The sequence below is a fragment of the Heterocephalus glaber genome, unplaced genomic scaffold (genome assembly GCF_053883595.1).
Source record: "Heterocephalus glaber isolate CG9 unplaced genomic scaffold, H.glaber_assembly_v1.0 deba00001442, whole genome shotgun sequence".
NCBI classification, from domain to species: domain Eukaryota; kingdom Metazoa; phylum Chordata; class Mammalia; order Rodentia; family Bathyergidae; genus Heterocephalus; species Heterocephalus glaber.
This window is the reverse complement of record NW_028258296.1, coordinates 19,772,385-19,915,797: the sequence shown is the minus strand read 5'-3', so window position 1 is coordinate 19,915,797 and position 143,413 is coordinate 19,772,385. Positions and strand designations below refer to the sequence as shown.

General features: G+C 37.4%; 4 protein-coding genes and 1 pseudogene across 16 annotated transcripts; 3 read left to right on the top strand and 2 right to left on the bottom strand.

Annotated features, from left to right (window-relative positions):
* Positions 1 to 10,601: 10,601 nt before the first annotated feature.
* Positions 10,602 to 36,502, bottom strand: Rpf1 (ribosome production factor 1 homolog). Of its 2 annotated transcripts, XR_002393635.2 has the most exons (10): positions 36,234 to 36,502; positions 34,517 to 34,573; positions 33,956 to 34,036; positions 25,481 to 25,576; positions 24,807 to 24,960; positions 21,800 to 21,882; positions 21,263 to 21,444; positions 20,971 to 21,097; positions 20,000 to 20,094; positions 10,602 to 15,202 (listed from the first exon to the last, which is right to left on the bottom strand). XR_002393635.2 is itself a non-coding variant. In XM_004841369.3 (9 exons), exons 1-9 carry the CDS (start codon positions 36,459 to 36,461, stop codon positions 20,053 to 20,055), a joined length of 1,050 nt encoding a protein of 349 aa, XP_004841426.1. In that variant the 5' UTR covers positions 36,462 to 36,502; the 3' UTR covers positions 19,852 to 20,052. The 2 variants fall into 2 exon arrangements, 1 of the variants encoding a protein (XP_004841426.1); XM_004841369.3 differs by lacking the exon at positions 10,602 to 15,202 and having other exon boundaries at positions 19,852 to 20,094.
* Gng5 (G protein subunit gamma 5) lies at positions 11,225 to 19,306 on the top strand. Its single transcript, XM_004841368.4, has 3 exons — positions 11,225 to 11,443; positions 14,958 to 15,102; positions 19,048 to 19,306. Exons 1-2 carry the CDS (start codon positions 11,225 to 11,227, stop codon positions 15,081 to 15,083), a joined length of 345 nt encoding a protein of 114 aa, XP_004841425.1. The 3' UTR covers positions 15,084 to 15,102; positions 19,048 to 19,306.
* A 17,124-nt stretch (positions 36,503 to 53,626) lies between the features above and the next one.
* Positions 53,627 to 141,023, top strand: LOC101719675 (uricase). Of its 11 annotated transcripts, none has more exons than XM_021255460.2 (12): positions 54,582 to 57,629; positions 57,949 to 58,079; positions 58,681 to 58,888; positions 60,011 to 60,198; positions 60,743 to 60,840; positions 121,253 to 121,471; positions 123,515 to 123,631; positions 123,725 to 123,803; positions 134,559 to 134,745; positions 136,208 to 136,331; positions 138,322 to 138,405; positions 140,479 to 141,023. In XM_021255460.2, the coding sequence occupies exons 6-12, from the start codon at positions 121,295 to 121,297 to the stop codon at positions 140,551 to 140,553; spliced, it is 843 nt and encodes a 280-aa protein (XP_021111119.1). In that variant the 5' UTR covers positions 54,582 to 57,629; positions 57,949 to 58,079; positions 58,681 to 58,888; positions 60,011 to 60,198; positions 60,743 to 60,840; positions 121,253 to 121,294; the 3' UTR covers positions 140,554 to 141,023. The 11 variants fall into 11 exon arrangements, with proteins under 11 accessions (XP_087069125.1, XP_087069123.1, XP_087069126.1 ...); XM_021255455.2 differs by lacking the exon at positions 60,011 to 60,198 and adding an exon at positions 59,825 to 59,937; XM_021255456.2 differs by lacking the exon at positions 60,011 to 60,198.
* LOC101709800 (DDB1- and CUL4-associated factor 17 pseudogene) lies at positions 61,550 to 95,959 on the top strand (annotated as a pseudogene). Its single transcript, XR_015451864.1, has 3 exons — positions 61,550 to 61,558; positions 62,159 to 64,154; positions 92,226 to 95,959. The product of XR_015451864.1 is annotated as a DDB1- and CUL4-associated factor 17 pseudogene (transcript).
* On the bottom strand, positions 96,094 to 108,054 carry Dnase2b (deoxyribonuclease 2 beta). Its single transcript, XM_004841370.3, has 6 exons — positions 107,925 to 108,054; positions 104,927 to 105,104; positions 101,535 to 101,616; positions 99,180 to 99,341; positions 97,658 to 97,855; positions 96,094 to 96,630 (listed from the first exon to the last, which is right to left on the bottom strand). The coding sequence occupies exons 1-6, from the start codon at positions 108,035 to 108,037 to the stop codon at positions 96,290 to 96,292; spliced, it is 1,074 nt and encodes a 357-aa protein (XP_004841427.1). The 5' UTR covers positions 108,038 to 108,054; the 3' UTR covers positions 96,094 to 96,289.
* Positions 141,024 to 143,413: the final 2,390 nt, after the last annotated feature.

The following is a 143,413-nucleotide window of genomic DNA, read 5'->3' as shown; positions in this document are numbered from 1 at the left end:
GAAGGAGAAAGGAAAGAAGGGAAAGGAAAAGCTATGAGAAAAGAAAAATAATGGAAATGATGTCTATGTAAATAGAGAAGGGTGGAGGGGGTGAAGGGTGCAGAGGTAATGGGGAAAAAATAAGAACCAAGATACATCATGTACAGATACAAACACCCAATGATAAATGTAAATGAATTGTATACCTAAAATGTACCAATAAAAGAACTTAAGAAAAAAAATTAATTTTATTGGTACATATTTGATATACATAATGATCACTTTCATCATACGGAGTTTGTACCTGTACATAATATATCTTGATTTTCCCCCATTCCTTTCCCCTCCCTTCAACCCTTCTTTCCCTTACTTACAAAAGCTTTGTTTCCATTTTTTTAAATTCTTTTTTTCCTGTTCCCTTCATTCCGTTCTCCACCCCCTGCCCCTTGTTCCCCTTTCCATTTGAACATTTTCTTCCTGCTTATAAGTAGCTATCATCCATTTTGGTACTTATTTACACTTTCGGTTTTGCCAGAATTTGTTATTGATTTCTTGACGATACCCATTCTTTCTGAAGTGAGATTTCGAATCTCAGTGCTGTTTTAATTTGTATTTCCCAAATGACCAGTGATGTTCAGTATTTTTTCATATATTCATTTGCTATTTCTACTTCTTCATCTGAGAAGTGTCTATTCATTTCATTCTTTTTTTGGGGGGGGCGGGGGTACCAGGGATAGAACTTGGGTCCTTGCACTCACGCAGCAGGCGGCAAAACCACTGAGCTAAATCCCCAGCCCTATCTATTCATTTCAGATGACCAGTTTTGGACTGGGTTTTTAAATTTGGGGGTCTGATTTCTTGAGTTCTTTATATATTCTAAATATTAGTCCTTTGTCTGAGGAATAGCTAGTAAAATTTGTTTCCCATTCTGTGGGTTGTCTTTGCTCTGTTGGCAGTTTCTTTTGCTGTGCAAAAGTTTTTTGATATGATGTGATCCCAGTTGTTGAGTCTTTGTAATATTTCCTGTGTGATTGGGGTTTTGTTCATAGTCTTTTGCCTATAACTATGTCTTCAAGAGTTTTACCGATTCTATCTTCCAGCAGATTGTTTTAATATTTAGATCTTTGATCCATTTCAATTTTAGTTTAGTGCGTGATGAGAGATATGGTACAGGTTTAGTCTTTGGCATGTGGAAAATCAATTTTCCCAGCACCGTTTATTAAAGAAGCTACCTTTCTTCCAGTTATGGTGTTTGGCCCCTTTGTCAAAGATACCTGAGTGTGTCTGAAACTGTTTCATCTTCTATTCTGTTCCATTGATCCTCAGGTCTCTCTTTTTTTTTTTTTGTCAGTACCATACTGTTTTGATCACAGTAGCTTTGTAGTATACAAAGTCTGGGATTGTGATGCTCCCTGCTTTGCCTTTCCATGTTCAAATGGATAGGGGAAGGGGGAGTGAGGGATGGGGAATGGAGAAGGGAATTGCTTTTGCTATTCTTGGTCTCTTCTGTTTCCAAATGAATTTTAGGATTATATTCCCTAGTTCTGTGAGGTATGCTATTGATATTTTTATCAGGATTGCATTGTATCTGTATAAGTTTTGGAATTATGTTCATTTTCACTATATTGGTTCTGTCTATCCAAAAACAAGGGATATATTTTTATTTTCTTATATTCTCTTCTGTCTCCTTTTTCAGAGTACTGTACTTTTCAATTTAAAGGTCTTTTACTTCCTATGTTAGACTGATTCCTAAATATTTCATTTTTCTTGATGCTATTGTGAAAGGTGTTATTTCCCTAATTTCTCTCTCAATAAGTTCGTTATTGGTGTACAGGAAGGCTATTGATTTTTGAATGCTGACTTTGTATCCAGCTATGCAACTGAATTTGGTTATTAAATCTAGAAGTCTTTTGGTGGAGCTTTTTGGGTCTTCTATGTAGAATATCATGTCATCTGCAAATAATGATAATTTAACTTCTTCCTTTCCTATCCTTATTCCTTTTCTCTTTTCTAATTGCTCTGGCTAATGTTTCCAGAACTATATTGGACAGAATGCCGATAGTGGGCATCCTTGCCTTGTCCCTGATTTAGAGTGAAAGCTTTCAGTTTTTGACCATTTAGTATAATGTTGGCTATTGGTTTGTCATAGATTGCTTTTATCAGATTGAGATAAAGAGCATCTACTACAATTTTCTGTAGGGTTTTTTTTAAAAAAATCATGAATGGGTGTTGGACTTTGTGAAATGTTTTTTCTGTGTCTATTGAGATGTTTTTGTTCTTGGATCTGCTAATGTGGTATATTATACTTAGTCTATGTTGAACTATCCTTACATCCCTGGGATGAATGCTACTTGGTTATATGTATAATCTTCTTGATGATTTGGTGGCTTCTATTTGCCAGTATCTTATTGAGGATTTTTGCAACTATATTCATTAAGGAGATTGGGATGTAGTTTGTAGGGGACAGGGGAAGGGGACGTTACCAGAACCTCTGCAGTTAGTCCTGGTCTCCTGCGAGCCACGGCAGCACACGGCGAATTACAGGAAAGGTAGAAAAATGAGACTGAGAAGAAGCTGAGCTTTGGGTCTGATCAGTGCTGCTCTGGGCGGCAAAGACAAAGCCCCCAGCTTACCACACCTTTTATTCAGTACATCGGGAGAAACAAATGTAACAAATGACTTGCAGAGAGTTCAATAGTTCACATTGGGATAAACAAGGTTTAACAGAAGGCTTGCAGAGAGTTCAGTACATCTCCGGCAAACAAGATGTTAATCAGTCCAAGAACAATGAGGAACTGAGCAGATGTTTGTTCTCCCAGGATGTTTCTTGTCCTGGAGAATCACAGCATCACTGGATCACTGAAGTCTCAGTTGTGACCGGAGGCCAAACTGGAGTTATTCTGTAGCTGGGCTGTAGGCAAGAGAACTAGGCTAACCAAATGATTTATCCCTAGAATTATGTAGTATTGCTCCCAACAGTAGTTCCCTTTTTTGGTTGGATCCTTGTCTGGTTTTGGTATCAGGGTAACACTTGCTTCCAAGGATGAGTCGGGAATATTGCTTCCCCTTCAATTTCATTAAAGATTTTAAGAAGTAGTGGCATTAAATCTTCTCTAAAAGTCTTATAGAATTCAGCAGTGAATTCATCAGGACCTGGACTTTTCTTCGTTGGTAGTTTTTAAATTACTTTTTCAATTTTATTGACTTGATACTGGGTCATTTAGAATTTTTTATCTTGATTCAGTTTTGGTAATTCATATGTATCTAGGAATCTGTGCACTTCTTCTGAGTTTTCTATCTCATTAGAGTACAAGTTCTCAAAGTAGGTATTGATGATCTTCTGGATTTGTGTGATCTGTTGTGATTTTGCCATTTTCATTCCTAATTGCATGAATTTGAGTCTTTCCTTTTTTGTTGGTTGGCTAAGGTTGTCTATTTTATTAAATCTTTGAAAGAACCAACTCTTTGATCACTGATTCTCTGTATTGTTTTCTAAGTCTCAATTGTATTAATTTCTGCTCTGATTTTTATAATTTCCTACCTCATACATGCTTTGGGTTTAACTTGCTCTTCTTTTACTAGGAGCTTGAGGTTCAACATTAGGTTATTTGAGCTTACTCTGTTTTTCTGATATGGGAATTCACTGCCATAAATTTCCCTCATAGGACTGCTTTCATTGCATCCCATTAGTTCCATTATGCCATACTGGCATTATCATTTAATTGTAGAAACTGTCTAATTTCTTCTTTAATTTCCTCTGTGACCCATTGGTTGTTCAGGAGGCTGTTAATTTCCTTATGTTTATGTAGTTTTTGTAGGTTTTTTGCCATTTTCAATTTTATTGTACTATGATCTGATAATATGTATGGGATAATTTCATTTCCTTTGGATTTACTTAAGCATGTTCTATGAGCTAGTGTGTGGTCTATTTTTGAGAAAGTCTCATGTGCAGCTGAGAAGAATGTGTATTCTCTTTTGTGGGTGGAACACTGTAGTAGATATCTACTAAGACCATTTGTTCAAAGATGTGGTTCAGTTCTGATATTTGTTGATGTTTTTGCCTAGTTGATCTATTTGTGACAATGGAATACTAAGGTCCCCCATTACAATTGTATTAGTGCTTATCTGATTTTTCATATGCATTGTTTTTTATAGCAGGGCATACTGGTATTTAGTGCATATACATGAGATTGTTATCTCTTTCTCTTAGATTGTTCCTTTAACAAGTATGTAGTGACTTTGTTACTTTTGTTACTTTGTCTGCAAATAAAATAGCTACCCTTGCTTTTTTCTAGGTTTCTGTTGCATGGAACATTGTTTTCCATCCTTTGAATTTTAGACTATAAATTTACTTTTAAGTGTTTTCTGTATGGAGCATGTGGTTGGATCTTGTTTCTTGATCCATTTTGCCAATCAGTTTTTGATTGGTGAATTGAGATCATTTACATTGGCAATTTTAATGGATATGTATTGATTTATCCTTGTCATATTATTTTCCTCTTGTTGGTTCCCTTTCTTTCCCCTGTTTAATTGCTTGCCTTGCCTGGTAGATTTATTCTATTGGGATTTATGAAATCGTTGTCTTGTCTTTTTTTAGAATGTCCTTCAGGACTTTTTGGAGTGGTCCTGTGGTCATGAATTTCCTCAGGTGTTCTTTATCACGAAAGCATCTTATGTCTATCAATTTTGAAAGATAGTTTTGTGGGGTATATCAATCTAGATTGGAGGTTGTTTTCTTTGAGGGCTTGAGATACTTCACTCCAAGCTCTCCTTAAGGGTTTGTGTTGAGAAGTCTGCTGTAATTCTGATGGGCATCCCTTTATAGGTGATTTCTTTTGTTTAACAGCTTTTAATATTCTTAAATTTGTGAAATCTTGCATATTACATGCTTTGGTGTAGGTTTTTTTCTGATCATGACTAATTGGTGTTCTATATGCTTCACTCTTTGTATGCTAAATTCTTTTCCCATGCTTGGGAAGTTTTCTGCTATTACTTCTGTGAACATGTTTTTATGTACTTTGTGCTATTTTCTGATTTTTTTCATTCATTCTAATGCTTATTCTTCTTTGCATCATCTAGTAGTTATTGGATTTTTTGTGGTCCCCTGCTATTTTCAAGAAGTCTTTCCTTTGATGATTGCTAACTGCAAACCTGTCTTGTAGATCTGACATTCTATCTTCACATTGGTTGATTCTGCTATGTATACTTTCAATAGAATTTTTAATCTCCTGGATATGTTTGAATGTTTTATGGAATCCAGCTCTTTCCTATGTTGGGCATTCATGGTTTCCATCACTTTCCTAAGCTCCTCTATTTAAAAAAAAAATCTGCATCTACTCTAGATTCACTAACCATGTCCCTTCACTATGATCATCTCTTTAGTTATCTGTGTAATTATTCCTGATTTTTCTCTAGAGATCTATTCATCTGCTTTGTTGCTTCTGCTGTTACTTTAGAAAGTTCACTTGGGCAGTTTTTGATTTCTTCCACCTCAATGCCACCTGGATTTGTCCTGGGCAAGCTGGAGGTCTGGGGTTGCATCTTGCTTGAATGTCTTCTCATTTGCTATCTTTAAATTTTTTTTTTTTTTCTGTGCTGATTCTTGTAAATTGCTTCTGGTAGGTAGCTTTAGTTTCAAGACCTCTTTAGGAAATGACCACTTTTCAGAAACATCTTGTAGGCATAGTTGGCTTTTGAATCTGTCCCAATATCCTGTCTCTTCAATTTATTAGGGAAGAGAAGTTGCTCTGTTTTGGCCTTGCACCCAGTTGACTGGTACTGGACTGTGAATTGTTTGTGACTCCAGACAATCTTGGTACTGACATACAGGAAGAACAACTGATTATTACAACTATGTTACCTTGGCTAAAGTAGTACAATCAGTAATAAAAATAGCATCAAGAGCAGTGTAGAGAATGACAACTGCAGTAACTATTAATTTGCCACCTTCAACCATAGGCTCAAGACTTATAGTTTTATAACAAAATCTAAAACAAATCAGAAAATTATATACAGCAAATGTCCACTCAGTAGAGTGATTTTTACCCTCCAGGGAGAAAATTTAAAACCGCTAAGAGGAAAAAGAAATAAAAGATTAGAAGCAAGGCTGTAGGACAAAAGAAGATCATTCAAACTTTGAGAAGCTAGTGAAGAAGACGAGAGTGAAAGAAAGGAGGTAAAAACCAAAACAAGAACAAAAAAGTTAAAAACAATGTTCACTCATGAAAAAACAGCAACAATCAACCAAGAGTAAAAAAAAAAAAGAAAAAGAAAACCAAATCAAAGGAAAAAAAGATTTCTCAGTGATTTCAAGATTGTGGTTATCTTCTGGGGTCTACAGTTTTGTGGTACTGTCTAATTTAGGGCATGTATCTGTTGTCACTGGTAGACAAAGGAGGCAGAGCCCAGGTCCATTCTGGATGATTCCAGCAAGCCTGCAGTAAGATTAGGGTGGGGTGCCGATTCTGGTGCTTTTAACTCCATAGTTCAGGCTGATCCTGGCCTCTTATTATGGGGTTCGGGCCCGAGTTGTTCAGCCTACAACACTCTAGGTGTCACTTGCTGGCCTGACCTTAGCTCCCTGACCCTGAATGTCATCCCTCAGTCACTGTGGGATTTTAACACTGGGAACCCAGAGACAAAACCAACCTGTGGTTGCTCTGAGTCTTGGGTTCAGTTAGCTCCTCCTTTAAATGGCATCTGGCCAAGAACCTTCTCCAGGGAACATGACAGTCCCTTGTACTGGAGTTACTCATCAGTTGTTGTAGTACAGAGCATCCAGTGTTCCATTACACTGGTTCATTTCTACTGGCAGGCCTCTGGAGTCACTCACCCTCACTGTGTCCCTATAGATTTGATCGTCATCTCTTAGGCCTCGAGCCTGGGAGTCAGAGAGAAAGCAGCTTGCCCCCTCCTTTTTCTGTTTTGTAGTCTGTCTTTTCACTTTCTCTATGAGCTTCAATTTTCCCTTCAGATTCTTCTTGCATCCCATGTATACACCTCTTTTCTTCCCCAAGTTATTATTTTCCAATATCTTGAGTCCAAATCTTGGAGAGGTTTTGTTGCTGTTTATCGCTCTACCATCTTCCCAGAAGTACTCAATGAATTTTAGAAATCCCAAATTTAGAAATTACAAATAGAAACCTCTACTATAAACATATCAATATAGCAGAATCTTACACAAAATAATTAAATGAATTGAGAGCCAGAAATGTAGATAATTTTATGCAACCTATAGGACCATTTATAGGTATGTGTTAAGAAATGTCAAGAAAGTGACTTGGATTTATTAAGATTCTCTGCATCTATAAAATTCTTTGATTACTTGAGTCCTTAAAGAATGCAAAAAGTGATAGGGATAGTTTTATGCTGGAGAAAGAGAAATCACAATACCACCAACCTCATGCCAGATGATGGGAATACTTCTTGACATAATTTGACTTTTATTATTTTTCTATTAGTACATTTTTGCAGGACATAATAGTTACAATTTATCTTGAGGAGTTGGTACATGTACATAATACATCTTAATTTGAGATAATTTCTGATTCTTATATCATCAAGGGATGAGATGTACTTCATGAGGATAAACTCAGGTTACATCTATATTCTAAGTGTTTACTCTATTTAATGGTTAACCTATAAATAAAGTTCTAATCCATTTTAAAGGGTTACATGTTTAGGTAAATAAATCAAATGCCTGAGGGTAGTCCTTTTACTTAAAGGACTGAAATCTATTTCCCATATACGTCCTAGTATAAGTAAAACAGTTAACTTACCTTGTTCTAAGATTTTCTCAAGATATGTAAGGGCATTTTAGATTAAGTGGGGTCTCACAGAGAGTAACAGAATGACACACAATTAGAATCTACGTTAGAAAAGGAATTATAGACTCCTTTTCATATATTCATTCAAGGCCTTTACAGAAAGTATAGTTTTCATAATCATAAAATAGTAACAGGACATTTTTAGCAAACTTCACCCAACTATAAAAATTTAAGCCTTTAAAGTAATAGAGGTATACACTTACACAGCCTAAAACATGAGTTAAGATGCACATTTCAATGATGCTTCTCTTCCTAAACAGTATTTGAATTTCTAGTTACAGAGCATCTAGCTGGTATTTCAAGTTTATATGCCAAAACCAGATATTAAGACTGAAAATAACTCTGCTTCAAATACATCTAAAGTTGAATACAGAAAAGAAAACATTGTTTCATTCTTTCTGACTGTATTAGCCAACACAGAGTTAATACACAATGAACACATAAGCATGGATTCAGAAGCGGAAGTAGAACAAACCATTTTTTTTGGTCTTTCTCACTTCTCCATACCTTTTGGGAAGCCTTTCAAAAGCAACAAGAGAATATAGTTTGTATAATTTTGGAACCAAATTATAACTACTGAACTGTTAGCTTTCTGTAACCATTAACAAAATACCTGAAAAAAATCACCTTATAAGGAGGAAAGATTCATTCTAGCTGTTTCAGAAGTTTCAGTCCTTGGCCCTGTCACTTTGGGCCTGTGGTGGCACAGTATAGCAGAGCACATGGCACAGGAGACGCTCACCTCATGTTGGGTGGGAAGCGAAAAAGTAAAAGGGGCTGGGGTTCCAATATCCCCCTCAAGGATATGCTCCTGATAACTTAATTTCCATGAGGTCTTATGCCCTAAATGTTTCATCTCCTCAAAACATCACAGGCTGGCAACCAAGTGTTTGTCACATGGTCTTTCAGGAGACATTTAAGATCCAAACTATAACAGGATAATAAAAGAAAAAAATGTAAATTTAAAAAATAACAGATATTTAATGATACCTGATTCACTGGAAACAGGTCATAATATCCATAGACATTAAGCCCAAAACTAAATGAAGTCTTATGACCCACCTTATTACTAGGTATCTTAAATGCTTTTGCTTTTTTTTTGAGACACAGTCACTATGTATCCAAAACCAAGCTTGAACTCCCAGTGATCCACCTCAGTCTCCTAAGTGCTGGGATTATAGGCGTGTACCACCATGCCTGGCTTTTTTAAAAAAATAACTGGATTTCCTTATAGTTCCATATTCAATTACTCCAGCATTTGTACTGTCCAATGTAAAGGAACACATTACTATGTTTAAGAGGATAATCGGGAGTTCTAAGTTCTCTAGTCTTTTCTGTGCCACAAACTAACTATACAGCTAGCTACAAGCAAGTCACTCATTATCTCCAAACCTCAATTTTCTTAAGCTTCTATAAAAACCAAATATAAGTTCATTCTTTGAGAAAGGAGTCACGATTGTGCAGTGTCCCCTTAAAGAGATCTGGCTCTTATAATACAAAGTAAGGCATGTGAATCTTAAGAAGTATTGCACTTACTCAAACACTGGATTTAGACCTAATGAACTAAACTTAGGGTACTAAAAAGGTGGAGGTAAAGTTAAATCGACAATGCTCTGGTGAAAAAACAAAATGAAATTTCTTGGTTATGTTGTCATTCGTTGCTATAAGGATTCTCTTGCTGACAAACTGTTTTTACAATAGGGTCTGTCTTTAATCATGTAAAATGTGAATTTCTATGTTTGCATAGTCGGTAAGACCTTTGAAATATTTTAGATCATTGTGGAAGGTTGTTTAGTAGATAGCAATAGGTCATGAGAAATATTTAATTACTTCAGATACAACTGAACTTAAAAGTGAAGTCAGTGTATTTTTTTCTTTCCCAACCCAAATAAAATCCTTTATTAAATACATATTACAAAAACTAATATCTGCTGTTTACAGCAATCCACTTGGTGATTTCCTAATACAGTAGTTTAAAAACTTACAATGAAACTTTTTCAGATTCAAAAATAATAAAACAATATTAGGCTTTGCTTATTCCTCAACATTCTTCCTCATAAGAGGCATGTTACTATACTTGAAATACCGTCCAGAACTAATATTGCAGTTTAGTTTCAAGGTACAGTCCATACTATTGAAAAATGGAACATTGTTTGAGTAAAGGTAAATGTGTTTAAACTTGCAAATCTTTAAAGTATGAATAAGATTTTAGCTAATAGAAAACCAAAGAAGAAATAATTCCAAATACTGGGGAAAAAACCCTATTTATGGACATACCTTTCATATTCTTTAAACATGTAATTTCATTTCATTCTCAGTACCAACTACACAAAATAAGCTTTATTATTTCATTTTGAAATGAACAAACAGGATCAGCAAAGTTTAAATGGTCTGCCCAAGGATATCAGGTTAGGCAGTAAAATCAGAATTCAAACCTACTTTCTAACCTGTCATTACATCCACTATATGAGTTAACTAAAATGGTAAATTTACACTGTGTATTTATGTGAAGTTATACAAACTGTTTAAAAGTTTTTGTTGACTCAGAGAAAATTATATATGATTTTTCAGCAACTGAGAAAAATAGTAAATGCATTCGTCATGAAAATTACTCCTGCTTACAGAAAACATCAGTGTATTTGAGGATGGGTTGCCCTAAACACAAACAGAAGAGATTCGGAGCCTGTGACTTAATACAATCACTTCTATTTTGGTTGGATCGCACTCTCCTACAGACTCTTTTGAGGTTAAATTTCAAGCAGGAGACAATTATAATTGAAATGAAAAACAGCAAACTTCCCCGAACACAAAAAGTTTTATTTTTAAAAATACAAAAACAATACCTCGAATGAAATGGGTAAGAGGCAGGTGCAAACTTCCGCAAGCACCCAGACTTCCGCAGTCTCTTCCCGGAAACCGACTGAGGGCGTGAAGTCTTCTTTCGGACGCTCTTCCCCGGCGCCCTTACCGGGGCCGGACGGCAAAGCGGCTGAGGACGCCCGCCGGACACAGGGCCCGAGGGAGCAGACGGAGGCGGGGGCAGCGGACGATCGAGCCGGGTACCCCTGCTCCTACGCCTCCGCGGGGCTCTTCTTCTTGCCCTCAAACCCTGCCGCAAACTCTGAGGAAAACCGGGACCTCCGCCTCCGTCCGCCACCACGGCTTTTGGGAACTCGTCAAACGTCTGCGCTTCCTCCCCGGTCCTCTTCAAAACCCTCTCGGGTCTCGGCGGTTAACCACAAGCTCTTTCCTTACCTCTTCCCAGACCAGTCTCTCCCGAGAGGGAAGAAGGGAGCCCAGACTTCCATTCGCTTCCGCCCGCCGCCGCGCCCACCGACCGCGGCTCCCGGCTCCTCCCCTCCCCAGGCTCGCGCTCCAGCGGGCGAGGACCGAACCGTGGGCTGAAAGCGGCGGTGCGCATGCGCGCCGAGGGCGTTGTCGCCGAGGCTAGAACCGGAAACTTGGAGACAAAGTTCAGAGTCCCACCCCCGCCGCGCGCCGCCTGCCCTCCGGCCCAGTCGACCCTCGACCCGCCGTCCCTGGCCCACGAGTGGACTATGTCTGGCTCTTCCAGCGTCGCCGCTATGAAGAAGGTGGTTCAGCAGCTCCGGCTGGAGGCTGGGCTCAACCGCGTGAAGGTGAGCGGGGGTGGCGGGCGGGGGCCGAGGCCGGCTGGCGGAACTCGCGGCGGCTCGGGCTCCACGGTGGCGATCCGGGAGCGGCCAGCTTTAGAGAGGTGGCCGAGCCGGACGGCCGGCGTTGGGGTGGGTGGCCGGCGCGCCCTTCGGCCCGGAACTCTCCGCGGCGGCCGGCGCCCCTCCCCGCGTCCCTCGGGGCGCCACTCCTCCGGCGTCGCCCGCAGCAGCTGCTCCCGCCTCTCCTTTCCCTCCCTCATCTGCAGGCCGCGCCTTGGCTCGGCCCTGGACTCGGTGTTTTCTCACTTTTGATTCGGAACAGACTGATTTCTTCTTTTCAAATCTCGCCCAAACTAACTCCCATTAGTAGTACATGGCCTCCAAATCCTTTCCTTCACGAAACATATGCTTGGAAATGAGTGGGGTTTTTTTCAGTTTTTTAAAATTAGTAGATGCTTGCAGTACATAGTGATGACACTCCTTGTGGGGAGTTGGTACTTGTACATGACACATTTCATTCTATTTTCTTGCCCTGTCTCTCCTCTCTCCATGTCTTGACCCCCTTCCCATTTGAAAAAGATCTCCCTATTTCCTATTATCTTCTAGTTTGCTCTTTATATAATTTTGGGTTTCTCACATAAGAGAAACCACGCGATATTTAAATTTGTCTGTCACTTAACATTGCGGTCTCAAGGTGAATCCATTTTCTACAAATGATTCATTTATCATTCTTTTTGCCAGAATAGTACGCCGTTGTGTAGAAACACATACTTTTTCTTTATCCATTCATCTGTTGATGGACATATAGGCAGCTTCCAAGACTTAGCTATTAAGAATTGTATTGCAATAATGGCCATTAGAGAAATGCAAATTAAATCAACACAGATTACATTTTACTCTAGAAAGAATGGCTGTTATCAAGTCAAATAATAACAAAAGAATAACAAGTGCTGTTTTGAAGGGGGGGGTTGAGCTTCTATGCTGTTGGTAGAAATGTAAACTAGTACAACCACTATGGAAATCAGTATGGAGATTGCTCAAAAAACTAAAAGTAGAAATTCCATCTGGCCCAGCCATTCCCCTTTCTAGGAATCTTCCCAAACGAATTAAAGACATTAACAGTGAAAAGGAATATTTGCATAACTTAAATTATGAGTTAAAGAAGCAAGTTTGTTTTCTGAAACGTTCCAGGAGTGTCAGGTTACCACCCTTGCCTCATACAACCCTGAACAAAGCATTCATTACATCCCTGTTGGACAGTATTTGCTTGCTCCGATCTGACCTTGAGGATGGCTGCTGGTTCACATGCCTAACAGTGATTAGAGTCAGCCAGTATTGACCCTTCTTTTTTTTGGTACCGGGGATCGAACTCGGGATTTTGCGCTTGCGAGGCAGGCGTCGGAACCACTGAGCTAAACCCCTGGCCCAGTTGGCCCTTCTTACTTTGGCTTTTGGTTATTAGCATCGGCCTTGTCTTGGGATATTACTTTTGAGGAAAAAAGCCTTTCGTCCTTATTGTCTGACAGCTTGACATTCAAATGCTATTCCAAACATTTAAAAAAATCTTGATAAAGTTGAAATCATTAATTCTTTTTTTTTGCGGTACCGGGGATCGAACTTGGGCTTGAGAGGCAGGCGGTGGAACCACTGAGTTAAATCCCTGGCCGGAAATCATTAATTCTTAACTCTTAAATTTTCACTCATGTGCCTCTATAATAGATCGAAGTGAGTCAGGAAAGGAAAGGAGTGGGCTAGACAGACAAGAAAAGGCTGGTGAAAGCAGTAGTTAAAAGTATAGCTCTTGGCCCTAGTTGCCAAAGGAACTGAGATGTCATCCTCAAACTAAAGTTTGTCCTCAAGCTTCGCCTTGAAAATCCCAGTTGCTGTGTTCCCAGCTGCCCAGCTTTAGCCTGCTGTTTGTGCTTAATTCCCTGTAGGCTTCTACTTAGGACTATTAAAACCACCACCAATGATTTGATTTGGACTTCTTGTTTTCTGTCTGATGTTAGGGCTGTGGCAAGGAGGGAAGGGGATTTGGGATTTGAGATGAGTTTTCTGTAGACATATCACTATGTAGTTAGGTTCCATTTCACAGTGTGTATTATATCTGTGCTTCTGTGCTAGGTGCTTTTTGGTGATATTGTAAAACTTAGCACAAACTTACTATGTTTAAACCTTTATATTTGAGTGCACTCCACAGAAATTATCATAAGTGCTTAACAAACTCTCCTGTAGGTAGGTCAGGATACTTTTGAGAGTGAAAGGGGATCTATCATGCCAGAATTAGTTTCAGTTTCCTGGTTAGTGATTATTATCTTGTCTTGGGGGCTAGTAGCTTTGTCCAGTTTGAATCTGTCTCAAGTTTCCTCAACTGCTTGGAATACTGTTTTTCACTAATGGTGATTTGGCTAGATCAGTTATTGAGATCTCAGCTTAAATGTCATTGCAGACATCTTCAGATAGCCATCCAGTCACCATTTAACAAATCACTCTTTTTACTGCAGAGCATCTTCTTTTCTCTTCACCTGTCAGGTCCATAGCCTGTTGTCTTAGTGACTGGAAGTAGACCTGACACATAATGGCACTCGAAAGTTTGAATAGGAGTCATGGTAGACATAACTACATTTTAAACCAAAAATTACCAGGTACTTTTCTGTATGCTTACTTCTGGTTAATGTAAATGAAACCAAATACAGTACCGTACTACACATTGTGATAACTAACACTACACATCCCCTACTTCAGTTACATTTCTTTTTTAGGGAGAAGGAAGGTGAGGCAGGAGTGAAGCCATTTGTAAAAGTACTCTGTACAAGGACTTAAAAATGCAGGTACCCACAGGAGCTAATAAAGCCATGGAACTCATTACTCTGGACTATTGTTTAAGCCAAACAGACTCCAGAAGAATTGAGATTCATTTTAGGACGATGAAGTCTTACATAAATCTGGGATGTAGCTATAATCTGCAGGTTTTTCCTTATAGAGCAATTTGTGAAGCTATTAACTCCTTCAAAGTTTAGAGCCAGGTGATTGTACATTTGCTGTCACCCTCCTTAAGGATATCTAATACTGAGAATAAAATATTTTTGTTTTCCTAAACCTCCATTTCCCACACAGTAGCGTTTTCGAGTAATAGTGCTTTAAAGATAAAGTAGTAGTTTGCTAGAATGTTAATGTTCCTTTAATACCATGTACTGCTTTTTAACAAAAAACAAGATGTTAAGTACCTGTGAGTTTGCAGTTGAACAGCCTATTAAACAAGATGTGCTGTTTTGTAAATAAATGTAATTGTAGTTTGTACTGAGTCATTTGATGCTTCTAATAAACAAAACACTATAAATGAGTCTTACTTGCAAGCAGTGTTTTAAGAGCCAGTATATGATTGCTAGTCTTTAATTAGTATACAATATACTCTTGAGGCAAGAGAAGTCCTGTTTATTTCAAGTATTTACAGAGATTTGAGAAAACGATTACAAACCTTTACCAACTGGTATTTCCCCCTTTTCCTTATGTGTAGGTTTCCCAAGCAGCTGCAGACTTGAAACAGTTCTGCCTGCAGAATGCTCAGCATGATCCTCTGCTGACTGGAGTATCCTCAAGTACAAATCCCTTCAGACCGCAGAAAGTCTGTTCCTTTTTGTAGTCAAATGAATTTTTCAGAGGTAAGTTTCCATAAGTAAAACAATTCACATAGTAGGAATAGTGTTTGCAGCACTTGCAAGTTCATCCCATGCATTTGTTTGGCACTCCCAAGTTTTCAGTCTTAAGGAAAGTAAGGATCGATGAAAATGATTAATTTAGTAGTCATGAACTAATTGTTTGTCATCACAAAGAGGGTTAAATAGAAGACAACCATAAAGGGAATAGGGGATCTACTATAAAACAGTGCTGCTGGGATAAGCCATGTGTTGCACTTTATAGCACTGGCCTAATAGCATGGTATACCTAATGGTGTATTTTGGGGTCCTCAAGTACTATTTTTTCTTAACGTACCTAGCAAATATTTAGACAGTCCTTTTTGGGATGACTTTTAAGGCACTACCAATTGATTTGGGTTAATTTTGATGTTACTGCCATAATAGAACCCAACTATGGGACAGTATAGCAAAAAATTGAGAATTAAAGAGAAAGTCAGGGGATACCTGAATAAGCTGATGTGCAGCAGGCATTTGGAGTGAGGAAAAACAAGTTTTACTTTTTATTCCAATTTTTTGGGCAACGTAAAACATGAGAAACATGAAGTTTTTGGTGGCAGAGTGGACTGCACTTCCGAGGATTAAAAAACTTAATGACTCATTAGAGCATGCTTCTGTGTATTAATTGGTATTTTTTAGATCATTTATCAGGTGTGCAAAATTTTGTTTGTCCAAAAGAGATGTGACCAAAAAATGTGCTTTGGATGATTTAAAATGTAATTCAAAGATGCTGTCCTTTTAAATCCTTTGTATCCAGGGCATGATTCACTAGTATTCACATATGAGAAGCTAATAGTGCTTTAAAAAGAGATTTTGCATATGACACATACCCTTTACTAACATTATGACTTGAAAAATCCAGGGAACTGGTTCCTAAAATACCTTGTTACATAGATGTACTCTCCTAATTAAGCTTTATAGACATGAGTGTCTGGGAAGTCTGTATAAGTACAGCATGGTTCCAGTAAACGCAAAATTGATTAAGATGGCAAAATTTTTTGAAACACCTAAAGAAGTAAGGTTTTTTTTTTCTTTCTTTGTACAGGGTCTTGCTATAGTTGGCTTGCCCTGCAATCCCTATATAGCCCAGACTGAGCTTCAATTCTTTTGTCATCCTGCCTCAGTCTCCTGAGTGCTGAGGCTGTAGATGGGCTTCGTATTTCATGGTCTATTATTTCCTTGATTCTGGCAATATACATTTAATTTTTCATGGGTATATTTAGAAGTTTCATATTGTTATAGTTTATTAAAAATTCTTTTAAAATCTCAGTTCCTGTTGTATTCACTTTACAAAATCATATATTTTCATTTGGCTAAAAGTATTGTTAAGAAACCTGAGCTACCTATTTTACTTCACAGGAGCCTACAAATAAATGTTCAAATGATTTGCTCAAGTTCATAACTGGGATAAGCGCTCAGATTTCAAAGTAGAATATGGGTAGTAATCCCAGCAGTATAAGAATCTTTTGTGGATATTATGACTCAAAACAATTTGGTTTAAGGAAACAATACTTGGGTATAAAAATGTTGCTTCTCAAAAACCTGAGTGTACCTACTACAAGCGTTCATTTTATATTAATGCTCATGGTCCCAGGCCTATACTGATTGACATGAATGTAAAAGTCTACATTGGTGTCTTTATATTCATAATAGCTTTTAAAAATTATATGGTATCTTTAAAATAAAAAAAATTTAGCAACAAGCAGTACAAGGAAGAAATCACCATGATCAGCACACCTTACAGTAACCACTATTAACGTGTATTTCCTTTTAAGAGGAAATTTTTTAAAAATAAGGATCATAGTTTTAGCAGTTAGTTCTTCATTCTGGCTTAAAAAAAAAACTTAATGGATATCGTATTTCATTTATCTCCCCCTCCCCCCATACTGGGGATTGAACCTAGGGCCTTTTCACTGAGCTATAGCCCTAGTTCTTTTACAAATTTTTTTTTTTTTTGAGAGAAGGTCAGAGTTGCTCAGACTGGTCTCCAAGTCATGATCCTCCTGCCTGAGCCTCTGAGTTCATATTACAGGCACCACCATACCTAGCTACTAAATATTCTTTATAAACAAGATCTTCACAGCTGTACTGTAACTGTACTTCACTTAATACTGAAATTTCCAAATTTGAGGCTACAGTGAAGCATACATCTTGGTGTCTATATTTATGCTTCACTTGTCATTAAGATAAATTTCTAGAAGTAAAATTAGTCAACATGAAATGAACATTTAAGATTTTAATAAAACTTGGTAACCACTTTCAATATAATACTTTGGTCTTCCACTAGGGAGTATGAGTGGTTTTTTGCTGAATGCTTGCCAAACCTTGGTCTGCCTGCTGTTATTTTAAGTGAAGTTAAAGCATTTTCATGGTTTTTGTTACCCTATAGCAGTAATTTTGTTTATACCTCTTAAATATTTGTTGTGAACTACCTCAAATTTTCAATTTAGTACAAAGATCTGGATTAAATGATTTATATTTTGTTAATTTTTAAAATAAAACAGACCATACTTTTTCTGCTTTTCTATTCAGATAATTTATTCTGAAGTTGTTATGCCAATGTTTTTACTTTTTACTAAATATACCTATTGTATTTTATAGTTTTAACTGTAATGTTTTTGATGGCATAAGACTATTGCATTATTTTTGAGTTTTGTTTATCCGTAGATCATTCACTCATGTTTTTCTTCTTTTGTTTTTAAGACATGATTTCTGTGTAGTCCAGCAGGCTTGAACTTGCAGTTTTCCTACCTCAGCTTTCCAAATGGTGGGATTACATGTGTACATGGCATGCTCAGCTACTTTTTCAGTCATTTTAACTGCTATATAGTTTGTATTCTGTCATATACACAGGCTTCAGTTTATTCATTTCTCTACTGAGTTACATTAAGGCTGTTTCCACTTCCTGCTGTTAAAACAACTATGGTCATTATTTGTGTATATGTTTTCTATATAATAAGTTTATGTAGGTACATACAAGGGCGATTGTATCTGCTACTTCATGAGCTACTGTTGGCTAACTGTTCTTAATGCTGTTATTTATTTTAAAAGGGATATTCATGTTGATACTTTTTTATGTTAACCTTTTTATTATGATAGAGTGTATTTGGGACTAATCTTAACAAGTTAATATAAGTATTTGTAAAACGGTGATATTTCAGAGTGGCTATGATAATTAAGAGAAAGTTTAATTTTTTTTTTTATGGTACTTTCTGTTGAGCTCAGGTCTGCACATGGAGCTGTACTTGCTACCTGTTTTAATTTTGAGGCAGGGTCTTCCTGAATTGCCCACTCTGGCTTTGAATGAGATCCTCTTGCCTTAGCTTCCTTAGTAGGTTGATTATAGGTGTGTGCCCCCACACCCAGTGGGAATGTTGGATTTTACTGGTTCCTACACCAAAGGCTTTTCCATCCTATTTTGTAGGCTTTCTTAAAAATTCTGCTATATATCTGCTGTAGATAAAGAGGCCTAATTTAATTGAAATCTTTTATAAATTGACATTCAAATAAAACCTGTAAAAATTAATTTAGATGTATCTCTGGCATCTCAAAAAGGCCATAAGTTGAAAATACATTTAATAAACCTAACTTAACAAATGTAATAGCTTAGCAACAGTACACAGTGGGGTGCTGGTTGCTAACTGAATATCCCTAGCCCAATTTGAAATAGTTTCTCCTGAATGCATACAGCTTTTATACCATCATAAAGTTGAAAAATCTTATGTTCCGCCATTAATGGGTCAAGGAATATCTGTATAAACTGTTACTTATAAAAATAAGTAAAGGACATAAGCAATTTGTAAAAAAACTGAGAAATACAAAAATGAGGGCAATTGAATATTCTTAAGAAAAATGTAAAGAAAACTAGTATTCTTTGACACTTCACCCTAATTTACTTTTTTCTCTTTTCAGTTTTGCAGACCACTTTTAACCAACTATTCAGAAAAAAGAAAACTGAAGCCTGTACAAGCTTCCCCTTTCTTAACATGTGCCATAACACACAAACTTCTACTTTTGTCAGTCCTTAACATCTACCTCTCTGAATTTTCATGAATTTCTATTTCACGAGGGTATTTTATATACACTGGTGGCAGCATACAATAAAATACTTAGTATAAAAATGTTTTACTTTCTTATTGGTTTGAAATAAACTGTTAATCTGTTGAAGGTGTTTTTAGTGTTTAAGTTTTATGTTTCTTTCACCAATTCTCATATGACTTTATGCCTTTCATTTATAAGATTGTCAGAAAATTAAAGGTAAGTGCTGGGCATGGTGGCTCATGCCTGTAATCCCAGCACTGGGAAGGCTGAGGCAAAAGGATTGCTGTCAATTCGGCCAGCCTGGGCTACATAGTGAGTTCAAGGCCAGCCTGAATGGCATGTATTACAGTACCATGTAATGAAGTAAATAGGAGTAAGAAAAGAAGAACTTTAGCTTCAGGAATCTGGATCTCTGCTTCAAGTCCTGGTAAATCATTTTGCTTTAAACTTTTACCCTTCTGAAAAGCTTAAGGAAATCTGGCCTCAATTTTAGTTAAAATTATGCGTGCCAGACACTAAGGATGTAACATTAATCTATTAAATCAGAGGTTACATGGTATCTGTCATCCCTTCTGTATCTTTCAGCCTATTATACTCTGAAAATGCAAATGGGAAAATTAATCTGAGTCTTGATTCCAAAATTACCCTCAAATAAGACAAATTAAGAAACCTAACTTAAAACTTCTAAGCTTTCACCACTTTTATTTGTATTTAATACATACAAAGTAGCAATTCAGGGCACTTGGGACATTTGTTCAGCTCTGAAAGAAAATTTATGTCAGTAAATGCCATTTTGAAAAGAGTTCTCTCACAGAGAATTTACCAAGTCCAAGACAGCCTGTTCAACAAAATCCAATACTGTTGATTCCCAGTACTTTATAAATGGAATTTTCTTCGACTCGTATCCATTTCCCGGGGCTGAAAATTAGAAGGGAGGAAAAAAATACCGTGAACAATTAAGGTAAGATAGTAAAAGTTAACTTTTTTAGGTCTTTGTGCTGAAAAGCTCTGTCTCTGAGACCCAAAATAAACAGGGCTAATATAGACGCATTGGGTATTATAATTTTAAGTAAAGATGTTTAAAAAGTATATAATACTGCTTAGTAGACTTTTTATAAAAATACTGATGTTTTCACTTATGATTTAAGATGATCTCCAAACTTGTATAAAAACTTGTAGCAGAACTCAAGAAACACACAGTGTAATAACAGTGTAATTCAGCAGTAAAAGCAGCATTTATGTAGCTGATCTAGTAGGTCTGGGGCTCAAGAATTTCCATTCCTAGGGGTCCAGGGATTTAGCTCAGTGGTGCCACCGCCTGCGCAAGGTTCTGAGTCCCCCTGGCCCCAAGAATTTCCATTCCTATCAAGGTTTTAGGTGATGTTATTTCTACTTTGAGAACGCTGATCGTTATGCTACTTCACATATAAGACAGGCTTAATCATCAGTCCCAGACAGCCTGTCGTGGTGGTGGTGAACCAATGGCACACGTGTTGTTTTTTTTTAAGATAAAAGATGTTAATGTATGGGTTTTTTCTAAACGAAAACCTTAGTATTCAGGTTTAATTGCAGTATTGGCGCTGTGTGATAAATGAGTTTGGGGTTGCAGCTTGGGCACTCGTCTCTAAAAGGTTCACCATCACTGCACTATTATTGGTTTTTTCTCACTCATGGGGGAAGAAATTCACAAGCATAACTTAAGGTATAAATAGCCAAGGTTTAAAGCACATGGTTTACTTTTCATTACATGCTTCAAAAATTACTTAAATGGGTTTTGAAACGGTAAGTACACACCTTATGGACCCATTCATACTCGCCATATTTAGAATCAAACGTTCCTTTCTGAAGAGATCTTAATTTTAAGGTAAAACGTGGTCCAAGTTCCTGAATTCCTACTTTCTTTTCACTCCTGAATATGTATCTTCAAAGACAAAAGAGTTATTAATGTTAAATAACAGTTGGGATCATTCAGACCAATTTCTTTATGACAAAGCTTGTCATACATAATATAGTAGAAAATAAGTTCACGTTGAAAACATATTTCATGATTGACACCAAAGTCCAAGGAGTTAAATATGTTCCTCACCTATGAAATCTGAAGAAAATATAATCCCGCTGATTGTGGAATGTAGCAACCTGTCTTCCAATAAATTGAGGATTATGGGGAAAGAGAGAAGCAAACATACGTCCAATTGAATGACCCAGCCTTGTTGTAAAATTATTCAGGATTATTTCAGGTACATGTTCTGTGGGGTCCTTGCCCCTTCTCTAGAAAAAGAATAAAAAAACAGACCACATTAAGCTAGTTGGTAATGCATCTCTGCAATTTCGTAATTTACATGACAAATTAGAAAAATTTAATATTTTTTAAATAACAGACTACCACATGGCTTATTAAACAAAGATGTACATTTTAATATGCACTTTCTGCACCAAAAAGTCCTAGAAAGTATGATTTGTAGTATTGAGGACTGCTGCCTATCTGCCATAAATCAATCACAATCTCACAAGAATATTCAGTAGGTAAAACTTTAATCATAGGAATAATTAAAATTGGTTAGATCTATAAGATAAGGAATCTGTCAAATAATCAGATCAGTACTAATCCAGTATTAAAACTTACCTTAATTTCTTTTCGAAGACGAACACTGCTCATTTTAAAATGAGCAGTTGGGCCATCTGGCAAGTGACTCAAAATAAGTCCATCTGTTCATTAAAGTTAAGACACAGCAAACTCTACATCTTTTCAGACTACAAACTTGTAAATGCACTTGTTGAAATCAAGGTTATTAATATTTCTTAAGCTCTTAGTTAACTATACACTACAAGATATAACCAACAAATTAGCAGCTATTGTCTACCATGAAGTCACCTTTATGTTTAAAGCCTCTTAAAATCTGCAGTTAGCAGGTGCATGAATGTATTAATCTAGGTTAACTAAAGTTTTTCTAGTATACCAAAAATTTACTCAAAATAGATTAACCTAGAGTAAGAGTAGCCTTACCTTCTCTTTTTTCAATATGATAAATAGCTAGTCATCATCCTCAGCAAGGTATCTTAGGCTTTCAACTGAAGTAGGTAAACAAAAGCTACTTAATGAACACTACCTAAGCAGGAATAAGATGACAGTATTCTAGAATCTAGCAACACAATATAAATTCACTTCCAGCTTCAGAAGATCATAACCCTAAAAATGCTACTTTTAAAAATGTTTATATGGTTAGAATATGCAATGAGCTTTGAATACCATCTCAGACCAGAAACTTGTAAATGCACTTGTTGAAATCAAGGTTATTAATATTTCTTAAGCTTTTAGTCTTAGATTTACTATACAAGTTATACAACCAACCAATTAGTAGCTACTGTCTACCATGAACAGAACTATGCTAGACACTCTAAACTACAAATGAATAAAAAGACACCTACCTACATTTGGCAGTATTAGTAGCCCAATGTCTCTAAAAGTCCCAGCTGTAGCAAACTAGGATTACCACCTATACAATATTCCTCAAATACTTGACTTTAACCACTTAACTCACAAGTTGACTTTAACCTCTCCTTTATTTTTCAGTGAATGAATTCTGAGTATTGTCCAGTTGCACAGACAGGAAGAACTGAGGGTAATGGACAGGAATTTCAATTTACAGCATGCTTTTTCAAACACCTGATTCTTTAGCCACTTACCAGTCCAATTATTTAAATATAGGATGACCAAAATTGTGTATTTTTGGGGTTAATTTTTATAATATAACAAAATATAAGAATGATAATTTTATCAAATTTATTCATCAGAAGAATCGACTGGTTGAAATGATACCTGCCTGAGTGGTGCTTGGGACAGTACGTAAACAAACATGGCTCAGGGTAAACTGCTAAGTGGTTAAAAACTGAACCTTAAATGTAGGTCAAAATCAAGACTGTTTCAAGCCTATTTACACACAATATGAAATTTACAAAACAGATGTGGCCATCTTTGGTTATCTTCAACTTTTTCTCCTACCAAATCTTACAGTTTTTACCTTCTTAAGTTCTTTCTCCTACAGCAGCCTTTTTACCCTCTTAACTATCTTAGTTGAGATCCTTGAGGTTTTCCACCTAGACTGACAGTATCATGCTGGGTCTTACCTTCTCTATTTCAAGTACATCTAGACTAAATTAATTCTGTTTGAATAATGAGGAAAAGAGACTGACAGCTTAGTCTACAAGGTGTCTAATTAATACATTGCAGATAAAAAAGACAATTTTATATTAAAGACAACATACGCCTTCTCGAGACTACAGATTATATAAGTAAAATGTGTGTGCCTGTGTAAAATATCTCAGTAAAACAGGATGAGAATGTTTATTGAAATGATGAATGCCTGCTTCTTAGCAAAGAGTTAATATCAATCCTTAAATGGTATTTTTTTAACTGTCAAAAATAAAAAGGTAGGCCGGGGATTTAGCTCAGTAGTTCCACTGCCTGCCTTGCAAGCGCAAGGTCCTGAGTTTGATCTCCGGTACCAAAAAAAAAAAGACCACGCCACTTTATCTTTTGGGGCAATTAAAAAAAAGGCAGCAAGTACTTTAAAAGTAGACCTTTTCTGGAATAGTTAAGTATTCAAAAGATTTTAGTTTGGTATATTAATCTGGGTAAGCCAAATCATAGCCAACAAGATACCACAGTAAAAGCTAGTTTTTGTCTATTTTTGTTTCTAGAAAATACTACAAGTGAATAAATATATTTAAGTTATATTGAAAATTAACAAAAGCCACAGAAATTAGGTATTTAAAATACAGCCTTTTAAAACAATTTAAAATAATTAGTGTTCACTGATACAACATGTCTTGGTGACAAAACAGTCTTGCTGCTATTCTTTTGTAAATCTTTGATTTAATCAGTTGGTCATCTCTAAGGTTACTGTAGTCACAGGTGTTAGTTAATAAAACAACAGCAACAGTAAAAATAAATCTACATTTCCTTTATCTCAAAACAGAAACACCTTGGGTTCAGGTGACACATTTACCTCAGATTGGTACTGGCATCTAAAACACCATCAGTCACATAGTGTGGGCTCAGATTTCCACTTCAGACCCATAATTCTGTGACATCAGCTCCACATCTGATCTAGCCAGACCAAAGTACATGCAGATCCAACTGGGTCAGCCCTCTCATGCCACCCCTTCTTCAAATGACTGTCCTCTGCACTCAACACTCCCTTCTTGTCTTATTCACCTCATTCACCCCTTGGATCCACCTTAAGCATCTCTTTCTATGTGAAGTCCTTCCTGATATCCCCAGAACAGGGTAGACTAGCACAAGGTTTATATTTTGTATTTCTTTAATTGTTCCATCCACACTATATTTTGTTAGTTTATATGTCTGTTTACTCTGAATTCCCTAAAGGCTCTCTTTCATTCTGCATCCTTTGAAAGGATTAAAACAATATCTTAGCTGTAACATGTGCCTCCTAAAAATGTATGGTGAATAAAAAGGAAAAAAATCAGTTTATAGAATCTTGCATAGAAACAGTTACTTTTTGAGGAAAATTATGTTCTGGGAGTTAGAGGGAACAGCTCCTTATTCTTTCAAATATATTTTAAAAGGGATAACGGAAGGGATAGCAAAACTTCCTTTAAAATAAGGATACTTGGTATTTTACGATCTTCATTAATCACGATTAGATCTGTGAAATCTCTTGAGATGCACTGTGGAATAATTTTTTTCAGAGCAAGTCCTCTTCTATAATAAACATGTGAGTTGGGTATAACCGTTGAGAGCTGCTGACAGAGTCTTACTGTTCTCTGTAAAACAAAGTAACAAAAATTCTCAAAAGTGAAAAAGAATAAAGTATTACATGGCTTATAATCATAAGGAAATGAATGATTATAAGACTGTTGTTAATAGAAAGAGCAAAGGAAAATAATGAAAATTATGTGTCTCATCTTTTATCAAAGGCTGGTCATCCTAAAGCAACAAAGGGTACTTTTGCTCCACCAAGAGACATTTGGCAACATATAGGGACATTTCTGCGGTTACTAATGGAAAGAAGCTGGGGACAATGCTGAACATCCTAAAATGAACAGGATAGCTCACCATAACAATGAACTACCCAGCCCAAAATGTCAATAGTGCTGAGCCCGAGAAATTCTTATCTTGTAGAATTATGCTTAGTGAACCTCTACCATATCAACAGTTAATTTTTATTTTAGCTTATTCAAGGCATTATTTAAAGCAATAACTATTTAACTGTTCTGAAAAGAGTACCTTAAACAGAATATAAGGTAATTAAAAATTCAAGAACTATACTGTAAATGTGTTTACCCCATGAGGTCTATCTGATGTTGTGATGAGAATCTTGGGAGAAGTTTGTCTGTTGAAGTAAGGAGCAAATTCATCTGTAGCTTCATCATAAGCAACCTGAAAACAGAGAAGATATAATTTTATATCAAACAAATACTCTACTGAGTCTGACTGTTGACACTAACTACCTAGCTGAAAGGATCTGAAGATCTGGGAGGGACTAATGTTAGTGGCTACCTGAAGAGATTGGATGACTTCTCCCCTAGAATACAAGTATAAAGCTAGATAAAACTACCAGTAATTATTTTAATACATAAACTGAGACATATTTATTCTTAGAAAATGGCTATAAAAGGGGTAAAAACATCAGGAATTAGCTTGGCTGGTGAAAACATAACTCTATCAACTTCAAGAGTGATAGTAGGTAAGAAGTAGCAGTCTTGGATTTGGAGGTGGTGGACTGGACCAGGAAGGGGAGGTAAAAACCCACAGCTTTGCCAATGCAGGGTTGCAAATGCAGTTCAGGGTAAGTGTGGACCGGCCAAAAATTTAAAGCAGTGCTCTGGAAGCGAAAGATCCATAATCTCCCCACAAATCTGTGGCTGACAGCTAACCTTACACATGTGTTGGAGAAGACCCGAGAATCCACAAAATGTGAAAGACAAGGGAGACTTGAGAATTGGCTGTAACTATAAAGGCACTCCTAAATTCACACACAGCTCAGATGGCATGGATGTCTGAGGGGCCTGAGGTAGCTCAACAATCTGCCTAATCAGTGGGTGACCACTAATCCACACAAACATGGGAGGCAATCGCTAGGGAATTTAGTTAAAAGTAATTTAAAAACTGAGTAGAGACTCAGTGCTATTATCAGGGAGACAGGCTACGTAGTTTAACTCCACACAAACTACTAAAAAAGCACAAACCCTTACAAAATAAAGTAGAATTTAAAATGTCTAATTTTCAACCAATTAGTAGATTTATTAGAAACAAAAAAGCATGGTACATTATCAGAGAAAAAGCAGTCAATAGTTGCCGAATGGTTTCAGATGTTGAATTTAGCAAAATTCAAACAGCACTAATTAAAATATACAAGGATTTAAAGGAAATATGGACTAAATAGCCAATCTGACAAGGCATAAAAATCAGTGCAAACTGACTAATATATATGACTATATATACTGACTAATATATATGGACTGAACAAAGAAAATAATCATAGAAAGTACAGCAAACTGGAGAAACCTGTAGGATAATATCAAACATTTCAATAGCACATGTAAAGGGAGTCCCCAAAGAGAAGAGAAAGGGGCAGAAAAACTATTTGAAGAAATAATGGCTGAAAACATCATATATAAGAAAAACACTAACAGATCTACAAAGCTTAGCAAATCCCAAGCAGGATTTTAAAAAAAAAGAACAATACTTAAGCATGTTAGTGCCAAACTGCTAAAAGCCAAAACCAAGAAAATTTGAAAGAAGTAAAAGGAAATACTGATGACAAGTGGGAATAATTAAAAGTTAGATTACAGTGGAATGGTATATTCAAAGCGTTAAAAAAACCTCAGCCAAATATTTTATATTCTACAAAGTTTTAAAAAATGAAGGGAAGTAGGCATATTTCCAGATAAGCAAGTCTGAGATAATAGCAGCTACTGAACCTAATGTAAAAAAACCCAAGAGACTAAAGGAAGTCCTACAAATGGAAAGAAAATGACACTAGATGGTAACAGACCAGGAAAGAGTGCTGTAAATGGTAAATACAAAGGTACATAAAAGACTCTGTGTATTCACTCTCAATTTCCTTGAAAAACTTCAGGTTGTTTAAAGCAGTAATTACAACACTAGGTTTATAATGCAGTACATAACAACAATGATAGCATGAAGAGGGTGGAAACAACAAAACTACTAGCACAAGCCTGTTACACTGTACCAGAATTATGTCAGTGTTTGTTTGAAATAGACCATAATAAAGACGAATGTTGTAATTTATTTTTGTCAGTGCAGGGGACTGAACACAGGACATTGTGTATGCTAGACAAGCAGCCCTGTATTATACTAATTCTAAGAGCAACCACGAAAAAATAAAATTAGTTTAAAAATGGCATATTAAAAATGTTTAATACAAAAGAAAGTCAAAGAGGAAGGAAAAATTAAAATGTTTTCTGAGAAAAAAGCAAAATGGCAGATATAAATCTAACTACATCAGTAACATTAAATATGTCAGACCGAATATGAAAACAAGATTCAGCTATATGATCTCCATAGGTGATATATTTAAAATTCAGAGTCATAAACACACTGAAAGTAAAAGCTTTAAAAAAATGCACCATGCAAACAGTACCTATGAAGAGAGTTTTAAGTGGCTGTACATACAACATCAGACAAAATACATACTAAGAAAAACTGCTAGAACAGCAGGGGTGAACCTAGGTCCATGTGTTATTGTGTTTTTCTTTTAAGACAAAAGATGTTAATATATGAGTTGTTTTTTCTAAATGAAAACCTCAGTATTCAGGTTTAATTGCAGCACTGGCATTTTGCGATAAATAGGTGGGTTTTGGATTGCAGTTTGGTACTCCATCTCTAAAAGGTTTGCCATCACTGTGCTAGTAGAGACAATGAGGGATATTTTGTATTGGATTAAGGGTGAGTATATCAGAGAGATATAATTATATAGTTACATAATTTACATAAGAACATAATTACAAATATAATATTATGTACCTATTAAAAGTACTCCCAAAAGACAAAAGCAAAAACTGCAAGTATGGAAGAAACAAGACAATTCAGCAAGTATAGGTAGAAACTTCAGTGCTCCACTCTCAGTAACTAATACAACTAGATGTGAACCATACTATCAACCAAGCTGAACCAACTATATAATAATCCAACTCAAGCCAATAAAATACATATTTTTCAAGGGCTATGTAGAATAGTCTCTAAGTCAGACTGTATACAAAGACACAAAATAGTCTTCTTTAATTGAAAAAGACAGACACCAAAGTATGTTCCACAACTACAATATTAAATTACAAATTAGCCAGAAAGCAATTTGGAAAATCCTTGAAAATCTAGAAATCGAGCAACACACTTAATAACTGATAACCCAAGAAGTCACAAGAGAAAGTACAAAATATCTTGAACAGAATGAAAATAAAAATACAATAAACATACCAAAATTTATAGGCTACAATTAAAGCAGTGATAAGAGTAAAAATCAGAGCTTTAAACTGTTATATTAAGAAGAGAAGTCTAAAAGTAATAATCCAAGCATCTATCTTAAAAAGTTGGGGGAACATGAATAAAACTTAAGGTAAGCAGAAGAAATAATGAAGACTGGGGGAAAAGCAATGATCTAAAATATACTGGTGGGGTTGGGGAACCACCTGCCTCGCAAGCAGAAGGTCCTGAGTTTGATCCCTGGTACAAAAAAAAAAAAAAAAATATATATATATATATATATATTGGTGTGACACGGAGGTTGGTTAATGAGTACCAACATATAATTACATAGGAGAAATTAGTTCTAATGTGCTATGGCAGAGTAGGGTAAATATTGCATTTATTATATATTTCAAAATTTATTATACATTTCAAAATAACTAGACAAGAGTTTGAAAGTTCCCATTCCATAGAAATAATAATATTTGAGGAGATGGAAATGCTAATTACCTAATTTAATCATTACATATTATATATGTATCAAATTATCATACTATACCCCATAAGTAAATGTGAATTAAAAATGTTTAATCAAGCAAAAAAAACCTAATGAAATTATAAGAAATCAACTCTACCATTAGAAGAGATATTCAAATTTAAACAACAATAAAAGAAGCACATTTTAAACCTTATGTGATATACCAAAACTGGTACTTAAGAGTTTTGTGGTCTTGTTTGCTCATAATAGAAAAGATGAAAAAATGAGCAAGTCAATAAAGTAAATGAAAGCAGAAGGGAATAAAATAGAAGGATAAATAAATTAGAAAATAAAGATTTAATAAAGCAGATTAAAGAAAAAAATAATACAGTGCATGTATCTCTGGTGAAAGTGATTAAGAAAAAATATCCAAACAAATATTAGAAATGGAAAGGAGACATTCTTACAGTCTCACTCATGAACATAGATATACATTAATTCTAACCAAAGTATTAAAAACCAAACACCATAACCAAAATGGGCATATGTCAACAATGAAAGATATTTAACATTAGAAAATCCATATATGTCATTTAGTATAGTAATGCAATACAGGAGAAAAACCACATGCCATCTCAATATGTGCAGAACAAGAACCTAAACATTCTACATTCATTGATGATAAAACAAAATGTAAGAATAAGTGGAATTTCTTTAACCCAATATATACCTAATGATAAAAACATTAATGATGATGGATCAAAAGTATGCTTTTTAAAATCAGAAGCATGGCAAAGATACCATTATTGATTTTTCTATTTATTTCACATTATGTTAAATATTTTATTCAGCACAGAAGCAAGAAAAAATAAAGCATCCAAGGACTGAAATAAAACTGTCATTTATTAAAATTATTATCTAACATAAAAATTGAAAATAATATTCAGACATATTATTAAGAATTAGTTTAGATCGGCTATGGATAGAAGCCCAGAAAATTGCAGTTTTATAAATTAGCAAACAGACCCATTTACACAGAGATGCAATACACTAAGAGAAAGCCTAAAATACTTGGGAATAGCTCTAACAAGATTTATTTGTAAAACTACATGTCTGAAGAAAATTATAAAATTCATTGAAGATATTTTCAGTATTCAGAAAAAGGTAAAGCAATAAATAAGAGATCCCCCAAATTGACCTGATTTAGTGCCATTTACAATTTTCATGGAAAATTAAAGGCCCAGAAAGACCTAGACCAATTCTGAAGAAAAGGGATTTGGGGTGGGGGGATGAGAGACACCTCATCCTTACAGATATCGAGACTTAAGAAGTCAAATAATTAAGAAAGGAAATGATGCAATGAAAAACTGATTAATCAAGTAGCCCCCCAAACCCACACATATATGGATACTTGATATATGACAGTATTATAAGGTACTGTGGGGGAAGGTTTCACTACTCTAAAACTGGTGCTGGGGAAAGTGATTATATATGTGCATTCAAGAGGTTAGAGGTGGGAGAGAGGACAGTAACTAGGTTTTCCTTCTCACACCAAACAGAAAATTCCTAACAAGTACATGAATGTGAAAGGCAACTCTTTTTTTGGAGGTGGGAGAACCTATGGTCACAGCATAAAGGCTTCTTGAATAAGACATAAATTGCATTAAATATTAAAACATTTTAAAATCTCAACTGTATTAATGTATTACATTTCCTGTCACTGAGACACAAGCAGAAGAGGTTTAATTAGCCTTAGCGTTTCATGGGTTCAGTCCATGGTCAGTTGGCCTGCTTAGTTCATGGTGCCCAGGAGGCAGGACAGGCCAAAAAGGGGCAAGGGACTAAATAAAGGCTTAAAGCTCATGCCTCTCTGACTGACTCAGGCATACCCAGAAGTGTGCGTTATTAATTCCCTGGATGGCTCTCAAGCCAATCAAGTCAATAATCTAACTTACTGGTCACAACTAAGAACTCTATTCTTCCAAAGATACCAAAGAAAGCAAGAGAATCTATAAATTGAAAATTTCCCTAACATATAAAAATAGTATCCAAATTATATAGAAAATGTATACAAATCAGTAAAATACACTGCATGATAGATAATTGGACCAAAGACATGAACTAGTTTATCTCTGAAAGAAAGCAGTTCATATATGAAAAGATGCTCAACCATATTAGCAAATAGGGAAATACAAATTAAAATCACAATAAGACAATATATCACGAATGTGAATACAACAACATTTAGTTAGAAGGTAGATGAATAGAAACATTGCTCTTGTACTATAGCAGTATAAAATGATCCAACCACTTTGGAAAAGATTTTGGTACTAACCTGTTAAGTTGAATATTTGCTCATCCCCAACAAATTCTCTCATAGGTAAATACTCTGGGAAAACTTTTACATATATGTACACTCTGTATGTCTAAATCTCCAAATTCATCTCCTGCTAAGATTTTGCTTGAATTCCAAACTCATTGCTCGGCTGCCAGATTGTTTTTTCTAAAAATTCTTGGGAGTCACCTCAAACAACATATCTAAAGCTGAACTCTTGATTTCCTCCTTAAATTGGCTTCACCCACTACTCTACACCTAGGCAGCTGACAATTTCATTCTTCTAACTGCTTAGACTTAACCCTGATACATTTTTGAATCCTCTTTTTCACACCCCACAACCAATGTATCAGGAAACCCTGGTGCCTTGAATTTCAAATACCCAAGAATAAAAATAAAATCCAATCAAACCAGTTCTTACCACTTTCATTTTAACTACTCTAATCCAAGTCCTCATTATAATCTCTGTCCTGCAAATAATAGCTTCCTAACTAGTCTATTTACCACTCTAATTATATTCTCAGTGCAGCATGTACTCACATTTAAAAATTAAGTCTGATCACATCAAGTGTAAAACCAAAATCTTCACAATGGCCAATAAGATCATACTTTCTTGGCAGCTCTTCTATACTCCCCCCACTCATTTAATTTCAGTCATTCTGGCCTCATTATTCTTCAAAAGCATATTAGGCACAATCCTGCCTTGGAGCTTTTGCAGTAGGCATTTTCTCATCTACAGATGGCTCACTTCCTTATATTCTTCAAATCTTTGCCAAAAGGTCATCTTTCGAATGACACCTATCCTGATCATCCTATATAAAACTGTAACCCTACCCAACAGAAAAATAATGAAAAGAGATGCTGAACTCATATATAACAAGGAAACTGCTGATTAAAGTGTACACTAATATACATTTTCTCTACTATCAAACTGGAAAAGAATTCTTGTAATTGTAAAATCCTGAGTTTAAGTTTGAGGAATAAACTTATATAATCTCAAAGTATCTGCCTCCAAAATACCTATTAATTACGTAAATAAAAAACTGTAACTTCATAGTGGAGAAACCTGGCAAACACTACCTTAATCAAGTAATCCAGAAATGGGAACATCAACATCATATGGCTCCGACGAGAAGTACTGAAAAGTACATATAACATCACATCTGTGTTATTCCTCCCAAGGCTACCTAAATTGAATATAATCAGAGAAACCCACCCTAAGGGACTTCTACAGAATATGTGGTCTATACTCTCAAAAAATATTGTCAATGTCATGAAAAGCGAATAGACTGAGGCATTCAAATTAAAGGAGGCTGGAGTCTTTAGGATGGAATGAAATGCATGACCTAGAACTTTCCTTTTGCTAAAAAGAAACATTACTGGGATAACTGATGACATATGAATAAGATCCACTATAGCTCAGGTATTATTGTATATCAATGTTGTCTGATTTTAAATTGTACTGTACTTACTTAAAAAAAAGCTGTTTATAGGTAAAACACACTGAAACACATAGAAATAGAGGAAATGATGTCAGCACTTTCAAGCAATCTGGAGAGAACATAAAGGAAAACTAAGTGTGGTACAATATAATATTTTGGAAAATTATGTCAAGAGTGTATATGAATTCCTTTTTTATTAAATCTGAAAATGTCAAAACAAAATCAAAATGTACACACATAGAGATACACATACTTCTACATGCATAAAATTGCAAATCTTCTCTACTCCAAGTAAATCTAAATTTTCTCTACTCCTTTAACCTATCCACCTGCTAGTATGTCTAATTTATTTTACTGTTTATTCTCTCCCTCCCCTTCTCGTTCCCTCCTGTGTGTGTGTACATTTATAAGATAAAGAGTGTGTGTGTGTTTGGTTCACTGATGAATTCCAAGTCTTTAAACAAGCACCAATACATAGCACGCAATCAATACAATCAATAAACATTTGTTGGAATACTGACTGAATGAACAGCTAGAATGGAAGATATGTGAAAGAATGTTGATAGCAGTTATTGTTTGAAAGTAAACAAACATTACAAAACCAAGTTTCCATTACGAAAAAATTTTAAATATTGAAATTATAAAGCCTTGATTTATTGCAGTGTTGCAAACTATTTAAAGAGAAAACATTCAGAGTAGATTATCTTGAAAACAAGAGTTTTATGTGGATAGAAAAAATACATAAAGCTTATCAACAGGCATCAAAATACCTAATAAATACTATAAAAATTTATAGTACAAGGGATTCTTTCTAAAATATTAAACATAGTATTCAGAGCTTAAATGACAAACATTAAGTTTATCTTAGTCATAGAATTCAATGCATTTGTAGAAAGTGCTTACTGTATTTTACAGTATTGTTGGGAAAATCAATTATGAAGTAATGTGGCAAATATGATATGCTAGCCGGATCTACAATACATCACACAATTTTGCTAGTCAGCACAGTGTTAACATATCAGCATGTAATTTATCAAGGATAGTCATTCAAATTCATTTAAGACTCCTAACATTACCTCTTCATCATTAGGGTCTACTGTGGTTTCATCATAGACTCGTTGGTTGTCAATGGTCTTGGGTACAGGTTTTGGTGGAGCCTAAATAAAAGTAAAAGTAAATTTTATAAGTATTTTACATTAGTTATTTTACATTATAGTTGGGGAAAAAAGAAATCTACAATTAACCCCAAAACACAATCTGTTCCTTATTGCAACCCACTTCTGTTACAGCTCCAACAATCCTGATTGAAAAAAACCTGAATAATACTATTTTTAACCATCTGAGCAGAAATATACATATTGAAAGAATGGCTAACTGTAATTTAAAACAGCTTAAAACTAGCCAGAAGTAGCAAGGAGAAGTAGGCATCAAAACAATTATCTATCATTGAGGAAAAAAAAAAGTAAGAAAGCAAACAACTGAATGGAGAGAAAAAAAAAAAAAATCACAAAAGTCCAAATGTATTGGACTTTATTTCTATACTATCAGAAAGTTATTTAGAAATACATAACAAAAGTGTATTCATTGATCTGAAGTAGTAATTCTACTGTGTTTTGGTGGATAAAATTTTTATTTACCTTATCTCCAAGAGCTTCTCTCTCTTTTTTAAGTTTTTTCTTAGCAGCCAACTTCTCCTAAAGGGTTAAAAACAAAAGAACAATATTGAGAAATCATTAGTTATGTCACAAACACACTGATGCTACAAATCACTAATTCTATGAGTATTCTGACTGGGAAGTAGTGTACTAAAATAATCATCCAAACATAGCTTTTTATAATTACATTACTGCAATCAAATGAGCTAATCAATAAGACTTAATAAGCAAAGACTTCACTTCTTCAAAATCTAAATTGGCAAGTGTGAAGATTCAAGCTCCATTAGCTTTAATTTTTGCTATAATATTTCAAATTAAAATTAAAGTGTGAAATGTATATCTAAACAAGTTAACAAATTTTGGTTTTCTTAAACAGTTACATCCCAATGATCACAGTTATGATAGTTGTTTCCCTTGGAAAGCACTAAATAGAAAAGGGAAATGAGGTTTTAGGTTGTTTCCAATAAAATCCTCATATTTTATAATCAAAATATGCTTTTAAAATTAGTGACAACTCACAAGGTTAGTATTATTTATTATAAATCTGTATCTTGATTTCTAAATAGAATGCTTGATACACAATAGAAAATACTCTTTTTTCCAATGCCTACTGACAGTCAACCCAACAGGTCTCAAGTTCTAAACTACAGTGCCAAGAAGTATTCTAGGACAGCCCTCCCCATACTTCCACATCAGATGGATTATATGGCCCTTTTATGTACTTCAATAGTTGGCACTTAGGATGAATCAAGAATCAGTCCAGGGTCCCAAAAATTCTAGTAGGAAGAGGCAAATAAGAATTATATATGCTATAATATTATCTGTTGTAATATATGTTATATATACTATATATTATATATTACAATATATAATGTTATAATATGTTATACTGCTATATATGTGTGTGTGTATATATATGTTTGTTTGGGTTTTTTTGGTACCTGGGATCGAAGTCGGGACCTTTCGCTTTCGAGGCTGGCGGCAGAACCACTAAGCTAAATCCTCGGCCCTATACTGCTATATATTATAGTATATATTATATATAATATATAACAGTATAACATATATACAATGTTATTATATTACAATGTTATATATGAACTTCTATGATATAAGGTAAATGCTTGATAAGTAAATGCTATGATAAAGTAAATGCTTTCTTCCATAAGTAATTTAACTGCAAATGAGCACTCAGACTTTGGGCAGGTCGTTTTAAACCTCTCTACATTTGTTATGTTTGCCTCCCATAACAGTATGAATACGATCACTAGAAACTTCAGTAAGCTACTGCAGGAATAAGACACTAATGGATTTGTTTTGCACTGCCTGTATCACATGTTCTCAAGGTTCACCAACGTTGGGTTGGGGTGGCAAAACAGAGGGGCTGAGATTTTTGCTTTCTAGCAGAAAGGGTAATTCTCACCAGGAGAGCAAGATTTCTGACTTCTGAGTAGCGGACCCTACGAAGTAGCTAGAAAGGAAGGGAATCCTCCACCATGAAGCTCAGGCTCAACCTAATCTCCAAAGCAGATCTAGAGACCAGGAGCCGTAAACCACGGGATTACTCTTCCGAATGAATCTCTAAGCGCACTTTACACTGATGGGGATCCTCGGAAGAGACAAGAAGTTCTTACAACCCCTAATCCTTTCCACGGCCACGACAGCGCGCATGCGCCCGTTTAACCCGCCCCTCGCATACCTTCCGCTGCTGCTGTTTCCACCGCGTGAACATTAAGTGTCGCCGCTGCTTGTTCTTAATCTCCGAAATGCTGAAGCCTGGGGGTAAGGCAGTAGCTTTCGGCGGTTGGACCACGCCTTCTGTCGCCCCATCTCCGGCGACAGAACCCTCCCGAGGTTCTTCCATAGCGGCTTTCCTTTTCAGGCTTTTCTTCCCGCTGCCGCCACTCTTTTCCCTAGTCTTCGCCATGTTGCTTGCTCCGGTGCTTCTGTACGGAAGCGGAAATGGCTTTTTTGGCGACCCTTTCCTTAGTTTTTACTTCCGGGGTCTCGAAGGTCCCAAAGAAAACATTTAGGGCCTGGGGATTTAGCTCAGTGGTTCTGGTGCCGGCCTTGCAAGCGTAAGGTCCCGAGTTCGATCCCAGGTACAAAAAAAAAAAAAAAAAGAAAACATTTAACTGGGCTGTGGACAGTAGCAAGGTACCAAAATTGAGGAGTGAAGAAAGTATGGGCAGTCTGCCTAACTGTATGAATAAGTTCGTGGCTCCTTCATGAGGTGTCTGCTATGTGCCAAACCCTCAAAATTATGGGACAAAGCACTCCTTGCCCTAGTTTACATTTTATTTTTTAGAAGTATGTAGGACGGGCATGGTGACACATGGCTGTAATCCCAGCACTTGGAAGGCAAGGGCAGAAGGATCGCTGCAAGTTCGAGGTCAGCCTGAACTGCATTGCGACACCCTGTCCCCAAAAGCTAAGAAAATAAATATATAATGAGCACACGAATAAATTGTGTGGTGAGCTATAAAGTAATACATGATATAGAAAAAGTAGGACAGGGTAAAAGGAGAGACTAGACGGGCACATTGGAATTTTAAATAAGATTCTTAGAATGAACATCATTCAAAAAAGTTACACTAAGGCAAGATTTGAAGGAGATAATTGGCTACCAAGTAATTACCTGGAGAAAGGGTTCTTAATCCGAGAAAAGGAAGGTAGGTAGGAGAAAATCTTTCCAGGACAAAGAAACAGCCAGCTCTAAATCTCCCAAGCTTGGCCTGTTCAAGAAACTATGGAGGCCAGGAGTCAGATGCAAAAGGAAGTTAAGGAGAGGAAACGGATTCAGATTGGACAGATGGGGTAAAGTTTTATAGGATGTTGACTTTTATGTAAGATGCAGATCTCTTGCGGGATTTTGAGAAAAGAAAGAGTGATATCTGGCCTACATTTTAATTTTATTCTGTGCTGATGCTGGGGATAAAACCTAGGGCCTTTTGCATGCTAGGCAAGCAGTCTACCACTTAGCTGCATTTTACCCCCTTGACTTGCATTTTAAAAGCATCACTCATACTCTTATGAGGAGACCACGGGCAGATAAAGAGAGGAGGTGGAAGGAGAGAAATGATAGTGACTTGAACTAGGGTAGGTATAGTGGAGGTGGTGAGAAGTGATCAGATCCTTCTGCAAGGAGATTATTTGGAGAAGATGAAAGAAATGAGCTAGTCAAGTATGATTTTGTAGCTTTTGACTGAAGCATCCAGATGGATAGAGATACCATCAGTTCACATAGAGAGACTTCAGGTGGTGCAAATTTGAGATGATCAAGATTTCAGTTTTGAAAATGTTAAATTGAAGGCATCTCTTAGTGATCTGTTCAAATAACCAATTAGAATGTATAAATCTGAGGGAGGGTAGGGAGGAGAAGGAGGGGCTACAAATAAAAATTAGGGAGTAATCAGCATGCAGCTAATATTTCCAAGCATTAATGAGTGTAGATGGAGAAGTGGAAAAGAGATGATTACCAAGGACTGAACCATGGAGCAGTCCTACATGAGGAGGAAAGGACAGCAAAGGAGGACCTAGCAAAGGAGAATGAGAAACCAAGAGAGTAAAATGTCATGGAGTTGAAGTGAAGGAAATGTTCCTTCAAGTTAAATTTGCTATATTCTTCATTTTCATTTTATGAATTGACCTCCAGTGACAAAAGTCCATTTTGGTTTAATGGGAGTCAGTTTTCCAGAAACTATCTTAATTTCAAAGTTTATATTTTGGTGTTATATTTTTTTTTTGATAATCCAATACTTTGATATATTCAAGTTTGTTTCTTATTCATGTTCTTTTTAACAAATTCAGGACATCAGAAACATCCAAGCTGTATTCCAGAATACAATCACCGTCTTTACCTGATATTAGGCCATAAGCCAAAGTTGCAATTAAATAGAACTATCATTTGGATTCAAAATTGGATTTGAATTATCAATAAAATAAAAAGGGGAAAATAGTGTTGAGTTTAAAAACCAGTGATGTGAATTGACTGCAATAAATCGTATTCATATACAGTTTATTTAAAGAGCCATAAAACAAAAAAAAATGTGATGTAAAAGAGGAGACAGCATCATTTGAAAACTGTAGACTTAAGAAATATTGTGGAAGGCCCTTCTAGTTTGTTAAGCCAAAATAAATTTGGTCTAAACCAGTCTGCTTACTAGAAGCATAAATATAATGTAAAGTGGCCTTTATGGTGAAATGCAACCTCAGGTGACTTGTAATCAAATTGTACCCTAAGAGTACACACTTGAAACCAGAGAACTGAGTTATAGCAGGTGAACTTCTAGTCAATCAGAAGCTTACAACTGTCAATAACATCCATAAAAATAAGGCAAATTCCAACTGCAGCCAATCAGGTTGTTTTGGTATTGAGACTGCTTTTCCTCTGACTATAAAACTGATCTGCATATGTAGTGGGTTGGAGCTTTCTAAACCAACTTTCCTTTGGAATGCTGCCCCATTCCAGAAACTTTTTTTTTTTCTCAACTAAACTTTATTAAATTGAGCTGGTTCCATTCTCTGTATATATTTTTTCCTTATAAGAACACAGTCCTGAAATAGATTTAGGTAACTGTCTTAAATTATTCAGGATGACTTACAAATGCAACCATAAGATCTTAATATAGACATTTTCTTTTTGTTCTTTGTGTGCTATTTATAGTAACAATTGTGTGCATCGAATGAAAGGATTTCTATGATCAGAATAAAATCCTTATTCTGAAGAAGTCAAAAAAGCATCAATTCAGCAAATACATATTTAATGCTACTTGTTATAGTTTAGGTCTGGAGTGTCCCCTAAAGCCTTGAGGCTCCACTTAGAGTTATTGGGAAGTGGTGGAGTCTTTTAAGAGGTAGGGCCTAGACCCTAGGTGAAACTTTCAGAGTTTTCAATGACATAATAAATGGCTGCTGCACAAATGCCATAGGTTGACCACCACTGGCCTAGGGGAAGGTTTGTAGGTCATTCTTTGAATGGAATAGTGGAATCCCAGTCTCTTTCTTACCCTTTCTTGCTTCCCAGCCATAAGGTGAGCAGTTTTGCTTTTCCATCTACCACTCACCTTGCTGTCTGGCATTCCCACCAAAGGCCTAAAAGCACAGGACAATGTGATAATGGACTGTAATCTAAAAACCTATGAACCAAAACAAACTTTTAAAAAGTTGATTATCCTAAATATTTGTTAGAGAGTCAGAAAGCTGACTAACACACTACATAGGATGAGTGGGAATAAATGCATAGGATGAGTGGGAATGGTGAAAAGAGTGAATCTGAACTATGTTCAGACCTTAACTCAGTTACCTAGCTGCTATAAAATCTCAGCTAAATTACATTATCTCTGTGAGCCTCTATTTCTTTTTAATCTGAAAACTGGGGCCAATTATGCTACTACATAGATGATAAAGAGAGAAGTAGAGATAATATGTATTAAAAGATTAGACAATAACTAGCTGGGTTGTTATTTCTAGGTGTCAGAAACTGCTAAACAATGTCGAGGCAAAAGACAACATGTTTACCTTAAAGTAGGGTAAAGTTTAGAAAAAGTAGAAATACAAGCCCAGTATGTCAAATGTTGAATGGAGATCAGTGTTGATTGTTTCATCAGACTCATTTCAACCATTTGCTCTTTCTAATTGCTTCATTATTCATTACTTCCAAGGCACATTCTTAATAGAGTATATGTTAGTTTTGAAAATAAAATACTTATTTTGAACATTTCCTATTTTTAAAAATTTGTTTTGATTCTGACATGTTAAGGACCCTGGGAAACAACTCTTAGGCATCAGATGAATTCAGTGTTATAAACTAGTATCAGAATATTTGATCTATGTAATTATTTAATTAATGTATTTTATAGATGAAACGTTTACTAGTAGGAAATAATTCCAATTTTATGTAAATAGTATCAGTTGATTAAATGTGAAGAATGGCCAAATGACTATAAGAAATAAAGATTGCTACTATTACAAACCAAAGAAAAATTTAAAAAGTCAATTAGATGATAATCTTCCACATGAAAATAAATTCAAAAATACAAAATAATATATCACATCAAATAACATATTGATTTTGTACATTAGCTAAGACAGTTTGTCTCAAGAATCTAAGAATGGTTAACATCTTGAGATTTTTTTACACATAATGTGATAAATATATTATGTCAATGCCATAAATATAAAATTACCATCAATTTAAAGTTATCTATCCATGTTGAAATAGTTTTATCATATTTTAGAAACTATCAAGTAAACTAAGAAACACATTTAAATTATTACTGAAGTTTGTTACATCAACAGAAATCACTCCAAAGGCATAAATTATGAATCCATTGCATGCTAATAAGAAATAATCGGTTTTGAAGTTGGCAGATTTTAAATTTATAAGGTAGTACTGTCCTATGGCAAACATAAAGTAAACCAATACTTTTTGAACTTGAATTATGGCTTATAGTCTGTTGGTAAGAACAATAGAACAATTCTAGAAATCACCTCTTATCCATGATGTTTCACTAGAACCCAAGAATATATACAATGGGTGAAAGCTAGACTCTTCAGTAGACAGCCTTGGGGAAACTGGATATCCACAGGTCAAAGAATGAAAACTGGTTTAATCGCTATAGAAAACAGTGTAGAAATTCCTTTTAAAAATTAAAAATAAAACTATCATATAACTCAGCATTTCCATTTATGAGTATTTATCCAAAAGAATAGAAATAAGGATCTCAAACAGATACCTGAGCTCTCATGTTCACCGCAACATTATTCACAGCTGAAGTATGGAAACAACTTAAATGGCTATCTGTGGATGGATAAAGAAAGTAGTATATGCATACAGTGGGTATTATTCAGCCTTGAAAAAAGAAGAAAATACTGCCATGTATGAGAATGTGGATGGGCCTGGAGAGCATTAGGCTAAGTGAAATAAGCCAGACATATAAAAATAGATATTATATGATTTCATTTATATGTGGAATCTAAAATAAACTCATAGAAGTAGAAATTAGAATGGTGCTTACTAGGGTACAAGAGTAGGGAGAAAGAAAATATGTTGGTCAAGGAGTGTGTGTTAGTTAGCTTTCTGTTACTGTAACTAAATACTGTACCTGAGATAATTCATTTAAAAAGAGGAAAGTTTTATTTTGGTTCATAGTTTCAGAGGCTCTAGAGCTTAATCAGTTGTCCATATTGTTTTGGGCCTGTGGTGAGAGGGTATATCATGGCCAGGAGTGCATGGTGGTGCAAACTTCTTACTTTATAGCTACTAGGAAGCAGAAAAAGAGGAAAGGACTAGGGTTCCATTATTCCCTTCAAGGCCATATTGCTAGTAACCTAACCTCCTCCTACTAATCCCACCTTTTAAAGATTCCATTACCTCTCAATAGCCCTACATCATGGTGACCAAGCTCTTAACAGATGGGCTTGTGGGGATACTTATCCAAACCACAGCAGAGTATGTCTCAGATGAAAAAGTTTTGGAGATATATTGTATAGTATGGTGACTACAGGTAACAATAATATACTGTATACTTGAAATTTCCTAAGTACTCTCAACACATTTACACATGGAAGGGAGCTGCCTTTGTGAGGTGACAGGTACATCAGTTGGCTTGATTACGGTGATGATTTCAGTTATATAAAATTATCACATTATACATCTTATATGCAGATTTTTTACAAAAGAAAAATGGAGATCAACAGGAGTAGAATTAATGGAATTTTATGAGGAGACACTAGAACCACACCCTCTCCCACACAAAATGAATTAGAGTGACTCAAATATGAAGCCTTTTCAGGCGTTGAAAATCTGGGGAGTAATTGTATTCTGAATACTGTCATCTTTATATACTCTACTCTGTGACATAGAAATAATATATGTGCTAGCCTTTTCAAAAACCAAAATTATATTAGGAGCCCTACAGCAGGTCTTCAGATTGAATATTTGAAATAATTTCTAATCAAATACTTTAGATATTTAACTTTTTTCAGCAGACTCTTGCCATGAAGTCAGTCCTCATTATATTTCCCAAGTGGCTTGATCCCTACCAATAAGGTGAACTATTTAGATATACAAGAATATTTATGCATGTTGCTATTTCCAGAAAGTATATAGTTCCATATGTCTTCTCAGGTGACCCAAACTTCTGACAAGGGAAAATAACACCACAATGAAGATACAGTTTCATTGAAATATCATCTCTTAAAAGAATTTCTGGTTGTCTGAGTTTATCAAAAGAGCTTTTATGTACATCTTAATGTACATGATTCCTCTGGTTGTTATTTCTGAAGATAGAGCAATCATAAATATAATTTCAATACAGTCAGACCTTCATAGCCACAGGTTCCATGTCTGCATATTCAACCAACCCAAGATAAAATATATTTGAAAACAATTGCATCTGCACTAAACATGCACATTTTTTCTTGTCATTATTCCATAAAAATATGTATAACAACCATGTACATAGCATTTATAGTGTATTAGGTAGTATAAGTAATCTACAGACCGTTTAAAGTATACAAGATGTGCATAGGTTATATAAATACTATACCATTTTGTATAAGAGACTTAAATATTTGCAGATTTTGTATCTTTAAGGGATTCCGGAACCAGTCCCTCTGTGAAATAGCTCTTCTGTATCTAAGTATTTATTTTGTTAATTAATTTATTCCACAAATATTTGTCATATTTTATGCCGGTTACTCTAGATATAGCCATCACAAATGAACCACTTCCTACCCCAAAAGAACTCCCATGGAGACGGACTGAGTCCAGTTCAGTAACAACTGGAAAGATTGTGAGAGTGTCAGTGACTGCTATCTTGTTGTATAATCAAGACCACATTTAGAATCATACCTTTTAGAATCTTCTCCAAAGAGAGAGAGATGCTATGTAGCCACATGCCACATAACGTTTCTGTCAGTGACTCTCTGCATATATGAAGGCATTCTTGTAAGATTATACTAACCTAAAAAATTCCTGTTGCCTAGTGATACCATAACTGTTATGCCTGTTATATAAAAGTATGATACATACGATTATGGTCAATACATGATCCCTGATAATGATAGCAAACCACTATGTTACTGGTTTATGTATTTATCGCACTATACACTTTATCATTATTTTCCTGTTTCTAAAGAAAATGTTTACTGTAAAGCAGCATGCTGCCTTATGTCATCAGCAGCTTCATACATCTTATGTCTGTAGCATCTTTTGATTGCATCAAGAAGCCACGCTGAATGATTGACCTGTGCCATCCAGGTTTGGGCAAGAACACTCTGGGATGAAATAACCTATTAGCTCCTTTGCCCATCATTAAGTGACCTAAGACTGTATTTGGAAGTCCTCCCCTGGAATTCAGAACATATTTTCCATAGAAATTAACCCATGTGTTGTGATCAGATCAGTCAGGGTAGGGACAAAAATATTTGAAACATCAGGCAATAAAGCATAATCCTTAGATTAGACTAGCTCAAATTTTTATCTCAGGACACTCTTAAAAATTATTGAGAATCCCCAAAGGGCTTCTGTTTATGTGGTTTGTATCTATCAATATTTACTATGTAGAAATTAAAACTGAGAAAATAGCATTTATGTATTTAAATATAATACAATAAATGATTATTTGATAGTTTACCTACTTTGTGAAAATGACCATATTTTCCAAAACAAACAAGTGAGAAGAGTAGCGTTATTTTATATTTTTTAAAGTTTTTTTTATATCTGGCTTACTAGAATCCAGATGAATTTATATCTGCTTCTGCATTTAATCGCTTATGATATACCAGGGTTTTTTTCATGATATACCATTTTGGTTGATATATTTTTGTTTGAGTCTGGTCTCAAACAAGTATGTGTTTGAACAAGGGAAGAGTATTTAAGAGCTTTTTTTTCCAGATAATTGTGAATATTCTTTGATTCTGTATCTTAATCTGAGAAACTGGTTTGTTATAGATTTCCATGTGCAATCTGAATCTTATCAATGAGCTTTCCATTAAAATATATTATCTGACTTACTCATGCATGATTTTATAACACGCATTTACTAGTCATTTGGAAAATATTGGCTCTCAGAGTTATGCATGTGTTCTAGGAGTTAACACATTTTATTATGTGATATAGAAAATCACATTTTAAAAAATTACTGCTAATGTCATCTGCAACATTTTGAAATACTGGTAAACTGTGAAATTCACAAGGATGGATATGAGTTTCTCAAAATTCTAATTCTTACTTAAACAGGGAATTTGTTGATTCCAGGCTGCTGCTGGTGGTCCCTTAATGCAAGGCAGGGTGTAGAGGCAGAGATATGAGGGAATGAGTTGTGGGCAGTGAGGGCCTCCTGTTGATAGAAACTTCTCAGGTCTTTTGCTCAGGCTAGGGTATCTCTTTCTGTCATCTGTAGACTCCTGAAAATTAGCATTCTTTCTCCTGTGGCAATTAAATAATTAAGGGCACACCTAATGTATTCTAGGAGTTTGCTTATGAAGACAATCCAAGGAGTGCTTTGTGGCGTTCCTTCCACCCTACTCAGTTGTGTAGTATGCGAGCCATATTTCACCTGCCTATGGCACGGTGCTGCATTGCAGCATGCTGATTGTAACCTTGAAAGCTCTAAAAAAGGTTGAGCATCACTGGTATAGCCTAAGGGAGATCCAAAGTTTATAGCACTTGTTGCTTCTGACCAAGATTTTTCTTCTTTCCTGACCCAGTTGAAAAAAGAATGGTTTCTTATAGCCTCTATTATTATCCTCGAAGCAATCAATAAACATTTTAATTTTTCTGGTTTCTTCTTTTTCCCCTATAGCAAAAAAATGAAATACACTCCAAAGTCTTCTTATCATTTATTCCTTTACACTCTAATAGGGATAAGTCTTATGTAATATTGGTTTGGCTCTACACAAAAATTGAAAGGAAGTTAAGCTTTATTTAGAGAGGTGGGATGCAGCGGCTTTTCTAGAATTTTTATCACAAGAGCCAGGAGTACCCCTTTGGGAGAAAGGTAAAGCGACCAAAGAGCCACTTGAGAGACGGAGATATGTCAAGATCAGCACTAATTCTAGTGATACGAGGAGAATGCAGAGTTGAATTGCACTCTTATCTTCCTCATTTCCCCCCTATATCGCTTCTACTCATTAGATAGATACTAGACTGAAGTAGAGATAGAGGATAAAGAAACTTTCAGTAAACAATCATGTTCTAGATATTTCAACCATGTTCCAGTATACTCTAGGAAGATTTTATGGATTTCATTTCTTTAAATATTATCTTTTCTCGAGAAAGAAATAAAAGGAATAAAGATAGGAAAGGAAGAAGTTAAACTGACATTATTTGCTGATGATATACTTTACATAGAAGACCCAAAAAACTCCACCAAAAGACTTCTAGACTTAATTTGACAGATTCAGTAGAGTAGCTGGATACAAGGTCAACACTCAAAAAACAATAGCCTTCTTATACACAAATAACAGACTCACTGAGAGAGAAATTAGGGAAACAATTTCTTTTACAATAGCATCCAAAAAAGTGAAATATCTAGGAATCAATCTAACAAAGGAAGCAAAAGACCTCTACACTGAAAACTATAGCACTCTGAAAAAAGAGAGCAAAGAGGATATAAGAAAATGGAAAGACATCCCTTGTTTCTAGGTATGAAGAACTAATATAGTGAAAGTAGCCATACTTCCAAAAGTGCTACATAGATTTAATGCAATGTTGATTGAAATCCCAACAGTATATTTCACAGAACTAGAGAATACAATCCAAAACTTCATTTGGAACCAGAACAGACCTAGAATAGCAAAAGCAATTCTAGGCAACAGAGACATGGCAGGGGGTATCACAATCCCCTACTCTTGAAGATATTGACATAGGAAAAGACTTTATGAATAAACCCTCAGTAGCATGGGAACCAGCACAAAGAATCAACAACTGGGATCTCATCTTATTAAAAAGCTTCTGCACTGCAAGAGAAACCACCAACAGAGCTAAGAGACAACCTACAATATGGGAAAAAAATTTTAGCAGCTGTTCCTCAGACAAATGACTACTATCTAGAATATATAAAGAACTGAAAATAATCAGACCCCCAAATTCAAAGATCCAATTCAAAAATGGGAATCTGAAATGAACAGACATTTCTCAGACAAAAAAGTAAAAGCAGCAAATAAACATATGAAAAAATGTTCAACATCACTGGTCATTTGAGAGATGCAGATGAAAACAACACTGAGATTCCACCTCACCCCAGAAAGAATGGCTGCTATCAAGAAATCAACCAATAACAAATGCTGGCGGGGGTGTGGGGAGAAAGGAACCCTTCTCTGTTGTTGGTGGGAGCGCAGAGTGGTGTAACCTCTGTGGAAATCAGTATGGAGATATCTCAAAGAACTAGAGGTCCCATTTGACCCAGCTAGTCCCCTGCTGGGTATCTTCCCCAAAGAATTAAAAGAATCATACCACAGCGATATATGTGCACCCATGTTTATAGTGGCACAGTTTGTAATAGCTAAAGCTTGGAAACAGCCCAAGTGCCCATCAACTGGAAACTGGATAAAGAAGATGTGTTTGTTTTTTTTTTAATAAAATGGAGTATTACTCAGCCATAAAGAATGAGAAACTAGAGACATTTATAGCTAAATGGATGCATATTGAGGTGACACTCTTAAGTAGAATAAATAGGACACACATGTATAAATACCGAATAGTTTCTCTAATGTGAGAAACAGAAAGTGTAAATAAGGATTAAAATGGGCCTGGGATTTAGCTCAGTGGTTCCAGCGCCTGCCTCGCAAGCGCAAGGTCCCGAGTTGGATCCCCGGTACCAAAATAAATAAATAAATAAATAAATAAATAATAAAGGATTAAAATGATTAAAATGAATAATTGATAATTTGAAATAGGAAGAAAGGGTCCAAAAGGATAGGGGAAGTGGGAGGAGAAGGGGAAAGGAAAGAAGGGAAAGGAAAAATTATGAGAAAAGGAAAAATGGAAACAAAGTCTTTGTAAATAGGGAAGGGTGGAGGGGGTGAAGGGTGCACGGGTAATGGGGAAAAAATAAGAACCAAGATGCATCATGTACAGGTACGAGTACCCAATGATAAATGTAAACATATTGTATACCTAAAATGTACCAATACAAGAATTTAAGCAAAAAAATTTATCTTTTCTGTATTCTAAAGCCTGGAATTCAGGATAGAGATCAATGTATTCCAAAATCTGCCTTAATCAATGGCACTAGATAATGCCTATAACTGAAACATGCTAGGAAATCCCAGTATCTTCCAGGGATCACTGGAGGCTAGAACATCTTATACTTGCCAACACCTTGCAAAAGGCCTGGAGAGCAGCTTGAAGTTTAAGCCTGGGGCAACATCTGGAAATGTATTGGAAACACAGAATCTCAGGGGTCACCCCCCAGATTGTCACTGGGCTGGGTCTAGGGTCCCCAAGGCTGAAATAAGGAACCATCTCACCCTTACAGGATAAGTTTTCAGGTTCTCTGACTCCCATGGCGGGGAAATAATTTTTAGGATGTGTCAGCCAGAGACATGAGAAGGGTTTCTTAGAGATTTTGGGTTAACTTAGGGAAGATCCAGAAAAGTAATTCTCAAAATATGGCCCCCAGATGAACAATATCCACATGACTTGTTAGCATTGCATGAGTGGGCCCTACTAAACCAGAGACCTGGGATGGGACTCAGAAGTCTGTATTTTAACAGCTCTCCAGGTGATCCTGATACACACCCAAGTTAGAGACCCAGTATTATCTCCTACATCTACAAGTGGACCATTTCTGTTTTTGTTTCTTTGGAAAGTATGTATTCTTAAGTAACTGGCAGATTGAATAACCAAATCAGCCTCTTCCCATGTCTGCATGTAGAAAAATCTGTGTCCATGCTAGGAGATGGCAAAAGAATTATTATAGCAAGATGTTGTTATGGATATGCAATAAAAATATTCTTGATATAATCAGTTCCTTTAGGTGAATAAAAGAGATTAATCACTGGCTATAAAATCATGTTTACTTTTTGTTAAAGTTAGTTAAAAACCTGACATTAGGTGTGTTCAGGTGGTACTTGGACACTCAATTCATTTTGGGGGAGGATGCCAGGAATTGAACCTAGGGCCTTGCACATGCTAGGCAAGTGCTCTACCACTAAGCTATAATCCCATTAAGCCTACAATTCATTTTTGTTCCTGCTCACATTACTATCTAACACTGATTAACTGCATTGTCCAGATACTGCTGATCTTTCCATCTCAATAGTAAGACATTAACATCTCTTTTTGCTAAATCGCTATTATATTCTGGATTGAATACTGTAGAAGATAAAAAAGTGGAAAATGGATAAAATCTGAATAAAGTCCAAATATATTTAATAGTATGCACCAATGTTGGTTCTTAGTTTTGAAAAAATTTGCTATAAGAATGTAAGAGTTGACATTTAGGGGAAAGATGAGGGTGTTCAGGCGCTGTCTGTATTATTTTTGGAACTGTTCTGTAAATTTAAAATGATTTCAAACTTTAAAAATTTCTTTAAAAAACAATCTCTTCTTGAACCTTCACAAAGCCCTTAAGTATTTCCAGGTAAAAGAAAGGGAAGGATGCTCTACATCAACTCAGGCTGCCTGTTTGTAGGTAGAGCAGCAGTTTAATTTGTTGTATTGGAATACCCACAAAGCTTCTTCCAGGTACCAAACACATGGGCTAAATATATAGGATAAACAATTAAAATAGAGAAGGTGTTTCCTTTACTCTCCATTCCTTGAACGTCTGTGTATAGAGTTTCTACAAGAGTGCTTTGCACTTGGTAATATATTGTTTTAATAATAATCCTTAAGTCATTTCATGGGAACTGTTTCATCCTCCCCCGCCCTCCTCCAGAGCATTTAATGCAGTTGCGCTTCAGGAAGCAGGCATTCACAGAGCTCAGACCTCTGACTAACTGACTGACTCAATGTTCTACCTATAATTATATTTTGAATTTTAATCAGGGCAGTTCTAGGAACTCAAGGGGATAAAGTCAAAATCAACTATTCAAGTTTCATTTGCATAAATTGTCTAGTGTGAATAGACTTCATCAAAACTTGTCAAAATGCAGAATATTTCAGTGGAAACCAGAATATCAAAAATTCAAATCATCCATATAAAATAAACTCAAGATTGAAGGTGAATAGTTTGTGGTGAAGTTAATGTTTCTAAAATAAATTTTGGGCTGAACACAAAGTTACTTCTTTTATACTGTTGTTTTGTTCTTCAAGGTAATCAAGAAACACAAATATTATCTTGCTGTGACTATTGCTATGTCTGAAAAAGGCCTGTAATAGAACCATTTATCTTTCTGATGCTCTTCAGTATGCACGTGAACTGAAGCCACAGCTATGTAAAGATATCAAGAACTATGATACATCAAACATTAGAGATTTTCAAAGTGTTTCAAACATATCCTCTCAGTCTTTCTAAGGTTTCTGTGAAGTAGATGCAAGGCCGGGGTTATGTTCATTTTTCTACTGGGAAAATGGAAATTCAAAGAGATGAAAAAGAACATTTAGATTAAACTACAAATTGTACTTCCTATGTCCTTACTTATTGCTCTTTCAACTAATAATGTAACATGCCCTTAGGTCTATATTACTTGGAGTAAATTATCGGTGGTTACAACCTCACACATCTACATGGAACTCATTTTTTTCTTAACTCTGCAGTGTATTTTCAGAACCAAGGTATTTGGTAGTATGATTTGAATCCTTTAAATGAGGCAGATGCATGAAGTTTGGAGCAGTTAGTTTAAAAGAAATATGTCTTTCATTTAACTATTTTAATTCATGTATTCTATTCCGGAGATGATACAGTTTAATACAATTTTGGTAAAATTAATTTAAGAAAAATTATACATTCGATGTGTCATTTCCCATTTCTATAATTAAACTACACAGACTCAATTCAGACTGTCAGTTGTAGAAAAATGGTTTATTATTGAGTTGAGCTCATAAATTGAGGCTTAATTCATTATTATAATTACAAAATTGTTAATCAGAGATCAGGAAAGTTAGTGATTTTTCTCCCAGGTGTTTTTTTCTCAAGAATGAAATGCTTTTCAAATATGTGAGTTAGATTTTACATTCAAATCATTCACAGGGATGTTTAATATATGAGCTGATGAGGTTTACCATTTGAACTGCTAGAAAACTTCCTTCTAGCCTCCCATAAAAAAAGTACACTAACCTACTTTAAATATCTGATGAATGATACCATTTATTTCATATTTGATCTCAAATCTAACATGAACACTTCTGCATTTGTTCTGAAGCCAACATCTAACATCAGAGAGATCTAAGTTAGGTTTGTTATTCTAGATAAGGATACGTATATGTATATATATATAGTATTTTCCTGAGGCACATTGTATTATATCCTACCTTTAAATAAGGGTCATACTATTGATCCATAGGCATCTTCATTTAAAATGGAAGTCTCCCTAAACCTGAAATTGTGTTTAATGAATATGGAATACATATAAATATAAACCTATAAACTCTTAAGATTATTCCAGTACTAATTTATTCATTCATACTAAAAATATTTCTAGGCATTTACAACCACATACAGATCTTATGAGGAAGCTAAGGAATCACAAGACAATATAAGGCCTCTTTCTGCAGAAACTGAAAACTAATTTAGATCCCAAACATACAATCATAATATCTTATATCTCAATCCTGGTATTAAATTGCTTTGGAAAAGAACAGTATTGCAGCAGTCAGAAGATTATATTTATCAATAAGTGCTCAGTAAGTGTGTGATAGTAAGCAAAGAAAGATCCCTATATTTTGGAAGCTATGCATTATAATGGATAAGGACATGTTTTAGAGTCATCCACATCTGGGTGCTACTTAACTTTGTGACCTGAGCAGTCCTTTAATTTCTTGAGGCTCTCGTTTCATTCATCTGTCAAAAAGTTGCATCTAGCACATGGGGTTGTTGTGATGATTAGGTAAGAGCAACAGTGATCTCATAAGCATGGAACAGCTCTTAGCACCATCTGTCTAGCACTCAATATGCACTCAGTGAATTACTCCTATCATCAGTAGTTTATTATTGTAATCACAGGGTTTCCCAGCAACAAGAACCAGGAGAGACCTGCCCAGTGTTGAGCTACTGCTCCATTTGTGGCTGACACTGAGGATAAGGAATCAGTGCTGCCTCCCTCAGAGGTCTAATAGATCACTTCGGGTAAACACATGTGAATAATTCTCTCTCTCTCTCTCTCTCTCTCTCTGTCTCTGTGTGTGTATGTGTGGCGTGTGCAAGTAGCACTGGGGATTATACCCAGGGTGTTCCTACTGATCTACATCCCTAGCTCCCTTCTCACTTTTCAAATTTTGAGACAGAATCTTGCTATGAATTCATTCATTCATTGGTTTATTCATCAAATATTTCTTGTGTTGCTTTCTCGTTGCTGGCTACTGTACTAGGTACTGAGAATACAAAAGCAGGTAAAATCACTCTGTTTCTTTCTTTTTTTTTTTTTTTTGGTACTGGGGATCAAACTCAGGACCTTGTGCTTGGAAGGCAGGTGTGGCACCACTGAGCTAAATCCCCTGTCCACTCTGGTTCTTTTTTAAGACTTATGGAGAAGACAGATATAACATATAGTTACATAAATATATATAATTATTATAATGAGTGTTATGAATGAATATGCTGTGCCCTGAATATGTGTAACAAGAGGATATCTGCCTAGTTCAGGCAAGACTTTGCTCAGGAGGTGACTTGTGAGCTGAAATCTAATAGGCTTGGAAAGGGAAAGGGAGGAATAGGGAAGGGTATGTGGACACAGAACAGCATAAGTGAAGGTTGAATTTAGTGAATCTGAGGCCCTGAGAAACTGGGCAGAGGGAAGGGAGATAGGTCCATGAGACATGAGGGATTTGGGAGAAGTGGTAAGGATGTAGATCTTTGTCTTAGGTGTATCATGTAATCAGATATACATTTTGGAAGAACACTGGCTGCAGTGTGGGGAGAGTTGAGAGTACTAGAATTAGTGAGGCATCTCTGCAATTGGTTGTAAAACCAGGTCATTGGATGGATTAGACTCAGGCAGCTATAAAAATGAAAAGATTCTACTTTTGTTGTTGATCATTGCTTTCAAGTGGCTGATAAAGTTTCCCTTCAAATTCCTTAACTTCTCCAGCAGACTGTCATATCTTTCAAATGTCTTCCTGTTAATAAAACATCCCATCTGGGGCTGGCATGTAGCTCAGTGGTAGAAAACTTGGCTAGCATGCACAAGGCCTTGACTAGTATTACACACGCATACACACAAAGTCCAGTCTGGTTCAGCCCAATTTTATACAGAATTTTATTTGTCCCTCATCCACTGAGGCCCTCCCAATCCAATCATGTTTCAAAGACTGAGAGATATCCTTGAAAGAGTTCCATTTTCTTACTCATCTCTATTATCAGTTTTCCTTGTTTCTTGGCCTGTGGGTTCTCAGTGGAAGGCTGGGCAGAAGTTACAAAGATCTCTCACTTAATTGGAACTGCTCTTGATATCCTCTGGCAGACATCCACATGCTGCCTCTATCTGATGAGGCACTCTTCAGGTAGTCATGTAAGAGCCTCTGCAAAGATCTTTGATGTTAGAAAAGCCACTTCTTCTGATATCTTCTTTAGCAATCCGCCCCACAGCCTCTTAATTTTGGGGGTCCCTCACTTGGTATGTAGCTGTCTTGGCCAAGAACCAACACTTTATTTCAAACTTGGCTTTCTTCTTCTGGGAAGCATCTTGCCATTCCAACTGGTGTCACTTGTATTTGTCTTGCACTGTTTTTCTCCTGCTTAGGTTACTACAGACAGCAGATTAGCAAGTTCACCTAAGTATATGTCCAACCTCTACTTGTACCTCTTTACAGGCATTTTTTGTTTTTACAAGTAATTTGATTGGGTTTTCTAACTTGGCTTGAGGAAGGAGAGAGAGGAAGAGTATATTTTAGATACAAAGAATATTATTATGCTATAATAATATTATAATATGTTAATATTGTTAATATTATAATATATTATATACATTATTATTGTTATCTTAGAAACCTTTAGATTTCAAATTCAGCTTAATCCGTAAGGTTTTCCAAGATAACATGCCTTTCCCAGGACATACCCACATATTGTCCCAAACATGTTGAAATAGATGTTATTTTTTCATAGCCAGTACTCTCACTTTACTCATTAATATACATCTGAACAAAAGCTAACTAACTGCTAAGAGATCAGAAAAGAGGGCAAAGTATTTCAGTGATTCCAGTAGTCTAAAGGCTTGACTATCACTTTGTGTTTAATCACTTTGGCTTTGACCCCGGACTTTAGAATCAGTACTTATTTTCATGGCCACCATAAAATGCAAAGCCATCAGTCAACTTGTAAGCGGCAAAAGCTGCAGAAATAAGTCCGGATTCCAAAGTATCTTTTCATAGAAATAAAGTGACAATCTGGAAACTCCTGAACAATCTTACAATATATGTCATGGTATAACAATTACTGAGTGACCAGCATGCTTGGAAAACCAATTTCTATGGCACCACCTTTAAACTGAACTTACAGACTTGTGGGTAAAAAGATGAATTATTTAAATTTAAATTTTCTCTAACAGAAATTAGTTTCAGAGTAAATAAGTTGGGACTCTGATACATGATTAGTAAACTTTGTAACTCTGATCCCAAGAAATAAGACACTGAAAATATAGAATACTGATTCATGAATTAACTGGATTCATTAATTACAGTAAATCTAATTTCCCAGAGGAGGTGGGATCAAGATTTCTTTTCTCTGAAAGTTTAAGCTTTTTGTTTTTAAAAATGATGCCTCCTAAACTAAAAGGCAGTTCCTTTTCCTGTCTTGTCTATCTCAAATTAGGAAATCTTCCCTAAGCATTGTTCTGTCATAGTGTTTCAAATTATTTCTTAGGTCTTAAAAATTACTTCACCAAAGACTTTGGATCCTAGTAGGATGGAAAAAAACCCCTTCTGTTTAAATGCATTCTTTTTATTTTTACTTCTTCTTTGCTATATTATTGTAATGGTCAAAAAATTGTGGTAATATAGTATGGAGTACCTTGTATTGCAATAATGATCGCAGCTAACATTTAGCACTTTTACATGCAATACTCTAAGTGCTTTACCTCTATGAATCATTAATCCCCTCAATAATCCAACGCGTCGTTTACTATTATGGGCCTCACTTTTATAAAGTAGGTATCTGAGCCACAGAGAGGTTGAATACCTGCCCAGAGTCACCTTACCATAGCCCCACCCAATCTGGGTCCTCAGCCCACATTTTAAGGGGCTATGCTATGAAATACTTCACTATATAAAAATATCTCTGTAGTAATTAAATATATGCTATAAACATGATAAGATTTATCATCATTTCAAAACTGAAATGAAGATAAATAAAATTTTGCAAAAGTAATACTGGCACATAAAGTAGGCAGAAATGGTACATCATTCTTGCAAATGGACATGGGGATTTGGGAGAGTGACTATTAGGACATTCTAATAAATACTCTGTCACCTACCTGACCATTTGTCCCTGCCCACTGATAATCTTCATGCCCTTAGTATAGAACTATTGCCATAGGAAATGTTCTGCACACCTACTCATGTTAGTTCGAGCAGAGTGAGCCCTTGGGGAATGTTAGTCTCTGATTGGAAAGTTCATTAGTTCATTCACTCATCTAACAACCTTTATTCAGAACTTGTCCCCAGAAGCTCATTGATCTGTAAGGGAGATAGATAGATAGATAGATAGACAGGTAGATAGATAGACAGTAAATAAATAAAAAACAGAAGCATGTGCCACATATACAGTGGGGATACTGGGGTAAAGAAGGAAAGTGGTGAGGGAAAGGTGTTTTGGAGAAGAAGATACCTAAGAGGATCTCTGATGAGGGGAGGCTTGAAGTGAGAAGTAATTCTCCAGGGTCAGGGTTCACCTAGGTCCTAGAGCTAGAATTGTTCACCCAGCAGTAGTGGCATGTGTAACACTCATGGATATGAAATAGGATAGCATGCTCAAGAAATTGTAAGTCTCTTAATATTATGGAGACAAAGGTGCAAGGAAGGAGGGAAAGGAATTGAAGATGAAGCTGTACGAGCAGGCAGAATATGGAAGAATATGTAGGAATTTGGAGCTGCGTTGGAGAGAATGGTTAAGTGAAATAGTTGCAAGCAGGAAACCGGCACAGTAAATGTAGTGTTCAGGTGAGTTGCATTCTGACTTCTTTCTACTGATTATCACACATAAAGAATGTCATATGAGATTTTTATATCTCTGAAGTGGCCACCTGTAGTGGGGATATATTGCTTATGCCTGCCTAGTGTTTCTCTCTCTTTCTCTCTCTCTCTCTCCTTCCTTCCTTCCTTCCTTTTCTTCCTTCCTTCCTTCCTCTCTTCACTCCTTCCTTCCTCCCCCACCCCTCTTATTCTCACTAACACACTCTTACTTTCTGTAATAGCACCCTATTTTCCTTTGGAGGGATTACTCCTCCCCTAATGCCTACAGTGTTCTATAGCCATCAAATAAATTGTCTTACTTCCCTTACCTGAAGGAAGAGTGAGAAAGACATCAAGCAAGTCTCCTCCAACCCCTTGAGGAGTTTAAATTTTGTAAGGAGTGACTCAAGGTGGGAAAACTGGACTTGATCCAACTGATGTCATCACCCTGAAAAAACAGCCTTGTGCCCCCTGTTATCCAGGTTATCAAAGTTACCACGGTCCTCCCCTTTCTGAAGCTAGGTGTTCCCAGATTGCCTCTGATTCCATGAACTTCCCTATAACCAGTAAATTCCATTTTTGCATCAGGTAACAAATTCTGCTCAAACCAGGTAGAGTTTGCTTACAAGCTAAGAACCCTAATTTATGCATCACCTTTGGGTGATTTATTTCTTTAATTTTTATTGAAATTAACTGGAAATTTTGTAAGAAAGTTGTTGTACTTCTACTAGCTTAGACGCAGCCCCTTCCTCTCTAGGTCTTCTTGTGGTACCAGTGTACTAGCAACAAAAAAAAAGACTCAGGATTGCTTTGCTCTTAGAACCTGCAGACCTTCTGCACTCTCCTCTCTTCCTCAGCCACCACCCGGAAACCAGAGGAATCTGTAATTGGGAAAGTCTTTTTCACTTTATATCTGGACAAGACACTTTTTCTATGTTTTGCACAGAAATTCAGCCCCTTCACAAAAACACCTATGTTCTCCTAAGTACTTGGAAGAGCAATGAAAAAACTTGTGGGCCTCTTCTGCTTTTCATCTTGCTCCAGAGATGGGCCATAAATGCATCATTTTGTCCTTGAATTAGAAGGCAGGATAAAAATAGAAGAATAATAAAAAGGCGAGAAGAAGGGAAGGAAAGTTAACAATTCAAAATGCCACTAAATGGACTTTAATAATGGAAATAATGTTTCCCATATTATTTATTATTTTTGTAACATTTTGTGTATATATATTTTTATTTTACTAACAGATGAAGAGCCTAAATTTATTTCTAGATGTCCTTGGGGTGTTTTCTGAGGTACATTGTGTCTCTTTTTAGTCATTGTAATGCCAGTCATGATTATGCCTCTGTCTGAAAATGAACAATTTTCTTGCATTTTCTAAATTATCTGAAAGAGCTATTGAGAGCTAACTTTTCCCATCAGAGTGTTCAGGATGCTCCCTATCCATGCTCAACACTGTTGGCTTTGGGGTCGCTAACAAGGAATTTCCATTTAATCTTCTGTTCACATACACCTTCTTCTGGCAAGCAAAGCTGCCTATATGCTTTTTGGAGATTCCAAATCCAGATGGTAGAATGTATAGGGATGCAGTAAATGCCTGAGTGCTTTAACATGCTTCTTGGCTGGAATTTATTGTGGCATTTCTCTTCTAAGTCTCCATCCCTAACACATTCTATAGTAATTTTCACCAGGTTAAGTGGGCATCTTGATAAGCCAGGTTCCTCCTCTAATCCTGGTTGTATTCTTATTCTCTTTTCTCACATCATTCCTTTCTTTTCCACAGAAACTTGGAGCTTTGGAGTGCTCAGGAGAAAAAAAGTAAGTAAAGGAGGCTGTAGAAAAGAATGAAAATGTGAGCATGAAGGAGGAATCAGTACCCTTAAAATATTTTGAAGTAATTCCAAAGCATAGGATTAGAATTAGTCAACAAAAAATATTACAAACGTTACATATGCTTCTCTGCTTATATACCTCCACCTTACCCTCCTGCTCCCTATTCATCACTCTTTCCCAAACCTTTTTGACTCAGGATGTTTCAGCTGCACATGTTGTGTTAGAGGTCATTCCGCAAAACTTACAATGGTTTTGAACTTGGTCTTTCCATTGGCATTTTAAAGCAATGGCTCCTTTTTTTCAGGTCCTTCTAATTAAATAGAGTTGCTTCTGACTCATTGTCTTTGCTGTGTAGTACAGTTACCTCTCTTCCTTTAACTGCCTGAAAGGAACCAAGATTCGAGCCCATCTCATACTACTGTCCTCAGAATGGAGGTAATTTGTATTCTGGACATTCCAGAATTACTTTCTATTTTTTGTTCATGGCTATATTTTATTTTCTGTGATTTTAAAAACCTGTATACACTTGCTAATATTTGAAAATTTTTGTTTGGCTTTAGCTCTTTTCTTTAGATATGACTGTATCTGATAGTAATATAAATGGAAATTTCTTAAGAATGATGGCCAAGAAAGCCTAGTTCATTCCTTTTATTACAGGTTGGCCTTCTAAGGGGAGTTTCAACTGAGATGAGTGTAGCATCTTTTGTGCTAGCAAATTCTTGTGCTTTTCTAGCTGTTCTGCTTTTTTTCTCTCTCTCCCTTCTTCCCTCTTTCCCTCCCTTTTCCCCTTCCTTCCTTCCTTCCTCTCTTCCTTCTTCCTTCCTGATATAATAAATCCTTTTCTTTTTTCATCCAATTGGCTTAGAAGGGAAGAATAAAAGGTAGCTTCACCCAATGATGGTATGTCTTTCTTTGTAGACCTGCTTTCTTGATTACCCAGGCTTTGATGTGTATGTTTCTATATTTGGTGCTGTCCCTTGATGCTGCAATTGATTTCCCTCATCGGTTTTTACCCTCATAACTTTACTTCCCTAAGGCAAAAGTCACGCTCTGTACCTGACTGCATTATGCAACACTTCAGTTTGCCAGAACCACCCTTGCACAGCTTGCCCCACCCTGGACACTATGAAGATGAAATTGCCATGACTCGAAGTCAACAGCACTCTTCTGGGTCCAGATGAACTTAAACCAGCATGCAGCCCTCAAGACCAGGCTCTCCAGGGCCATCTCCAAACCTCCTTGATGTAAGTTTTCAGCCAGGTTATTCATTATTTCATTGTGGTTTTTGAGATACCACTTCTTGGCTTTTAAGAATTTGAGACTTGGTATACAAACATGAAGTCTCTAATGGTAGAATTTAGTTGAATAAGGGTGATCCTTGGTAAACTCTTCTTCCTTTCCCTTTAGAAGAGACTGTTTTTCTTTTGTTTTATATTCTGGGCCTTGAGAGACATACTTCCTAGGAATTATCTTCATTTTGTAGTATTTGTAGTAGGCTGACCAAAAAGAAAAGTGGGACTTGAAAGGAATGGAGACAAAATTCCAGTTTAAGTAATAAAATGTGAATATTCGGTCTTAGGATAATTTGGCCTGCAGCCCATCTTTATAATATAATTTGTCTGAGTCCCATAGATTGCACCATGTAGTACTTACCATTCATTCAAACATTTGTTAAATTGAACATTTTAAAAATAAAGAGGGAGAGATTTCAACTAGAATATAAGCTCCAATTGCAGAGAATTTTTGTCTGTTTTGTTCACTGCTATACTCCCAGCACTTAAAACAGGGCCTGACAGAGAGGTGACAATCATTATTTGTTGATGATTGACTGAATGAATGCTAATGTGATTTTTTTTAAAAAGCAATTTTTTGTTAGTGCAAGAGATATATTACGGACATTGGATGTGGAATTTAGGAATACAGTGAAGCCCATCATCATTTAGAGAAGGACCCCAGGAGGACTTGCAGCACCCATGTATTAGAAAGGATAATCCTCCTTTAAGTTCAGACTAGGTGGCAACTTTATATTGCAGATTGTTTCTGCCTCAAAGGAGGCATGTGGTTCATTTCACTATTTTTATTTTCACTCATATTTAGAAAGTAAAAAGAGTTATCTATAAAAATAATGAATTAATTCCATTTGCTGTTTTTTTCCTGTGTTGATTGGCACCTTGTTCTAGGGAATCCCAAGGTAACAGCCAGATGGATGTATGGAACTTCACAGCTCAGCCTGGAGGAGAGGAGCAGAGCCAACCCTTGGGGCAGGCATGGTGTACCTCTGCCTGGAGCTCTAGTGAGCAGACTCACTAAAGTTTCTGTTTTTGAATTTTGCATTTGTTGTTCCTCTATTTGGGGATCTATTTCAGGCCAGCAGTAAGGCGATGGGAAATGAGAGATGAGGATCTAAGATGCTGGTGGAGGATTTGGCTGGTAGCCTCTGTTACTTACCATCTTTCCTGTCTAATGAGCTCAGAAGATCTTTTTGCTCTTTTGCTCCTCCAGTGGCAAAACCAAGTGGGTGCCACATGCAGACTTGGCAGAAGGCACTCCCCAGGTAGGGAGGCACCATCAGCATCCTGTGTAGTCTCGGGAGACTCAGCTTCAGAGTGACTTTTTGGAGGTTATACTGTGTCTGTGGTAATAAGACCAGAAGTTCCATCTGAGCCTTTAGCCATTATATACTGTGCTATAAAAAGTATGTAACTCAGGCTAATACTTTTATGTTGCAGTTGAAGTGTTATGGGATTTCATTTTATAAGAATTTAAATCCAACACATATATCTCTATTGGGTCAGCTAGACTTTGTGTGTGTTTTTTTCTTGTTACTCACTCTGAGTTCATTCAAGGGAAACATTTCCAAAATGTTTAACCAATTGGAAAAGAGACTACTATGAAGTAGGAAAAGTATGACATTGAGAATCAGGACTTAGATTTAGATTGTACTTTGGTGCTAATCAGCTTTTTATCAAGAATGAATTAAGACTTTGTACCTTACTTTCTTGGTTTATAAAATAATGGAATTGTATGCTTTAGTGGCTTATTTAGGCTCAAGATTTTTTGTTTCTCTTTCCTTCCTTTTCGGATAATGGAAAACAAAGAATTCGAAAGAACCTTAGCATCAGTTCAGTAAATACTGGCCAAGACTGAATTGAGTTGAATATAGCCAACCCACTTAGTTTACAGAGGAGACAACTAGGTGAGTACGGAATGCTCAAATTACTTTCCTAGATCACAAAACTAGTTATTTGCAGAAACTTAACATTTTTATCATCTATCATGTATTTTTTTCTTAGAAAATTTCTTACCACCTTTGGTTGTAGTGATGGGTATAGAGAAAGCAAAAGTTTCCACAAAAAGATGGAATTGGTTTTTTTTTTTTCCCATTAACAAGACATGGCCTGGTATATCTTATGTCAAAATGTTGGTGGTTATCATGCAGAGACATGTGTTGGTTGCTCTAGCTTGGACATAGACCAAAAATTACTGGGAAAGAAAAACCACTCACTTCTTTATGAAACTAACACCTTCCTTAAATTTTCCCTTTTGACTTCACTTTTAAAATCATGCTGGCTATTCAAATAGTAAAGAAGGCCAGAAAAATCTGTTCAAGTAAGAAAGAACCAGGAGTGTCAGTCCATATCCATATGGATTTCGGGAGGAAATCTAAAGGAAAAATAACATAAACTAATGTGAAAATGGTAGCACTCGGCTCCATGCATTATTTCCATGTTTAAGAATGAACTCATTTTCTTCTTGGAGGCTGGGCTTCTCCTGACTTTCTGCTTCCTTGAACAGTGCCACTATTCTCCAAATTACTCACACATCAAGTGTTAGTCATGTTTGAGTCCTCCCCCTTCTCTGATACACTGAAACATTTGTAAACTCCAAGATTCCTCCTTTGAAATATGCCTGGCGTAAGTTTTACTTTTCCACTCTAATTATGTTTCTCATATGTCACATCATATTTTGTGAGTAGCGCAGAATGTGACTTTGGGGTTAGGCAGAACTGGGTTCAAGTACTGGCTCCATTACTTACCAATGATGTGTTATTGATTGATCTCTCTGACCCTTACTTATCTTATCTGTAAAAAATGGGGATAATAATTATATTGGTTCCCGAAAATTGTGAGCATTAAGTGAAACAATATATGTAAAACAGTACAGTTTCTGGAAATAAGTGTTTAACACATAATAGTAACTATTATAGTTCACGTCTCCTAGTTCATCATACTTACTGTTACCAGGTTAATTCTCTACGAGTGTGGCTCTGATATTTTCTTTTCCTTACTTCCTAAGAGAGAAATCACTAAAGATTGTTAAAAGTTGGTCTTGACTCGTGATTAGTTGGGCTACCCTTTGCTAACTGTGTGAGCATGAGCAATTTCTTAAGTTCTCTCTGCCCCAGTTTTCCTGTCTATAAGTAGCAATAATAGTGCCTTCCTAAAAGGGTTATTTAGAGGTTCATAATATTTACTACTAATAGTTAATGTTTTAAAGTGTTTAGAATACAGTAGTACCTGGGTTTCTTTGTGTGTGATGCAGGCTTGGGGCACAGAAAAAACCTGGGCATCCAATGGGCATTGGTGTGTCAGGAAAGTATGCAATTTAAGAATCTTTGAACAATTCATTCCAAGTCACCTATAACCTATAAGAGAGGAAGAACATATTTTGACAGTTATCCATGTTGTGTCAGCAGTGCTGCATCAGAGCCAAGAAAACTTTATGAGATTCTAAGATGTCCCAAGTCAGAAAAAAATAGAGGATACTATATTATGGGAATGTCCATTGGGGATGTATTTTCCAATCCATCAGATTACAAATCCTCACTCACAGCACTAACCACTCATAACTGCCTACTTCATATATCAGCAATGACAGGGAAAATCCTTGAAAAAATACCGTCTCACTTCTTATTGCAAATTCAAGTGCGTGAACTGGGACACTCCTCAAGAAAGTCATGACAGTCAAGTCAGGTCAGAATGAATGTTTTGCATTGGCACAGCAGGTAGGCCTTCACCAGTGTTGTTATTCCTTGCAGTGTTCCATGTCCTGCCCTTTTCATTTGTAGGGATTCTAGAGATCAACAAAAGTTTTCTCAGGAATGTTACTAATGCTACTGTCTCACGGATTGTTATGTACAGCTCAGGACTACTCAAACCTTACAGCTCCCAAGCCAATCACTGAACAGTTCATGCAACAGAAACTTGACTTATGGTGTACATGGAGATGGGGTGGGGCCACTGGAACTGTGGCAGAGGCTCTCTTTGGCACCCCTTGTCATATTAAAATCACAGACTTTTTTTTGCCATTAATTTTATTGGTACATTTTAGGTATAAAATACAGTTACATACATCATTGGGATCTTGTACCATTACATGAGTATCTTGGTTCTTATTTTTTCCCCTTCCCCAGCCCTCCCTTCAGCCCCTCCACCCTTCCCTATTTGCAAAGATTTTGTTTCCATTTTTTCCCTTTTCTCATATTTTTTCTTTTCCCTTCTTTCCTTTCCGCTACCCGTCCCACTTCTCCTGCTCCTTTAGACCTTTTCTTCCCATTACACAATATCAATTATACATTTTTAAAATTATAATATCAAGATCTAAGAGACATTACCACAGATTTTACAGAATTTAAAAGGCTATAGAAAGCATATTACAAAAATCTCTTTTGAAATAAATTTGACAATTTCTAAGAAGTACCTTGGAAGACAAATTAATGAAGCTAACTCTGGAGGAAATATAATATTTGAATAGCACCTAGTAAAGAAAGTATATTCCTAACTTAAAAACCTACCTATATGACAACAACAGGTTCATATATATTTTAACTGATAAATTATATCAAACATTTAAAGCAGAAAAAAAAGGAACACTTCTCCCCTCATTTTAGGAACTCAACATTGTGCTAATCCTAAAACTGGATAAAGATAATAGAAGAAAAAAGTATGAACATAGATAGAAATTTGTTTAACAAAACGAACTATTAGAAGTCCTATCTGGCAGGACGTAGAAAGTGGTTTTATTATAGGGATGGCAGTGTTGGTTCAGCATAAAATCACAGACTCGCTACCATTGCTCTTGGAGATGTCATCCCAGAAAAATGCCTTTTAGAGTGGAGGCCATCCTTGGCACTACATCGTCACACCCACTAAGAAGAAACCAAAAGGAGTTTTCCATATTTGTACCTTAAAGGATAATTCTTTGGCAAAAAAATAGGATCCAAGAAATGGACTGTTGTTCTTTAGAATCTGACTGGATCTGTCTCCATCTTGATGGTTCTGGTAAAATAATACATGTTGGCCCAAATGAAATAAAAAATGTAAAGCTAAATGAAATAGAAAATAATAGTTCTCAATATCAGAGTTCTGAAGATTTTGTAATTTTGTTCGATAGAGAGAATGAAAAAGAAAACTTAATCACCATTACAGTTTCTGGACAGGGGGTAAAAAAAAGTGTTAACTTTCTGGATGATGACCCAGAAGAAGAGATTTTCAAAATTGGACTATGAAGGTGAGTTGGATTTGCTTTCTGTGGTAACTGTTACTCCAGTAGATGCTGGGGGAAAAGCTCACCTGGGCTTCCACTGTAACAAATATGGAACTCTCCAGTCACAGGATGTGACATAACGCCACAAAGTCCTTTTTGACAAAGACTTAGTGCTACACGTAAGACAAAAATGCCACAGGATCTTCAGCTGCCACGTTTACCATATGGTATATAACCTTGGAATAGTAGAAATCCTAAATGCAAGTTTTAAAAAGATCAAGACAATTGTAGCTTATGAGACTTTTAGCCAAATACCCCAATCCCTTTAAAAAAAATTATCTGGATGGCAGTTCCCCGCCCCCCAAAGTTCTTGTGTTAACTTCAGATGACTAACGTAAAACTCTTGCCATTGAAGTTCGTGAGGGGGAAAGGAGGTGGGAGGGGTAGGGGAAAGGAAAGAAAGGAATGGAATTAATACGAGAAAAAGAAAAAATGGAAACAAAGTCTTTGTAAATAGGGAGGGGGAGAGGTTGAAGGGGGGACAGGGGAAGGGGGAAAAATAAGAACCAAGAGAGATTATGTAAAGGTGCAAATTTCCAATGATGAATGTCATTATACTGTATGCCTAAAATGTACCAATAAAATTCACATAAAAAAAAAGTTCATGAAGTTTTAAAAAATGGTGTCCCAAGAAGTCTAGCATGTTGAAACTTTTAGCTAGGTGCTAATGCAAATATAAAATGCTAGGCACAGAGAAGGACAAGTTAATGCCACGTGTTGTGGAGAGGGTCACTGCCGTGGAGAAGTTTAACATGGTTTTTAAAGGATGGTGTGGAATTTCGATTGATAAGGCTAGGACAGAGAGAGACAAAAATAAAGATGGAAAAGATACAGAAAGAAATCCTATATCCTCCTTACCAAAGTTTGCTGAAGAATGAAAAATAAGACATGTAATGTGAAAGCCTACTGTTGAGCCTTAAAAGTGTGCATCATGGGTTCTTTTTGCTTTAAATCTTATATATTTTTATATTTGTATATAATATCAAGAATTGGTTCTACTTCCTAAATTATCTTTTCTTCCCTGGTTCTATTCTCTTCACTTAACAACCCCATTAAATATTTGTGCTTTTATTATAGACTAATATAAGAGACTCTAAGTAACTTTAAAGGAGATTTTTTTTTCTGATCTGTAACCTATTTAACTTTTAACATGTCTAAGGATTTTACTCTCATTCATCTTTCTACTTAATGATGTGAAGTGACCATTAAGAAATTCCTAATGTGTTTTCACTGCCAAAATAGAATAGACCAGGGTCCTGATGCCACATGGGCCAGGTAGGAAATATATCAAGTGCGAAGGACAGTAGCCCACTGTGGGCACAGTAACTAGCAGATCTGTGCTTGACTAAACAGGTAACCTGAAGCTATTTTGCTTCAGCTGATTGTAAGACTATATATGGGGATGTAGGCTACAGGACGATTGGCAGGATGATTGCTAAAAAGATGCCAAAAGATACAGAAGGTAACAAAGAATGTGGGAAATTTAATTATTGCAAATAGCAAGAGACAATACCACATGCTTCTTAGCAAGAGACAATAGAAAGAGACAATACCACATGCTTCCTCCAAAGACGTGGACGTTCATTCTGCCACATCCCAGATCGGAGACTTTGCCATCCTCTTGGGCACAGGGGAGTGGGGGTTAATGTCCTCCTGGCCTACCTTAACCCCTCTCCATCTGACTGTTTTAGGAACTCTATCTATGTGTTCACCTACTTAACAGGAGCAAGCAACTGGTACAAAAGGTAATGGGTGACATTTCTGAGTTTTTAATGCAAGGCCAAGTGAAGCAGGGTAACTTTTCTCAGCAAGTACAGACATTAAGCTGAAAAGAAGTACACGTCTGCATTTCCCTCCTTAATCTAAGTTTCCGTATACTCACACTATCCCTGTAGCGAGGGTATTGTTCTTTGATTTTGTACAGTATTTTTCACAACTTTGAGAGAAAACCAATTCTGTCACAGAGAGTACTTGACCTAACAAGCGAGGAGATATTATTCTATTTAAATTAAGGCACTGCACATTCTTTGAATGTTTTTGTCTTATACACACTAGTTTTTTAAAAATGGACACGTTCTGATAGGTGGAGGCAGAAGGATAAAAAATATCAGCCCAACCTGGGCAACTTGGTAACTTAGTGAGATCCTTTCTCAAAATTTTAAAAAATAATAAAAAGAACTGGGGATGTAGTTCAGTACAAAGGCCTTGGGTTCAATACCAGTACCACAAGAAAGAGAAACATATTTATTGAGGTTTTAAAAAATCTATGAGTCCTTTTGATATATGTAAAATGAGATATCTCATTTCATATTCAAAATAAGCATATGTGTTATAAACTATTATCTTTCCTTCATTACAAATGATGAAAGTGAGACTTATAAAAGTTTATTTTCTGGTGCAACCACTGTGGAAATCAGTATGGAGATACCTCAGAGAACGAGGACTGGAAGTCCCATTTGACCCCGCTATTCCACTGCTGGGGATCTTCCCCAAAGAATTAAAAGAATCATACCACAGTGATATATGTGCACCCATGTTCATAGCAGCACAGTTTGTGATAGCTAAAACTTGGAAACAGCCCAAATGCCCATCCACTGGAGACTGGATAAAGAAATTGTGGGTTTTTTATAAAATGGAGTACTACTCAGCCATAAAAAATGAGAAATCAGAGACATTTATAGCTAAATGGATGCACATTGAGGCCATACTCTTAAGTGAAATAAATAGGACACACATGTATAAATACCAAATAGTTTCTCTGGTATGAGAAACTGAAAGTGTAAATAAGGACTAAAATGTATAATAGGTAATGTGAAATAGGAAGAAAAGGGGCAAAGGGGAAGGAAGTGGGAGGGCTACGGGAAAGGAAAGAAGGGTATGGAATTAATATGAGAAAATGAAAAAATAGGAACAAAATCTTTGTAAATAGGGAGGACTGGAGGGGTTGAAGGGAGGGCTGGGCAAGGGTGAAAAATAAGAACCAAGAGAGATTATGTAAAGGTGCAAATTTCCAATGATGAATGTCATTATATTGTATACCTAAAATGTACCAATGATTAGAATGAATAATCGATAATGCAAAATAGGAAGAAAAGATCCAAAGGGGTAGGGGTAGTGGGAGGGGCAGGGGAAAGGAAAGAAGGGAAAGGAAAAATGATGAGAAATGGAAAAAATGGAAATAAAGTCTTTGTAAATAGGGAAGGGTGGAGGGCGTGAAGGGAGGTCTAGGAATGGGGAAAAATAAGAACCAAGATGCATTATGTAAAGGTACAATTCCCAATGAGAAATGTAATTGTGTTGTATACCTAAAATGTACCAATAAAAGAATTAAAACAAGTTTATTTTCCCAAGTTCTCACAATGATAAATGCAGAAATAAGAAATACAAATAGATTTGTTTGAAAAACTTATGCTAAAATTTTCCCAAAGCTCTCAAAAAGCAGTTGATGTTATTTTATTCCTTATATAGCTAAATAGCAATTATAATAGTGGGTACAGAAGAGAGTGTTTAGTGTGTGTGTGTGTTTTTTAAAGCTTTGGCACTGCTGGAGATTGAACCCAGGCCTAATGCATGATAAACAAGTGCTTTTAACCGCTGAGCTATGGCCCCAGATTCTGGTGGCTTTTTTTTTAATGATGATGGAATATTCAAATTTTGGACAGAGTTTTGATAACACACAATTCACATGAAACTTGACAGAAAAGATGGTTCTTGATTTACTAGCTTGAAGTCAAAGTCATTTAAAAATGATACTCATTTTATTTGTAGTGATAATAAATACCAGTATTTGTAATTACTCTTAAGTGATTTGGTTGCCATTTTGTTAATTGTTATATTCTTTGTCTTACATGTAAGAAAGTATAAATTTACTGAGTGCCTGCAAATATATAACCCAAATCCTTTTGCAAATTTAGAACACAGTGTTTTCTCAGAAAGTTTCCTACTTCCCCTGCCCAGCCCTCACCCCCACCTCTCAGTTATTTTTCTAATTCTTTTGTATCCCGGATTAAATTTGCCTATCTTAAAACTCAATAAAACTTATTTCACCATAAAAAGGAATAGTACCTGGCATGCAATAAGTCAACATTAGTGGCTGATAAATAAAAACCTACACTGGCTTCTTCTTTTTGCTGTTTCATAAATATGCTTAGTATTTCTCTGCATTAATTTCTTTGGTCTTGCTGTTTTTTCCACATAAAATGCAGGTTGGCTTGGTGGTGTAAGTCCTTCTTGCTCAAGGAAAGTAATAGATTTTACTTACATGGTAGCTTTGGAGAACTGTTACAAAAAGCACTCTGAGGCTTTCTATAGTTTCAGGGAAAGGATTGATTTGTTGTACTTCCCATGGGTCCTGGAAGAATTAGAAACCCATCCTTTATATAGAAGTAGTCACAATATTTTAATAATAAAATAATGCAATTTTCCAGAGACGAGATGAATTTTCTTAATACTGAAGTCTAGCTAAAGAAGGGAATTTTCCATGGCTCATCATAAACCATACATTCTTCTTACTGGCTTATATATTTGAATTCATTTACTTCTCACAGCATTCTTTGAGGTAGGCAGTATTACTGTCCTCATTTCCTTTTTTACAGACGAGGAAGCAAAGTGCAAAAAGGTTAAGTAATCTGCATAAGGACATCATCAATAAATGGTGAAGTTCAGATTTCAAACCTGGGCAGTCTAACTCTGAAGTCTACAGTTTTGGCTGTTACACCAAACATGATTCTAGGTGGTACAGGCCCCTAGATTACTTCTTAAGTTTCATTCCATTTTAAAATAAGGGAACCCGATGCAACTTTAATAAATTTGATTCAACACTCTCAGAAAATTAGTTCCGTAAGAGCACAAATTACTGTTCAAATGTGTGTCTCTTATGGTTTGGCTTAATCCAGTAATAAAATTAAGGCTGTCTCAACCAGTGGATTCAAATCACTTCCTGTAGGGCTCAGGGCTGCACTGTCAGTCATCCCTGGGGTCTGACTACTAGTGGTGGTGAGTGGGTGTGGAGCTCTGCGCCTCACCTCCCACTTCAACCAGGATAGCCTGGTTTTATCTATTTAAATATTAGGATTCTTTTTTTTTTGTTTTTCCCATTAAGTTTATTGGTACATTTTCGGTATAAAATACAGTTACATTCATCATTGGGATCTTGTACCATTACATGAGTATCTTGGTTCTTATTTTTTTTCCCCTTCCCTTGCCCTCCCTTCACCCCCTCCACCCTTCCCTATGTGCAAAGACCTTGTTTCCATTTTTTTTCTCTTCTCATATTTTTTACTTTCCCTTTTTACCCTTCCCCTACCCCTCCCAATTCCCCTGCTCTTTTAGACCTTTTCTTCCTGTTACACAATATCAGTTATACATTTTAAAAATTACAATATTAAGATCTAGGAGACATTACCACAGATTTTACAGAATTTAAAAGGATATAGAAAGCATATTACAAAAATCTTTTTTGAAATAAATTTGACAACTGCTAAGAAGGACCTTGGAAGACAAATTAATGAAACTAACACTGGAGGAAATATAAAATTTGAATAGCACCTGTTAAAGAAAGTATATTCCTAACTTGAAAACCTACCTATATGACAACAGCAGGCTCATAAACATTTTAACTGAGAAATTATATCAAACAATTAAAGCAGAAAAAAGAAGGAACACTTCTTCCCTCATTTGAGGAACTCATCATTGTGCTAATCCTAAAACTGGATAAAGATAATAGAAGAAAAAAGTATGAACATAGATAGAAATTTGTTTAACAAAACAAATTATTAGAAGTCAGATCTGGCAGGATGTAGAAAGCGGTTTGGTTATAGGGATGGCAGTGTTGGTTCAGCATTGGAAGATCCACCCCCAAAAGTCATCATTTTAACAGAGGAAAGGAAAAAGCCACATGATCCTGTCACTAGTTGGAGAAAAAGTATTGGGCCAAATTCTACAGCTGTTCATGGTAAAAGCTGTCAGGAGACTAGAAGTAGAACAGAACCTTCTCAACAGATTAAAGACATGTACTCTATACTTCCAGCGAGAAGACCTTACATGAATGGAGAAGATACAATGCTTTCTCCTTAAGGTGGGGAACAAGGGCAGATATGCTTACTCTTTATCTGTCCATTAAACTTCGAAACCTAGGCCCCACCAAAATAGTCTGGCAATAAAATGACACAACTAGGATAGGATTGGCAGGCCAGAAGCAAAATCTTTATATGTAGATGAAATGATCACCTACAGAGAAAATACTAAGAAATCTCTAGGAGCCCTTAGAACTTGTACTTGAATTTATCAGGATTAGAAAACACAAGGTATATATAAAAATTCAGGTCTGTGTATACTTGCTATAAATGAAGAATTGGATATTGAAATTTAAAAGTTATGTAGGAGTACAAAGGACCTAGAAAAGTTAAAAACAAAAACAAAAACAGTGTTGTAAGACGTTTAGTACCTACTTTTAAGACTTCTCCTAAAGCTACAGTAATCAAGGCAGTGTTGGTGTAAGGAAAGACATATAGATCATTGGAATAAAACAGAGAATCTAGAAATAGAACCACACATATATGGTCCACTGAGTTTTGAAAGATTATTTAACATTAGCATTTTATAGAATATAAACTCAATTCGAGAGCCGAGGAAGAGATAGTGTCTTCAGCAAATGGCACTAGAACACCTGGTATCCGCATTTAAAAAATTAACCTTAACCCTTTTTTCCCATACATGAAAATAACTTGAAGGGATCTATGTACCTAAATAAGAAAGCCTAAAAGTATAAAACTTTAAGAAGAAATTATAAGGGAAAATATTTATGAATTCAGGGTAGGCAAGAACTACCTAGGATAAAAAAAGCATGATGTATAAAAGAAAAAAATTGATAAATGGGATTCCATCAAAATTTAGAACTTTAAATGACATCATTAAAATGAAAAGTAGTCCTTAAACAGACCATATTTGCAATACATATAACCTAAGACCAGAATATATAAAGAATTCTTAGAGCTCATTAATAGACAACCCAATTAAAATGTAGACATAAGAAGATGATAAATAGCCAGTAGAGCACAAGGAATGGTGTGCAACTCTAGAATCAGAAAAATACTAATCAGTACAATAACAAGATTTAATTATACACTCATTAGTGAGATGAAGTTAAAAGTTTTAAAAGCCTTGTCATGACTTTTTCTTTTTGTTGGATTCTCCCCCTTTGCATTTAATTTGTCATGCCCAGTGGATTCATTCTGCTTGGTTTCCTGGGGTTGTGATCCTCATTGTCTTTTCCTAGGGTATTGTCTAAAAGTTTTTGGAATGCTGGTTTGGTATTCATGAAGTTCCTGAGGTGCTCTTTGTCATGAAAGTATCTTATTTCTCTATCAATTTTGAAAGATAGTTTTGCAGGGTACATCAATCTGGGTTGGAGGCTGTTTTCCTTTAGGGCTTGAAATACATCACTCCAAGCTCTTCTTGCCTTGAGGGTTTGCATTGAGAAGTCTGCTGTGATTCTGATGGGCTTTCCTTTGTATGTGACTTGTTTTCTCTCACTGCTTGTAGAATTTTGTTCTTCCGTTGGATTTCTGGAATCCTAACTATTATATGCCTATGTGTAGATTTTTTTTTTTTTTGATTAAGGCTAGCTGGAGTCCTATATGCCTCACTTATCTGTATGTCAAGTTCTTTCCCCCTCCTTGGGAAGTTCTCTGCCATCACTTCTATGAACAGTTTTTTTATGTCATCTGCAGTCTCTCCTCTTTCTTCATCGACTCCAATCAGTCTTATGTTATTCTTCTTTGCATCATCTAGCAGCTGCTGGATTGATTTCTTGTGTTCCCTTACAATTTTAAAGCAATTTTTATTTTCCTCCTCACTAATTGCAATCTTATCTTCTATATGTGAAATTCTATCCTCACATTGGTTCATTGTGCTGCACAGACTTTCGATGGAGTTTTTAATCTCTTGGAAATCTGTTTGTATCTGTTTTATGGATTCCATTTGTTTCCTATGTTGGGATTCCATCATGTTCCTCAGATCCTCTATTTTTTTATCTGTGTCCTCTCTAGATTTATTAATCATGTCTTCCACCATGAGCAAAATCTTTGCTGTTATCTGAGTAATTATTTCTGATTTCATTTTTCCCAGGTCCTCTTTTGTTGCCAGTTCAGAGAGTCCAGGTGGTTGAGTATCAGATTGTTCCATCTCGTTTCCCTTTGGGGTTGCTGTAGGTGATCCAGAACTCTGTTTTTGAGGCTTGTTTATGTGTTTTCTCATTTCCACAGGAGGGGGTGCTTCTGGCACCCACGCAGCTCACCTTCTCTGCCCTAGGAGCCTGGGATGGAGGCAGGAGCTTCCTTCTGGGTGCTGGGACCAGCTGAGCTTCTCTGCCCTAGGAACCTGGGATGGAGGCGGGGAGCTTCCTTCTGGGTGCTGGGAATATTAGGATTCTTAATAGGATTTGTTTTGAAGAAAGAGGTCTCTGCCTTTGAAAAATGTTTTTTAAAATCATTGACATAGAGAAATAAGTGGACAGTATATGTTGGGGGCAAACCTTATTAAATATTTTTTTTTTTGTTCAGTGAGCTGTTAACCTGAGTTTGGCTGCACAGTATGCAAAATTATAATTCTGGCAAATATCTGGCATACAATATGACCATAGTGTTGCAGTTATGTCACACACATTCACTAATGTTTAGTGACATAGAGTCAACAATATTCTCTAACAAAAGTAAGGCATCCAACCTGGACTCAAGTAATAGTCAGTAGGATGTGCAACAGCTCATTGTTTGAATTTTAGAGATTTACATATTGAAACAAAAAGTACTAGGTTCCCTTATAAATTCTAGTTTCCTTGTCTTCTTAGTCATGAGCCTATGGCAAAGATTTTTTTTATTCATGTACAATAGGAAAAAATATATCCGGTTTCAATAGATTTTGCAATATCTGAGTCTTCAGTTTAAAAAAAATTTTTTTTAAATAAGAAAACATGTGCACAGATATCATTCTGATATCTGTGAAGCTTTCTGTAATACATGTCAACATTGATTCAACATAGAGGGAGACAAAAATTCTTTACTTGGCCAAATTTTAATTTGCTAGCTGGATTTGTGCACTTTGTAGGATCTAATTTTAGCAAAGAGCTTTGCTGGTCAGTTTAGCAAGAATTGCCCATTTTCAATATTTGATCATCTTTGATATCTCATCAGGTTCCTCGTCTTCCATCACCCCCCAGGAGATGTCTGACATCACCTCAACTTGTCTTGAGCAAGAGTCCCCCTAAAGCCCTGGTGTTTCCTCTTAGTAATTTTTCATCCACTGACACTACCCCTCACACACACCTGGATCCTTGGCTATAAATCCCCACTTGGTCATGCTACATTTGGAATTGACTTCAGTCTCTCTCTCCCTCATCCATTGCAATGGTCCATATACCTATCATAATGCTCCTGAATTTTTTTTCCTTTTCATACCTTAATAAGCATCATTGAATAATTTTTTCTTTAACAAGGTGAGAAGTGAGAACAAGATGATGTGCAACAATGGGAAGAGTGCTCCATGGATTTTCTTCTAAGAATTTCTTTAAAAAAATCCTTTTTTTAAAAAAATAAGGATCCATGTTCAAGTTGTTCTGTACATAACCTACATGACCCTGTTCTCCAGAACCAACTTGTAGAAATACAAGTTATTAAGTCACCCAGGCTACTGGATGAAGCTTTATGAGTAGGTCTAAAAAACCATCTGTCTTCAAAAGCATACAATTCTATTAGCAGTCGGTTTTAATAAGAAGTAGTTCTGTGATGTCAATTATTCAAAACTTTGAGCCTCAGGATACACTGTGCTATTGTCCTATAGCAGAGCTATGATTTGCTTTAGGCAGGTGGGATTTAAAATAACTTTACTTTGAGGAGCACTAACACCTGGGAGCAGACAGAGTGGATTTAGGGGAATGTTGACAGCAAAGAAAGCTAGCCAGGTGTTTCAGGTGGAAAATCTACCAAGTATTCATCCACCTGGGGAGTAATTCAGAGTTGGTTTTGTAAGCAAAACTCATTACTCCAGTGGATTTTTGGCTTTGTTGAGCTGTATTTCTGTTCTCCATGGCATACCTCTTCAATGATTTTGTCTCTGAGATCTAGTTAGATACTGATGGAGTAGGAGAAAAGAAATCTTCAGTCCTCACCATAGGTGCTGCCAGCCAAACTCTGGGCCCCTGCAGGGTCCATTTAAATGGAGTAAAGGCCTGAATTCCTGCTGAAACAAGTTTAACACTTCAAATGGTGTAGAATTTAAATGGTAATAGGAAACCAACTACTTTTTTTTTTACATTTAAACTTACCATTTTAGAAGTGTTCTTGAAAAAAGTTTCTTAAAAGAAAATCTCATGGAAATTCCTGAACCTAACCAAGATTGTGTTCTCAGGGAATATACAAACATGATACTGAGTAGCGGTTATAAAGGTACCAGGAAAGGGTTTCTTGAAACATCAACTTTCCTTTGGAGGACAATGCATTTTGGACAAGTCATGGATGTGAGTCATCATCATGCACCCAAAGCCATTACAGGGAGAAGCATACTTTTTCCATGATGTAGCTAAGAAGAATGTTAGTTTTTCTGCACAATACTGCCTCCTTGTGTAATAAGAATCTCCTTATCTACACACACACGTAAATATAGAGACTTCAGCAACCCAACCCAGATAGGGTAACTCCATGAAGAATATCTCTTGTTGTTCAAATTTGATAAGTGCAGGGATCTTTTCACTGTATCTTTCCACAAAGGAATCATTACCTTGAGTGTTAAAGTCTATAATGGCATTGAAGATGTTTTGCCAACACTGATGTGGGAACTCTCAAGAATTCACAAAGCCTATGGTATGAAAAGCTTTCATTGATCCATGGCTTAATACTCACTAAAGTGTTTCATTATTTGTTCATTTGACATGAATCTATTGAACACTTGCTATGTTCAAATGTTTTCCCTGCTCTGTATTAGTAAACTGAAAAATTCTAGCTACATAAAATATTATACATGTCACCTTTTCTATTTTGACCATGGTTTTGATTATCATTGTCTTCTCTCCTCAGGAGTAGAATAGACAAAGACCTATTTTAACTTATCTTTCCCATCTATTCACAAGTTCTTAAACATTTATTCTATCTTGTCTGATTATAGATATGGAGTCCTTCCAATTAGCCAAGCTTCTTTGTTTGACATAAGCGCAGTGTTCAAGAAATTGAGGAATATTTTGGTCAATTCTAGGAAGGATCATCAATTGTCCCCCCCTTAATTATGTCCTGCTGGATACTAGAAATAATTCAAGCTTTTTTCCTAAGCTACTTTTGGGGCCAGTTTTAGCTGGTGTGGAACTTTTCTAAGCACTCCATACCCTTGTTCAAAGCCCTTCTCCCTTGCAGGTCCTCAGGATCCCCACATTGGTCCTTGAATTTCTTGGAATTCCCTTAGAATCGCTTGATGGGCCTCCTTCCTTCCTGAAGCCCAGCCACCTTTCTTCTTCATTTCTTCATCTAGCATCTTATAGGATAGATTTTTGAACAAACAGACCCTTGTGGTTCTCCTTGAACCACAGCAAATTGTAATGTTCTACCCTTAGGGTAGCTACTTCAGAATTACAACATATTTTTAGAATTATAAAGAACCTTTGAGCTTGTCTGTGTCTGTTAATCAGCATGATCTTTGCTTAAAAGAAACCTTATTTGGAAATCTCATTTATGAAATAAGAATAGAGCTATGAAAGCTGGAGGGTCAAGTGGTCCCCACGATGCTCCAACATCTCACTGCTATTTCCCAGAACAGCACAGAAACACCAAATAAGACTCCACAGAAGAGTTCTGAAAATTGCTTGCCTTGCTAGATGAAGAATGCCAAAGAGTTTCACTTTGTACTTCCTCTCGCCCCTTGGAGGACTGATTTCTGTTCTCATGAACTTGAGACTATTATTTACCACCCCGCCCCCCACCTGTTGGCCATGGTGCCAGCCCCTTGGCAGTCACAGGCTTAGCAGTCACTTGCCAGCAGTGTCATGAGACTAGGTTTGGTTGATAAGAGTCCTGGAAAATATTTCAAGGCCCCTTACACATGTGCTAAACTTTCTCTTATTACAACATGACACTCTTAAAAATATTTAGCAAAAATAGCAACTTGTGAAAATGTTCTCCTTTCTGGTGACTGTGGTGAGAAAGCACTTCCCTGTGAGTTTGAAAAGACAAAAACATTTCTCATTCTCACTTCAGCTTTTGACCAGCAAAATCCAGCTGAATTTATTTTTGAATCAATTGTCTCTGTTCTCAGAGGAATCGAAATTCATTTTCCTTACTTTAATGGAAGCAGAGAAAGGATTGGCGTGAAGATGATGGTTGTGATAGTTTTGGAAAGATGCAGATTAGCAAAGAACAGATTGTTTTATTTACCTGGTGTATATGACAATTCAGGGCAGATAGAAGATAACCAGGAAGGGTTGGTGGGTACTTATCTTGGGTTCTGATGTAAAAATAAAACTATCTTTAATAATAGGGGAAGAGGATGGGAGCAATTAGAGGTCTCCCTAATGTTTTGCAGCTGGGAATTAGATTTTGCTCTTGGACTAGACCACAACCATGAGGGGGAGAATGGGGTATAAAGGAAAGACAGCAGGTTTTTAAGACCTTTCTTCCTTCTTCTTGGCATTTTCATTAATTTATGCTTTCTTTTCATTTCTTTTTTCCTTTACAATATGTTTTAAGCTCCTGAAATGTGCTTGGCTGGGGACACAACACTGAAGCATACTGCCAGGAGCTTACAGCCCTGGGAACATTTACATACCATCCTTGTCATCTACCAGTTGAGGGACCTTGGATAAATCAATCTCCAGTTTCATATTCTATAAAAGAAGAATTATAATAATTTCTTACAGGGTGGCAAAAAAGTGAATGAAAATTAAATGAGATATTATGAATAAATTACCCCTCCAGAGTATCAGATACATATTAAGGGCTTTAAAAAATGGGATCCTATCATAGATTCCCATCTTTATAGTCACTGTAACCTAATCTTTAGGTTCATCTTCCCACCTTCTACAAGGGCTCTGGCATCAGGCTCTTCATTTCACTCTGCCTCAGTCTCCTCAACATTCCCTTCAGCAAATGCTAGACCAAGAATTGTTCAATCCCAGGCATCCTGATTCCTAAAAACCTCTTCTAGATTCCAGCTTCTGTCCTTTTTTTTTCTTTTTTTCTTTTTTGTATCGGCTCCTTATTCATTGGCTGTTTCTCCTTAACCTTCACATACATTCAGTTCAGTTGATCTTAGGAGGATTTTTTCAGTTCCATTCCCTCCTCTGGGTGCCACCGTGTTTGTCTCTTTTGTGTCACTGTGAAATTTCTGAACAGTGTTACTTATTCTTATTACTTTTACTTGTTAAGTTATCATTTAAAGTACTCTCATATTGGACTTTTACTCTCATAATTACACTGAAATTCTCTTGGGGTCACCAGGGCCCTAAGTATAAAAGTGAACGGTTTAAGTTCTCCTTGTTTTTAATTTCTTGTTGGTTTCTGACTCTGTTGACTTCTTTTGTTGAGTTATCTTCGCTGTCTTCTGATAATCTCTCTTAGTTTTCTTCCAAAATCTCTGAGCATTCTATTTCAGTTTCCATTAATGGTTCCTTTTATGCTGATAATTTACCCCAAATTTCCATGGTTTGCCCCTTTTATTTTCTACATTTGCTCTTTGTATGTTCTCACCCACAATTTCTACTCTGACATATATGTTGATGATTTTTTTATGTGTATATATATATATATATTTTTTTTATATCTGTAACTCCATTCCACATCCTTTCTCCTTGACTTTTAGCAATCTGGATAGGTTGCAGCCACCTTATATTCAGTGGTCCTCACTTGCCTCTCTATAATCTGACCAGGCCACTGCTACCACTTTTCAGCTTTCATGTTTGATGCATTCAGTAATTTCCATGGTGAAAGAAGCTAAGTCCTCTGTGGAATTCTCTCTTTCTCTCTCTCCTTTATTATTATTACTAGTGATTAGCAAATGTCACTACTTAGTACTGTAAACACTTTCCTGTCTTAAGTCTTTTAAAAAATTCAAGTGACAGCCAAAGAGCTAAAATTAGCAAAAGGAGAAAGGTCTTAATCACTAGGCTCACCCTGAGTTAAAAGAGAGGAAATAATAAAACAACCCAAGCAGCGAGAAACCAGGGAACTGGTGAAAATTTGCCTTATATTTCATCATGTGTACCAGGAAAGAAAATTCTTGGTATTATTTATATGCTTCTAATGTCTTTGGAATATAATTTTGCAGGTACAGTTTAAAGCTGTTGCCTAATTGCCTTATTTGTTTTGTTTGAAACTGAGAAAAAAGTAAAAGAAAGCAAAGCAAAACAAAACAACAGTTGGGCTTCTTGGTCAGCAGGGGGAGCACTATTACTTTTTTCTGGGAAGATTTCACCAAGGCAACAGCTATCTTTTAATATAGACCACATCCTAGCAACAAGGAGGAAAAAATAATGATATGATCGATTCATTAGCTTCCTCTTGGTTGCAATGTTTAAAAATAGCTTTGTTTCGCCTTTTTAATTGAAAAGTATTTGCTTAGAAACGGGTGATTGGCTGTATTTTAATCTTTCCTGTCCTTCCTTTCAGTCACTTTATAATTAGAAAGGTGCGTAATCCAGGATGTAGAGTTGAAAATGTCACCGGGGCTGGCGGTAAGAGTGTCTGGCCAGTATTTAGGTGCATCTAATTGACACTAAAACAAAGGCACTGGTTTATTCATTTAATTTACATTGGTCACTACAGTGAGAGAAATCAAACTGGATTTCTGTCAGAAATGACCTTTTGTCTGAGTGAATTGATTCAAGGAGATTGAAATGGGGACATTGTGTCCTTCCCAGACTCAGCTGGAATGAAGCCTATCAAGTAGGGGGTGGCAGTGTCGTGAAAGGAAGAAAGTGACCAAGCTCTCATCTGAATTCTCCTCTGTGATCTTGAACAAAACAGTGAACTTAACTCTTTGTACTGTGATTTTTTTTCTTATGAACATCACGTTTTTATAAAGACGAAATGTTAAAATGGATTTGAAAACATCTTAAGAGAGCAAGAAATATCTGCTAGTAATTTATATGAGAAGCCTAGCTTGGCTCATATATATCCGGGGCTCAGATTGTAAATATATATATATATATATATATATATGAGATCCATTTGTGCCCTGTATGTACATCTGCACATGCATATATGTGTACATACCTAAATAGACATGTTTACATCTATTTAAAAATAGATATACAATAGTTTACATATGTGTGTATATAAATGAAAGAAATTTATACCCATACAAGAGGTATAAAAATGAGGACAAAGCCAGCTGTAGTGATACACACCTGCAATCCCAGCTACTTGGAAGGGTGAGGTAGGAAGAACACAAGTTCAAGTCCAGCCTTGACTACTTAGTGAGATCCTGTCTCAAAATAAAAAATAAAAGGGCCGGGGATTTAGCTCAGTGGTGCCGCCGCCTGCCTTGCAAGCTCAAGGTCCTGAGTTCGATCCCTGATAGAAAAATAAATGAATAAATAAAAATAAGAGTAAAAATAAATAAAAAAAGAGCTGGGATGTACTCACTAGGAAGGCCCTGGGTTAAATCCTCAGTAACACGCGCGCACACACACACACACACACGTTTTTCTGGAAGTATCATACTGTTTATAATTACTTCATTCACTGCTTTTGAATATTATATAGCTCACATGCAGAAATAATAAAGAATCTAGGATTATTTTGAAAATCCAAAATTGAAATTTAATGAAGAGTTCATATAATTTATTTCCCCAGCACATTTTTATGAGGAGAGAAAAATGATACTTTAACTAAAGCCTTACCTGATAATATGCCTAATTAAACATTCTGACAGTTCATTTTTCCCTCATCTCATTTGTCCCTGAATGGAAGCATGATATCAAAATATTTTTGTAAGCATTTTAAGAGAAATAAATAAATAAAGAAGAACTCCTTTAGCATCAAGAAAGCACGTATATTATTCATTCAATTTCTAAAGTGGATACTTTTTTTTTTTTCAGAAAATCTCTTTTTTTCCCAAATGACAACAAAGAGATTAACATGTGATAGTAGTATTGTTTTAGTAATAAATTTTAAGCAAATAGAACAAATTTTGTTTTCACCAATGTATTCTTCTGTTATACAGTGTAGTTTGATCTATTTCATCCGTGGCAGGTTAACTCAGAGGATCAGAGTAAGGTGTTAATGCAGTAAAAACAGTAAGCTTAATTCCAGTGTGGTTAGGTATTCTTACCACTACAGTCACATCTTTAATCCTAAATTATCACTTACCTTACAAATTATTATTTCTATTCAGATCTGAGACCAGGCCATGAAGTATCATGTAAATAAGGTGAAACAGTCTCCATCAAAGAGAGGTAATCAAGTCCCTCACCCTACTGCAGGTCTTTTCCATCTCATTTTGGGATAGCCCATTCATAGTTATATTTTATATATAGTGCTTAGGAAAGCTTATAAACTGGAGAATTCCAGGTATGTTAATTTAATCTTACAGGAAAACTGATATCATACCAGACAAAAGCTGAAGTGCAATGAGAAATATCCTGAATTGGAAAATAGACACATTAGGATTGAACCATAACTTTTCCATTTACCAGCTTTGATATTTAAAAGTCACTTTACTTTTCCTTTCATGGAAATGAGAGAAATACCTATTTCTCACCTTTTGCACGTATTAAATGAGTTAATATGTAAAGTACTGGGCATACTGCTATCTAAAGATAAAAAGATAAATCTTTTTTATCATTATTATAACTCCTATTTGAGGATATTGTAATAAATGAAAACTAAATATGAGTCACATTCTTTTTTGAACATATTTTACATACCATGAAGCATTACATTCCTGTAAAATATTACTATCTGATTCAGAGAAGATGATGTCTTTATTCATTGACTAAAATCCACATGGCAATTATTTATTATGCACAAAATGCTGAGGTAGTTATCACAAGAGATCTTTAGAAGTGGAAATATGAGACTTCCACTTCCAGGTGAGATACAGTCATCCACAAGAGTCCAAACTCCCAGTTCAACAGCTGGAATAACCTAGCTAAATGACAAAAATCATATTTTAAATATATCAAGTTTTTGTAGAAGTGCTGAGGATTAGATCATTTAAATCTCAAAGGGACTACAATCCTTTCCAATTTGAGCTATCATTATCTGATATTTTTTCACTGGGTAGTTTGCTAATTCTAAATGGGTTGAAATGTTTTGCCTAAACAGAGAATCTCTGCTGGGGCAATGAAGAACCAATGGCTCCTTGGCAGTTACAAAGGCATAATATTACAAGAAGGAAGAGACTCAACTACAAAGGTGATTTTCCCCATGGCACATTTGCTGAATTCTGATTCTGCGCAGGAGACCATGGAGTGAGGACAACAATTTCTGAAAGAAGGGTGATATCTATCTCCACAGTTTCACAATGCTTAGGAAACAAGGATCCTCTGGAGACCTTACCTCAAATATATCTGCAGTCTTTCCTCAAGACATTTGCCAAGTATTGAGGCTATGGCTTCAATGGAGGCTAACGAGCTAGCCTGGCACTTCTGAAGGGCAGCATTGGGTTTTCTTCAGCATTTTAGGGCTAGAAAGATGAAGATTACTGTGTTCACAATCACAAGCCAGAAAGACCATGCCCTAGGAACAGGGGCAAATCAGAGGTAGAGCCAAGTCTCAGTAAAACTGCAATCCAGACCTAACACACCTCAATTTTATCACCCAATTAGAATGACCAAACCCTTAACCTTTTTCCTAGCAGAAGAAAGTGGAGCCTTCTCTGGTAGAAGTTAGCATTTGGAATCTTTATGACATTTTTATACACAATCTCTGGCATATAATGCAAAATTAGTAGATATCTGACAGCAAATTAAAATGTGGTCAATAATTAGGAGAAAAGACAGATAATACAAGCATCCCCATAGGTGGTCCAGATACTAAAATCAACAGATAAGAGCTTTAAAATAATTCAGAGTATGACGTGGAGGCCAATAAAAGAATCAACAATTCCAGGACAGAATAATAATGACTTATGATTGAGCTATGGTTTAGAAAGAAAAATGGTCAACAAAGAAATCATCCTACAGTGGACCCTTGAGTTACGACTGACCTGATATACTAACAACTTGAGTTACAACTGGTATTTTAGTTTTAACTTATGATCAAAGTCTTGAGTTACAACCCACATGCTGGCTGCTTGTGTTTCCAGATGGTCTCAGATACAGATTTAACCCTTAAAGTGTTCTAGATCATTACAACATCCTTTCATGTGTGGGGTTAAACGAGAAATCATGGGCCAATGTCTTTCTAAGGACACAGATCTGCCTGGAAGAAAGTGTGGCCTAAAATCATACAGGAGAGAGACTTTGAGGGCACTTGACCAACTTGAGTTACAACCAGCCCTTAGGAACGAATTGAGTTCGTAAGTCAAGGGCCCATTGTATTTCTCTTTCTTACTTGAGAAGCAGCAAGATTAGGAGAAGAGTGGTCTTTGGACAGTACACCAGGACCAGTGTCTCATGACCTGGATTATGACTGAGAGTCCCGGGATAGAAGTGGTGATGAAAATTGAAAGAGCTGGGTTACCAAATCCAAAATTCCAAAAGTGAACCACAGTGCAGGGGCAAAACTTTCAGGAATGAGAGATAACTGTTGTATAAAGGTGAAGATTAAAAACGTTCCCTGATCCAAAGAGCAGGAAAAGAAGTGCATAGGAGGCAGGCTGGAGGGGGTAGATTTGAGAGATATTAAGGAAGCAGAATCAAGAGGCAGCTGTGATTGTTTGGCTAAGCGAATCAAGGAGAGGGAAGGTCTGTTAGGTTATTAGATGAGTAGTTTCTAGACAAGGAATACCAAGGAGGCCAGGGCTGATGGGCAGAAAGGAGGCACGGATATATGATACTTATTTATCTATCTACAGTACATGTCTATATATCACAAAGAATATATAGATAAAAATAATTCTCTCTGGATGGATTGTCTGATACTGTAATATGGAATATATATATACATACATATAATATTTTAAGGGGAGGCACTATTATTAGCCAACACGATATAATCTAAACTTAGTGCCAGTTAAAAAATTTTGTTTCAGAAAGTGATTTTTCCAAAATGTTTTACATAGTACTTTGCTGTCTTAAACAAAATGTTCTGAACACAATCTGACCTTTGCTTGATGACTCACTTTGGACATCAATCATTGTTCAATGCTATAATCCAGCTATGCCCTCAGGAGCATCTGAGGTCCGTGGGCTGTCGGCTAATACAAAATGGCTCCAGACAGCTGTGCTTTTAGAGTTCTTATGTACTTTCACCTCTGCTATTGTCACCGTGCCCTGACTTTTTGTTTTTCATATATTGCCTTCACTCTGTATACACCTGGGTGAGGAATCAAGAGTGGCTCCAGCCATTGTCAAGACACAGTCAGAGACACCAGGACAACTGGTCCTTCAGCCATTCAGGTCCTTTTTTGCAGAGCCCTCACCCAAATGAACTCAGGCCTTCCTTCCTCCAGGCCCCCAGCTAGGCTCAGAAGGAGGCTGAGGTTTAGCTGTAAGCCTGACTTCTTAGATAGAGGGGCAAAAGCGGTGAGCCTTGCAACTAGGCTCAGCCTGTCCTTGGTCACCAGGCACACCGCCTCCTCATGGAGGTATGTGGACCTGAGTTATCAGGAGCCTCATTAAATCTCATCTGCAGATGGTCCTGAGCTCTTGGGCATTGCTATAAATGAATCATGAATCCAGTGTTTTGTTTTTGTTTTTCTGTCAGTGAGGCCAAATTATTTTGTTTCTGGCAAGAGTGCCTGGGTATTCATTACTTCTTTTCCTGCTCTCTAGGAAGCAGCTCCCCTAAGAGACAGATTACCTCATGGTTAGAGTCTTTGTCTGAATCTCTCAGAAAGTACTACCTCTTGGGCTGCATAGCCACCTGTGTACACATGTGCCCAAGGAAGAAGGGGCAGGAGGCAGGCGTAGCACTTCTGCTTCCCCTGCAATCAGAGCTTTAGATTGGCATCCATGTTAATGGCAAGGCTGATTTTGATTTCACATCCTCTGACTCCTTCCTTGTTACTGGAGGTCTTGAATGAACAAAAGGGAGCTGAGTCTCAGGGATGCAGAATTTAAAATCTAGAAAATGGTTGTTTTAGCTCTGGAAGAATTGGTCAGAATATTCCATTGTCTTCTCCTTTAAAGCGTCTGGCGCAAGTCTAGATGTAGAAGGTTATGTATTGGGTACCAAAGTAGAGAGAGAATCGCTTTTTCAGGGGGTAGACATGATATAGTCAAAGGTATTCCAGGAGCTGCCAATGAGTTTCTCCGCAATCAGTTACCACTGCAAACATTGCACTGCAATGTTTATATAGCAAGAACTTGCCCATTAAGTATGTAGTGGTTGTTAAATTGTCAATAATGAGGTCCTCGAGGCTATAAAAGTCAAAGTACCTTCCTGTTTTTCTCTCCCCAAAGCAAATTTCCCACTTAGGTTTTATGAAACAAATATTCTGAGAGCTGTTAGTTTTGATGGTAAAATCTACTTTCAGGTAAGAAAGTAGAAAGTTGAAATAGATGAAACCAGTTACATTCAATAACAAATTATACTATTCTTTGTATAATTAAACAAATATATGTCTATTAATATGCATCGAGAGAACTTTGAATGAATTTACATGAGATTATTAAAATAATTTTGTTTGGATGATGGCAGAAGTATTTAAAGAAGTAATTGACTTTATAAGGGTATAATTTACATACAATAAAATATATTCATTTTTAAGAATATAGTTGGGTAAATTTTGACAATGTAGCATCTCCCCTCAAATGTTTTTCATGTCCTTTTTATTTTTTGTATTTTTTCCATGCCCTTTTTAATCAATTTTACCTTTCCTAACCCCAACCCCAACCACGGATCTACTTTTTTTTGCAGTAATTTGAATTTTCTTTGTTTTGTTTAGTTGCATATTATATTTCTAGTGAATTTATATATTTTTAAATAAGTAAAGAAAAAATACTTTTTAAAAATGTAAAGTAACTTCAAGGTTATGTTAAAAACAAGAAGAAAGAAATGTAAAAAAAATATGCGGTAAGTTTTGCAGAATTAATTTACATATTTCTCCCTCATAGTCTATCTGGGTGGAATTTCCATTTTCCTACTTTAAGGCCTAACTTTAAATCCCTGACCCCAACAAACACAATTTAAAGTTGCTCAGACCAACTCTGCTTCCAAAATCAGCAGCTCACCATTTTCTCATGAATCAGTGTCTTTTCACCCAAAACACAAAAAAAGAGAGTTTTTCAGAAAGTTGTAGATATATGATACTGATAACAATCTATAATCATTTAAATTAGTCCTCTTCTTTAAATTCTGTTTTAAATAGCTCATCATCATACAGTGATAATTGAACATAATGGGAGCTTACCATAGTTCAAATATCTAAAAAAGATTGCCTTCTGTAAAGAGTGCTCCTGTCAATCCACTGGAAACTTCCTGGTATGACAGGAAATGAGGAAAACCAGTCATGAATGAGAGATAGGATCTTGGGATTAGATTAGGAATGTAAGCACCTAGCAAACCAGTGGTTCCCTATCTACCAAGATTATGAAAGAAGATCCTAGACTAGCTATTGGGTACATAAAGTACTTCTATTAAAGCCAAAACAAACTATCATATATTTGTTGAACATCTGCCTGCCTAATATACAAAGTCCCCTTTGTACCGAAGCACAATGCACTCTTCAGGTGACACAGCTCAGAAATTCTGATCAGAGCACACAATTGCATTTAATGAACATTGCTCTAAAAGTAATATATACATTGCATGCTTACTTTGCATAAGGATTGTACATGTATTATTTTTCTTAATTTTTTTCCATTTTACAGGTGAGGAAATTCAGGCTTTGAGGATTTAAGTAATAAGGCTCCAAACCCTGATCTCAGCCTCTTGCCTGTTTGTTCTGCAAATAATTGCAGCAGTGCCCTTTAGCCTGCTTCTTAATGCTGTATGGGGAATGTTTACATTGCAGCCATTTTGAAAAGAATGTTCATGGGTGTTTGTAAGGCTCACAATGTGTTTGTCTTAATCTTCTTTGAGACTATGTCTTTCACTCATTTCCTCTTGATTCCTCAAATATGAGATGAAGTAAAAAATAACTGGTTTTTGTTTATTGCTGAGAAACCACTATCTCCAGGAGAAAGGGAACAATTCAAACATCATTTGCACTTTCTTTACTCCATTTACACCCAATATGTTGGACTGAATCTTCATGGAATCGAGCAGTTAGAATGTGGCATAGACAGAGCATTTGGTTTCCATCAGCCTGAGTTAATATGTTAATTAATATAGTTAATATTGATTATTGTTCTGGCAGTTGAAAATGGGGGAGAAAGTGCTAGACACTGAACTGTTTTACATAATTATCTCACTTCTATTATTAACATTTTTGTTTTTCAGTTAGAAACTGACTTAGAGTGAGGTTAAGTAATTTGTTCAAGGTCACACAGTTAGTAATTGCTCAAGGTCAACAGAGCTAAGTTTTACATCTAGGCTGTGTGGTTTGTTTTTTTTTGTATTAAATTCTTTTATTGGTACATTGTAAGTATACAACACAATTACATTTCTCATTGGGAATTGTACCTTTATATAATGCATCTTGGTTCTTATTTTTTCCCCATTCCTAGCCCTCCCTTCACGCCCTCTACCCTTCCCTATTTACAAAGACTTTATTTCCATTTTTTTTTCTTTTCTCATCATTTTTTCCTTTCCCTTCTTTCCTTTCCCCTGTGCCTCCCACTACCCCTACCCCTTTGGACCTTTTATTCCTATTTTACATTATCGATTATTCATTCTAATAATTGGTACATTTTAGGTATACAATATAATGACATTCATCATGGGAAATTTACGCCTTTACATAGTCTCTCTTGGTTCTTGTTTTTCACCCTTGCCCAGCCCTCCCTTCAAACCCTCCAACCCTCCCTATTTACAAAAATTTTGGTCCTATTTTTCCATTTTCTCATATTCTTCTATCCTTTCCCCTAGCCCTCCCACTTCCTTCCCCTTTTAGGCTGTGTGGTTTGACTTGTTCTACCACACTGTGCTCTCTCCCAGTTTCAACTGGGCACACTTAATTGCTTTAAAAAACATTAATATATTTAGCATTTCCTTCAAAGAGGTTTGCAAAAAATGCAGAGAAAAAAAATCAAGCAATATTGGAAATAAATGGGGCATAATGAAAGAGAAACAAAGAGACCAACTAATAAGGAAGAGTGAAGTAGGGTCAGGACAGCCAAGATTCTGATCTGTAAGCATGACTGCCTGAGGCAGAGAGTCACATTGATGCTTCCAACGGACTTTGGCAGAGTTACATGGCATGGGCCACTCCCTACCAAGTGATGAGACATTTTTATTGTTTGGGTGGCCATGTGGCTTCTGAAAGCTTTTTCTAAATGGAAGTGTCAGAAAAGGTGGCAAGAATAGACTGGGGGATGGGGTTTTAAAGGGATTAATTGGAATGACTATATTCAGACAAGTGCTTTTAAGATGGGAAGTAATCAGTGTAACCCCTTATAGTGCAGCCTCATATAAGCCTGTTTGGTTATAACAACAGTTTTGTGTAGAGTATGATTCTGATCAGGCCTAGACATATAGGTCACAGAGGCTGTTTGCATAGAGGACATCTTTTCAACCGGCCTGATTAGCCAGCTACCTGTGGGACACTGATGACAAAGGTATCTGAGTGACAGCATGTGCAAATCTGTTGCCATTCTTATACAAAGGCTTGCAGATATCTTGCTAATGTTCAATAATATGAGTTTTATGGTACATAAGCAAGTATTTATTGAATGCCTACTATGTACTGGGTTCCAATTATGAATATAACTATAGATATTAATTTAGACATGAAATCTGAGCAGTTTTTAAAAAAAGTCCCGCACTTTGATCTTTTCGTTTTCCAGTTATTACTAGTTTAAGCCAAGACCTCATCATTTCACATCATAAGTTTTATAAAAGCCCACGAAAATAAACCAAAATAGAAAAGAACAAACTGTTTTAGAGCTGAAGAGATGTCATTTAGTTCAAATCAATTACAGGGCTCAGACAGAACCTACTGGAGATTAACTTCTTAAATTATTGCCTCTATCATGATGTTCATCTGTCTCAAGAATATCAAATAATTCTTTGCTTGGTTTTAAAGTCTCATCTTGCATTATGGCCCTACTCTATCTGTCCGCTCTAATTTTTGTAAGTTTTCAGCAGTATGTTCTCTCCTTTAGTTAAGTTAGCTCCTAACAGTTATTCCCTCCTTGTATGGTACTCAGGTTTGCCTCTGAGACTGACTCATACTACTTGTTTCTCCTAGAACATCTTCCCTCTTGTTTCAACTATCTAAATTCCTCCCATCCTTGAAGACCCCTAAATCTGCAATTCCTCTCAGCCTCTTGCCTGTTTGTTCTGCAAATAATTGCAGCAGTGCCCTTTAGCCTGCTTCTTAATGCTGTATGGGGAATGTTTACATTGCAGCCATTTGAAAAGAATGTCCATGGGTGTTTGTAAGGCTCACAATGTGTTTGACTGCTTTAAGGCTATTTGACTGCTCCAGTCTTCATTAATCATCCCCTCTGAGCCAATAGTGCCACAATTTGTACTTAGTTATAGAATTTTTTCCAGGATTGAAAGGGACTTTATAATCATCTTTAATCTATGCATGGTAACCCCAACCCTCTCAATGAGCTTTTGCTCTACCCTCAAACATTTAGGCAGATCCTGCCATTTTTTACATTCATTCATTCAACCAATATTTCCGGGACCCCTAATGATCCAGGCATGACACTGAAGACTGGAGATTCAACCATGAATAAGACACAAAAATCTGTGTTCTCCGATGAAGATAATATGGGACTTCTGGCAAGTTGGCTGACTGGAGGAGTGAGATATGCTTCTCTCTCACAAAGAAGGATTAAAAACAGAATAGCTACTACTTGGCTAGAATATTTGAGGGAGAATGCTAGAATGCAGTGCAGATGGAATGAAGAAACTGTGGAATATATACAGTATGGATGGTCTGGAAAAGAAGAGAATGAAATGCTCTACATTAATCACTTTGTTGTTCCAGTCTGGATCAATATGAATCTGGATAAGTCTTCATATAAAGGGAAAAAGGAAGACCTCAACAGCCCCTACAGATACCATGGACACTTGAAGCTTTGCCAGTTGGGATATCCTGTAGTCCTGGTGGACCTTGATCCTGGTTAGGTGAGTTATTAAGAAATGCCCAGTGTTGCATTGCTCCAGAATGGGATTTCAGTTCACATCATACCCTCTTCTATCTAGGCTGCTGTTGCTTGGTGCCATTTTGATATGAAATCCAACCGTACTCCACCTCCACTGATGTGTGCAAGACAGCTTTCCAGGTCACTGGATTGGCTCTATCCTTGCACATCCCATTAACACTGGCACATGCACTCTGACTGCCATGGATGCATACTGCCCTACACCTGTTTGGGCTCCTGGGTGTGGGCATGCACTGAGCAACACTGCTGTATATATCAACTCTACCTGGGCTGCTAGTGTCCCTACTCCTACAGGCCCTACAGTGACAGATGGGTTTTCTGTTTCCACTGCTATGCACACCTCCCTAAAGCCACTGATTACAGCTAAAGAAGTTCTATGGAAGTTACACTTCCCTACTAAACAAACCCAATATAGGATACTAAACAGACACCCTACAACCATCAGTAAGAGCATGCAGATCCCAGTGAGAAGCCTGCATGGACCAGAGCAGTGTGGATGAGCAGGTCCCAGCCAGGGCCCTGCCTAGATACCAGGAGCTTGGGCCCACAGGCCCCAGCAAAGGCCTTCCTAGAAAAGAGATGTGCAGGCATGAAGGCAACAGCCAGAGGCCTGCCTGGATACCATTGGTAAGTGCACACAGACACCAGGCAGAAGCCTGCTCAGACACCAGCAACTCGGGTGCACAGCCCCCAGCCAAAGGCCTTCCCAGACAACAGCTACACAGGTGGGCAAGCCCCAGCCAGAGGCATGCCCAGATACCATCCCAAGTATGTGCAGGGCCCAGCCAGAACCCCACTTGGACAACAGCACAGCAGAGGAATCCAGAAGGCCACCACTCTGAACCCAGGAATTGGTGCAGGGGTAAGCAGCAGAGAAAAGCCCACTGCATGGCTTGTTGAGAATTGAAGACCACTGAGTGAGCAGAAAGTTGCCTCAACAAAGGCTCAGCAGACTGCATTTGTTGAAATGAAAAGACGTAAACAAATTTCAAAACCAGAGTTCTAGATCACCTAAGGCAGCTCCAAAGGGTAAGGAGATGGAACAGTCTGATACTCAACAGCCTGTACTCCCTGAACTGGCAACAAAAGAGGATCTGGAAAAATGAAATAATTTTTCAGCTAACAACAGAAATGTCCATAGTGCAAGACATGATTAATAACTCTAGAGCAGACACAAATAAAAAAAATAGAGAGCTGAGGAACATGATGGAATCCCAACATAGGAAACAAATTGAATCCATAAAACAAATGCAGACAGATATCCAGGAGATTAAAAACTCCACTGAAAGTTTACACAGCAGAATGAGCCAATGTGAGCACAGAATATCAGATATAGAAGATAGGATGGCAATTCTTGACCAGGAAAAGAAAAAATTCTTAAAAATAGTAAGGGACAACAAAAAAAATCAATCCAGTAGCTACCAGATAATGCAAAGAAGAATAGCATAAGACTTACCAGAGTCAATGAAGAAACAGGAGAGAGTGCAAATGACATAAAAAAATTGTTTACAAAAGTAATGGCAGAAAACTTCCCAAGCAGGGGAAAAGAATTTGACATGCAGATAAGTGAGGCATATAAGACTCCAACTAGCCATGATCAAAACAGACAAGCAAAAACTACACCTAGGCATATAATAGTTAAGATTCCAGAAACCCAACAGAAGAACAAAATCCTACAAGCAGTTAGAGAAAAAAAACAAATCACATATAAAGGAAAGCCCATCAGAATCACAGCAGACTTCTCAGTGCAAACTCTCATGTCAAGAAGAGCTTGGAGTGACATATTTCAAGCCCTAAAGGAAAACAACCTGCAACCCAGATTGATGTAAAACTATCTTTCAAAATTGATGGAGAAATAAGATACTTTCATGACAAAGAGCATGTGAGGAACTTCATGAATACCAAACCAGCACTCAAAAATTTTTAAACAGTATCCTAGGAAAAGATAATGAGGATCAGAACCCCAGGAAGCCCAGCAGAATGAATCCATCGGGCACGACAAGAAATGAAATGCAAAGGGGGAGAATCCAACAAAAAGAAAAAGTCATGACAATGATAAGTCAGTATGTATCAGTTATAACCATCAATGTTAATGGTCTCAACTCACCAATCAAAAGAAATAGACTGACAGAATGGGTCAAGAAGCAAGATCCAACAACATGCTGCATACCAGAAACAAACTTAATTCAAAAAGAAACTCATAGACTGAAAGTTAAAGGGTGGAAAACAATACTCCATGAAACAGGAACCCGAAAAAAACCAGGAGTAGCTATCCTCTTTGCTGATCAAATGGATTTCGAACCAACATTAACTAAGAGACAAAGAAGGGGACTACATTCTTGTAAAGGGAACGATCCAAGAGGAAGAGATGACAATCATAAATATATATGTACCAAATACTAGTGCACCCAACTATATAAAACAAATACTAATGGACAGGAAAAATCAAATAAGCACTAATACAATAGTAGTGGGTGACCTCAATACTCCACTGTCACAAATAGATAGATCAACTAGACAAAAAACAAGCAATGAAAATAGACTAAATTGGGAAACAGTAGGTATTGTCTTTAGTGTGACACGGAGAGCTTCCTTCCAAATTGGCCCAAATTTACTATGCTACCATTTGAATAATGCACAGATTCATTGAATTATACTCTCGTTCCCTCTAGGTTATCATGATGACCACAAGGGTATCTAGGAAGACCTTTGTTTTGTTGTTGCCCAAGGCTACTGCACCTACAATTGTTTTAGAATCCTCCAGTCTTATAATTCTCATCAGAAATGGAAATGAGGCATTCAGAGATGATTCATAGACAGCTTGGCTCATGCTGACACCTGCAGACTGTCTAGTTCATTGTATTTTAAGTACTTTCAATCTAGTCCTTTAAAGATCCACTGAGGTTCCACGCTGGAGAATATATTTGAGACCACATCTTCCACCTAATTAAAAAAATTAAAATGACATTTGTTTGTCTGGTGTGTTTCTTCAAAGATCATTGTTCTTTCAGTAATTTTCATTATCCTTCATGGGATAACATAACCTCATTGTAGGGAGCTGTCGGCTCTCTTAAAATGACTTTGCCGAGATCTTGATTTAATTGCTTTTTCTACTTTCTTAGTCTGAAATTATTCACCTTCACTGAGAAGAAAAAGAGACAAAGGTTTATTTTTGGTGTTCACAAATTATAATTAGCTCCTGATCCATCATAAGTATACAACATTTTGTATTACTCATAAACAGGTTTTGTAAACAACAGCTATTGAGGCATTAGCCTTTGTGTATCTCTGCATAGAGGTATGTGCCCTTTTTTTTTTTACTCTCCTTGTTTATTGACCACATTCTCCCTAACTTGTACACATTTAAGTCATTAGTGAGCTTGTGAAAAAGCAGTCTGTGTAGCTAAGTTGCATTTTCTAGAGCCTTTATCTCTTTCTTCCTTATGGAGAAATCACAATCAGAATTTAACTTTAACCTCTTGAGCTGCCATTGAATTATATTTTCCTTTGTAACTCAATCCCAGACATTTTAGATGTGGACAGTATTCATCTTTTCCTTCCCAGATGGTCATCCAGGCACACTTTTCTCCCAGGGCACCATTATTTTCATTTCACCAAAAAAGTCCTCCTTGTTTGTAAGACTTAGGTTCAGAGTTGAAATTCCTCTGGTCATTCCATCTACTCCTTAGGAGATGAAGTTGTCATTGTATCAAGCCAAAAGTCAATCAAGAATTAATTTAGCTGAATGAGACCCTTAGTAAATGTCTGAATATTTGCAGTCCTATCATTACTCTTTATTTTATTACACCAAATTCTTCCTATTGGTTCCTGTGAAAGTGTATTTGTTCATGCTATCTTCTAATCACAGGTTTACTTCTTCTATAAGCTATAGTCTGTGTTGCTGTGAAACACCTGAGATTGTGAGACTGTGAGAATCATGTATGACCCATGTCTCAATTATAATTCCAATTGAAATGATTTGGCACCATGCTTGCTTTGTCATTTTTGTTTCTACGTGGTTTAGAAAAGGATTGCTTACCTGTGAGAAATGAGAACCTACTTATGATAACTTAAACTAAGAAAAAGCCATTTGATAAGAGATATAGGCACATGTTGTAGAACATGTGACCAGGGAGAATAGCTAGGCTCCATAAGGAACTGACATCTGGATTGTTGAGAATTGATAATGCTTTTTCTGTGCTTCTCGAAGTGTGTCTGCACCATTCTCCAGGTTCTACAGTCCAGCATTTTTATAGTTTAGCATGAACATGGCAGGAAAAGATGACCTTGGCATGAATACACGTGACTTTCCAGATCAAGTGACCAAGCCCCAAAACTCAATCTTGGTATCCCTACTTTAGGTTCTCTCTCACATCTGATTATCTTAGCTTGGCCTGTGACTTACTATCTTTGGTGTCACAATACCACTCCTGGTCCAGTCACGTGGAGCTCAAGGGAAATGGTCCCTTGATGCCAACAGACAGTGAATAATAGGTTTTCTAGAGAGGTGTGAGGGTAGAGCAGAAATCATTTGGTATTTCTGACATCTTACACTCTAATTGGTGCTATAGGTGTATTTCTGTTTTTAACTTCATTTCGTGGCAATCATATTAAATAGTTGCTAGCCAAATACAAGCTTACACCTTTGGGCTCAGATATATTCTCATCTTAGACATGAGTCTTTCATTCCAATATTTTAAACCATTTTTTAGAACTTAACTTTTATTCATTCACATATCCCCAAATCTTTCTCTTTTCCCCACAGGAATCAAAAACATCTCCTATATTCTAAAGTGTTTTAGCTTCCTTCCAATGATGTGATTCTCTGAAGAGTCTTCCCCAGTCTCCCTACAGGAATCGGCACAACTGGTAACAGTCCTGAGCAGATGCTTGAGAAAGAAAGCCGCACGATTTCTCTTGATTTTATTGGGGTTCCACAGAGAATAACTGTCTCCAAGACACAGTCTTTCTTCTCAGGGCCAGGATTTAGTATCCTTGAACCAAGAGGGCTGTTCAATTCCTCTCTAAAGAAGGGTCTAACCACTTACCATCTCCCCTTCATTAGGAGCCATGTCCTTCTTGTGCTTGTCCGGTATCTTCCTTTTCTTCTCTCTACACTCCATATTCTACAGAATCTCATTTTGATTGTCTTCTGGGTCTTCAGATTCTTTTGATGAGCCTGGGATGCAGCCACTTTTTTAGAAGATCTATTCTTACCTTTTGGGGGAGGCGTCTCCAACTTTTTATGTATTTTTAGCTCAATAGAATTTCTTCTTTTACTTTCTTTTTATTACTTATCATTCATTTCTATCTTTGGAGTGAGTTTTGGCCTACTTCACCTTAGAAGTCAGCATCTTAAACTTCTTGTTTTTCTCTAATAATCCTGTTTTACTGAGCTTATTTCTATTTAAGATACTGTCGGAGAGGCTAAAACATCTTTTTAGGTCTCTTCACATTTTCAAGCATATATGATAGCTACATAGCAATCAACATACCCATTGCTTATACTTGCTTCTGGCAGGAGGACAAATGGTTTTTTCTTTGCTCATAACTGAATCATTAGGTCCCATGAATTTTGGTTGGTATTGATATCTCAGGATAGATGTTATCCTGTAATGCCTCATTTCCTTTTATTGTCTCTTGGAATAGAACTTAAAGGCTTAGCCTTAGAAATCAAATAGACCTCTGTAATACTAGGCAAGTGATTGAAATTCTTTCAGCCTCAAATTGTTGTGTAGTCTAAGAAAATGTGTGTTGAATGATTGCTATCATAGTAAATGCTCAATAAATACTACCTTTAATTATGGATGTGTTTAGTTTTGTTGGATTGTAAGTGTCTTGAACTTGGGACCTGTGTCTCCAATTTATTAAGTAATTAATTCTAAGTTTTTCATTAATGTAATAATTATGTTTAGTGATAAGAACTCCAGCATAAGAAACATATTGAAACTAAGACTGTGAGATTTGTTTTTGGTTTCTTTATGTTCCACTTCTTTATTTCCTTCAAATTGAAAGGTTGTAGTTATACTTTTTTCTCTTAATCTGACTATAAATTTTTTTGACAAGCATCACTCATTTCTAAAACTTCTTTTTGTCTCTTTTTGCTGAGTGGGTGGGGTTCGAATTACAATTTCACCAGTACTTTTAATGCTAACTGTATATCAGCATGTGTGGTAGGTTCTTGACCATATCTAGATATTTATCGCTCATAGATTAAAAAAAAACAAGTCTCAGAGAATTCAAGTGAATGGCCCAATATCATACACTTAGTAAGTGGCACCTGCAAGAATGACAAGACCTAACTATAATCAGTGAGAAAGTACTGTAAGAAGAATATGACCGGATAGTATGGATGTACAGGGACAGAGCTGTTGCTTTCTTTAGAAAAAGACAGGGAAAAGAGTCAGGAACGTCTTTGTGAAAAAAAAGAGAAAGTTAATCTATAAAATAGCCAGTCAGTCTATGAACAACTGGAGTTGACCAGTCTGAAAAAGATACTTTTCTTCTTATCACCTCTGTTCTCATTTTAATTATATATCAGTTTATGTTTATAATACCATAAATTAAAAGTACAGGAATTTTCGCTAATTAGAACATAAAATGGTAAATATGGGAAAATTGTTTCATTTAGTAGTATGTTGAGTGTATTTAGGTTTTAATATGTAAAGAATGTCTCTAATGATATTAGACACATTATCAATGTTTCAATTATAGCGCTTGTACTCTTTGACCAAGTTTAGTCACAGTCCTGATAATACAAAACTAATTTTTGAAATGCTTGATAAGTATTCCGATTCTGGGTACAAATAAATCCTCCACTTCTGAAGGCTTGGTGTGGGCTCCGATTTAGGTCTCCAATACATGTCCAGCGATCTTTAGTGCCCTTTTGGGAAATGCACCATTTGGCATGGTCCTGGTAAGAACTGAAATAAGATTGTCGAGATATCTTAATGGCTTTGATATTGTAGACATGGTAAGGAAGGGAGCAGTTTGAAGGAAGCTCTTGTCTCTTTCGCTGCCAGGTTTCTGATAGCAAGTGTGTCTTCAACTGTTGAGCCATCCAGCCTGCCAAGATGTCTAGTGTGCAGAAGGAAAGAGAGAGTGAGGTTTGTATTTACACTTAGATAAATCCCTGAAAATATCCTCGGAATGGAAATTATCATTTACTCCTGAAAGGTGGATATCACAAGCACAACAATAGCATAATTGTGATAGTAGACTATTTCTATCTCATTAATTTTTGCATCTCTAGTGCCTGACATAGGGCTTGGCAAGTAGTAGGCATTCAGTAAATTGTATGCAGGAAGGGAGGAAGCAAATAAGGAAGGAAGGAAGCAAGGAAGACAGCGAGGTCATCTAAGGCAATGGCTGGTGATGGGGAGAACTGGTGTTTATAGACAGAAGCAAGTCTACAGTGAAGGAGCACCATGCAAGCAGGTGAAGCCCTTCATGAGGTTTTTAGATGGCAATTTGGGGTAGAAAAAGGAAAAACTGCAATATAGGGAATTTATAATTGAAGGAAGGTTTTTAGGCATGTTTCCTCATGCTATGAAGAAGGAGCATGTAGAGTGGGAAACTCAAAGGAAAACAGGCAGAGAAGACCAAGTGGACAAATCAAAGTTGTTGAGTGTTCCAGAGAACAAAGGGTCCATTGCTTCTGTTGGGGTGGAAGAACAGCCAGGAAAAGGGAGTGAAGACAGATGACAATGTTGGAAGGGTGTGGGTGCAATCTCATGGTGGAATCTCCACACTGATCTTTGTTCTCTCTATTGGTGAGGGGGCAGGGTTGTTTAAAGAAGTTGAGAAGCCTCAAAATGACTTCTTAAGGGCTGAGAGAAGAGGCAACGCCTGTGGCCCCCCATAGACTGAGTGGTCCCTGGCTGTGTGGCTGTGAGATGCTTCTGTGACTGAATTAGCAAACCTGTTATTCCAGTCGAGCAGCAAATGTTTGAACTGATCCCTGATTTTCCTTTTCCCCTTTATTCCTCTTTTCTTCCTTCTTTTCTACATCGTTTCCCCCTGAATCATCAGAATATTTTTCTGTATAATTTGTAGTGAGCCCAACAGCATATAGAGAATACTGTTTTATGATGGTCTTTCATACCATTTGGAAATGAATCAGATTTTGCAAAATGGAGGAAGCTTTGTCCTTGGGCTGACTGAAGTGTGGTGAGGTGCCGGACTGGGATCTTAGATGAGCTGAAGCTGGCACAGAGCTGGGGCATGTGGATGAGCTCCTGGTGAAAGGTGATTGGGATGGAACAACTATAGATGTTTGGGTTGCAGACCAAGAGCTGAGAATCTGAATCAATAAACAATAAAGTTGAGGATTTAGACAGAAATGCTTGTTGATATTATAGATAAAACAAAACAAAATAAGACACTCTCAAACACAAGCATTCTCTTTTTTAAAAGGAATGGCCTTCACATAGTTTTTGGTTAAGGTATTTGACACCAAAATGCTTTAACTGACACCTGTTGAATATTTCCTATGTTGCAAACATTGTCTATGAGTTTTACGTGGTTAATCTTCACAGTCATCTTATTAGGTAAGTTCTGCTGTATCACTAACCTCATTTTATAGATGAATTAACTAAGACTTTATGCCACATGCTCATGGTCATAAAGCTTGTAACTGATGGAGTTAATATTCAAACTCAGATAATCTGGTCTTGGAGGCCATATGTTTTTCCTTCTATATGTACATATATAAAAGTAGAGAACTTCATGTACTGATCATCCAGTTTCAAAAATAATCAACTCATCAGCATGCATACCTTATCTTTGTGCTGTTAGCTCTCTGATTGCTACATGAACTCAACTGGGTTTGACTTAGGTGAGAGGCTCTGATCCTTGTCATAAGATGGAAATTTGATGAGAAACATTTTATAAATTTCCTGTATCTGGAGGAAAATTAGTTTTCACCACTGTTTAGCAACTTCCTCAGTACAAAAAGGATTGGTAAAACAATATTCCTACTTTTCCTCCTCCCACATCATAGTTTCCTAAATATAAGTATTTTTGGTTATTTGAGCTTGAGATCGTAAAAGAAATGTATCTGGCTCAGAGGTGTCATGTTGGCAGCATATAGGAAACATTTGGTCTGCAGAATTTTTAAAATAAGATTGAGCCTATATTTAAAAAAATCAGAATTTTACTCACACACACACACACACACACACACACACACACACACACACACCCTAGGTTTCTGGTTCCTCATTAAAAATAGGGAGATCTATAATTAGTAGGCCTGTATTTCTGCAGAGCCACGATACACTATACTGAGGCCTTTGAGGGCATCCAGGGGAAAGTCAAAACCCCAGTTTGTTATTGTCCCCAGAGCTCATATAACATTTGTCTGTTTCACCCATTTTTGTGGTCTATCTCCTGAATTCTTTTGAAACTACTGCATCTGCCTGATCAATTTCTATAATGTAACCAGTAGAAGAGGAGCTCAGGACCAGTAAGTGAACTTGCCCAGTGCCTCCTCAGGGCAGAGTCAGTATTAGAATCTAGGTACCAGAGGTCTATGAAGAAAGTAACAAATGAAGTGACACATTTATTAATACATTTCCCAATTTCTTTTCCAACATTGCTATGTACTTTTCATATACTCGTGTTACCTATTATTTCATACTGGTTATATTTGAAAGTTATACAGATGCCACTTTGTCCATTCCGTCTTCCTGTGGATGGATAATCATAGCCTTCTTCAGGGATTGGAGGAAATTGGGGAATAGAATGAATCAGCCAGAATCCCTGGATTTTGTTCCATAGCAGTAAACCTACCAAAGATACATTTAGCATAGGTAAAGTAGAAAAAGCTCCTTTTTAAATAGAGTTCAAAGCTGTAACATTTAAGCCTATTTATGCTTTAGTGCAATATTTTATTAAACTAATTATCACAAAGATTAAGCTCCATTTAAAAAAAATTTCAAAAACCATCAGGCACACATCAAACTGCCCTATTACTGATAATAAGCCACTACAAAAGGGGAGCCAGGGCAGCCACTCTGTGAAGAGTTAAGAGGAATTTTATGTTGAAGTTTCAAGGAAGATTTGCACGCAAATTTGCTAAATTGGAATTTGACCTTGCTCAACTATACAGTCACTTGGCAAGCTTCAGACAGTGTTTTCACTACTAAATAGCTAAGCTATTTTCAAAAGTCTGATAAAAACAGAGTTAAAAACGAGAACATCAAATGGAGAAATGTACTGGTAGTACTTTGTTCTAAGAAACTGATGCTCATTTATTAAACAAGAAACACTAACCTCTACATATCTGAGGAAGAAGACAAAGAGAAAAAAAGGAAGCCATGTTAAAGTAACCTTGTTAATTAGGTTTAGAAAAATCTCTTGAGCTTACTAACATGAAAGCCAGAAAGAAAAAAAATAAAAAAGATTTTCATCGTCTTGTGACATGGCAAAAAGAGCCTTGTCCAATGGGCATTTCATCAAGACAGGTCTAGTGTGGTAGAGTTTCCAGTTTGCCCATGAACATGCAAACATAAAATTCATTCGTGTAAGTTCTGTGGCCTAACAGAGCTGGATGACCTTCAGGTGCTCCCCTCTACCCAGATGAATGTGCTATTTTGATAAAATCCCAACTGCCTGGAATGAATACCTCAGATGTTAGAGTATATATTGGCAAGGAGAACTTCCCTAACTTGATATCAAACCCCATTTTCTTTGTTCTTAAAATTTTGCAGCAATAATAGGGCAGAGTAGGAGTGGTGGTCAGAGGTTCCTGGAGGAGAGGTTGGAGAATGTGGTACATTGTAAAAATTGTTGGGTTCTGTGTAAATAGGGGCATCAGGAGGACTAAATCAAAAGCTTTCAATGCTCATGACATTTGACCCCCATTAAAATTATCTTCTTCTTAATCAGAGGCTACAAATTAGCAGCCTATGGACCAAAGGCAGCTTGTAGATATACTACTAGGCTTGCAGTGTGATTTTAGAGTTTTGAATTTATTGTGAATATTTAAAAACTGAAGAGATTTTCCACACATACTACTTTTCAGCATCTCCTGAAAAATTACACGCCATAGGCCAAAGAGCAAAATAACTGCCTCTTTTTGGCCTCCTATGGGCCCTGCAACTACCTGCCACTTTAGCCTACTTTGCTTGCTCACGTTACCCACCTTTCTCTAAAGGCATTTGAGCTTAGAATCTTCTGAAGAACACTAATTGCTATAATTACTATTACCGTATTACTGTTTATATATTAAGTGATATAGTAAGTTGAAAAGTAGTCATAATAGTCATAAAACATTTAAAAATAAATATTTTTAAAGTAGAAAAGATTAAGCATACTTAAGTAACAGGTATTAGAAATACAGATTTTTTTTGTTTACCTGAATTTTGAGTTTTTCTGTATACGTACATGTATATGCATAGATTATAAATAGGAAAATGACAAAGTTCCTATAACAAAATTACTACATATAATACTATGTAATCAAATATATAACAAAAATTACTATATGAACAAATATTTAAAAATACATTCCGAAAATGTTTATTTCAAATGGAATTGCACTTTATGAAGAGTGAATTTTACTTATATTTTTAATTCAATAAATCTAACTAAAAAGTCTATATATGTATGTTTTGCATATACATATATATGCATATATATGTAATATAGAATTGCTGGTGTATTGCAAAGTTACCTATATATGTACATGTATGTGTGTGTACCTGTATAGATTACCTGATATTCCCAGTAGTCAGAACCTGGATTTTTGCTCTAAAACGTATATGTAAAAATTAAGAAATAAAATAGGATTTCTGAGCAGGGATTGCCAAATCAAATTATGTAATTATTTTATAAGCTAGTATATAGAAATCATACTTCAATAAGCCAAAATACAACCATTAAAAACAAAAGCTATCTTTTTAGTATGGAATATGTGAATACGCAAGATGAAAGGTTTAAGAAATTGCTGATTTCTAACAGGAAAGCTGTCACCATACCTTTGGTGTGGCCAAAGTTTCTGTTGTAACCCACAGATTTAGGGGCTCCATCGTTGTATAGTAGATAGGCTGTGTTGTTACTCTGCAGGAATATATTAAGGTTATAATGGCATAAATCTCCTTAAAATGTTCACAGGGTTTCTACCAGCTGCCCAGCCTACAGTACGGAGCTTTCATTACTACATATGAGAAAACACCCATTCTCCTAACAGGCAGGTTCCTCATCAGTATGAGTGCTGTTACATGCAAGACCAAAGTAGGCTGGGGCAGGAAGACCATTCTCAACCATGGATGGTTTTGACTTCCGTGGCAGGAACCCTATGCATTGTAATCTGTGTATGAGGGCAATCTTACTATTTCTCGTTTGCTTTGCAACAAGTTTTCCCATTTAAAAACCAGTTTAGGATAAAAGAAGGTGGAATTATTTGTTCAGAAAATGGAATAGGAACAACCTGCCAAGGATTACACCTGGGCTTTTTCCATTGATACTATAGGCACAGTGCAGACAGAACCGGCTGTCAGGATCTGCCCACTGGGTACTCCACTGCCTGCTCTTGGCTTTGTATTTAATCAGAATTCCTCATTATCTGCCCCCCCCTTCCTCCATGATATGGGAGGGTTTTTGCTTCAATCCATTTCTCAATGTCAATTTACCTTTTTAACTTGATATTTTCCTGCTTAGAGAAAGTGGTGAAATTTACTGTGCTATATTGGATTTCCTCCAGTAAGGAATAATGCAGTCAATTCTCCAAACAGCTAAATATCTGAGTCAAAATGAGGCCATTAATTTGGCAGTGTCATGTTTAGGAAAAGCATTTATATTTGCTCTGGGTGGTTCCATTTCATTTGTGTCATAATGCAGTGACTTTTATTGAAGCCAATAATGTTGATATTAACAAAAAATCTCAGTGACATAATGAAAGCAGAAAAGGACAACCCATCTCCTTAAAAAGCCCTTTCTTTTTTCTCAGAAAAGGTCAATTATGAGTCTCCTGCAGTTACTTATTTGATATTATCTAAAAAGATTTTTAAAATGCACAACATAATCTGTGTAGCATTCTTGGCTGTTGTGCTCAGGCATAGTCAGAAAAGTTAGCTGTTTTCTTACCCTTGTTTTCCATACAGAGTGGTATTTTTACCATCCTTCCCTGAAGCACTCTGACAGTTATTCTATGAGCTGACATCGAATGTGATAATGAGGCTATTTGTGTGGTTTTAGGGTAAAATGAGGAGGGACTTTGGGAGGATTTGATGAGGATTTTTATTTTTATAAAAGATGAATTTTTAAAAATTTTAAAGCCAAGATTAAATGATTTGTGGTGTTGGTAGGAAGAAAGGCTATTGATAAAGGAAAAAGATCATGGACTTAAAATAGGTGTGTTTCTTTGGACTGCTTTATTCTTTTAACACAAATGTCAAGTATTGTTTTGACTATTGGATGTTGGAAAAAAATGGACACGTCTCTGACCTTAGTCTAGCAGGAAATGTATCAGGAAAGCATAGGCAACTTCAATACAGTTTGAGCATTATTATCTCAGCATTATTATGGTGTGTGTGTGTGGGGGTTCTTATTTGGAAAAGCAAAAGAAAAGAAATAATTCCAACATAACCTAGCTATTCACTTTGGTTGTCTTGACATTTGAGATTTAAAATTAGTTGGTCTGATCTTGCATTCTGCTCTTATAAGTTCAATTCTAGGTCAGGGACTGGGAAAATTATGTTCTTATGGTCATTTCTGACACGGAGTTCCAGCTTCCAAAGAACACTCAATCTCACTGAGGTATCACACATTGCTCTCTTATGTTGCTCATCAGACATGGAAGCCAGTCCTTTTTCTGTCATTTTCTTCCCAGAGCCAATTATTCAAGGCATTGTGTGAAGAGGTTTTATTGAAGGTAAGGAACATTGAATGATTTTACATCATGATGTTCCTACCTCGATCTCCTAATTTCCCTCTGTTCTTCACACTTTTTAATTTCCTGCTTTTTTCCACCTATTTTTTTAATTTCGGAAAGCAGTTTAGCTCTTCCTCTCTCCTAGGCTTTGGGGCTACCTTTGCACCTCCTGCGATAATTATTGGATTCTGCCAAACCAAGAACAATGTACATCAACTAAGGTGAATGACACAGCCTTGATAATGTTCCTTTTTCCCTTTCCTGCCCCAGCAGCTCCATGAGGGGGGAAAGAAACATCATGGGCATTTATTTTCTCGCTAATGGGTTGTGCTCCTGGTCTGAGTTCCTAGACTTGGAAAACAGAAGCAGCCGCAGGCAGTTTTCATTTTACATAATGGTCTGTGTGTTGAAAACAGGGTTGTTGTTGTTGAGATTAAATAATTTTTAAAAGTACCTCAAATTGTACTTTGGCACATCAGATGTCTTCAAACAGCTTACAAAGTCATTTAAAATTTGTAATTTCACTCTGAAGGGTGCTCTTAATGCAGGTGAATAAAATGAGTATTATCACATGCAGTGACAGCTCCCTGCTCATTTTGAGTAAATATTCAGATACACATATACAGTAGTGCTAGAGGCTAAAACAGTCTTGTAATGAGCATTAAATTATTTGACATATGTAAAAGCCCGGCACTTTATGGGAACAGCATCATTTTATATATTTGCTTCCCTGTAAGTTATTGTTAGGAAACACATGGATGAGTGTAAGTGGATGTTAATTATTGCTTGATTTTACTCATTACCCCACGTTGGAAAGCAATCACTGTATGACAGATGGAAGCTGGAATGTTGGGAGGCTGCCCACACTGAGCCAGCAGGCCTGCTCAACCTTTGTCTCCGCCTGGTTAGCTCATTGCCTGATGAGTCCTGATAGCCGGTTTCATTTCCATTCAGGCAAGTTAGTTCTAGGTCCTTGAAACTAGAGCCTTAGGTATCAGCCTACCATTTTGAAAATGATTAAAAGGAAGACCCATTGGAACTCCACTTGGATTGCTACCACTCACGAGCACCATGACATAGACAACCCATGATTCATGGCATCTTGATCACAGGTCTATATTGCCTTTTAGCAGGAGGGGGGTTTCTCCCTCTTTCTGTCAGGTGGATGAGCTAGCAAGTACTAAGTGAATTGGCAGAAGTTTTGGCAGCCAGAAGACTTCAATACGCAAGTAGTTTGTACCTTGCCCAGTGATATCACTGGACAATGCCAAGTGAACTAAGAACTTGATGCCATATTTCTGAAGGTCTTGTCCAGGTTGATTCAGTTAGTTGTCCTAGATTGTTTGTGAGCTTGTTTACTTCAAGTTGCTGGGATTGGGGGATGGGGGGATTGGGTGGATGAATAGGAAAATATCTTCCAAAATTGCTTTCTGGAAGTTTTAGATTCTGCTTTATGCATATTTCTATGATTCAAATGAATGGTAAACTGTAACTCACCTTGGAAGCATAGGCTTCATACAGCTGTTGTAAAGTCCTTCCCAAAGCACTTTTGGTGGCATTTATTAGCTGCTCACTCCTCCTCCAGCTTCCAATTGTGGAGTCTAGGTAAAGATACTCTAGCCCAGTCTCTCCACTCTCCTTGTCTTGCCTTTTAGGTAACTTATAGAAAATAAACCTGATAGAAGAAATAATTATGAATTACTGTCATTTATCAACTGCTTTCCTGGTGGCTGTCCCTGGGCTAAGCACTGAAGTATATCTTTCACTTATGTTGACAGAAGACCTTTAAGGAAGGGGATTTGGTCAAGATTTCTGCCCCTTTCTATACCTTTTTCTTGCTCCTCCTCAGAAAAAGAAATGTGACTCTGACTAGACATGTTCTATGACATTAGCTGGTCTGGTGACTGGGGACCCTGAGGTAGAAGTCCTTAGACACTGGTTTTGCAGTCCTTATGGCTGTAGTGGGGAGAAGGCCATGATTGAGATGGGCATTGGAGAAGTCTTTGATCCTCTTCTGCTATAAATGCTGCTATTTTCATGTCTTTGCAGCTGGCTAGCTGGGTATGAGATTTGGGAATTTAGGGAGATGGGGGCTTCCTTGAGCTTCTAGCTGGTCTAAACCACGTTCCTTATCTCAGTTTAGCAGAATGCATTGAGGATTTGGACCCAAGACCAACTAATTAAATAGATCTTTTGTTTCCTTTTCTATTATTTCCAGTTTGTATATCTCATTTGGGTGTCTCACAGGTAGGTGGGCCCACAGAGTATTCACGCAGTCTTAGATCTCTTATCCTAGAGTTTCTCAATATGCTCCACCCATCTTTTGAGACAGGTCATTCATTGTTGTGGGAGTTGTTCTATGCATCTTAGGACCCTCAGCCTCTACCTATTAGATGCCAGTAGTACGCCCAAGGTGTTACAGTCAAAAATGTCTCCAGACCTTTTCACAACTACCTTGAGGGCAAAATTGCCCCCAGGTGACAGCTATTTGTGGGGCCAAATATTTTCTAATAGCATGAACCCCCATAATTAACCCTTAAACACTCACCATGAACCAAACTTTATATTATGGAATAACACTTCCCCCAAGAACTTCACATCACGCTTGGAAGTCTTACACTTCTATTCAAGAGAACTTTCCCTGCCCTGGTTACATTCTGTGACTCACAGGGCCGGGTCCTCACATGAGGAAGAAACAGGCTTGTTTGCTGACTTGATGGTCTCTGCTTTCTGACTCTCTTAGTAGACGGCAGCAATTAAGTAACAAGTTGCTTATGTATTCTGCTGGATGTTCAGTTGTGGGAAAAGTAAACTTTACATATTAATCACTGTTGGGTGATCCACCAGTGAAGCCTTTGTGAGCCAGTGTGCCTTTGCTCACTACATGAGAACTAGAACTGTTAAACATGTTTCCTGGGTGACTATCTCCAATTATATAGTTTCTATTTCGAGCTCAGACTGCTCTGTAGAGATCCAGATAAAACTAAACAAAAATCCTTCTCAGAAACCTGAAAGTCTGCATTTTTGAAACCAAGTTTATAGTATTTTCCTCCACATCTGCTCATCCTATAGTATTAGATAGCGTAATCACACAGCCACAGAAGCCAGAAACCTAAAAGTCTTCTTTCACTCCCAGCAGTCCACTCACCACGAGGTGCTCTCAGAGTATTCCTTTTTTTCTGTTTCCGTTGCTACCTCTTTAGCTCAGGTCTACATGTCTTCTTGCTTGCAGTCCTACAGAATTCTGATTGCTATCCATGGCTCCAGGTGGGTCAGCTTCAATCTAGCCTTTACAGTACAGCTAAAGGGCTTCCTAAGAAACAAATCTGACATTACCTCATTCTTTCTTGAGGCTCTTCAATAGATCCTTTTCAACGTCAAGTCAAATCTTTCAGCTCAGCACATGGAGTCCTTTATGACCTGGCCCTTGCCTACCTTCCTACCCTCATCTCCTGTTATTTTCCCACATGGCTTGGAGGCTCCTACAATACCAAAGCACGCACATGTCCAAACTTTCTGTGTTGCTTCTGGCTTCTGTACTACCTCATTGCTCCTTTACCGGCCCAAGAAGCCCTTGCATCTCTTTTCTTAGCTATTTCATTATTTTTCTTAAAACTTAGCTCAAACACTGTTTCTTTGAAGAAGCCTTGTTGGCGCTATGCTTCTCCATGCCTGACTCATGGCCTTATCACATATCTGGGAACTCCTTGAGGGTAGTGTGTGTGTGTGTTGGGTGTGTGTGTGTGTGTGTGTGTTTTATATTTATATCTCAAAACTCAGGACAAGGCCTGGTAGAAGCTCTGAAACTGCTAGAAAATAGTCTGAGTGACTTACCTGTTTCTTTAGCCTGAAGTTCACACAAAGCTTGATGCTAACTATAACGGCAAACCTAAACACCCTAATTAAAGAGTGAAAAAGGAATGAGAGCTTTAGGAGAATCTATGACTACAATGCAACACTGTGTTTAGTCTCTTTGACACAAGAGGCCAGTGACTTTCTACCCTATTCCAACCCCTGCTTGTGCTACCTAACAAACCAAGGTTAAACAAATAGTGCTGTGTATGATCACGTCCTCTTTGTCCCCATAAAAAGGGCATTCTCCAGTTCCAGAAAAAGGTCATTTGCCTCCTCTCCCTTAGCAGACATAAAAAGGGATGCTGAAAAGTTTCTGTTCGGAAAAGCCACATTTAATTAAAGAAAATTGCCAACTGGCCAAAGTTGTGAGCTCAGTTCCACTTCTATGGCTGCCAGCTTTGCCCTCCTGAGGACAGGATCACATCCAAGAGGGGCTGCTCAGTCCTCCTCAGGTGGAAACACTCCCACTCAGAGCCAACCCTGTCTGAGGCATAGCCCATTTCCATACTTTCCGTCTCTTTCTTTTAAAGGGAGGAAACAACTCAGAAGTTCTTCTGAGGAAACTCGCAGCCAGACAGTCTGCCTCCCATACTCTGGCTTTCTGTTCGCATATTCCAATCCTTACAGTTCATTTACCTACCAATCCACGGCGTCACCGTCTTCATTTCTGCATGCTATTGTTGCCGCCTCCAGGACTCCAAAGAGGCCAAAGAAGACCAAACCAATAGTTGTTCTTTGAAGTCTTGCCGTCATTTTCTATCTGTTTCCTTTATTCTAAGCCACAGCAGGCAACTTTCCCTAGAGAGTTTATGAAGACTGAGTTTCAAGTCTCTCTCAGACTGGCACTGGCATTTGATTCCATTTGCCTCTGCTGTTTGTTGTTCGGGAATTTTCAAAATGGGATGAATCCCACGTAATCCTGTGATTCTGTCACAAGATCCCAGCGTGACTCCGGATGTCTTTGTGCTGCATAGTTGACTGTTTTTGCAAAGTCATCAAAAAGTTCTGGAGAGAAAAAGGGATGTGCGTGTGTGTGTGTGCATGTGCGCGCAACTGATTGTGTGTGTAAGATTTTTGTGTGTGTTCATATAATTCTTTATAGTGAACATGATGTGTGATGTTTGGTGGAGAGGGGAACTCCATCTTATAAGCAGATGTTGAATTAAATATATTTCATGTTTTTCCCTTCTGATTGACCATGAGTGAGAGCAAATACAATAATTCATGCCTTAAATAAAAATGGCAAAGCCTTATGGTTTAATTATAATTAGGATCTGTCACATAATAATCTCTAACTTAAGGGAATAATTGTGAAACAGTACTTTAAGGAGTTGCAAGTAGGAGCAAATTTGATTGTATTTTTACCAGAAATGTTGACATATCTTTTCTGTCTCCCTGGTTTGGGCCACTCTATGTGGTGCTTTAAAAAGACCTTGGTGTCTGATTGGCTGCTATACAATCAGGTAAACATATTGACCACTTACTCTTCCAGTTAAATAAAAAACTTCACAAGCTTCTGCTTTGTCCAAACTATTCTTTTTCATTCTTGAAACGGAATCTGAAGTTGAAGACCAAGGGAACATGGTCCTTTACTCTAACATCTATGAAAAGGTGAGATTCAGCCCTTATTGGAAAAAGGAAGGAGTAGGTAAACATTTGCAAAGAATTTCCTTGAATTCTTGGCTCTTGAATTGAGTATTAAAGATTCTGTCATAAGGAATAGCAGTTAACCTCATGCCTGGAAATCCTGATGGCTCTAATCTGTCCCTTTGATAAAGGAGCCAGATCAGTGTCATGTCAGGGTCCACGCTAAAGCAGACCCTTGCAAATCAGATCACTGCTACAGTCCAGCTATCACTGTTCAGGATTCTGAACTTGTAGAAAAGGGAGGGTGTATGGGTCTATTTCTCCTTCAACAGACTTTCATGAAGAATACTCCAGACTACCTGCCCACGTTACCTTTGGCACCTGCAAAAAATTGGCAGAATTCTGGGCGTCATTTCAAACCTGCTAAATTATAATTGTTCCAGTTGAGCCCAGGAATCTACATTTTAAATAAGCTTATTGGTAATGTTGGTGCACCCTAGATGTCTAAAGTAGTTGCCCTGAGGCCCAGGCTGTGTGGTATCTGGTAGCTTCACAGCTTCCCACAGGGTGCAGACCAAATTAACTAAACCAGGAAACATTTCTCTTATCACTTTTCCATGTGTATCATTTTGTTTTATACAGGATTTTTTGTTTGTTTTCATTTTTTTTGGTACCAGGGATCGAACTCGGGACCTTGCGCTTGCGAGGCAGGTGGCAGAACCACTGAGCTAAATCCTCGGCCCTATACAGGGCTTTTTTTTTTTTCTCTATTTGGGAAAATGATTTCAATTACTCCAAACAATAAGACAAATTTGTGGCATGAAGTTTATGTTTCTACGTTAAAGTGAAATACAATTGATTTTACTTATTTATTTTAGCTTGTGAAACTTTTTGGTATCATACTGGTAATAACTGAACACAGCAGGCATAGGATTCATTGATGCATTTAGAGAAAATAAGCAACTTGTTTCAGTTACAAAAGCTAAAGACAGTTCGTTGAATAGGATATAAAATAATTCCTGTTTTCTTCTGCTCATTACATTCACAGCAGATTGCTTGGTGATAGTAGAGGATCTTTAAGTGTTAGTTGTGATTATTCTTACATTTCTGTAAGGTGAAGTGGAGCACGTCTACATTAGGACAGTGTGTGCTAACTCTAGTTTTATTTCAAGGTCTGGAAAGACTATTAGGTTGGTTTCTTTCAGATTTCACTTTCATCGTACCTTCTGTCCCTAATGACCCAATCATGCTGTTTTTCAGTCAACCACCTTCCTTATACAGTCACTATTGTGTAGAACACTGTAGGAGACACCGAGGGTCTCCAAAGACTTCAGTGTGACCCTACAGGTGAGATTCAAGTGTGTTTCTATTTTTATTAAAAACAACAAAATAATGTTATGGAAGGAACTCACAAATTTGGTGAATGAAGAAATGCAAATGGGACAGAATGTTTTTCCTGGTATTCCTGCTTTTGAAACCCTAGTATAAAAGTATGAAAATACTGTACCATAGCTCTTTCAAAATTACTTCTTAAAAGAGGAGAAAAAAGCTTCATTGTAACTTGGCCACCTACAACAAGGAATTCTTCACCTGGTAATGGCTTCTGACTTTATGGCTGAAAGTTCGCTTTCATTCACCCAGAAATTCTGGAAAATCTGTCTTGAACTCTTCAGATAGTACCTTTTCCCCATTCTCTTTATCACATCTTGCTGGTACTGTACATTGTATACCTCTTTCACTTATTCCAGCTCTTTGTGTGTCTATCTTCATTAGTATTGATTCCTTACCCGCAACCATCTTCCAGTTTTCTAATTGTCTCTTCCAGAACATTCACCTGTTACTTATTCTATATCTTTCAGATACTGTAACTAATTCTTTCTTGAGTTGTATGCTTAAACTGTATCTTAACCCACTCATAAGTACATTTGTAGAAATTTTGGTATTTTTTCCACATTTACTTATCTTTTTTATGGACTCTTGTTTCTTGCCCATACACTCAATCTTTTCTTTTATTTTTGTCAAAATATTAAATATGTTATTTTTGTATTTTGCATCCAATTCCAATAGCTAAAGTCTTTGTGGATTTGAATTTGCTATTGTTTCTGCAACTCTTTCTCATGATATCTTGCTATTGTGCTATACTTGAGTTTTGTCTGTAAATTCATGTTCCTTGAAGTGTTACGGTTAAACCTTTTGAGATTAGGATAAAGTTGGGTTTTTGTAGACCCCGCGCTACATGGGTGTCATCAAAAGTTCAGTTATCCTTGAGGACTCCCAGGAGGCAGGCTTTGGGCTTTATTTATTTATTTTGGTTGCTTTTTGAAGTATGATTTACATACCATAAATTTATTTGTTTCAATCTAGCTTTATTTTTGTCAGACTTTTACAAGACTGTTGAAGAACTGAGTAAAATCTAGACTGTGACAGATGGAAGGCAAAGGTTGATGTACTTGTGAGAGGAAAGGGAGAGAATTTGAATTATTTTGATAAAAAGAGGTGAGAGGTAAATATAGAGAAAGGAACTGCTTATGAGAAACACGGTTAATGGAAAACATGAGTAGAATAGTGAGAGAGGGCTGGAAAACTGTATTTGTTTAATTTTAATGAGTGTTCCATGTCGCTTCTGGAAGCTATCCTTGCTCTCTCCCAATCTGCCTCAGGTCTCACTATATGAGCTCAATTAGAATAATTAGCACTATGTGTTACTAATTAGTTGATTCCTTTTCTGAGTTTTCCTGAGAGTAGTAGTCAGTAAACTAGTAAACACCTGTGGGCCAAATCTGGCCCACAGCCGATTTTTTTTAAAATTTATTTTTATTTTTGGGGTACTGGGGATCAAACTCGGGTCCTTGTGCTTGCACAGCAGGCAACGAAACCACTGAGCTAAATCCCTGGCCCTACAGCCGATTTTTATAAATAAAGTTTTATTAGATCACAGCCAGAACCATTCATTGATGTATTATGTATAGCTGCTTTTTAAGTTTTAATGGCAGAGTTGAGTAATTGAAACAAAGACCCTATAGACAGTCTGAAAAGCCTGAAATATTAACTATTTGATTTCTCTACAGAAGTTTGTTGTAGGGAGTAATCTCTGCAAGGGCAGAGAAGTGTCTGTCTGGTTTACTGTTTGTCCCTGGACATAGCCCAGCACTTGCCATCTAGGTGATGGATTGCACGAAAGAGGTGTCAGAGACTTCTCTGTGGGGTTCTGCAGAATTTAGAATGAATTAAATCTAGTCAGAGATATAAACAAAAGCAAGTATGTAATAAGTAATACCCTATTATAATTGTTGTGTCCGGGAAGTGGCTACAGTGAAAAGAACCAGGCCGACCTAAGTTCTGTGCCTGCCCCTCCTCTCACCAGCCATGTGTGGTCTTCACAGAGTTTTAGCTTCCTTTTCTGAACAACAATCTCTACAAAGACCTCTCAGGGCTCAGTGGGGTGCAATGTGCCTAGCCCTGGCGTCTAACTGGTGCCATTTGATGCTGGTTCCTTCCAGCTTTGTTTCCATTTCTTCCACGACAAAGTTATTTCCTTTTCCCTTCAGATAGACTAAAAGCAGTGCTTTTGTGACATGGTTTTAAATGGCCACAAACAAGCCCACATTATGTATGATTTCAAGGGTCTTTCTCCAGATAAAGTCAATGTTGAACTCAATGAGTACCCTATTGCTAAAGACATGAAGCAGAACTTTCTATTTTTTTTTGAGTTAGGAAGGGTTAATGTTTTAAAAAATTTATTTTATTGGTGCACTTTAGATAAATGTAATGATCACATTCATCATAGGGAATTTGTACCTGTGCATAACACATTCTTTTTTCCCCAATTCCCCCCCTCCCTTCAACCCCTCTTCCCCTACTTATTTACAAAAGCTTTGTTTCTATTTTTCCCTTCTTCTTTTTTTTGGTACCGGGGATCGAACTTGGGACCTTGCGCTTGCAAGGCAGGCGCCGGAACCACTGAGCTAAATCCCTGGCCCTATTTTTCCCTTCTATTGTCTTTTTCTCTTCTCTCCTCCTTCCTTTCTCCCATCTCCCTTCCTTGTTCCCTTTCCCATTTGAACATTTTCTTCCTATTTCCCAATATCTATGAAACAGTTTTGTCCTTATTTACCTTTTTGGTTTTTCACATCACAGAAACAATATGATATTTAAATGTGTGTTTGATTTATTTCATTTAAGAGTATGATCTCAAGGTATATCCATTTACCTAGAAATTTCTCAAGTTTATCCTTTTCCATGGCTGAGTAGTACTCCATTGTATAAAAACACCATATCTTTATCTATTCATCTGTTGATAGGCATTTGGACTGTTTCCAAGATTTAGCTATTACAAATTGTGCTGCTATAAATACAGGTGTGGATATATTGGTGTGGTATGATGCTTTTAATTCTTTTGGGAAAATAAGAAGGAGAACAGCTAGGTCAAATGGAACCTCTAGTTTTAGTTTTTTGATGAATCTCCACACTGATTTCCACAGTGGTTTCGCCAGTCTACACTCCTACCAGGAGTGGAGAAGGGCTCCTTTTTCCCCACAGCCCCGCCAGCATTTGTTATTGGTTTATTTCTTGCTAACAGCCATTCTTCCTGGAGTGAGATGGAATCTCAATGTTGTTTTAATTTACATCTCTCGAATGACCAATGGTGTTGAACATTTTTTCATATATTTATTTGCCATTTCTAGTGTCTATTCATTTCAGATGCCCGTGTTTTGGATTGGATCTTTACATCTGAGGTGGTCTGATTTTTTGAGTTATCTATTCTAGATATGAAGCTGAAATTTCATCCTGCCCAGAGGGCAACTACCTTTCAATGTGACCTCTACTTATAGCATAAAATGCCCACCATAAACCCAGAATCCATTGGAACTTGGAATTCTCCATAGTTTAAAATATTTTAAATATGACCAGAGTGTTAGAAACAGTTCCTGTGGAGCGGGTCTCAGAGTTGGGTGAGCTTCTGCCCCATCTCCCCAGGGCCCTTCCCAGTAGGTCTGTCCCTGTGTGACTTTGGGCAGCTCATTTAATAGCTCTAAGCTAGTTTATTTTAAAATGGGGACTCTTTCCAGCAACTCAGAGTTGTAAGAAGTAAATAAAACAATGTAGGTCCTTGTGGATGGGAAATTAGATGGTATGCAAGTGCTAGTGCCTACTAGTGTGATCAAGTTCCTCCTTCTGTTGGGATCAAGTGTTTTCTTCCTTTGCCTAATGAGTGTAACTCTGAAGGGGTTTGTCAAGCAGATCAAAGGGGCTGCAGTGACTGCAATGGAATGGGAAAGAGTCAGCCGGAGGTACAGGGGTAGAGATGTCATCCTGCCTGTATTACCTGGTCGCTGTGTCACCTTGGGAGGTTACCTTGCCCCAGTGTCTTTCTTCATCAAACCTGGTAATGATACCTACTTCACGGGGCTCTTGTAAAGGATTAGAGGAAATAATATGTATAAATTTCTTGATGCATATCAAGTCCTCAATATGTGGTTGCTGCTATTGGTTTTATTTCCAAGACTATACATTCAGAAACAGACATCTTTCAAAGAATGTATTTCAATAAAATTTTCTTCTCACCACAGTTTTAGAGGTCTCCATCCACTCTTTCTCGGGGGGTTTCCTTCCCGATTTTAGAGGCTCCGTTCCAGGGTCTCTGCTGTGGAGAGTCTAGAAAGAAAATTATCTTTCCTCCCGACATTTAGTGATGCCTTTCTCTTCCTCGGTCATAGGCAGAAAAATGAAAATAACTGAGCACCTGTAATCAGAGTCTTCAGTAGGTAACACACCCTTTCTTTCTCCTGTAATTATGCAGGTGAGTTTTTATGCTGCTCTTGGAACATTGGCTTGAGAAATCCCTCTAGAGTCACTCTTTGAACATAATGCACATCTCCCTTTACCTTTGCAAGGTAAACCAATGTAACATTTTCTACTGGATATCAATATTTTCTAATTTAACATTTAGTAGATCCTAGGCAGCGAAACAAACAAACAAACAAAAAAACTTTAGTTGCCTCTCAGATTATCATTTACTGTTTTTGTTCTTGTCATTATTAAGATCCACCAAAATTGTATTAAATTGTTCATAGGAGTGCTCATTTTTCTCATATTAGTTTATACCATTTTCACTGAAATCTTTCTGTTCACAAATGCCCAAGTCAACATCCAGGTAAAGGAGAAATCTAAACAGTGAAGGGAAAAAATTTTTCTGGCATATTCCAGAGAGAGAGAGAGAGAGAGAGAGAGAGAGAGAGAGAGGAGGCAACTTCCATGCACCATTCTTCCTTTTGTCCTAGCACACTGCAACTAAATTGTAATACTTATACAAGTGGGATGGGTCTGAGCCAGCTACAGCTCCATTTTTGTAGTTCTATCTAATATGGAGGGTGGAGGTGATCCTTACAGAAGCTCTTGTAAGACTTGAGAGAATATTCTAGTCATTGTAAAATTTAACTTTACAAATTTCCCATTATCTTGGCTAATATTTTCACAGTAGTTCTCTTCTAATTAAAATCTGCTTATATGAACACCCACTTGATGAACGCACAAACATTCCAGACCAAAATTCGTTGTTAAGTATTGGAAAAAGCGAATATGAAGGGATTCTGTGCAGGAAAAAATGAGTGTGTGTTCAAAGTTAAAACAGTTGGAAATTGTGCCATAATATTACTACTTCTGATAATATTTAATTATATAGAAGGCTCATAGGTGATTTCACAGGGGTTCTTATTTTCTGAGGATAATTGCAGCTCACAAGTGACATGAACAAACCTTATTTCTCTTCCCTGTACCAGTTCTCATAAGAAAATAGAATGTATCGCTTCTCGGCCTTTTGGCTAAGATCAAGTGAAGAAAACAGAATGCAGTAAGGAAACAGGGGTAGTGGGCTCTTCCAGGGGTAGTGGGCTCTTCCTGTATCGACCACCTCATCCTGGAACTTGAAAATGTGAACCTGAGGCTGAATTGATGGGGTAATTTAGAGCTGAAAAAAATGTTTTTCCTGCTAAAATAAACATGACCTAAATTTTCGAAAATATATGCAAGTAAGAAAGCTCCTTCCTAGTTGATTAATTTATGACAGTACAAAGCACTGTCAGGTGCTCTGAGGTATACAAAGATGATTCAATCTCGTCTTCAAGATATTGTACTGGAAATATATTAAGATCTGCGCACAAATAAGAATAATAAGGAAGAAAACGACCTTCACGGCTAGTGCCTGTTCACTAAAGTGCACTGGGAGTTGAGAGGAAAGAGCACTGGTTTGTGGAGGAGTTCACGGTGGGATGAGACCTGACAACAGGGAGATGGCATTCCAAGCAGACGGAGGGATACTTACAGGTGGCTAAAATCTCAGAGCTACTTGAAATCAAATCCTGGCCAATGGCTAGAAAAATATATTTTTTTTGCCTTGGTCCTTATGTAGAGAATGGGAAAATTCATTTACTATCTAGTATATAAAAGTACAAATATGAGAACATTAGTATTAAAAGAAAACATGCAAAAGGCACAGAAGCTAGAAAGCATGGCACATGGGTGGGGATGAATATTAACTTTATATAAAGCTATTCCCTTGGTGTACATAAGCAGCAAAGATTCAATGAAAATATGGACAAAGATTTATACTGACATGGATTTCTTTTATCAGTAGCTTACTGACATCAGAAAACAGCATGTGCCTTTATAGCACAGTATTCTCAGTCCTTACCAAAAAGAGAAACAAGTCAGTCTCCCCATGTTTAGCAATGGAATTGATACCAAAATGCTCCAACTGCTATTTTTGATCAAATTGAGAGGCCAGATAATGACAATAGCTGACACTCACTGACACTTACCATGTCCCAGTCTCTGTTTTAAGCACTTACTCTACTTTGAGCCTCAGAACAATTACAGAAAATAGGTGACATCATTATCCTATTTTATGGTTCAAAAAGGGAAGGGATAAAAAGATTAAGGAACTTACATGGGCCTAGAGCTAGTAGGTGGTGCAGGGAGTATGACTGGGGACTGAGAATGACCTCCCATCCCGCTGTTCCGTGCCTGGTGGTCAGACCATGGCTAAGTCAAGTCGACCAAAGTGACCCTAACAATTTTAACCCCACTGACACAGAGCAGCAGTTGTTAAACTTTTACGAGGCATTCTCTACCTAACCCCTTTGGAATCTAATGAAATCTATGTACTCACCCCCCCCCATCTACCCCACACCCTGCAAATGTATAAGGTTTTAGTTACAGCTTCATAAAGTACGTACTTCTGCCTAAAATCGACTCACTGGGGGTTAACAGATTCCAGATTAAAAGCCCTCAAAACGGTTGTGACAATTTAGTCACTTTCAATATGGCCTGGAACGAAGCAAACACTTGCCATCACGTAGTAGAACTGAAACCGATGAGTCATTTAAAATCCCTTCATTCGCTCCAACATTACTTTGTAGAAATGTAATACGTCTCTATCCTTTTATATTTCAAGGCATATATAAGAAAGGATTTTTCTTCCATACAGCTAGGTAAAGATTTATTCCTGCTGATATTTTGTACAGAGACTTGCTCTAGGAAATAGAGTTTTCTTTTGTGAATTTGTTTCCTCAAGCCACAGAAGCCTGAGAAAGGACAACCAAAGATATGGGTATCAGTGATCATGAGAATTTAAATAAGGCCAATGTCCCTCAAGGTAGGAAGGCAGAAGTAGAACTGATTATAAGAGCAACCCATACGCGCTCTGGTCTGGTGTGCTCTCTAAATACTTATATCAATAACTAGAAGGATCCTTTAATGCAAAATTTGACATGTAATTATTATTTGCCAGTGGTAAGTATAACTCACATTTACTGAGCACATTCTATTTGCCAGGCACTTTTCTAAGTGCTTTTTGTTTTTTCTTATGTACTCCTCACATCAATCCTGAGAGATGGACATTGCTATGATTCTCATTTTATAGATAAAATTGCCTCTTCTGCCAATAAGCAGCAGAACAAGGATTTCACCTGGGTTGCCTTACTCCAGAGGCCCAAGCCCATCTCTCAGCCCATGGACACCCTCCAGATGAGAGAAACTTTTGTGTTTTACTGTACAGCTGTCTTGCACATGTTGCCCATGTTATGTACAATGCGGTTTTGATACCCACTTCTGACTTCTCTGCAGAACTACAAGGGAACAGCTTCAGTTCTCATCCAGGCCAGGTCTTGTTTCAATACTCTCTGGGGATCCCACACCAGACTGTCTCATTGTGTTCCAAGCTCAGATAGTTAAAAAGGGGCATTGAAAAATATGATAAATATTTAGATTTTTAAACATTTATTACAGTAAGAAACACATTGCCATTAATCTCTCTCAAAATATTCTCCCTCATTTACGAGCTCATTTGTCTCATTTTTCCTGCCACTTTCGGAAGCAGTTCTGGAAGTCCTCTTTATAAAATGTTATTTAAAAAAATACTGTGAATGCTGCTGCTGAATGACATCCAATGGGAAGGGAAGCTAGTGCAAACATTACAGTGTGTCCTCATCCACCTTATTCACCGGATCTGGCACTGTGTGACTTCTGGTTCTTCCCCAAAGTCAAAATGACCATGAAAAGTAAATGTTTTGAGCTGAGTCAGAACATGAAGGCAGCCAGGAGAGCCCACCTAAAGACATCTGCTTCAGAAAGTGTCAAGAACCATGGGATGAATGCATTTGAAACAAGGGGGGAGTTATGACAATGTCTTTTACTGTAATAAAATTTTTAAAAAATCATAGTATTTTAAATCATTTATTATATTATATGTCCTTTTTATTCTGACTCATTGCTCAGCAAGCTGGATTCCTCAAGCCTTGTTCTAGTGCACAGATTTGCCTGGTGTCATCATGATCTTGCTCAAGATCTTGTGTCTCTAATAATCTCTTCTCCGGGCTGGCTGGCTGTGCCGGAGTGCTGTCTGATTAGCAATGTGAGCCCTTTGCCTTGCTGACTCTCTCTGTGCTCATTTCTGCTCTTCCTGGGCTTCTGTTCTCTGGCCAGATGTACCTGTTATCCCCAGGCTGTGGTGATCAGGAGGCATAAGTTCTTATTCCCACTTTCTCCGGAAGAGGAAATTCCCAATTAGGGTATGAGCTGAAGTAGCTCTTCCTGTATTGCAATCTTTTTTGTGTGTTTGCATTAACTAGTCTGTATCATCACACAAGCAGTAGAGGTGCTTAGCACCATCCATTCATTCATGACACATTTATCAAGTATCTATTTATGTTCTAGGCACTTTGCTGAATGCTGGGGTTGCTATGGTGACTAAGATAGAACTTGTTCCAGCTTTCATAGTTTAGCGTTTTAGAATGAATCATACACATGAAGAGGAAATTTCAATACAATTTGATAATGATTCTAAGGCAGTAACAAGTATTTTGAAAGCACATAAAAAGGGCATCTACTCCAAATTTGAAGGACTATGGCAGACATCTGGGACTAGAAGGATGACTATAAGAAATTAGGCAGGTGGAGAGGTTGGTGGTTGTGTAGTTAGAAAAAAGTGTTCCAGAAAGAAGGATTAGCAAATTCAAAGACTTACAGACAGGGAAAGCATGAAGAGCCTGGGTGGCCACAATTAACTCAAGATAGCATGAAAGAGTTTGAAGTCACAAGTGAATAGATAAGAAGAGAGCTGAGCAGGGATAGGATGGATGGCTATGTTGTGATCTCTTTCTATACCGCATAGATACCAGTTGCTTTCACCAGTTTGGATACTTAGTGGCAGAGGTTGGGGTTGAGAAGTCACAGGTGTTGAGTCATGCTGCAGATTGCAGGTGACAAATGATCTCAGAGACTTTGTCTGTACTATCCAGGGGCCCCAAGCAGCCAAGGACCTTCCTCCCTGAGGTAGAGCCCTTTGTGGCTCAAGACGAGCTGGGGTCTTCCTCTTGCTGCTGTCAGTATTGCTCTCCTCCCCCAAACCAGTGCACTTCAACAACATCCTCTTTGCTACTGCTGCCACTTTCACATTCAGGCAGGACATGGGCACTGGTGCTGGGACTGACCTCACTGAATCACCAGATACTTGGAGCTGAGCCAGGCCTTTCACGTTCACGAGCTGCCCTACAGGTAGAGGTGCAATTGTGGACCTGAGGCTCAGAGACATTGAATCACTTGCTTCAAGCTACCAAAGTATAAGTGACAAGGCAGAATTTGGACCTGCTCTGATTCCAAAGCCACTACAGCCCTGAGTTCTGACACCTCAAACCCCAGTATATTTTAAATGGTCTATGATAGTGTGCAGCGCTATCCTCATGATTTGAAATGGCCTCTCATCAGTTCACCAGAAAAATAGCAGTCGTTTCTGATGTTCACTAGTATTTTTCAATTCCTCTCAGAGGACCTGGTGAGTTTATGTGCAAACAGCCCTTGAGCAGCCTAAGTGTGATTTGCAGGTGAAGTTCCTTGTCTGTTTCCAGACTCTCCCCATCTGCTGTTTCTGTTTTTAATTTACTTTCATTTTTGTTATCTTCTTTCATTACCATTTTAATGTTCAATTTCCATGCTAAATGAGATAATGGTTTCTGTCCTTCTGCCCTCTCCTGCATGTTCTCAAACACCAATAAAATCCAGTGACGAATCTTGTGGATTTTCTGGGAGAGATGAATGTGTTTACTGGGCTATGATTCAACTTCAAATAAGGGTCCTAATGAGCCAATCAGCAGGTTCTTCTAAGTGTCTCTTCACTAAAAACATAGCTCTCCTTGCAGCGAGATGACCCTGGCTCTGTACTCCTAAAAGCAATCTGGACCCTGTTACCAATTATTCTTCTTCCTGCTAGCAAATGGAAAAGGAATTTAAAATTCTATTAATAGGCATTTTCTTCAGATTATTACTTTCTACATAAAAGGATACAGAATTATTTCCAGGTAACATATTCAAGAAATTTTATAGGAGGAAGACAATTTATATCAATATGGCCATTCTATAACTTGGACTCAATAGATGTGAATGTGAATCCTAACTCTGTCTTTTACTAGCTATGTGAAGTCAGGCAAGCCACTTAATCTCCTTGAAACTTAGTTTCTCTTTTTGTAAAGTGAGAATGTTAGTGCACTGAGAAATCCCAAGGATTAAGTTAGCAGGAATTAATACGACGGAGTAAGTTAACATGGTTGGTTCTGGAGATTCTATTATTGCTATGTATTATTGTTATTACAAAAGCCATCCACCTATCTGTCTGCAGGACAGTCTACTGTATTTCATTTGCTTTCTGGGATTTTCTTTTTTCTATACAAGTTTCTGTTCTCCTGAGGTAGAATGTGATATTGCTTTCATATACTTTGGGTCTCATCTTTTGTATAATATGCATGATAAAATGAAAGCTTAAAGAAATTTTGATTGGCCTTTTGCTTTCATTTAGCCTTTTTTCATAAGATGATTACGTTTTTGTTACAGAATGCTGAAGTGGAGTTTGTCCGAACTGGCTATGGGAAGGATATGGTAAAAGTTCTCCGTATTCAACGCGATGGAAAATACCACAGTATTAAAGAGGTGGCAACTTCAGTGCAACTTACTCTGGGTTCCAAAAAAGATTACCTGCATGGAGATAATTCAGATGTCATCCCTACAGACACTATCAAGAACACAGTTCATGTCTTGGCAAAGTTCAAAGGGGTATGCATCATTTTCCTTACATGCTGCCTATCTTGATGCAGAATTCACTTTAAGATAGCATGGGCATAGTACATGCTTATTTTGAGTTCCTATTACCTTTTAACCTACTTAAGCTATTTTTAAAACTTTCTGTTCTACCCTCAAACTCTCAGGCTTTCAGAAAAAGCTTGCTTTTGCTTTTTTTACAATCATATTTTTAGTCTACTTTCTTCACTCTTTCAGGCCAAGAATAATATTGGACAAATTAGGATGGTATTGCTAATTAGAATCATAAACAAACCAGGGTTCTGAAAGATTTTAGAACAAAATCTAACGTGTCATGTATTTCTTTGAGTCCTATCATTTATTTTTGTATCAGAATGGTGTACTCATAGTAGAAAATACCATTCTCTTCCTGTTGTTACTACAGAAGAAAATCAGATGCACTTCTTTTTATTCTTGAAATTAATTTGTCCAAATTTTAATGCCTTCTTAGCCTCTTCAACTTCCTTGCCATTTACTGTCCATATGTGGTGGTTAATTGATTTTTCATGAGCTATTTATATCTGATAGAACCTGACTTTTTAGCATTTTGAGCTCTGTTTTTTTTTTAAGAGTGAGTGAAGCTGTTTTGGTTTTCTGGCAAAGTTCTGGGTCAATCAAGATGATAGCTAATTCTTTTATTTGCCAAGAATTCTAAGAAGGTAAGATATACAGATTGGAAAATTCATTTTTAAAAACATGGAATCCACACTCATAATGCAGTAAATGAACAAACTAATTGCAGTGCAATTTCTGCAAGGCCTATTTCTACCTTAATTCTTCTCTTGTTAATGAGAATAGTCCAGCAAACAGACAGAAGTATGGAAAAATAAAGCACCAAAAACTAGTTGAAAATAGGCCTGTATTACGATATGGAAGAGGGTCAGGCACCACAGTTTATTGTATTTCCCTTTCTGTGTGAGGGGTTGAAGGAAAGTGAGGGAATAGACCTGAATGTTAAAAACAATTTAAGTTCATTCTTTATTTATTTATTTTTTTGGTATCAGGGATCGAACTTGGGTCCTTGGGCTTGAGTAGCAGGCGGCGAGAGCACTGAGCTAAATCCCCGGCCCGAGTTCATTCTTTATAGATAGAGTGACCATATAATTTCTTATCCAAATCAAGATACTTTTGAGAGTACAATAGGATGCTATTAATTCTTATGCTGGGACAACAGTGTAAAACAGAAGTATGTTGGAGAAACCGGTACAAATAGTCCACCTTAATTATAGGCAAAGCCATTATTAATTCACAGACTGTGCTAGGGCCTCAAAATATTGCCTAGAATTTTTTTTTTTTTTCTGGTACCAGAGATCAAACTTACACCTTGTGCTTGCTAGGCAGGTAGAGCACCACTGAGCTACATCCTGGGCCTATTGCCTAAAATTGAATGTGGAGAATCCGTGAGAAAGTGGAGAGCTGCTTTCTGAGTGTGGAGAGCCAGGGATAATCAATAAAAGACCTGCACACAGAGCAAGAATGGTGACATGGCTCTTCATTAGCATTTTCCTTGGGAAACTGGGAGGCCCATTTGCCAGTCTCCTAAAGAGAACGGAGTGTTACAGAGTGGATGGCTTTTGGTGTAGATGATGATCAAGGTCACTGTGAGGAGAATCTGAGTGGTACTTTTGGCTCATCCACTCTTGCTCATCCTTTCTTGTAAAACGCAATTCTTTTTAAAAACAGGGTAGTCTCGCGTGGGGATTGTTCCGAGTTTGATCCCGGGTACCAAAAAATAAAAAACAAAAACAAAATAGCCTAGTCTCACCTGTTGATGGCAATCTATGAACTAACCTTGGGAGCCCAGATGGAAAGCTGGGATAAGGACCAACTTACTTATTGAAATTCTTTTCAATTTTATGCTTCTCTCATTCTTAAGTGCACTTTAAGAGAGAGAGAGAGAGAGAGAGAGAGAGAGAGAGAGAGAGAGAGAGAGAGAGAGAGAGAGATCCCTGAATATTTAAAAATTATTTTTAAGTGGGTCAAGTATTTCTGATCACTAGCGTTTTGTTTCTTTTGCAGATTAAAAGCATAGAAACCTTTGCTTTGAATATCTGTGAGCATTTCCTCTCTTCTTTTCACCATGCCACCCGAGCTCATGTCTACATTGAGGAAGTCCCTTGGAAGCGTTTTGAAAAGGTTATCTCATTCATGCTCCCGATTTAATTAAAGGGTTGGCTTTATGGCATATGCTGCAATTTTACTAAAAACAAATTTTCTCCTCCTTTTCAGGATGGAGCTAAACATGTCCATGCGTTTATCCACACTCCCACTGGAACACACTTCTGTGAGGTGGAGCAGATGAGGGGTGGTAAGGAACTATTTTTCATGCTTTGATTCTGCAAAAGCTATTTCAGTTTTTCCCCTCCTGAACAATTCTGCTTATTAATATGGAGAGAAACTGCAGAGAATTTTTCATGCTTTTACATCTGAGATGGGAATGAACATTGCGATTTTGGATTACATTAAAAATTTTTTCTACTTTTTTTTCAAAAATTAAAGAACTGAAGCATTTCATTTTGTAGCCAAATCTGGAAGTTGAGTGGGGTAGATCACTTTTATTACCAAATGTTGTGGTGAGGCAGAAAAAACAACATTCCCAGGCTGACAAGGACCCAGATCTCTGAAACTTCTGGCCAATGTATTTTTGTACTATATCATTATTTTAGAAATCTTTATAGGAAATATCTACTAAATAGCAATCATTTTTCCTGATATTTTATTTGCACAGTAAGCTACTGATACTATTATAATTTCTTTCTTTTTTGGTACTGGGGATTGAACTCGGGACCTTGCACTTGCGAGGCTGGCACCTGAACCACTGAGCTAAATCCCCAGTGATACTATTATAATTTCTATAAAATGAATTAAAAAAAAATAGTAATAGCAATTATATGATCCTATTTACCCAGAAATTCAAAAAGTAAATGTGACACATTATTATAATACAGACCTTATGAAATTATATTATTAAAATACAGACCTTACTGGTAATACAATTGAGCAAACATTACAATTTCTAAAGCTTGTATTCCAGTGTTTTGTTGATTAGAATAGAATTCAGTAATTCATTAAGGCTTAGACTAGAAGACTTTTAAGAACCATGGAATAACAGATGGTAGAAATACTTTTATCTTAACAAAAAGTAAGCCTTAATGATCACTAACAATTGAGAATGTGGACTCTAGACATTTTTCCATTTTCCTTTCCTCCCCTTTCTTTTTTTGCCTTTGCTTTCTTTTTTTCTCTAATTTTCTTCAGTAAGAATTTGAAGTGACATCTAGTAGATGTCAAGAAAACTACAATATTCATAAAATATAAGGTCTCTTCTCATTCTGAGTTCTATTGGACCATGCCCTTGTCTTCCTTAGAAAGTTTAGTATACTAGCTATCATTTAATATTTTTAACTACCTGTGTTATGTCTAGATATAGCTAGGACCTTTTCAGTATTTGATTGACAGTTATAAAATTATCATCATATAAAAGAAAATATTTGCATAAAATTGAAAAGGTGATTTGTATCTTCTAAATATGTAGTCATGTGATACAACTCTCTAAGATGTCAGCTAAAACAGAACTAACTTCTTTCCCTCCTTTCCTCTTCCTTCCCTTTGTTCCGTGTCCTCCCCTCTCCCTCCCTCTCTCCCTCTCTCCCTCTCTTCCTCTCTTCCTCCCTCCTTCCCTTTCTGCCTACCTACCTGCCTTCCTACCTTCGGTGTGTGACTTTGGAAGAGAAAGGAGAATTTCCTGACTCTTAGGCCACTGTTTTCCTTCCCTAATCACACTGACTATTCTCATAAAATTAGAAACTCTAAATCAGCTCTAACTGGAATAGGACGCAAGCCACATATGTCATTTTATTTTATTTATTTTTTTCACATATGTAATTTTAAAGTCTTCTGGTAGTAACATTAGGAAAGCAGAAAGAAATTACAAAAATAAATTTTCGTAATATATCTACTTAACCCAATATATGCAAAATATTTCTTTATATGATAAATGTAAGAAAATATTTCTAAACTATTTTATACTCTTTTAAAAATGTAAATCTTTGAAATTTCATGTGTATTATATATTTACACTAGATCTTAAGTCATGCTAGCAGTATTTCAAGTGCTCACCAGCCCCAGGGGCCTAGTGGCTACTGTCTTGATAGCATAGCTCTCAGTTGGTTTTCAGTGACATTCAGGACACTTAGCACAGTCTTCATTCCACTTTCAATTATGTAAAATAATAGTCCAGGTTAGAATCAGACTTCAAGAGAGCTGATTAAAAAAATAAAAGCATTTCTAGAAAGTGCTGTGTCATTCATCCATACACTATTCATCAAACAGATTTTGAGGACTTATGCACATGAGGGACTGTAGATAAAGAAATGAACAAGACCTTCCTAGAGAATTTATAACAGAGCTCTGTCTCATAAGAAACAAACCTATAGCCAGATATGTTACAATTTGAGGGGGCATAAAGACCACAGTGCAGGGATTAAAGGCATGCTAAGGGAACAAATAAGTACAAAACCTAAGTCTTTCCAGGGAAATCTGGAAGGCTTGATGGGGGGAGGAAATATTCCAATTTACTTTTAAAAAATAATTCAGAATATATAGGACATAGGCAGGTGCACAGGAACTACAAGCAAAGGAAACAGTTTACCCATGGGTAGGATTCGTACAGGAATGGCAGAGGGGAACTAATATATTTTGAGCACCTGCATCATGCTGAGCAACACCGTGGAAAAGTATTCATCTAATTGTTGAAAGGGAAAAACATTTGAAGAATAGGTACAACCTCAGTGGGCCTAATTCCTAGAATGTAAGAGGTAGAGATAAGAATGGAAAAAGTTGCTTCAGGCTATACTCTGAAGGATCTTAAGAGCTATTTTGCATGGTGGTGAAGCCCAGGGGCCTTGAGGTCAGAAGGAACTGTATGACCTCTACTGCTTCATGACTTATGACTGGGAGCAAATGCTCACCTAAGGAGGTAAATGCCAAATTTATCTTAGTAAAGGATTCAGCACAATATTTGGCACATAGGGGGTACTCCTTACCTAGTAGCCATAATTTATGTGTAGTGTGACAGCAAAGAATCACAAGTCTTTTAATGGACAAGTGCGTGAGCATGTGTGTATGTGTTTTTGTTCATACACAATCCTAACCAACGTGTGGTGAACAGGCTGGAGAGGCGGGCGGTAGTGAGACATGTGGAGGCTTGTAGGAATGACGAAGTGATGTGTTCGGAACTACAGCAGTAGAATCAGAGACGGAGAAACTTAGAGGTTGTTGGCAGGCCTTATGTGAGGCATTTGTGAAGTGTAAACCGTGGGTTTCAGTGGTTGACTGGGACGGAAACTTGGAGGGAAGGAAGAGCTAAAGTTGATCCTGAAGGGAAAGGACTGGGGAATTGACTAAAGAGAATACACACAAAGAGGAGTTATTTTGAGAGAAGCTGGTAAGTTTTGGAATAGGGGATGGTGATGGATTTGGGGATTATCCATCGATCAAGAGCAGGAAACGCCATGGAAAAGGAGAACCCATTCCATAAAAACACACAAAGTGAGAAGAGGAAAGATGAGAGTACTGGGAAGGTTTCCTTAGTTTGAGGATTGGACAGTTTGAAGAGCGAGATGGAAGAATGGTCAGAGGGACAGAAAAAGGACTGGGAACAGCGATGGCATGAAAGCAGAACAAAAATAGGTTTTAAGAAATCAGAAATAGTCACTGAGATAACAAACAGGTCATAACAAATAGGTCCATAGGTAATAGCTTAGCACAAGACGTTTCTTCTTTTTGTAAAAGTCCAGTTCAATGTTTGTGTTTGTGTATGTGTGTAGGGAGGTGAGGAGGGGGAGTGTTTTGCTTCATAAAGTTATTCAGAAACCCAGGTTAATGGCAACCTTATATTTTTAATCTTTACTTAGATTCCCATGCCCGATAGTGAGGAGAGGTAAAGGGAGTGGAGAAGAAGAGGAGGGGCAAAACTCCTCAAGCGGGAACACCAGGCCTGAAAACAACAGCAGTGTGCTGGAGAGAATCACGTAGCCACACCTCACTGCAGGAGAGGCAGCAAGACACGGTCTAGCTGGGCACCCAGGGAGAAGAAATAGCTGGAGTCTCTGCCACAGGAAGGTCAAGAAGTTTAGGTTTAAAAAACAGCGGAAAAGAAACTATATTTGACAATTAGACATCGTTGGTATCTTCCACAAAAATATGTTTAGCAGAGCCATGGAGGTGAAAGTGAAATGGCCAAGCCCAGGGTTGTGATGATCACACAAAGCAAACAGGCTTCTCTTTACACCCAAGTTCTTTCCAGGAATTACCCGGAATTAGTATCAGCCTGAATTCTAATCACCTGGCGGCTGCAGAGTGGAAAAACTAGCCATTCTAATCGGGTCCAAGCTTTTCCTTTCTGCTTAACGCTTCAAAACTTCAGGGTCCTGAGATCTTTGTGGCGCTGTTCCCAGACGTACCAGCTTGGCTCATTTGAATCCCACCCCCCGCCCCCCGCCCCCCGCCCCCCGGCCCCCGGAAATCCTGCGGGGCTGGCAGGGATCCGGGTAGGGGAGGGGACATCTGTTGCCTTAAGTATTGCAGGTATGTGTGTGTCCAGGCATAAGCATGTGTGTATCTTCCAGGTTTGTGTACACAAAGATGATATTTATGTTCTGTCCCTCTTTGGAAAATAGAGATATGTGCTCTTTGGGTAGCAAAGGTACTCTTTGATTTTCTTATTACTTAAGATCTAAAATTATAGGAATTGTGACATGAATCAGTGTTATAATCATTGTGATAAAAATGTCTTTGTAGAGGATTGAATGAAGAAAATAATCATTGTGTTACACACACACACACACACACACACACACACCTCAATTTATATGATGAAGGCTGTTGTTAAAAACCCCTGAGTAGTGAGTAGTGTCTTTATTTGGGCTTTGCTAGAATGAAGAGAATTTTTCCCCCTAAAACACATATACCTAATCATATATGTAGCCATTCAGCTGCCAAAAGAAATTCTTCCCAGTAGGACATGTGACTGGGTTCCTTCTAACTGGCTGGGCTCATGCCTAGTTACCATTTGGATATACAGTTATACAAAGCCTACTGAATTGAAGGTACCAGTTTGGGGCCAGGGGATTGTTCTGAAACTTCCATTACATTGTTTTTTCCTTTGGATCTTTACCACTGATCCACACTTTCTGGTGTTTCAAAGTTGACTGGCTCCTTGACAGAATCCTGAAGAAAGACATTTGTTTGCTCAAAGGGCAAGGGGCTGCTCTTAAGCCTGTGACTCCCCAAACTCAGAGATAACTAGGCCTGTATACATGATCCAGGCTGTTGGTTCAGGGGTCGTATGGGAGTTGGATCTTCTGAGCTGTTTCTCTCACGTGTCTCTACCGAGCTACAAGCTGAGCCAAGCCTTGACGTCACGTCACTAGGATGATTGAGTCACTAATTTGAAATAAATCAGCCCCCAAATCTCCGTACTATTTGAATTATTTTTCATAATTTTTTAAGCATCAAATTTCTTCCATTCTGACACTGATTGTAAAAATTCAGCTAAAGCATCACTAGATAGAGAAATGAAAGATGGAGATACTGTCTACAGGTTGTGAAAACAAAGCCCCACCCATTTATGGAGGGAAGGCTGGTGAGAATTTCAGGAAGGAGGCTAATAAAGTCAAAGTTCAGGAGGCAAAGAGATTGAAAGAGGTGACCAGCTGGGCAGATGGAACAGGAGAGGTATAGGAATTGGAGGACCCAGGCCAGAGATGGCCACTGGCAAGAAAACTGTTCATGTCCCTTTGCTACCAAGAGCTCTTCAGCTCCTCCATAAGAGAAGTTCTTGGAAGAACCAAGTCTTTGTGAAACCTCCATGCTCATCACCTAGCTGTACAAAAGCCCAGTCAGCTCCCTTCCTCCTGGGGATATCATCCCTCCCCATCCAGAACTGCCCAGAGGAAGCTTTTCCTCTCCCTGTGTGAGCTAAATGGCCTCTTGGAGGCAAATGATGTTTAATTGATCTTCACTTTTTTCTAGCACTTCACAAGTTTGACATTTTCTAGTAGAATGATTTAATATAGTTTTAAAATAGCCTCCTTTTAGCTATTTGTGTCCTTTTTGGAGGTGTTAAATGTGGAAGCAATTATCCTCTTCATGACAGGATTTTTTTCTTGGCTCAGTAAAGCTTTTGTGCTTTGTGACACCTGATGCGTAGGTAAGGAAATGGGCTTATTTTGTATTAACTCACAGTGAGTTTCTTTCCCTCAGAGAGCTGAAGGGTAGATATATGCTTCTCTGAGAGATAAACCACAATCTGTTAAGTGTGTAGGAGGATACTAAGAGCTAGAAAAAATTATGTTCTAGTAAAGTAAAATGTGAAAAATCTTGCTGCCCTGCTCTATAACCATGGCAAAAAAGAAAAACAAAGAGCTGATTAAGTGTGTTCATGGGAAGTAACCTAGAAAAGGGCAGCCTTCTTGGTTGAATTACTTCTTGTTAGTTAAAATTTGAATCATTTTTAAAGTGTGTAAGGCATCATATTTTTAGTTGATGGCCCCATGAATTTGAAAGCCTCAGTTCTTACGAGTGTTCCAAAAGCTGGGGCACTGCCAACAGGGAAGATAAAATAAACTCTCTGATTTCATCCAGTGTGTCTAATGTGTGCCAAGGAAAAAATTCTTTGGACTCTCAGAAAGAATAATTTTTGTTGTTGTTGTTCATAGAAAGATGACAGTACCAGAGTAGATGGTTTGTGCTACTCCAAAACTGTGGAAATAGTTAATTGTCTTTGGGAACATGAGATGTTTTCTTCTGTGGGAAACCTATGTGAAAACACATTAAAAGCACAACTGACTTCTCTACTTCAGACTAGTGAGAAAGTAGATGATTTCATAGTGGACAATCAAGACCAGCACTTGCCTGAACTCAAAAACTCTCACCTCAGGGCTGGCAGTGGACAGGTGGGACTGGAGAAGGACTTTTCAGAAATATTTATAGGAGGTTTATAGGAGGTTAGAGTCTGTAGGACAAAGTAGTTATGGCAAAATCATCATAATGACTTTTTTTTTTTTTTTTTGGTACCGGGGATCGAACTCTGGTCCTTGCGCTTGCGCGGCAGATCATAATGACTTTTACAGAGCATTTCCTGTATAGCAGCCATTCTAAGTCCTTCATGTGCATTTTCTTAGATATGTATTAAATCCAGGAAACAGGTATGATGTTCTCTCCATTTTACAGATGAGAAAATCTTTGTAGAAAGAGGTAAAGTCATTTCCTTAGGGGCATAGTGCTTATAGAAAGGGAAATTAGGGAGACAGGAAGAGCATCAGGATTTGAAGTTAGAGAAATCTGAGTCCCAAAAGTGTGGATTCAATTACCATGCAACACTGTGATCAGAAATCCATTTAGGAGTAAGATCACTAGAGGAGCCTCAGTTTAACTGGTTTATATAGATGCTGATGATCAAGACCAGATGAATTGAAAAACATGGTATAGGCAGAGTTTACCTTTGGTTCTCTTTCAGCTTTTTATTCTCCGTCAATCGTTTCTGCTACTTGTTTTAGCTGTCCTCCCGATTGCAAATCCATGCTTTCTTTCTGAAGGATTTTGTTTTCTAGGAGGGATTACTGTTGGAGATAGATTACATTAGTTTAAAAAGTCTGGAGGTAATCTTTGCATTTTATTATGAAATGTTTAAGGAATAGAAATTTCCAAGATGCACAAGGGCCATTTCTGAAAGTGATGCTTCAATCTGCATTTCAGACCAATTTCAATGGTATTTTCAGGCTGGAATCTCTCTCTTAGGCCTTCAAAGCACACTGTAGAATAAGAAGTGGCAAACTTCCTGTCTCCTAGAATGGCCTCTTATAGCACAGAAATGGAGGAAGAGAGTTAAAGGAAGAAGAAAACATTGCACAGATGGAGAGTGATCTAAAAAGGGGGCAGAAAAGCACGGAATCTCATAATGTGGTGCTGAATTTAGACTCCACCTCTTCCAGACTCTAGCCATGTGACTATGGGCAGATGAATAAAAAAACACCTGCATAAAAATACCTACTTTCTAGATGTCTGAAAATTAAATAAGAGAAGGACTGAAAAAGGCAGCAACCAAAGGCTACCTGGGGACAGAAAGTTCTCAGGCAATATTGATACCCACTTCTCTCTCCCTGCCACATTGTATGGAAGAAGTGGAGGAGACCAGAAAGTGAAAAATAATGATTGATGTAGTTGAACTGTCTAGAAGAGAAAGAGACTAAGTTGTGAGATTCTTTTAACATTTTTTTATTTTTATTAATAAATTTTATTTTATTTTATCCCATTCCTCCCTCAAGCCTCACCCACTCCCTATGTACAAAAGCTTTTTTTCCCCATTTTTTCCTTCTATTTTCACTTTTTATGGTCCCTTCTTTCCTTTCTCACTCCCTCCTCCCTTGTTCCCCTTCCCATTTGAGCATTTCCAAGTATCCATTATACATCTCAGTCCTTATTTCCACATTCAGTTCCATAAGTTCTGAGATTCTTATTCCTGGATATGAATCAATCTTGCTGTATTTGTTCATTTAATATCTACCTATTGATTGCTTCTGACATTTTCTTGGGTTTGAGACTTAGACTGATTCCATTTAAAATACTGCTTCTGTAGGCCCATGTCTTTAAGCATTTAGAATCTGATGAACCCAGCCAACTGAAGGCTTTAAAGCATTGCTGGCATCTTTCTCTTGATCCTTCTTCAGATATAGTTCCCAATGAGAACTTGAGAAAGTTAAACAATTATCATTGGCTGTTACACCACATTATCCTGGAACACACTGCATAAGGCATTTTATTTAATTAGAAAATATTTAATCAGCAGATCTTCCACTAACCCTTGGTTATTGCTGTCTCTGGTAGGTATACATATGTAGCATTGAAAATATCAAAATACTGTATAGTCACTATTTACTTCTGAGATTCTATAGCTCCTAATTGAATTGTAGTAATTAAAACCAATAGGTGGTATAAACCATTGAGTTTTTTGAAATTTATTTTTTACTAGTATGTTTGCAGTACATAGTGTTTACATTCCTTGTGTGAAGTTGGTACATATATGTAATACATCTTCATTTCTTTTTGCATCCCCTCTCCTTTCCCTCCTTCCCCCTTCCCTCCATCTCTTGAGTCCTTTCCTGTTTGAAAAAGATCTTCCTACTTCCTATTTTCTTTTATTTTGCTCTTTATATTTTGAGTTCCTTGTATAAGAGAAACCATGCAATATTTAAGGTGATGTTTTAGGAGATTCCTTAGATTTTAATTAAGGACCATGAGTTACACTCTGTGCCTTGACTAAAAGTGTACCTATGCCCGTGTTGTGATGCCTGATGCCTTTGGCCCTGAATTTTTAGACTAAATGGGCCAAGAAGAATAAATATTTGTTAGGACCAACTTACAGACTGAAAAGAGGTGGGCTTCACAATACTGCGTGGTGCTTCACTATTGAGGGTGTCCAAACACTCCCCAAATGTCTCCATCCTCATCAGCTTATGCACCCAATAAGATGGTGTTAATATTCATTTCTGAATTTCTCTATATTTATTGCCATTGAATTGCTAGATGTATCCAGCCAAACTTTTCCACCTCTGACACCCTCAAAGGGCTGTCTTGCTCAGGAAAAAGTTTGCACCAAGTGGGGACAACTTCTGCCTCCCTGCTCTGCTCTCCTTTTGCTATGTCAAGTGTCATGTCTCCTTTGGAAAAATGCTGCTTTCCCTGGAGCATTATATCCTCAAATTCACCAATGTGTCATTTGGCTCTCTGTTCTCTTCAGTTTCCACTAAACTACTGGAGCTATGGTGTGGGTGTGTTCTATATGGAAAGAGAAAGACAGAACCCTGCCCTCCCTAACTCTGTCCCCCACCACCCTGTGTTAGCATTGCTTATGCACAAGTGAGCAGCCTCTTCAGATTATGCTTGTCACTCTTCACCTGACCCATTACCTTACAAGGTGACAGCTGAGCCAGAAGGTGTGCTATCTCATCTGCTCCATTGTTTTCAACTCTACTTTAGGTACCCATGAACCGACTTCTGCCCATAAGCCAAAGTCTGTTCCTTCAGCCCCCAATCAAAAGTCTTTATGGATATCAACTCAGGCCTTATGCCTATCAGTCACCAGCCTTATCTTCCTAGTCTTTGTTTATATAGGTTCAGCCAGCCTCATGCTGCTACCCACTCATCTGAGATCATAACCACAAGGGAATGGAGACATCATCAGGGCCTAGTGGTGACTGAAGTCATTGGCCACTGTCGGTGACAAACATGAGGAATACTGCAATAAAAGGATCACAGCATGAGAAAACTAATTTTGAGGAGCTTTTAAACTCATTTCCAGGGCCTGGGATTTAGCTCAGTGGCACCGTGCCTGCCTCACAAGCACAAGGTCCTGAGTTCCATCTCTGGAACCGGAAACAAAATAAAACAAAAAAAGCACCTCATTTCCACATGATTTCCAGTAGAATAGATGTGGCTCAAGAAGTACAGAGTAACTTGGTTGAGAAGACACCCTCGCATGTGACAGAAAGTGAGTTATCCATTTCTATGGCCTTCAACACAATACGGCAGTTTATTCTTGGACCTTCAGTTTTCTTAAACAGCGGAGGGCAGGGACTCATGGGAAGACAGATTTTCTGGGCAGAAGGAAAAGCTGGGCCCACACCAAGTGTGGTGCACATCTGTAATCCCAGCACTCTGAGAGGCCAAGTTAGGAGGACCAAAAATTTGAACCTAGCCCAGGCAATGTAGCAACGTAGTAAAACTCTGTCTCAGAATCTAAACAATAGAAATTTAAAAGGGCTGGAAGTGTAGCTCAGTATAAAGACCCTGGGTTCAATTCCAGTACAAGGAACAAAACAGACAGCAGCTGCTCACTCAGACTTCAGAGGAAACAGGAAGATGGAGAACATGGGCAGAGATGTGGTCCTTTGCACAAACACACTGCGGTGTTTTAATGGTCAGAATCCTCAGTGCTAGGTATCAGTAGGGAGATGCTATTTTGTTTATGGCCCATCCTCTCCTACCTCTCTATTTGACACAGAACCTCCAGTCATTCATTCTGGAATCAAAGACCTCAAGGTTTTGAAAACAACCCAGTCTGGATTTGAAGGATTCATCAAGGACCAGTTCACTACCCTCCCTGAAGTGAAGGACCGGTGCTTTGCTACCCAAGTGTATTCCAAGTGGCGCTATCACCAGGGCAAAGATGTGGATTTTGAGGCCACTTGGTATGACGGGGGCTAGGATCTGGAACTGGGGTGAGGGGTGTCTGTCTGCCTTCTTCCCAGGGTTCCACAGCTCATGGAATCATAGATCCAAAAGGGGAATTTTGAAGTCACTCAACTTCACCTCTCCACTATTCAGAAATCCCTTCTGCATTTTAACTTGTTAAATCAGTGGTTCTCAAACATTAATACACATCAGAATGACCTAGGGGCTTCTTAAGATGTAGATCACTAAGCCATCCCCAGAGACTGATTCTCTGGGTGATGGGGGCCTGATAATTTGCATTTGTAACCAGCTCCCAGATGCTGCTGCTGCAAGGTTTCAAAGGCACTTTAGGAAGCACTGGTCAAACCAAGTGAATATCTAGCCTTCGGACCTCACAGTAAAGCAGAGATGGCTAACTAGGATGACTACGCCATCTCAGTTTGGCAGGAACTTTCCTGGCTTTAACACTGAAATTTCCATGTTCCGGGAGACCCTTTGATTCCAGGGACACTGAGACAAAGGGTCACACTAAGCTAAAAAAAATGATATGATATGCATAGAAGCACTTTGTAGGTGATAAGTGCTTTCAAATGTAAAGGTATGATTATCCTAATATCTTTGACAAGGAATAATTAGGCTTCTGAACTCCCAGAGCTTGCCTTTTGACTAGATATTCCTTCAGCGAAGCTCTAATTGTTAGACATTTCTAGCCCATGATCAGCTAGAAACTGCTCCTCCTCCCCATGTAGCTTCCTCCCACTGGAATAGTTTTTCTCTATTCTTTTTGTTATGTGATAGGTTTCTAAGTGCTTGGAGAGACCCTCACCTGAGTCCACTTGTTCCTCTTCTATTTTAATTTCTCCCCCGGGCAGCAGGCATCTGCTGTGCTTATGTTGAGAAGATGAGATTGAATGTGTCAGTCAGGGTGGTACTCCTGGCCTCCCACTAAAGGCTGCCACTCAGAGGGGATCTTTTAACCTTGAGGCTCAGATTCATCCGCTCTACCTTGGGGATATCAATATAGTCCTCACTTCAGCTGCGCTGAATTCAGTGACATAATCACATAGAATGCTCAGCACAGAGTCTGGGCACAGAGCAAAAGCCCCAAAGTAACAGTTCAAGGAACCAGCCAAGCACAACAGTAAGAGGGCTAGAGTTTTGGGATTCCTCTTCATAGGTTCCTCAAATGTGCGAGATTTACCCTGAAATTCCCACTGGGCCCTGGTGCCCATCTATGAAGACAGCCTAGTTCAGTGTTTGCTGAGTGGTGTGTGTGTGTGTGTGTGTGTGTGTGTAGAGAAATGGAAAGTGAGTTTTGTTTCTGCTCTTTTCTTTTTTGCATCACAGGGTGATAATCTCTTCTAAAATAAATAATAAATTTTTTTCGGGGGGGCAGAGATGTCACTATGTCTCAGCTTTATAAAGCATAACTGAAATACCACTTCATGAGAATCTTCAGCTTTCTTCTCTGTGCTTTAGGGACACTGTTCGGGACATTATCCTGGAAAAATTCGCTGGGCCCTATGACAGAGGCGAGTATTCACCCTCTCTCCAGAAGACCCTCTATGACATACAGGTGCTCTCCTTGAGGCGGATTCCTGAGGTATGTTTAAATTACTCGGCATTCTGAGGATTGAGAAAAATTTGTGTCTCCTGTCAGCTCTGAGAAAAAGTTGAGAGTTAAAATAAGAAAGTGGAAGACACATGAAAAATGACATCTGTTGTTGTTCAAAAGCTTGTTATAGCAAGTGAGAAGAGAGCAAAAAATGGAAAAATCTGTCCAACCTAAAAACATAGGCCACTGTTACAGTTCTTTAGTTTTGTTGAAAATTCTTTGAGTCTCTTCCACCTGTCTCTGATTTAAAACTCATATTCGGGACACTTCAGTCCCTTGATAGAGAGATAATTAGATGGAGGTTCTATGTTTCAGGGGACCCAGAGAACAAAAGACAGAGATTCATTCAATCCATCTGTCTGTTCATCCATCCATTTATTTGATATTATTGGTTGTTTTATCTCTGATAGTAGACAAGGGATTCAAAGATAAGCTAGACATGTTTCCTACTCTCAAAGAGCTTATCAGTCATCCAGCAAGAAAATCCACATAAACGAACAGTGCAACAGATAAGAGATTATTATGCAAATACAGAGGAAGTGTCTAAAGCAGGGATAGGAGATAGAGCCAGCCACATTTTCTGGAAGAAGTTTGTGTGTGTGTGTTTGTGTGTGTGTGTGTGTGTGTGTGTGTGTGTGTGTGTGCGTGCATTGAGTCTTTATAGACAATAAGGGTAATCTGGGCTTATATTCAAGGGAGAGGGAGCAGAGCTTGTATGGAGATGGAAGGCAGCGTAATATAGTCATTTACTGGTAAGAGTCAATCATACATGAGGCTCTGGGAAGGAAAGTCTTCCCATACTCCTATACATGAGGCAGAAACCAATCAAGAGGGCCTTTGTAGGTTACCTATAGAGTTTATACTTTATCTTGAGAGCTCTTAGGATCCAATAAGTAGTGTAAGCAGGGTATTCCATGACCTAATTTGTCCTCTAGAAAGATCACTGTGATGGCAGTGTGATGAGCTAAGAGGATGATGAACCATGGGTAAAGAAATTCGGCAAGGAGGTTGTGGGCCCAGGTCATGATGGGAATAGAGAGAAGTGCCACCCTTAGAGCTGGACAAGAGACTTCTTCGATGGTCCATCACTTCGGAAGCCCCCTTCAGCACTTCCTTTGTCTTTACTTCCCTCCACTGAGTGAATTACTGGAGCCAAGGCAACTCATTCTATAGTGGTTCATGCACTCCTCAGAATTTCCTGCCCAAGTAGCCCTGAGAGTACATCCAAAACCTGAGCAAGCCTCTCCCAGAGGTCTACCCTCCAACAGGCAGATCGTACTATTGGTATGCACACCTGGAGGCCTGAGAGTGGACAAAGCAGCAGACTTTTGCAGGAGGGACTTTACACGCAAGCTGGAATGTTTACCCACATCAGTCTAAGAGAGGAGGTGGGACAGACTGGGGGCCATCGGCTGACTCTTCCTATCTTACCATGTCCTGGCATGGCACACCAAGGGTCAGAAAACTTTTAATTTAAAATGAGCCTTCCAGGTTGTGTTGAAGGTATAGTTGTTGAGGTAGAAGAGCAGAATATGTCTGACTTAAAAAGTTTTCATTTTTAGCTTGATTCATAGCTTTTAAGTCTTTATTCATCTGGTATGTGGATTTCCAACTATACCCTTACTCTAGGACATGTAAATGTTAGGGGCAGGCCCAGAAAGAAGGGACTAGATTGAAGAAGTTAGAATGTTGCCTGCTCAGTTCCTGGAAGCCAGTTGGATGTCAAAGAGGTCTCGCAGGTTTTGAACTCAAGAAGCCCTTACTTTTCTTAAAAGTAGATTTTCTACAGTGAGGGGAGAGGAGTAGGCCTACCATCTGATAATAGGACCAGCAGGAGAGGAAATGTTGGGAAGTAGAAGAACATCAGACAGAGCTGGAATCTATTCCCGAGGGTGGGTGGGTAGCAGGAGTGAGAATGTTGTGGTGAAAGAGATAGATTCACTGTTCCCAATGTGATGCATACTCTTGTGGCTTCCAGATAGAAGACATGGAAATCAGCCTGCCAAACATTCACTACTTTAACATAGACATGTCAAAAATGGGACTGATCAACAAAGAAGAGGTAAGAGAACTTTAAAATATCTAAAGCACATCTCTGCTCCAGCCTCCTTATGCCTCTTCTTCTTTTTTTTTTTTTTTTTTTGGTAAACTTGGGAATATAATGTCACTGATTAAAACTCTTAACAGCTACTGCTTTGGGAAATGTTTATAGTTGCACTGACTGGAGCCCTCTTGGACTCTGGGTGTTTCAATGCCTGAGGCTGGAGTACCTTAAAAATGGATGAATGATTAATGATGAGGATTGGAAGCTGCAGAGAGGGAAAGACCAAAGAGGAACAGAGTGTGCCCAAGGAAGTAACTCTGAGATCTGCTTCTCGGAAAAATGCCACACAAGGTCAAAGCTTCATTATTCTTCTATCATGAGGCAGTGAAGAGAGGAGAAGAAAAGATTCTATTTTCATTTCCTTTCATCATTTCTGTCTTTTGACTAAGTAGTCAATTCACAGTGCACACAGGAAAGTTGAAAGTGTTTTTGTTTCTAATTGTAAATACACAAGGCATTATGAGGAAATTCATGTTTTGAAAGAAAACATTTGTCTTAGAAAATGCACTGGCCCTGACTTACTTTTAGCTGTAGCGGAAGGTTAAAGCACTCAAAGAGTCTGACCAGGCAGCCTGAAGTCCTGGCTGGCAGCCTGTGTGGTCAGCTCTGGGAGATCAGAACTGTCCCTTCCCATGGACCACTTTCAAAATGGTAAGATTTCTCCATTTGATCTATCTGAAAACATGATCTAGGTAACTCCTTTTAGTATATAGCAAGCAGTGGGACATGGAAAGGGTTACCTGTTATGATGGTCCTGCTGCTATACAATCATATTCTTTGGTGGATAAATGCCAACAATGGAATTTACAGAAAGTCCTGTGTTCTTGGGCAGCTGGCTCATGAGCCTTTTGCACCAGGTACCTCGATTCAGTTCTGAAAATACTGCTGACAGACACTGTTGGGCTTTGTACCACCATCAGGTGCAGGAGGACATGGGCAGGTGACATTGGAAAACAAAGGTTATGCTTGAGTGTCTGGTGGAGGTAACCTGAGCTCTGAGCTGCGCTGGAGGACACAATGTGTCCCAGGCATTTTTCATTCACCTCCAAGAGAGGCAGCTCCACTTCAGAGGATGGAAGGATCCGATACCCAGAGTTTCATCAATTAGGCTATAAAGGATTTTTACAATGATTGGCTGCTAAAGGACAAAACAGATATCCGAGAGTAATCCTAGGCAGGACAAATGAGCCCCAAACAGAATAAGGATCAGGTGACATGACTAGAGTGGTGCTTAGCTCACGATACCAGAGAGAGGATGGCATCCTTGGGGCGCTTGAGCCTCAGGCTTGCCTTGATCCTTTCAAAGGCTTGCCTGTGAGCTGAGGCTGCAGTGTCCCTCCCTCTAAGGTGCCAGCCTCACAGCTCCCTCCTAAATCCTTGCTGTGGTCCTGGAGGCAAGGAGGCCTGGGTTCCTTTGGGTCAGGGGTCTGTATAAAGGCCCCCGAGTGGCTGAACACACTGCTCCTATACCTTGGGGGTGCCTGGAGCCACTCTTGGACCCTCTCCCAGGTGTGCACAAAGTAAAGTCAGCATGTAAGAAACAGGAAGTAGAGACACACTAACAGCAGCAAAGAAGTGACAAATGACAGGGTGGAAGCAGAATAACTCTAAAAGCCCAGCTGTCTGGAGCTATTTAGCATTGTGCTAACAGCCATGTGGAGCTCAGATGCTCCTGAGGGGATGGATAGATTCTAGATTGGGACAAGGATTGATGTCCAAAGTGAGTCATCCAGAAAAGGTCAGATTGTGTTCACTACATTCTGTTTTAAAATCAGGGATATACAATGCGTTTTAGAAACATTTATATCCCAGTGTTTAAACTTTTAAAAAACTTTTTAATTTTCTGGAAAATAAAAGCATCTCTCAACTTTTGCCAGAAAAATAATGCATTACCATGCTTGGAGTAACTTTACTGCAGGGCATATACATTTTGCTGCTTAATAAGCTATTTTTGTTGTTGTTTTAATATTGATTCATAGAAAGCGGAGGGCTGTTTTAATGTCTCTGAAGTTACCATGTGGTGTTTTGCAGGTCTTGTTGCCATTAGACAATCCATATGGCAAAATTACTGGTACAGTCAAGAGGAAGCTGTCTGCAAAACTGTGACATTGTGACCACCAGTAGAAGTCCATCTTAGCTGAAGAATTCCTTAAGTCATTTGTGATTCTGGAGATTATAATGTATATGCAAATTTTCAACCCAGTATATTAATTTATAGTATACACTTTCCTCCTCTATCAAATAATTTGTTTCTTTATACCTAACTCAGGAAAAGGCATCGTGTGGGTTATTTCATTAGTAATTATAATATGCTTTGTGAATATAGTTTACTTTAAAAATGCTGAACACTATTAGAAGAATCATAAATCAATACTTCTTTTTGGTGGTTTTGTGTATTCCTATCTTAGAGAAGATTTAGAATCAATTTATTAAAAAAATCATGAATTAAGGGAGGGGTCACATCAATTAGTTTGAGCACAAGTATGAGAAGCCATTATCGTTTTCATCTTACTGATGCATCTACTGATCATCTTACTGATGCAGAAAATGTAATAAAGCTATACTGAAAAATTTCACCATTGTGACTTCAATTGTTTGACTATTTGAACTTTAAAAAAATTCTCTAGTATATGTATCATTGGTAGTTTATTTCTAGCCTGATACCACTATTATGATTTTATATATTGATTTTTATGGCCTTACAACACTTAGAGAATATTTAGTACACATTAGGGTGTTCAAATCAGCTTAAATTGTTTTTCTTTGGATAATACATTCTTTTGGTGCAAAGAGCCACATTTAATAAATATGAAGTCAATGTACAGGTGGATGAATGAACATATAAAAAGTATTTATATATATATGTATGAAAATATTAGCTATGGTGAATTCTGGAGGATGGGATTATGAGTGATTTTTATTTTTTACCATGTACTTTCAGAGTCTTCTCAGTATAAACATTTATTGCTTTCATGATCAGAGAAAGATTTGCCTTAGCTACTTTCTTGTCACTGAGGCACAATACCTGAACCCACAACTCTTAGGAGGAAAGGTTTATTTTGGCTCACAGTCTGTAGAGGTTTCAGTCCATAGTTGGCTTCCTCCAAGGCAAGGCAGCACAGCAGAGGGCCATGTCAAAGGAGAAAATGGTTCACGGCATGGCAGGCAGGAAGTAGAGAGGGACCAAGGGAAGAGGAGGAATATGTACCCTTGCAAGCCACGCCCAAAATGACCCACATTTTCCTACCAAGATTCACCTCCCAACATCACACCCCACTATAAACCCATCAGTGGACTCATCCAGTGATGAGTATCACACCCATGATCCAGCCACCTCCCCAAAGCCTCACCTGTGAGCACATGAGGCTTTGGGGGAACATCTAGATAGAAACCATAACACTGCTGTACATATTCTGCAAAGCTTCATAAGTTATAATTTCAAAAATCCATGGTTAAAACCTATCCATGTGAACATTCTATATAAATTTCCTCTTTTAAAAATTTTCTTTTCCTCTTTAAAAAATAAAATCTCTATTACTTTAGAAATGCTTACATATGAGCCCTCAGTATTGTCCAATAATTCTACTTCAGTCATCATTATACTACTGCAATCTAAAATAGAATTGTATTACTAAGATTGCCATCGCTATGGTGAAATACCTATGGCAATTAACTTAAAAAGAGGAAAGGTTCATTTTAACTCATGGTTCTAGAAGTTCCCATCTATGATCAGATGGTCCCTTTGCCTTGGCACTCTTACAAAGGTGGTACATTATAGAGGGAGCAAAATCTCTTGTATCACAGGCAGGAAGAAAAGAGGAAAAGACCCAGGTCCCATAATCCCCTTTGAGAGCATGCCCTGATAACCTAAGGACCTCCTACAAGTCTCCACTACTTCCCTGTAACAGCACTTTGGAGACCAAGCATTTAATTTGTGGACATTTGGGGACACTTATCTAAATGATAGTGATGATGTGATTAATCACACAAGCTCACTGGTGCCACCTTTTACTGCATAATATAATAACTTTCCTCATCTATAAAATATAAGTGAAGGGCCAGGGATTTAGCTCTGGTTCCACTGCCTGCCTCGCAAGCACAAGGACCAGAGTTCGATCCCTGGTACCAATAAAATAAAATAAAATAAAATAAAATAAAATAAAATAAAATATAAGTGAAAATAGAACCTACTCCATCAATTTTTGTGAATTGAATGGGTTAAAGTTTATGAGTTATGGTGGTTTCTGTGCCTGATACATAAACATTTCTAGGCAAGTGTTAATTGAATGTAACAAATTGCCTGCCTTCTTTTCACTGTTGCTAGTCTATTAGCGAACTAGGTGATCAAACCCTGTCATTGGCCTGTATGAGTGAGGTGAGAGAGGGAGATCTTGAGAGCAACCGAAACTTACAAGATGCAGGAGATCATTTGCAAGGTAGCGACTACTTGAAAAGAACATAAGGTACGAAAAAGGAAGTAATTTGATAAGGAAAGTTTTATGCTACATTGAATACTCATGCTGCAAAATGTGTTCCTACACCATGTAAATTGCAAGGCCAAATGGCTGGTACATTCTATTCCTCTGCTAATTTGATAATTCTGTTCCAAGAGGAGAATCTAACATGAATGTCTAAATAAACCACACACACCCACACACAAACAAAAATTTAATTAGGCCTTTCTTACTTAATGTTCTCTTATTTGTGTAAGTTTTAGAAACATTTTTTTCCAAAGAAAAAGCCTATTTTAGAAAAGAATCTAGATAGAAATTGTGGCCCATTTCATACATGTTCACATTTTGCTTCTCCTGACCTCTTAACATATTCACTGTAATGGATTGCAAATGAGCTACTGGTTGTTACAGTCCAGATGTATGTTGGGAAAACTGTAGTCTATCCAATTGTCAAAGAGCAAGTTCCTGTTTTGTGAAGGATGTTTCCCTGGGGTTAAAATTGGCTTCACCTT

Coding starts and splice junctions, on each gene's coding strand:
- Gng5 (XM_004841368.4), top strand. CDS start 11,225: ATGCGCGCCGAGGGCGTTGTCGCCGAGGCTAGAACCGGAAACTTGGAG. Junction 11,444..14,957: donor CTGGGCTCAACCGCGTGAAG/GTGAGCGGGGGT, acceptor CCTTATGTGTAG/GTTTCCCAAGCAGCTGCAGA.
- Rpf1 (XM_004841369.3), bottom strand. CDS start 36,461: ATGGCGAAGACTAGGGAAAAGAGTGGCGGCAGCGGGAAGAAAAGCCTG. Junction 21,883..24,806: donor TGAAGATCGTAAAATACCAA/GTATCCTTATTT, acceptor TTTAATGAACAG/ATGGACTTATTTTGAGTCAC. Junction 20,095..20,970: donor AGTATGAATGGGTCCATAAG/GTGTGTACTTAC, acceptor TCTAATTTTCAG/CCCCGGGAAATGGATACGAG.
- LOC101719675 (XM_087213000.1), top strand. CDS start 58,838: ATGCAGCCCTCAAGACCAGGCTCTCCAGGGCCATCTCCAAACCTCCTT. Junction 121,472..123,514: donor TCTTGGCAAAGTTCAAAGGG/GTATGCATCATT, acceptor TTTCTTTTGCAG/ATTAAAAGCATAGAAACCTT. Junction 123,632..123,724: donor CTTGGAAGCGTTTTGAAAAG/GTTATCTCATTC, acceptor CCTCCTTTTCAG/GATGGAGCTAAACATGTCCA.
- Dnase2b (XM_004841370.3), bottom strand. CDS start 108,037: ATGACGGCAAGACTTCAAAGAACAACTATTGGTTTGGTCTTCTTTGGC. Junction 99,342..101,534: donor AAACTTTGGCCACACCAAAG/GTATGGTGACAG, acceptor TATCTTTGGTAG/GTTTACTGCTATGGAACAAA. Junction 97,856..99,179: donor TAACCAGTATGAAATAATAG/GTAACACGAGTA, acceptor TTATTGATTCAG/ATTCTCAGCTCTTGGTCTGC.